General features: G+C 48.0%; 6 protein-coding genes and 1 pseudogene across 6 annotated transcripts in view; 6 read left to right on the top strand and 1 right to left on the bottom strand.

The window, feature by feature from the left end:
• Nucleotides 1–19,231, top strand: part of LOC142258146 (alpha-1-antitrypsin-like) — a 33,041-nt gene extending 13,810 nt beyond the window's left edge. Inside the window, exons 5-7 of the mRNA XM_075330624.1 lie at nucleotides 10,216–10,314; nucleotides 10,390–10,452; nucleotides 19,151–19,231. Coding sequence (XP_075186739.1) covers nucleotides 10,216–10,314; nucleotides 10,390–10,452; nucleotides 19,151–19,231 — 243 coding nt within the window. The remainder of the gene's footprint in view (nucleotides 1–10,215; nucleotides 10,315–10,389; nucleotides 10,453–19,150) is intronic.
• A 244-nt stretch (nucleotides 19,232–19,475) lies between these two features.
• On the top strand, nucleotides 19,476–25,919 carry LOC142257789 (alpha-1-antitrypsin-like protein GS55-MS). The gene is made up of 5 exons (XM_075329998.1): nucleotides 19,476–19,567; nucleotides 21,006–21,586; nucleotides 23,656–23,926; nucleotides 24,088–24,235; nucleotides 25,693–25,919. The coding sequence occupies exons 2-5, from the start codon at nucleotides 21,010–21,012 to the stop codon at nucleotides 25,879–25,881; spliced, it is 1,185 nt and encodes a 394-aa protein (XP_075186113.1). The 5' UTR covers nucleotides 19,476–19,567; nucleotides 21,006–21,009; the 3' UTR covers nucleotides 25,882–25,919.
• An 11,971-nt stretch (nucleotides 25,920–37,890) lies between these two features.
• Nucleotides 37,891–45,275, top strand: LOC142258145 (alpha-1-antitrypsin-like protein GS55-MS; annotated as a pseudogene).
• Nucleotides 45,276–56,852: 11,577 nt separating this feature from the next.
• Nucleotides 56,853–97,710, top strand: LOC142257854 (serpin A12-like). The gene is made up of 5 exons (XM_075330106.1): nucleotides 56,853–56,914; nucleotides 93,927–94,341; nucleotides 96,174–96,399; nucleotides 97,080–97,179; nucleotides 97,531–97,710. Exons 2-5 carry the CDS (start codon nucleotides 93,942–93,944, stop codon nucleotides 97,561–97,563), a joined length of 759 nt encoding a protein of 252 aa, XP_075186221.1. The 5' UTR covers nucleotides 56,853–56,914; nucleotides 93,927–93,941; the 3' UTR covers nucleotides 97,564–97,710.
• A 4,128-nt stretch (nucleotides 97,711–101,838) lies between these two features.
• Nucleotides 101,839–105,162, top strand: LOC142257983 (serpin A3-3-like). Its single transcript, XM_075330328.1, has 4 exons — nucleotides 101,839–102,484; nucleotides 103,848–104,118; nucleotides 104,200–104,347; nucleotides 104,959–105,162. Exons 1-4 carry the CDS (start codon nucleotides 101,839–101,841, stop codon nucleotides 105,160–105,162), a joined length of 1,269 nt encoding a protein of 422 aa, XP_075186443.1.
• A 6,627-nt stretch (nucleotides 105,163–111,789) lies between these two features.
• On the top strand, nucleotides 111,790–141,112 carry LOC142258144 (uncharacterized). The gene is made up of 8 exons (XM_075330623.1): nucleotides 111,790–112,372; nucleotides 124,842–125,112; nucleotides 125,206–125,353; nucleotides 128,111–128,298; nucleotides 137,658–139,042; nucleotides 139,563–139,836; nucleotides 140,236–140,383; nucleotides 140,839–141,112. Exons 1-8 carry the CDS (start codon nucleotides 111,790–111,792, stop codon nucleotides 141,028–141,030), a joined length of 3,189 nt encoding a protein of 1,062 aa, XP_075186738.1. The 3' UTR covers nucleotides 141,031–141,112.
• A 1,343-nt stretch (nucleotides 141,113–142,455) lies between these two features.
• PPP4R4 (protein phosphatase 4 regulatory subunit 4) overlaps nucleotides 142,456–144,179 on the bottom strand; it is a 63,682-nt gene continuing 61,958 nt past the window's right edge. The window contains exon 13 of the mRNA XM_075330622.1: nucleotides 142,456–143,221. Within this exon, the coding sequence (XP_075186737.1) occupies nucleotides 143,197–143,221 (25 nt within the window). The 3' untranslated portion in view covers nucleotides 142,456–143,196. The remainder of the gene's footprint in view (nucleotides 143,222–144,179) is intronic.

Raw genomic sequence — 144,179 nt, 5'->3', positions numbered from 1 at the left:
TACGTTTTTGGCATTTTTTACACGTACCGGAGACACGTGCTGATGTTGACACAGTATTTTTAATATAAAAAGCCTCACGTCAGTGTTTGCGCACGGAGCGTGTGTCCGTTCCGTGCGTACGTTTGAGCGTGCCGAAAAAGCGCTGACATGTCCGTTTTCCACCGGCATAACGTCCTCACGGATCCATTAAATCCTATGGGTCCGTGTTTACACGTACGTGATACGGATGGCCTCCGTATGCTATCCGTGTGGTCCGTGTCCGTGTTTTCATTAGAAAGGTTGTTACAATCTCAAATACTTTCAGGTGGCGTAGCTAACATATTTTTTTTGCACAAAACTAACTATGCATTTGCAGAAGGAGTGAGCAAGCAAGCAGTTGTAGTTCTGTGTATTGAAAGATATATTTTGAGCACAATTTCGGCTTCGAAATATAATAATGGCACCACGGGTGGACACGGAGAAACTGATAACAGCTGTCGAGACTCACCCACCATTATGGGATACACGTGTTGATGGTTACCATGACCGACTGACAGTTGACCGCCATTGGAATCAAGTAGCTGAGGAAGTGTACCCCAATAATGCATGGGCTAGATGTTCGCCTGCAAAGCGTGCTAAATATGGTAAGTTGTTGTATGTTTTTATATTTATTTATTTAATATATATATTAGGATTTTTCAAATAATTACAAACTGTGAATGTTTTGTTATAGTTATGTTGTCTTTTAGTTAAAAAATCTTTGTGAAGAATTGGTATATGTACTACTCTATATATTAAGTTCATGTTAAATTTTTAAAAAGTTAACCAAACATTTCATAACTAACAAAAATCAAAGTATACTTATTTTTGTAATCTGACTTTGAATTCTTCATGAAGTTAATTAATTAACTGATTAAACTGTCATGTGTTTTTAAATTCCCTGTTTTATTAGTCTAATTTCAGTATCACAATTTCAATTCATGTTTTTTTATTTTTAATATTTTTTTTTAATTTAGTTAAATAACATTTCAATATCATGACCTACATGAATAAAATAATATTTCTAATATTTTTTTGCCAAATGATATTGCTCTAAAAAAAAAAGGAAAATTTAAATATATATGACAATTACTTCAAAGATAATTTATCAGAAATATTATTTTGTTATGTGTGAATGTCTAAAAATGCTTTTGAATGAAGAATATATAAAAAAATGTTTTTTCCTCAAAAGTATTTGGCCAACATTATTTTGTTAAATTGTATATTACATTTAGCAAACATTATTTTAATTAATGTGTGCAGATTTATGGTGAATGTTGCAAGTGACATATTTATTTAAATTACACAGTTGACTTGGTCAAAAGGCGTTGGCGTTCAGCACGTGATCAGTACCGAAGGGAGTACAACCCTATACCATCCTCATCCAGCCAAGGCCGCAAACGCAGATATGTTTATTATCTATATATATAATTGCCTTATTCTGTCTGTCTGTCTGTCTGTCTATCTGTCTGTCTGTCTGTCATGCTCCAAAATTGTGTCCTTACGGTGACACAAAGCTGATTGGACGCTGGGCTCGCCATGGCCCCGCCCCCCGCACGGATTGGCCGCTCGCCTCGGCTCCTCCCCCGCACGGATTGGCCGCTCGCCTCGCCTCGGGTCCGCCCCCCCAGCACGGATTGGTTACCACTCACACTCAGACTCACATGCACACTCACACTCAGACTCACACTCAGACTCACATGCACACTCAGACTCAGACTCAGACTCACACGCACACTCACACGCACACTCACACGCACACTCACATGCACACTCACACTCAGACTCACACTCAGACTCACACTCAGACTCACACTCAGACTCACACTCAGACTCACACTCACACGCACACTCAGACTCACACGCACACTCAGACTCACACGCACACTCAGACTCACACTCAGACTCACACGCACACTCACACTCAGACTCACACTCAGACTCACACTCACACTCAGACTCAGACGCACACTCACACGCACACTCACACTCACACTCAGACTCACACTCACATGCACACTCAGACTCACACGCACACTCAGACTCACACGCACACTCAGACTCACACTCAGACTCACACGCACACTCACACTCAGACTCACACTCAGACTCACACTCACACTCAGACTCAGACTCAGACTCACACGCACAATCAGACTCACACTCACACTCACACGCAGACTCACACGCAGACTCACACGCACAATCAGACTCACACTCACACGCACACTCACATGCACACTCACATGCACACTCAGACTCACACGCACACTCAGACTCACACGCACACTCAGACTCACACTCACAATCAGACTCACACTCACACTCACAGTCAGACTCACACGCACACTCACACGCACTCGCACACTCACACTCACACGCACACGCACACTCAGACTCACACTCAGACTCACACTCAGACTCAGACTCACACGCACACTCACACGCACACTCAGACTCACACGCACACTCAGACTCACACGCACACTCACACGCACACTCAGACTCACACGCACACTCAGACTCACACTCAGACTCAGACTCACACTCACACTCACACACAGACTCACACACTCACACGCACACTCACACTCACACGCACACTCACATGCACACTCACACTCACACGCACACTCACACTCACACTCACACGCACTCACACTCACACTCACACTCACACTCAGACTCACACTCAGACTCACACGCACACTCACACGCACACGCACACTCAGACTCACACTCACACGCACACTCACACGCACACTCACACGCACACTCACACGCAGACTCACACGCACAATCAGACTCACACTCACACTCACACGCAGACTCACACGCAGACTCACACGCACAATCAGACTCACACTCACACGCACACTCACATGCACACTCACATGCACACTCAGACTCACACGCACACTCACATGCACACTCACATGCACACTCACATGCACACTCAGACTCACACGCACACTCAGACTCACACGCACACTCAGACTCACACTCACAATCAGACTCACACTCACACTCACAGTCAGACTCACACGCACACTCACACGCACTCGCACACTCACACTCACACTCACACGCACACGCACACTCAGACTCACACTCAGACTCACACTCAGACTCACACTCACACTCAGACTCACACGCACTCACACTCACACTCAGACTCACACTCAGACTCACACTCAGACTCACACTCAGACTCACACTCAGACGCACACTCAGACTCACACTCAGACTCACATGCACACTCACACTCACACGCACACGCACACTCAGACTCACACTCAGACTCACACTCACACTCACACTCACACTCACACTCACACTCACACGCACACTCACACTCACACGCACACTCACACGCACTCACACTCACACTCAGACTCACACTCAGACTCACACTCAGACGCACACTCAGACTCACACTCAGACGCACACTCAGACTCACACGCACACGCACACTCACACGCACACTCACACGCACACTCACACGCACTCACACTCAGACTCACACTCAGACTCACACTCACACGCACACTCAGACTCACACGCACACGCACACTCACACGCACACGCACACGCACACTCACACTCACACTCACACTCACACTCACACTCACACGCACACTCACACGCACACTCACACGCACACTCAGACTCACACTCAGACTCACACACACTCACACTCACACTCACACTCACACACACTCACACTCACACTCAGACTCACACGCACACTCACATGCACACTCACATGCACACTCACATGCACACTCAGACTCACACGCACACTCACACTCACACTCAGACGCACACTCACACTCAGACTCACACGCACACTCAGACTCACACGCACACTCAGACTCACACGCACACTCAGACTCACGCACACTCAGACTCACACTCAGACTCACACGCACACTCACACTCACACTCAGACTCACACTCACACGCACACTCACACTCACACTCACACTCACACGCACACTCACACACACACTCACACGCACACTCACATGCACACTCAGACTCACACGCACACTCACACGCACACTCAGACGCACACTCAGACTCAGACTCACACTCAGACTCACATGCACACTCACACTCAGACTCACACGCACACTCAGACTCACACTCAGACTCACACTCAGACTCACACGCACACTCACACTCAGACTCACACTCACTCACACTCAGACTCACACTCAGACTCACACTCAGACTCACACGCACACTCACACGCACACTCACACTCACACTCACACTCAGACTCACACGCACACTCAGACTCACACTCAGACTCACACGCACACTCACACTCACACTCACACTCACACTCAGACTCACACTCACACTCACACTCACACTCACACTCACACTCAGACTCAGACTCAGACTCACACTCAGACTCACACGCACACTCACACGCACACTCACACGCACACTCACACTCAGACTCACACTCAGACTCTTACTCACACTCACACGCACACTCACACTTTCACACTCACATCAGATCGCATCCACGTCCTGCAGCGGCGGAACACACACATCAGATCGCATCCACGTCCTGCAGCGGCGGAACACACACACCTCACACACACATAAGAACAGACACACACACACACACACACACACACACATCAGATCACACTCACTCTCACACACACCTCACACACACATCAGTTCGCATCCACATACTCACAACATCCCGTGATATCGCTTGCTTCTCGGCGGCGATACTGTGCTGTGAGCTTCCAGGACCTGCTGGAGGATCACATGGCCGGAAGCATGTGGTATCTCCAGATGTTGTGAGTGTGTCAGCGCGTATGTGCGATATCGTCAGTGTGCGTGTGTATGCGATCGGATGTGTGTGAGTGTGTGTGAGTGTATGCGATCGGATGTGTGTGAGTGTGTGTGTGTGTGTGTGAGTGTATGCGATCGGATCTGTGAGTGTCGGCAGAGGAGCACGGCGTGCAGCACAGCTGCTGGGACCGCCCACCGGTGGGCACAGGGAGAAGTGGGGTGTGTGTGTGAGTGTATGCGATCATATGTGTGCGTGTTTACTGTCTGATGTGTGACTGTGGAGCACGATGGGGGGTGCACAGCATGGGGGATGGAGCACGATGGGGGGTGCACAGCATGGGGGATGGAGCACGATGGGGAGTGCGCAGCATGGGGGATGGAGCACGATGGGGAGTGTGCAGCATGGGGGATGGAGCACGATGGGGGGTGCGCAGCATGGGGGATGGAGCACGATGGGGGGTGTGCAGCATGGGGGATGGAGCACGATGGGGAGTGCGCAGCATGGGGGATGGAGCACGATGGGGAGTGCGCAGCATGGGGGATGGAGCACGATGGGGAGTGCGCAGCATGGGGGATGGTGCACGATGGGGAGTGCGCAGCATGGGGGATGGAGCACGATGGGGTGTGCGCAGCATGGGGGATGGAGCACGATGGGGGGTGCGCAGCATGGGGGATGGAGCACGATGGGGAGTTTGCAGCATGGGGGATTGGAGCACGATGGGGAGTGCGCAGCATGGGGGATGGAGCACAATGGGGAGTGCGCAGCATGGGGGATGGAGCACGTTTGGGAGTGCGCAGCATGGGGGATGGAGCACGATGGGGAATGCGCAGCATGGGGGATGGAGCACGATGGGGAATGCGCAGCATGGGGGATGGAGCACGATGGGGAATGCGCAGCATGGAGGATGGAGCACAATGGGGAGTGGGGATGGAGCACGATGGGGGGGTGCGCAGCATGGGGGATGGAGCACGATGGGGGTGGACCACGATGGGGGGTGCACACCTCCCCCCAAAACACACACACACACTGCCACACACGCACTGCACAACACACCACACACACACTGGGAACCACAAACACCACCCTACACAGACACCCACACACACAGACAACGCCGCAGACACACAACACTCAACACACAAACACCGTGGCACACACAAATATACGCACATACCGCACAACACACACATTGCACAAAACATACCTCCCCCCCAAAAGACACACACACACACCCACACAAACCGCGCAACACACACACACAACGATACAGACACACAGCGCTCCACAAATAACGACACACAACGCAACACACAAACAACACCGCTCTCACCCCCCGCTACACCCAGACAACACCCAGAACATGTACAGCCCCTACACATACACTTGGTAACTACACACAACAACATCTATATATATAACAAAAATCATACATTAACTACACAATACGTAAATTCTAGAATACCCGATGCGTAGAATCCGGCCACCTTCTAGTGAACAAATAAGCTTCCTAGCACCCATCTTAGAAGTAACACAGTAAAAAAAAAAAAAAATGCAACATTCATTTACTTCATTAAGATAATTGTACAAATATAAATGTTAAGATTGTAATATGTTGTCTCATTTCTTATAGAACGGAGGATAATCTAGACGATTCAGATGATCAACCAACAGCAGGTCCCTCTGCTACAGCCACCTCAGCATCAGAACAAGAACCTGGCAGAGAAGACAGTGAAAATCCAGAGATTCAACAAGATGCAGCAGCAGCAACTGAATCACATGAGGGTGGGACAGAGAGGGCACAAACCAACACCCAAGGCTCATCCACACAACAAACAACCACACCAGCTACACAATCAACACAAACTAATGTACTTCCACGTTTTGCACCACAACCTCTACGTGCAAGAAGAATCCGCAGACCTGAGGAAATGAGATCCTTACCGGAAATAATTGACACACGCATTATTCACATAATGAACACTCTAATTCCAGAAACAGATGCCGAGCGCTTTTGTCGGTCTTTATCTTCTAGCTTAACCAAAATTCCATCCGATAGGCAGGAACGTGTACGTGCTGCTATGCTGACCCTACTGTCAGCTAGTCAGGCAGAACAGGAACCAGTGAGAGTATATGAGGCCATAGAAAATTGGCGTACCATTATGCAACAACATACAGTCCCAAACACAACAGACAATCAAAATACAATTTCAACACAAACAACAATGGCAACTGTAATAGTCAATAATCCAGTATTACAACAATCTGGTCAACCTTCAATTGCTTCAAGTACGTTATTCCCAACACCAATTAGACAAGGGTATGTTGCAACCAATACTGGTGCCTTAAGCACTGTACAAAGTGCTACCTCACAGCAACCCATGAACTATATGAATTTACAACCCACTCCAAGTACTAGTTACTTTACTCAACCCACAAATATTGGTGGTTTACCTAACTTGTTTCCTGGTTCAACATACCCACAATCATTCATGATGCCTCATTATCCAATCTCAACTATGTTACCTACACCACACTTACAAACATCAGTCAACTATCCTCAAGGTCAACAACATACACACACACAATACCCAATTACCCATGTAGATCCACAGGTGTACTCAACAACAGGCAATGTGTTGGGACAAACAAGCATGCAACAGACTGTTCCACACACTACTGTAGTTAGTAATAGGAATGTTGTTCAGCAATCAACTGCTTCCATTCCTGAAAATACCATTTCTGAGGCCACACAAAACAACATACTCAGCAACACTCAGGTTACTTCACTAGAAGATCTTGTTGACTTATGATACACATTTTTGGTAATCTTTACATTCAAACAACAAATATGATGAATGTGTCAAAATTTAAAAAAAGAGGGATTTCCAAAAATGTGTAAACTCTGAGTTTAAAAAAAAAACAAAACATGTGTGATTATATTTAGTGACGGATCACATATATGTTTGATGGCATGGTTTTTTTTTTTATTTTAGGAACACATTTGTACCCAACCAATTTGATGGTTAGATTACTTCTTATATTCTCAAAACACAGTTTACATTTATTATGTCTATGTCAATGTCCAACATGAGACCAACTTAATTGGTCGACAATTTTTCAACATTGTAAGCAATGCACACATTTTTGAAAATGTACTCTTGTAAGTAAAGTATAATTTTAATTTTAGAAAGAATACCATAAAAATTTACATTTTGAAAAATTTAACAGAAGATGAACAATATGTTCATTTTTTATTTTGATGTGAAAAAATAACAGCATTACTTTATGGATTAATATGCTTATTATTAATAAAAAAATATGTTTGTGAAAAAAACTATCATCTTTATTATTTAAATTTTTAAATAATATTGCATTTTTTCAATAGACGTTTAACATTATTAATGTTGTAAGTTTAAAATAACAAAAAAAACATGATATTAACACAGAAATTTACAAAAACATACATACAACATTCAGAAATCCATGTTGTTAACAGAAATGTCAGTTGATGATTAACGCATTTTCACTTTAATACAAGTAAGATTTAAGCTCTTAGATGTTCAGAAAAAATTATACATTTTCTTATAAGAAAAAATAATACATTTTTATCTAAATAAATCCATGACAATCTTAACAAACATCACTATTATTATTATCATCAAAAAAATTAAAGTAATCAGTAAATAAATTTCTAATTTGTAAACCAGATGTCACGGAATTATGAGACATAGGTTCACCTGTTGGATTAACAACATGGTTTATCTGAAATTCATCATCCACATAAGTTCCTCCTTCATGTATCCGACAGAAATTGTGAAGCACTATGGTAGCCTTGAGGACAGATGTGACAAAGTTTGGCTGCAACTGAATAGTTGTCTGATAAATGCGCCATTTGTTAGCTAAAATACCAAATGCACACTCCACATAACGTCTTGCTTTAGTTAGCCGATTATTAAAGTACTGTTTCCTGTCATCAATGGATCTCCTTGGATATGGTCGCATAACATGTTTGGATAATGCAAATCCTGCATCTGCTACCATCACATATGGTGCCAACGGTCCAGATGTACCAGGTAGGGCAACTGGTGGGGGGATCAATAATGCATTTTCTTGCAGGCGTTGGGCTAATCTTGATGAACGGAAAATACGGGCATCTGAGGCACTACCATAGGCCCCAATGTCTGCATAAATAAAACGGTATTCTGTGTCAACCAATGCCAAAATAACAACGGAAAAAAACTTATGAAAATTGAAATAACGTGACCCAGAGTTTGGTGGTTTTTTAACTCTGAAATGCTTGCCATCCAAAGCTCCTATGCAGTTAGGAAAGTCCACAGAGTCCTTGAAGCCCTTAGAGATTTTAAACCAATCTTCTCTGTTTGGCTGAGGCATCATTTGTTCTTTTAAATGTTGCCATATCATGTCGCATGTGTGACGTACTATAACGGCAATGGTTGATCGACCCAACAAAAAATCAAAATGTAAAGCACTAAAAGATTGACCAGTCGCCAAGAATCTATGAAAACAAGACAAACAATGATTTACAATTAACAATATGTTATTTTAAATTAAAGCAATCAAAATAAAAAACAAACATTGATTCAAAACAGATATTACATCAATAAAGATCAATTACACATTTCAATGTGAAATATAACACATTTACAAAAAATTATAAAAAAAAAAAAATACCTCAGAGTCACCATAAATCTCTCCTCTGGGGAAATGGAAAGCCGCATCCAAGTGTCCTGATGTTGCAAATGAGGTCGTAAAATATTTAGTAAGTAATCAAAACTCTCAACTGACAAACGGCAGTATGAAAAAAACTTATCTGGGAAATTCCGTAACTCAAAAAATAAAGTATGGAAATGACCATGCATAGGCCGCATCATCATTAGTGGATGCACCCACAATCTGGTTCTTCTTACATTATCATATTGCAACATGTGCCGTCTAACGCCAAAACGACGAGATATAATCCAACATAAAAACACTAAGGCCTCCGTGGATAATGGCATTGCGAAAATTTTGTCACAACACATAGGTGCTCCAAGGCAAAATACAAGCAGGAAACAGTTTATAGTTAACTTATATTTATGTCCTAATCACATACACCTATGTGTCATTTAATTCCAAGTAATCACCATTATCTCAATGTGTGAAACATGTTAAACACGCACAAAAAACGGACTGCACACGGAACACACACTGACGTATTTCACGCACAGGAAAACGCACACACGTACACACGTATGACACACGATATGCATACGGACACTACACGGAGGGGAAAAACGGACTGCAAATACGGAACACGGATACAAAAAACGGACTACAGCAAACGTACGTTTTTTACACGTGAGTGTGGCAGAGGCCTTAATGAGATATTGAGCAACTTGAACCTAGATGACATCTTCTCAGGCAGCGCTGATCCATCTGGTATCACTGAAGGAGCCAATACAAGGATTTCTAAGGTAAATTTTATCTTCTCACAATAAATCTTAAGTCTTTATATTATAATAAGATCATTTTTTTCTCAACCTCTGTAGGTTTTCCGCAGAGCTGTGCGCAGCGTTAATGAGGAGGGACCGGAGGCGGCCGGCGGCACAGAGGTGAAGGGCACTCACGCAATGCTTCCTGCTCAACTCAAAATCCACCGTCCCTTTATTTTGTTATTATATGATCCCAAAACCAAAAGTGTTCTCTTCCCTGTAAGAGTCTCTAACCCCATAAATTAATTCTCTGCAAAAATAAAAGTTTCCTTCAATAAAATGTTACATTCACTCAATGTTGTCACTTATTTTATATAATTGTTATATTTATCATCTGACCATCTCCTGCCGTCCACCCCTGGAGATCACCGGAGAGGCACACGGTGCACCAAGGAAGGGGACGGCCGTCCCTTAGAAGTCACTCTCTCGAGTCTCCTGACATCTCAGGCCCCCCTCACCTCTTGCACCCCCTTGACCCCTCGAGAACCCTAACCTTTCAGGCCCCCTGACTCTCATGTCCCCTGGCTCCTTGGGCCCCCAGACCTCTCGGGACCCCTGGCTTCTTGAGCACCCTAACCTCTCAGGCCCCCCTGACCTCTTGAGTCCTCTGACCTCTCGGGCTCTATTATCTCTTGGGACCCCTGACCTTTTCGAGCCCCTTGACCTCTCGGGCCCTTTGACCTCTTGGGCCCTTTGACCTCTTTGGACCAATGATCTCTCAGGCCCCCTAACTTCTCAAGTTCCCTGACCTCTCAGGCCCCCTGACTTCTCGAGGCCCCTGACCTCTTGGGCCCCCTGACCTCTCTGCCCCCTGACCTCTCTGCTCCCTGACCTCTCGAGCCCCCGGCCTCTCTAACCCCCTGACCTCTCGAGCAGCCTGATCTCTCGAACCACCTGACCTCTTGAGCCGCCTGACCTTTCGAGCCACCTGACCTCTCGAGCCGCCTGATGTCTCGAACCACCTGACCTCTCGAGCCCCCTGATGTCTCGAACCACCTGGCCTCTCGAGCCGCCTGACCTTTCAAGCCGCCTCTTGAGCACCCTGACCTCTCTGCCCCCTGACCTCTCGAGCCGCCTGACCTCTCTGCCCCCTGACCTCTCGAGCACCCTGACCTCTCTGCCCCCTGACCTCTCGAGCTGCCTGACCTCTCTGCCCCCGACCTCTCGAGCTGCCTGACCTCTCTGCACCCTGACCTCTCGAGCCACCTGACCTCTCGGCCCTTTTGTGACTGCACAGTTTGCACGAATGATATGTTCACTGCCGCTCGGCCCGGCTCCCTCTGATGATTTTTATCGTTTGCAGTTTTCCCGGGAGCAAACAAGGCCATCCCCCATGTAAATAGACTGTGGCTCATCTTTGAGGAATAATTGTATTTGCACAAAACACAATTTTGTTTCAATAAATTGTTAGATGAGGAGGTCACCATCGCTGCTTCTGCAGGGACAATAAATGTCCCTGAAGAGTGAACTTTATACGTTTTATATAGAAATAAATGTTATATAAATTATACATATACACAACTCACAAATTATTTGGGGTGACATGTCAGGATGATCCTACAATGCCCTCTGACCTTTTCCGGGGACCTTAATGTGACCTTCTCTAATCTTTTGGATGCTCACGTCCAACTGTTTAATGTTTCAAGACTTTTTGCACAATTTGCTGATCTCTAGGAGCTTAATGGCAAAATTTACAACAGGTGTTTGATCCAGGAATCGCCCAATACATTTCAGGCTTCAGTTCGAATTGGTTTTAAACCGTCCTCCTCATCACACTGGTTACATTTTACATCAGGACACCTAACAATTGATCAGTAGCACCGCGCCATTACGAGGCAGGATGTTCTCAGATGTAAGTGACCATTTAGCTTACAGTGTCACAGAGTGTCACCAGCAGGTTGTACAGAGATACACAGAGACTGGAAGAGACACAGAAAAGCAGAGCAGTAGACACCGAGCTCAGAGCATCACAGAGTGTCACCAGCAGGTTGTACAGAGATACACAGAGACTGGAAGAGACACAGAAAAGCAGAGCAGTAGACACCGAGCTCAGAGCGTCACAGAGTGTCACCAGCAGGTTGTACACAGATACACAGAGACTGGAAGAGTCACAGGAAAGCAGAGCAGAAGACACTGAGCTTAGAGCATCACAGAGTGTCACCAGCAGGTTGTACACAGATACACAGAGACTGGAAGAGGCACAGAAAAGCAGAGCAGAAGACACTGAGCTTATAGCATCACAGAGTGTCACCAGCAGGTTGTACAGAGACACAGAGAGACTGGAAGAGTCACAGGAAAGCAGAGCAGAAGACACTGAGCTTAGAGCATCACAGAGTGTCACCAGCAGGTTGTACACAGATACACAGAGACTGGAAGAGGCACAGAAAAGCAGAGCAGAAGACACTGAGCTTAGAGCATCACAGAGTGTCACCAGCAGGTTGTACACAGATACACAGAGACTGGAAGAGGCACAGAAAAGCAGAGCAGAAGACACTGAGCTTAGAGCATCACAGAGTGTCACCAGCAGGTTGTACAGACAGACTACAAGAGTCACAGACAGAGAAGTGGTCATGAGCTTAGAGTGTCACCAACAGGTTGTACAGAGATACACAGAGACTGGAAGAGGCACAGAAAGGCAGAAAAGTTGACGTCATCTTGCTATATCCCACATCCTATACCCAATCAGCCCTTCAGTATCAGTTTCATAAATCCTTTAGTCTTTGGTGATTGTGTGTCCATATTGACATAACTCGTAGATGAATACCTCCATAGTCTAGATTATATTAGAGTAACATTGGAAAGTTTGGGGTTTTTTGTTCACTTTAGATAAATGACATCCAAAGCTGCATTCACAATTCTGCCGATTCCTCCTGGAAATGGTGGCAGACGGATTTTGGTCCCCAAACTGCCACCAGGTACAAATGAGGAAATCAGTTTGAGCTATAATCTACAAAATAAAGTCTGATCCTCATGTATCTAATTTGTTTGTGATTTGTTTTACATGACCTCAGTAAAATCTTGGCTGACGGCCACCATTTGGTAAAATTTTGGAGTGAAAAAGGGGGGAAAAAAATACTGAACAGCCCCCTCCTCTTCTGCCAAAACATCCCTATTCCCTTCTCTTAGGGGAAAAAAATTCCAAGGGAAATGGTGATTAAAAAAAAACGCCATTCCGACTTTGTTTTTCGGGTTTTGTTTTTCTGGGATTCATTGTGCAATAAGAATGACCTGGTAATATAATTCTCCTGGTCAGTGTCACTATACCGATACCAAACTTGCATAGTTTGTAGTTTTTATCGCGCATATATATATATATATATATATATATATATATATATATATGCAGTACAGACCAAAGTTTGGACACACCTTCTAATTCAATGAGGTGTCTTTATTTTCATTTTTTTTCTCTGAAAATTGTAGATTCACATTGAAGGCATCAAAACTATGAATTAACACATGTGGAAAGAAATACTTAAAAAAGTGTGAAACAACTGAAAATCTGTCTTATATTCTAGGTTCTTCAGAGTAGCCACCTTTCGCTTTGATTCCTGCTTTGCACACTCTTGGCATTCTCTTGATGAGCTTCAAGAGGTAGTCACCGGAAATGGTCTTCCATCGCTCTTGAAGGAGTTCCCAGAGATGCTTAGCACTTGTTGGCCCTTTTGCCTTCACTCTGCGGTCCAGCTCACCCCAAACCATCTCCATTGGGTTCAGGTCTGGTGACTGTGGAGGCCAGGTCATCTGGCGTAGCACCCCATCACTCTCCTTCTTAGTCAAATAGCCCTTACACAGCCTGGAGGTGTGTTTGGGGTCATTGTCCTGTTGAAAAATAAATGATGGTCCAACTAAACGCAAACCGGATGGAATAGCACGCCGCTGCAAGATGCTGTGGTAGCCATGCTGGTTCAGTATGCCTTCAATTTTGAATAAATCCCCAACAGTGTCACCAGCAAAGCCCCCCCACACCATCACACCTCCTCCTCCATGCTTCACGGTGGAAACCAGGCATGTAGAGTCCATCCGTTCACCTTTTCTACAAAGACAAGGTGGTTGGATCCAAAGATCTCAAATTTGGACTCATCCGAACAAAGCACAGATTTCCACTGGTCTAATGTCCATTCCTTGTGTTCTCTTCTGCTTGTTGCCTGTCCTTAGCAGTGGTTTCCTAGCAGCTATTTTACCATGAAGGCTGCTGCACAAAGTCTCCTCTTAACAGTTGTTCTAGAGATGAGAAGGTGTGTCCAAACTTTTGGTTTGTACTGTGTATATAGCATCTTTAAATAGTATGTTTTCATTGCAAGTTTAGGGAGAAATTTTGAGTTGTTTTTCTCTATGATATTTACTTTATGGGTTATATAATTTTATATTATATTATTATAAGTCGGACTTTTGCGCATTTCTACCAAACATGTTTATGTTTTTATTTAATTTAATTTCTTAATTGTTTACTCCTTTTTATTGTTATATATTTTTTTAAAACATTATTTTTCTGCTTTACTTTTTTTGTTAAATCCGTCTAGTGAAGTTGAACCTGCAGTCTTTTGATCCTTTGTTCCATATCCTCCATTATTCACCATCTCCTCTAAAGCTCAGGATGAACAGGAGCACCAAGATGGCGGTGACCCCCCAGTGCAATAGAAACCCATCAGCCCCCCGTGAACATGTCGCAGGGGAAGATAAATGGGCTCCTGAGCAGACTCAATACTGCGATCGTGCCACTTAAACTTTGCTGTCATTAAGTGGTAAATCAGCAGCGACCGGAGCTCTGATCGCTGCTGCTAGAAAAGGACAGAAGACGTGTGTACTCTGCGCTGCCGCTGAAGGAAGATCCAGGACACCAGTGGAGATAAGAGGGTTTTTTTCAATGCATTTCACAGCCATTACAAGCTTCTTCTTCAGGAATATAGAGCCACATTGTTCCTTCTATAAGGCCTGTTTCAGATGTCAGTGATTCTGGTATGTATGTGGCAATTTTTTCACGTTCCAGACTCACGGACATACGCAGACCCATTATAATCAATGGGTCTGCGCACACCAGTGATTTTTCACTGACTGTCCCTTTTTTTCTGGCATCACTGATGTCCCACGGATCACACTATGGTGAAACACATACCAGAAAATGATGGACATTGAAAATAAAAAGCATTTTATACTCATCTTTTCCAGTGACGCTGTGTTCTGCCTCTGCTCTCTGCAGCTTCCTGGCCGGCTCATTACTGTCGTGCATATTCATGAAAGCAGCCAAAGCCGACCTGGATGTAGATGCAGCGGGGGTCAGCGCTGGCCGGATGCTGCACCGCGGGACTCTTCAGCACCACGGACAGCAGGAGCGGGGACAGGTGAGGTTATCGCCATGTGCAATAACAGATCACAGATCACGGAGCCCGGATTGCACATGGACAACAAACGTGCCGTGAATCACATCACACAGAGGGAAATGTGCGTTTTTAACACGCCAGTGAAAAACGACTGTGTTTTTTCACCGACGTGTGAAACAGGCCTTAGAGGCAGACACCGGCTGTGTATCACCCGCCTGTTCTGGAGCGCAGTGTGCACACCGGCACCGGATGTCTGATCCATGTGTAGGTCACACATTGTGTAGGGATTATATACAGCATCGTTCTGTACGTAATGAAGGTCACAGAAATTGGCAGGATGATAATGGAGCGCTTGTTTAGAGCTGATCTTATCAGTAGCACAAATGCCGGATTATATAATCTCAGGACATATCCTCCTATATATACTGTATATATGTAGAGGAGTCTTCACATCCGACACCCGGACTCTCAGAGCGGCTGCATGTGAGTGATACATTGTAATCTTTACTATGAAAAAGTGTTACATTTCTGTCTTTTAAGGCCTTGTGCGCACGCTGCGTTTTTTTCCGCGTTTTTGGGTACCGTTTTGGTCAAAAAACTGCATGAATTTCCTTCCCCAGCCAAGTCTATGAGATTTCATTTTTGCTGTGCGCACGCTGCGTTTTTTTCCGCGTTTTTGGGTGCCGTTTTGGTCAAAAAACTGCATGAATGTCCTTCCCCAGCCAAGTCTATGAGATTTCATTTTTGCTGTGCGCACGGTGCAGTTTTTTTTTTGGCTGCGTCTTTGTCATGTCAATTCTTTCTGCGTTTTTGAGCCCTTCCAGTCAATTGATTTGACTTAAAAAACGCACTGGGCAAAAACGCTGTAAAAAAAATGCAGTAAAATGCTGCAAAAAATGCCGCCAAGGGAGCGTTTTTTTAGGACTAAAAACGTACATCTTTGTGGTCACCAGAAAGACGCAGCATGCGCACATAGCCTTCCAATTATAGGGATTTTATTCTCTTTTTAGGCTGTGTGCACATGTTGAGTATTTGGTTGCAGAGGTTTCCGCACAATTTCTGCGTTTCTTGGCAGGAAAACTGCGGCGCGTTTTTGATACATTTTTCAAATTGAATTCAATGGGTGAAAAAAACACTGAAAGAACTGACATGCGGCAGATTATTTTCTGCACCAAATCTGCGAGGAAAAAATACTCAACGAGTGCAGGAGACTTCAGGACTCTCATTCACTTTGCTGCATCAGGCTTTGTTTGCAGGTTTGTGACAAAACTGCACTAAAAAACGGATAAAGAAGCCATAAAAACGCACGGTGTGCACACAGCTCTATGCTGAAATGTCAGAAAATAAAACCTGATCAGGGCGCGGCGCCTCCTGTAATTACAGTGGGATCAGTAACTAGGTGTAGAGATGACAGATGGGGTCCAACAATAATGTTATCTAGAGCCATAAGGGTCCAGGATCCTGGGAATTATCAGGGTCCATTTGGTAAAATGGGCAGTTAATAATTTTATCCTGCAAACCCTAAACCGGCCCATTACCCATTTCTGCCCCCAGTTCCCTTTGCTGGATGCATCCATAACATGCGGCTCGGATACAGCTCAGTTTGCCCTTTCTGCCTTAGGCTACTTTCACACATCAATTTTTTCCATCAGGCACAATCCGGAAAAAAACGGATAAAACTGATCCGGCACCTGATCCGTTTTATCCCCGTTGATTTGTATTAGTGCCGGATTGTGCTGGATGGCATTGTGTTGCATCCGGCTTTTGCCGGATCCGGCTTAATTGGCTAATGCGGCGACCGGATGGAACGTCTCTTGTAACGTTTTTTCTCTCTGGTAAAAAAAACCGCAATACAGCGTGATTTACAATGGAAGCCTATGGACGCCGGATCTGGCATAATGTGGCAAAAACCGGATGTGGCCGCCGGATCCGTTTGTTTAAACTGAGCATGCTCCAAATTATTGTAAAAAAAGGGATCTGGCAAAAAACGGACGAAACGGATGCAAAAACGGATGCGCCGAGTCCTTTTTTTGACAGATCCGGTATCCCGGATCCGTCAAAAAAAAGGATCAGGCACATCAGTTTTTGAATATTCTGCGCTGGATCCGTTGCTTCAGGCACACGCCGGATTGAAAACTGATGTGTGAACGTAGCCTTGCTGTGATATAATATGATCTGTGTGTAATAAACAGTCACAGTAACAAGATCCTGTTTATCATCATTTGTATCAAATGACAAAACAACTGCAACATTTCCATTCCCTGCACCATGAAAGCAAAGGGACCTGCAGAATGGGGAATTCTGAAGCCACATTAACCCCTTCCCACCACAGACCATTTTCATTTTTTGAGTTTACGTATGTATCTACGCTTTTTTCCAAGAACAATTTATTGATGTTTTTTTTAGCCACATTAGGCTTTGTTTTTAAAGGGATGAGTTTGGATTTTGAACGACTCCTTTTATTTTCTCATACAATGTGCCAAAAGACAAGAAAAAAAAAAATCAAAGTGCAATGGAATGGTGCAAAAAAAAAAAAATTAATTCCGCTAGTAATTTTTGGGTTTATTGTGCAGTAAAAATGACCTGGAAATAGGATTCTTTAGATCACTACATTTAGGTTGTAACTAAACAGTTTTTTTTTAATTATATTTTTTTATTAATTATTAATAAAAAATAAATGCAACTTTTTGTAATTTTGTATCAGCCCCACAACTTTACTGAAAGGAGCAGCAGCAAAGCGAATGTCACCGCTGACATCTCCACAACCAGGACATTTAATTTTGGGGCAAATTTAGGAAAAGGCTCACACAACCTCACGAGCGCACACCCTGCTCCTGCAAACTTTTAGTTTACCCCCTCTGCCCTTTAGGAACAGGTGGAGACTTAAGCTACTTTCACACATCCGGTTTGAGCAGTGCGGCTCAATCCGGCTGTGAAACCTATGCAACAGATGCGGCGAAAACACCGCATCCTTTGCATAAGTTTTTACATGTGGCCGGTCCGTTTTTTTCCGGTTGCGGCACGCTACTGAGCATGCACAGTGGAAGAAACCGCATGCGGCGGCCGGATGCGTTTTTTTCCGCATCGCGCCGCATCCGGCGTCCATAGGCATGCATTGAAAAATGCGCCGCAGCGGCCGGATGCGGCGTGATGCGTTTTTTTTTGCCGGAGCAAAAAACGTTGCAGGCAACGTTCTATCCGGCCGCGGCATCGGCTAAATCTGCCGCATGCGGCAAAAAACGGACCGAACGCAAGCCCATGCGGCACAATACGGCACTAATGTAAGTCTATGCAAAAAAAAAATGCAACCGGTGGCAAAAAAAACAGTTGCGGTTTTTCTGCAGAGCGCCGTATTGTGCCGCAGAGCAAAAACCGGATGTGTGAAAGTAGCCTAACCCAAACTGTGCAATATTTTCCTGCTTAATAAGTCTGCCCATTCCTCTTTTTCTACTTTTGAGCAATTTGTGCCTTTTTTGAAATTTGTGCCTTCTTTGCAGGTTTTGACTTTTGAGCAATTTGTGCCTTTTTTGCAGGTTTTCAGCAATTTGTGTCTTTTGCACACATGTAAAGACCAATAAACATGGAATATTTTGCTTTCCAATAAAGGTTTCCCTCCTACAATACTTTGTATTAAATTCTAATGTATTGATGTCCTCAAATCTGTCACAAGAGCAGAACATGCAACTAAAAAGGAGACAAGCTAACAAAGAATAGTCGGGAGCTGCGCCAAACCAGGATGTCCTGAACAGAAACAGAAACATCAGTAAACTGGCAGCGAGCATTATGTAAAAAAACAAATCCGTGGAGAGCGGCCATAACCACAGCCAGGGACAGACCGGTGGAGGCTTAACTAGGGAGGATCCGGCTCCAGCAGAGAACTAATTACATCCAACTAACGAGCTGCCAGAAAACAGGTGAAGGGGCACAAGTCCCAGCAGTTCCATTCTTTAACGCTTTTCCCGCTGCATCAAATTTTCATTTTTTTTCCCATTTTTTCCCTCCCCTTCTATCACTTTTTCCTTTTTCAGTCCCCATTGCCGGATCAGGGCTATTTTGTTTGTAGGATGTAGGATGTAACTTTATGTGGCACCATTTGTTTTACCGCACAGTGTCCTGGAAGAAGTTAAAAAAATTCCAAGGGCAAAACAACCTGCAATTCTGGCATAGTTTTTTTAAGAATCATTTTATGGTAACAATGACCAAGCGCTGTGATTCTCCTCATCACCACAATTACTGCAATATCAAACGTGTCCATTTTTTTGTTATTATTTAAGTGGTGAAAACAAATCACAAATTAAAAAAAAAAAAAATAAATTTGACTGTTCCGTTAGTTGAGACCCGTAACGCTGTAATTTTCCAGTTGATGGAGCCGTGTGGGGGCTTATTTATTGTGGGACAGAAGATGTGTTCATTAATATGATTTTGGGACAGATATGACATTTTTTTTGTTTCTGATATAATTTTTTTGTGCTGCTGCGGAACCCAAAAAACACAATTTTGTTGTAATTTTTTAAATATTTTGATAGATCGGACAGTTCTGGGGATGGCAATATGATGTTTATTTTATTATTATTATCATTTATAATAGTCGATTGGGGGTGATTCAAAATTTAAATTTTATTTATTTTTTCATACTTTTTAAAACTTTCTTTTTTACTTTTCACTGTATTTATCAGTCATCTGATCGCTCGTACTGTACACAGCTGAATATAGTAAGAATCACAGTCGCTTTTGAAGCCCAAACGCAGGCAGCTTCAATGGCGCTCCATCCATAGTGACAGCCAAATTTGCTGGTTGTAGCTGACGGGGTTCTGGAGGGTGAAGTCATAGCGCGGCCACCGAGACCCATCAAGGGGCAGAGAGATTCCCACTGGTGCAAAACCCATTATAGTGCACGGGCAGCGCCGGCTGGAGTGGAGTGAAACCTCCATCTTCACATGTCCAGAAATCATCCTTTAGATCAGATTCTGCAAAGATCCGATGGCACAAAAAGTTCTGCAGATACAACTTTTTTGTCCATTTTTTTAAATAGCTGATTTCCGCTGGATCCGGTTTTTTTTTTAACATGGGAGTCTATGGGAAATGGATCCGTTAATTCGTTATCCATTATCTTCCATTTGAAACATATCCAGCGAGCAAAAAAACAGATTCTTTTCAAATACAAGAAAAACAGACGGATAATTAATGGATCCATTTTCCTATGGCTTTAATGTTAAAAAACGGATTCAGTTTAAATCAAGTTTTACAAAAAAAAAATAAAAAAGTCATGTGTTATTAATTATTGATCCCTGACGGCCGTGATTCAGACACTCGTCTCCACCATGAATGTGTCTCTTTCCTCTTGTGTTTCAGAGCGATGACGTTCCTGCTCCTCGTGCTTTGGTTCCAGGCTCCGCTCGCTCTTTCAGCAGAAGATGGCGGCCCGGAGTCTTATCTACCGATCGTTCCTTCTCTTGATAAATTTGCAGGGAATCTCTTCGCACAGGTGGCGGCTGAAGACCCCAATAAAAACGTCTTCTTGTCTTCTATAAATATTGCTTCGGCGCTTGTGCTGCTCGCCCTCGGGGCCAAGGGTCCGACCCATCGGGAGATCTTCGAGGGTCTCAGTTTGGACTCCTCTGCAAGCCCTGACGCCATCTACAAGGGCTTCCAGCGCCTCCAGCAGGTGATGGACCAGGACCGGCCCAGCGTCGCCCTCAGCACCACCAACGCCTGCTTTGTGGACAAGACGCTGAACCTCCTTCAGGAATATCAAGAAAAACTTAAACTGTTCCGATCTGAAGCCATCGCCGTGGACTTTACAAAACCGGAAGAAGCAAAAGATCAAATCAACTGCTACGTGGAGGAGAAAACCCGCGGGATGATCAAAGATTTCGTGGACAGCGTGGATCCAGACACGGTGCTGACGATCATATCCATCATTCATTTTAAAGGTAAATTGTTACATTGTATGGAGCAATCGGTGATGGAGACGGAGGGCGCGACCTCCATATACCAACCCAACCGAGTCCAAATCCCGACCACAAGACGCTGGACGGCTGCTAATGTGCTCCCATTACTGATCACTTTAAGGGCTTGACCACCTTTTCAGGACTTTTTTATTTTACAATTTTTACAATTGGGTGTTAACAGTTTTGCACTGTTTGGCTTTTACAGGCTTTTTATCTCTCTGCACATTAAACTTTGATGTGGTCTGTGGTCATCAATCAGCTGAGAGGAGCTCGGAGAAAGACACATAAAAAAACCTACAAACTACCCATCAGATTATTACAGTAAGCTCACTGACGGATTATCAGTTAACTCATTCTGCAGCAATCAATATAAATAACATGGAAGCTATAGAAGACAAATGGTGCAAAAAAAATGTTATTGACACCTAACTGCAAAAGTTATTTTTAGCCCAAAGCACATAAGTAAAAAAAAAAAGTCCCAAAAATTGCCATTATGGGGGTGTCCTCCTCTGTAAGGTAAAGCAGTCAGATACACGATCATCCGCATGGATCAGATGATAATGACAGCTATTCTTGGGAGTGTGAGAAGACAGCTAACAAGTTCTCTGGAGAAGCTTCAGGAACTTAAAGGGTTAATAATAAATGATCTAATTAATCCTTATTTGAGATAACGTATGGTCACTGGGTCCCCCCCGACAATTGTAAAATATGGCGTTTGGACCGCTCTTCAGTGGAGCAGTTTTGCTCATTCTACTTCTCCTCCATTCATTGTCTATGGGACTGACGAGCATTGTACTCGACTCTGACCGGTAGCCCATTAAATAAAAGGGGAGTCCGAGCATGGGAACCTCTGCTCCATTCAGGATGTGGCTATAGAGACCTGTTCTAGAGGGTCCACAACCCTGATCTCAGGATCACTGGGGGTTTGAGGGGTTGGAAAACCTGAGATCAGCAATGTGTCCCCTATCCCATAAATAGGAGTGATTTTGATTTTTGGGGGGAATAATCCATTAATAGAAAACTTAAAGCAATCATATCTAGAATGTATTGACTTTCTAGGCAAAATTGACTTAATGAGGACATGCGACCCCCTAACCTAATCCTGGAGAGTAAAACCCCTTTAAGGCGTATTACATTCATACCTTGCTTGTAGAATTTTGTTAGTGAATTTTTTGAAAATTCCTTCTCCGGCCGCACGTTTCAGTCACCTGTCTCCCCTGTGCATGTGCTATCATGGCTCTGGTTCGTTGACCTGTGATCCATTGATCTTGGGCTCACTCCGCATGCGCTGTTATTGTTCGGGTTTGTTGACCTGTGATCCATTGATCTTGAAGCTCACTGCGCATGCACTGTCATTGCTCGGTTTTATTGACCTGTGATCCATTGATCTGCGCATGCACTGTCATTGCTCGGTTTTATTGACCTGTGATCCATTGATCTGCGCATGCACTGTCATTGCTCAGTTTTATTGACCTGTGATCCATTGATCTTGAAGCTCACTGCGCATGCACTGTCATTGCTTGGGTTCATTGACCTGTTCTCCATTGATCTTGAAGCTCACTCCACATGCGCTGTCATTGCTCGGTTTCGTTGACCTGTGATCCGTTGATCTTGAAGCTCAGTGCGCATGCGCTATCATGGCTCAGGTTCATTGACCTGTGATCCATTGATCTTGGAGCTCACTCCACATACGATATCATGGCTCGGGTTCATTGACCTGTGATCCATTGATCTTGAAGCTCACTGCGCATACGCTGGCCCTTCTCATAAAACAAACCCGAGCAATGACAGCGCATGCGCAGGGGAGAAGAGGCCCTAAGACATTCCCCAATGAAATGCTACAAGAAATGTATGAATAAGCATTAAAGGGGGTTTACACTCCTGCCATTATTTAGGGGTGAAATGTCCTCCTGACAGTCTCTCTACAAAAGCTCTTCAGAAACCTCGGCAGACAGGACAGATGAAGGTAGAGGAGCCATAGTGCACACACGAGGCTTCATTGGCAAAATTCACCTAAATGATGGCAACTTTTGTGATCGTTTTCATTTTAGGAACATGGGTGGATGTTTTCGATAAGAAACAAACTCGGTTCCAAGACTTCTATGTGGATGAGAGCACTGCGGTGAAGGTGCCGATGATGAGCAGAACCGGATCATATCCTGTGGCCTTCCTGAATAATGAGGGTTGTAAAGTGGTCGAGGTCCCGTACAAAGGAAACTTCTCTGCTGTCTTTATTATCCCAGATAAAGGAAAAATGCAAGATGTGGAGGAAGCGATTGGGCAAGGATCACTCACCACATGGATGAAGAAACTGCGACCCATGTAAGATCTTCTATAGAGCCCACCATAATTTACTCCTTGGGGGTAACAGTTGGATCCATCGTCTTCGATACTCGTTACCACAGACGTATAATATCCCGATAAGATGCCGTATGGTCTCCTGACACGACAGAAGGATAAGACTCTCATTCTTATTTTCTCAGGAGGATAAAGCTGGAGATTCCCAAATTTTCAGTGTCAACCCTGATAGACCTTAAAGAGGTGCTCGAGAAATTAGGCATCAAGACTGCGTTCACCAACAGCGCCGACCTTTCTGGGATTGCTGAAAGCGGTGAATTGAAGGTGTCAAAGGTGAGAAAGGTTTTTGTCATCATTGGGAAATTTCATGACTTGGAACGTTACCCCATAGAAGACAATGTGGTTGTCTGACATTGGAGGAACAGTGGTCCACAGGTAAAGTAGGGATGACCACAGGATATGGTATATAAATGCCAGTTAAATATCCTCCTTTTTATTTAATCAGCCAAAAGGAAGGTGCTGGTGTGCAGGGCTCACCGGTTGAGGGGGATTCTCTAAGCCATAAGTCTGGGTGAGCAGCACGGACTGAAGGTGATGGCACGGCAGACAGGACTTGTAGGATGTCACATTGATCAGTGAGGACCAGGAATGGAGGTTATGCTGGATGGCAGGCAGAGAAGCAGGGCCGGCTACAGGAGAAGACACAGAGCCAGAAGTAGAGACCAACACAGGAACTGTAGGCGTATAGTCAGTCCAGGACTTGCAGCAAACAAATGGTTGAAGGCAGAGTTGTATGCAATCAGCAGACAGATGGTCCTCAGCAGGGGCGAACAGGCAAACTGTAGACTTGTTTGTATAGAAGATATGCACTGTTGCAACAGAATTTGTAGTGTGAAGAGCACTAGAGAAGAGTCTGTTATGCTTACAGCAGATGAAGGGTTAATCAGCAGGTCTAAAGCAGGAAGTAAATGTAGAGAGTAGAGAAGCAAAGGGGAGTTCACTGGAAGGACGAGAGGAACTGTCCAGAGGAACTCCAGAACACAGCAGCTAAATGTGAAGCACATAGTTGTCTGAGTCACCCTTAAAAGACCTTGGATGGTGATGTCAATGGAGGCTGTCAGAGAAGAAGGGAGCTCTGCCCCGCACTAATGGCAGAACAGCGGGGTCACAGCCGGATACACGGCCTGCTGGGTCTGCTCGGGAGCTGAGCTCACTCCACACAAGGCAAGCGACAGCCGTGTTATACAGCCGGCATCTGCATCTGACAGCATAGATTGAACCTCGTGATATTTAAAGGGAATCTGTTAGCAGGTTTTTGCTATGTAATCTGCCAACATCATGAGGTACGTGCTGAGACACTGATTTCAGGGATGTCACTTATTCGGCTGTGTGTAGTTGTTTCTATACAATGAGTGATTTTTTTGGCAGGATGTTATCACTAGGTTTTGTGCACCACGTCCCCGGCAGTGATTAGCAGCTTAGTGTCACTATACAATGTACACAATAAGCTGCTAATCAGGGGTGTGGGCGGAGTCACCTGTGGTGTGGGCGGGGTTAGCTTTCTGAGCTCTGCTACATGCTAGTTCTAAGAACTCTGCTTGGTCACGACTGCTGCACCCAGTAAACTAAGTGACAAATCGCAGGAATCGGGGTCTCTATCCCTACATTACGCTGCTCTCAGATGAGGTAGGAAAGTCAGGTGCCTGCTGTAGTGATGTTACAATAGAGGAAACTGCACGCAGTGATTGGCCGCCGTGGTCATGTGACACTGTGTTATCTTTTCATTGCAGGTGGTGCACAAGGCCGAGATAACGGTGGACGAGGAGGGAACGGAGGCCGCCGCCGTCACCGGAATTCAGATTATGCCAACAATTCTGCCACCAGTTGTGAGGGTGGATGCGCCTTTCCTAATATTCATCATAGATACAAACACAAACGTCCAACTCTTCACTGGGAGAATCAGAAATCCACTAGAATAGACGTCTGTGAGTCCGACGTCCGCTGTGTGCACAATAAAGGGACGTGCTGGCACCATATCTCCTGTCTCTGTCCTCACTGGGGGGGTGTATCATAGGGGATCCAAAACATACCCTGATGGGTAACAAAGTAAGGGAATTCCTAAGAGAGGAAAAAGGAGAGAAGCATAGAGGAATGTGGAGGAGGGGACAGAGGAGTCTGGAGGAAGGGACAGAGGAGTCTGGAGGAAGGGACAGAGGAGTCTGGAGGAAGGGACAGAGGAATGTGGAGGAGGGGACAGAGGAGTCTGGAGGAAGGGACAGAGGAGTCTGGAGGAAGGGACAGAGGAGTCTGGAGGAAGGGACAGAGGAGTCTGGAGGAGGGGACAGAGGAGTCTGGAGGAGGAGACAGAGGAGTCTGGAGAAAGGGACAGAGGAGTCTGCAGGAAGGGAGATAGGAGTCTGCAGGAAGGGAGAGAGGAGTCTGGAGGAAGGGACAGAGGAGTCTGGAGAAAGGGAAAGAGGAGTCTGGAGAAAGGGAAAGAGGAGTCTGGAGAAAGGGACAGAGGAGTCTGGAGAAAGGGACAGAGGAGTCTGGAGAAAGGGAAAGAGGAGTCTGGAGAAAGGGAAAGAGGAGTCTGGAGAAAGGGACAGAGGAGTCTGGAGGAAGGGACAGAGGAGTCTGGAGAAAGGGACAGAGGAGTCTGGAGGAAGGGACAGAGGAGTCTGGAGGAAGGGACAGAGGAGTCTGGAGGAAAGGACAGAGGAGTCTGGAGGAACGGACAGAGGAGTCTGGAGGAGGGGACAGAGGAGTCTGGAGGAGGGGACAGAGGAGTCTGGAGGAAGGGACACAGGAGTCTGGAGGAAGGGACAGAATAATCTGGAAGGTGAAAGAGAAGTCTGGAGGAGGCAGATGTGTCTAGAGTGGACAGACAAGACTGGAAGGGGGACATAGGAGTCTGCAGGAGGGGACCGAGGAGTCTGGATTAGACAAAAGAGCCTGGAGGAAGGGACGGAGGAGTCTGGAGGAAGGGACAGAGGAGTCTGGAGGAATGGACGGAGGAGTCTGGAGGAACGGACGGAGGAGTCTGGAGTGAGGATGTTTAATTCAAGAATGTCCATGACACCATATTATTATGATACATTCTCCAGCTCTGTAGCCCTCATCCGGGATCCACTACGATTACAATACACATCGCCATCTTGTGGTTAATCCGGCACGCTGCAGCTTGTCAGATGCCACTGACTGTACTCATACAGATGCAGTGCTTTATACAGAGAATTTGTGCTCACTTTTGCCCTTATAGTTAATTAATTCTACAAATTCTCACAAATTAATGATTTCTTACATTTACAATTTCAATTTGTGTTTCTGTCTTGGTTCTTCCAAACTACAGCAGAATAAATGGGAGAGGACTTTAATGTGTGAAAATCCTCACAGTGAGACGTACATAGTATACTAAGTAGAAGACATTTTCTTTCATACTGTGCAGCAAAAATTAGTACCATCAATGCCCCTCATATGTTTCTTTCCCGACCCCTTGTGTCAGTTTTCCACTGTCCACTGACTGTAATTCTATTTATCGATCATGCCTGCAATGTGGAATACGGCCACTAGATGTCCCTGCAGAGCCAAAGATAAAAATAGGTGTGTGTGTGTGTGTGTGTGTGTGTGTGTGTGGTGTATATGTGTGTGTTTGTATATGTGTGTGTATGTGCCGCCCTGTGCTCGGCTGCAACCGAGCCGCTCGGGTCCGGACCTTCAGTGGGTGGCTCGAGGGTCTCCGGACCCGGGGGTCCTGCGGTCACTCCGATCAAAAAGGGGTTGGCGGTTTGGGGACATAGGTGTACGGCCGGAGCCGTGTTTTAAGTTCGTGACACCACCCACGGGATGTGGTGAAGGTGGACACCACCGCTACAGTTACGGGGCACCCGGGGGAGATGGTATGCAGCAAGTTGTTAACCCCTCCGTGGGCAGGGATGGTGGCCCTGGGATCCGTTGGGGGTGCTTTGGCGATGCAGGGAGATGGGCGGCCGGAGGGCACTGGTGTACTCACTATTAGAATGAAACACTCGAGTCTCTGGTAAACCAAGATGATGGTGGTCGGTGCCCGCAGCCAGCTGCAGTCGGGTTGCCCCACCCGGTTGGTGGTCTCTGTCTCTCTCCTGCACCTGTTTGAATGGTTGGGCTACCTGCGCTTGCAGCGTCAGGAGTCCGCTCCCCGGCTTGTAGGTGTCGGAAGAGCCCGTTTGCCCGCAGACGCTGGCCCGTGGGATCTCTGAGCTGTGGCGGTGACTGCTTATCCCCCTCGTTGGGCTGTTGTCTTCTATGAGGGACTTTGGGTGGGAAAGGACCTCAAGTCCAGACCGCAATCAGTTAATTAACTCAGTTCAGTAGTTTCTAGACCTCGTTTCAGGGTCTAAGTACCCCCCTCTTGTGCTCCGTTTTCCGAGTCGGTTTCCTGGGTCGGTACCGGCGGGCCACTACCCTGTCCTGGTCCACTACAGTTCCACCGAGCCGTCTTCCCGGCTCCTGCAGACAGAGGACTCCGTATGCCTCCTAGCCAAAGGTGCCCGGGCTCCAACCCCGGCACCTGTCAATCTGTCACAGGCCTGACCTCCTCCACTTCACTCTTCAACTGCACTCTTTGTGAACTCTTTTTGAACTGACCGTGTTTTTCCTGCCTCAGGCCCTCTGAACTCCTTGGTGGGCTTGTCCAACCACCTGGCTCCGCCCCTTGGTGTGTCCATTAAGCACTGAGTGAGGTAGCAAGGTGTTATGTGGTTGGCTGTTGTTACCTAGTGAGGGGACTGGTGTTGTGCGGGGCGCTATCTGTGACTACCTGGCTAGTCCAGGGCGTCACGTGTGTGTGTGTGTGTGTGTGTGTGTATATATGTATATGTGTGTGTGTGGCCTGAGCCACATGGAGAGTCGGGAAGATCTGTGAGCCTAGGGTGCAGGCTCCATACATATCAGCCAAACCAAGGTACAAGGAAAAGGTACAGTGTCCCCGCAGCACAGCAGAGGAGCCAGAGATTTAAAGGGGCACAAGGTGTACAAACCCTCTAAATGCAAGTGGAAGTAAAAAATACTGAATTTGCAAAGGCGTGCTGTGCATCAGTAATGAGCCTGATCAGAGAAGTAGAAGTTGCATTCCAGCCATCTTATAAGGGATCTTTACCATATAGAGACTATGGAAGTGGTTCCAGCATACCGTGTAGGACTGGCCCGCTGGAGGGCTGGAGGATTCCCTGGTGGGCCCCAGTGTTTGACAATTCTGTAGGTTTGGAGCAAAGATGTATCGGCTGGAGCCTGCAGCATCAATTAAGATAGTACTAACATCTACATTGCATTCTCTAATGCTACCTAAATAAAACTAAATGTGACACCTAATACCCTCCTCCTCCTCACACACACACACAGCTTGTGTCTTCCTAAAGCTGGTGGGAAAATGTCTGCAGGCTTCATCTACCTCTGATATACGGATTATATTTGTATTAGTGTGTATAGTTATTGTGTTTGTTAAAATGTGTGCATCAGTGTGTACCTGTGTGTGTGTGTACACGTGTGTGTGTGTGTAGGTGTGTGTGTGTGTGTGTATGTGTGTGTATACACGTGTGTGCGTCTGTATATATAATGCTTTCCAGACTGTTGTTTTAGAGATTGTCAACTGGTAAATGGCCCAAGGACCGGGCAAGATCGGGGCTTATCCTTATTCTGAAGAAGGGCGACGCTATGGACTGGAAACTATTTTCAGTTGTTTTTCTTTATGGCATTTACTTTATGGGATAAATAATTATATATACAGTATCTTGATCGGTCAGAATTTTGCACTTATATCAAATATGAGGGTATTTTTATTTCTTTAATTTCTTGTTTTAAAACTTTTTATTTTTCTAATTTGTTTTAAACTTATTTTTCCTACTTTACCCTTTATTTTTTTTTAGTTGCCCCTAGTGAAAGTAAACCTGCAATCGTTTGATCCTTTGTTCCATATCCTGCATTATTCACGGTCTACTCCAAAGCTCAAAACAAGAATGCCGCGGAGACACCATCACATGTCTCAACGCTGGCAGGAAACTAGCCAGGTCTTTCACCGGGAAGGAACAACCACGGGAAGGGCAGTCTCCAGTCAAGGAGACCACCTATGCCAAACATGGTATCCATCCACAGACGGCTGTTTCGGGGAATTTGCCCCTCATCAGTGTGGGGTAGGAAACTGGCTAGTGGGAGCAATGCCTAGTAGAAGACTACATAAGCAAGGATGGTTGACCTTAGGGAGATTAACATCCAACACCGCGGTCAACCTAAGGTCAATCATCCTTGCTTATGTAGTCTTCTACTAGGCATTGCTCCCACTAGCCAGTTTCCTACCCCACACTGATGAGGGGCAAATTCCCCGAAACAGCCGTCTGTGGATGGATACCATGTTTGGCATAGGTGGTCTCCTTGACTGGAGACTGCCCTTCCCGTGGTTGTTCCTTCCCGGTGAAAGACCTGGCTAGTTTCCTGCCAGCGTTGAGAAACATGTGATGGTGTCTCCGCAGGCTTTCTTGTTTTGAATATTTCCCAGGGGGCATTGCTCTAGAATCACTGCGTTGAGAAACACGTGATGGTGTCTCTGTGGTGTTGGATGTTGATCTCCCTAAGGTCAACCATCCTTGCTTATGTACTCCAAAGCTCAGGCTGAACACGAGGACCAAGATGGTGGGGATGGTGGTCTTCAGCAAGACCCCAAGTGCAATAGAAACCTATCAGCACCTCACAAATATATCACAGGGGATGATCAATTGGCTCCTGATCAGACTCAATACTGCCATAGTGCAACTTAAACTTCTCTGTCATTAAGTGGTAAATCTATATAAAGTGAGAGCTGCAACCAAATTCAGAGAAATATGGACAAGCAGAACTGCTTTATAATATATAAGGAATGAAAAATACAATTAGCCATATGAAAAATTGAAAATGGGACATTGCATGACTTCTGAGGATTATTGAAAAAAAAAAAGAGATATTTTGCAAATGTATTGATCAATTCATTACTGCCCGATAACCACGTCACGGTAATCTCTTATTCATCGGGTACCTAACCAAATGTTACCTCTATGTGCGGTTAAAACCTGCTGTGTATGGGAAGCCAGGGGCCTGGCTATATAGGAAAATGAATAAACATTTCTTCATGTATCATAGAGCAGTTATGCTTGTTCATATTTCTCTGAATTTGGTGTGCAGCTTTCACTTCATATAGATTGTGTGTTTTTTGGCTAGCACCCTGTTCACATTTGCAATGGTGTTTCAGCAGTCTTTTTGATTGTTAAGTGGTAAATCAGCAGCAACCGGAGCTCTGATCGCTGCTGTTAGAAGAGTACAGAAGACGTGTCCACTCCGCGCTGCTGCTGAAAACTTTCCAAAGGAAGATCCAGGAAACCAGTGGAGATAAGAAGTTATTATTCTACGCATTTCACAGCCATTTCAAGCTTCGTCTTCAGGGATAGTCACATTGTTCCTTCACTTACGCCACTGTTAACGGTAGACGCCGGCTGTGTATCACCCACCTGCTCCGGAGCGCAGTCTGTACACCGGTACCGGGTGTTTGATCCATGTGTACGTCGTAGGTCAGGAAGGGATTATATACAGCATCGTCCTGTATGTAATGAGGTGCACAGAATTTGGCAGGATGATAATGGAGCGCTTGTTGGTCTTATCAGTAGCACAAATGCCGGATTATATAATCTCAGGACATATCCTGTATATATAAATAGCGGAGTCTTCACGTCCGACACCCGGACTCTCAGAGCGGCTGCAGGTGAGTGATACATTGTAACCTTCACTCCTACAAAGTGTTACTTTTCTAGCTTCTATTTAATTGTCTTTTTATGATTCAATAATTTTTATTTGATTTTCAAATTTTGTAAATAAAACAGTTATAAAGTTATAACAACACAAAATAAAGCACATTGTATAGCAGAATGTTAACTTTTTATGCTGATATCTCATTTACGGGATTTATACGGGAAAAATAAATCTTGATCAGAGCCCGGAGCCGCCTGTAATTACTGATAAGTGATAATTCCTTAGTGGGGTCAGTAACCAGATGCTGAGATGACGGATGGGGTCCTATAATGATACGTAAGGGTCCAGGATCCTGGGAACGATCAGGGTCCATTTTTGTAAAATAGATGTTTAATAATTTTATCCTGCAAACCCTAAACTGGCCCATTTCTCCCGCAGTTCCCTATGCTGGATCCTTACTGTGTGGCTCGGACACTGATTTTGCAGTCTGGCCCTTTCCCGGCTGCTTCCTTTCTGCATCACTGTGATATAATAATATGATCTGTGTGTAATAAACAGTCACAGTAACAAGATCCTGTTTATCATCAATTGTATCAAATGACAAAACAACTGCAACATTTACATTCCCTGCACCATGAAAGGATAAAGATGTAGCTATATAACCTGCACCCCAGGTGGGAGAATGGCAAAATCAGATTAACCCCTTCCTAGCACATCTAATTTTTCTTTTAAGAGTTTGTTTATTTCCATTATTTTCTTCCAAGAGCCCCCATTATTTAATTTATTTTCCGGCCCCCATACCCGAACGATGATTTGTTTTTGGTTTTGTTTAGTTTTACTCCAATAATTATTATTTTCAAAGTAATATGTAAACATTAACAACAGCTAATTTTTATTTGTAGTTTTGAACGAACGGTTTGTTTCATTTTTACCCAAAATAATCAAAGTGCAATAAAAAGGTGAAAATGTAATTCCACCATTATTTTTGGGGTTTACAGTGCAGTAAAAATTATATGGAAATCTGAATCTCCAAATCATTGGAATTAGGTTTTTTGTTTTTTTTTAGTTGTAAAAAATAAAATGTTTTGACTTTTTTTTTTAAAAAAACACTTTATTAAAAGGAGGATGAACTGCAGCTCAGTGAACAGCATTTTCTGGGTTAATAAATTGGTTCATCCGCACTTTTTTTTTTTTTTTTTTTACGTTTGATGGTGAAAGTTTTGAGCAATTTGTTTCTTTTTTTTTACAAGTTATTTCGCAAATTTTCACTTTTTGGAAGCAGCAAAAACAGACACAAAAAGATTAATAGAGGTTACACAATATGGTACTGTTAAAAATGTGTCCAAATTTTTGATGAGACTTTTAAAGTTTTCTGGTTTCGCTCCTACTCTAAGGTATCCACATCTCAAAGATGTATCTGTCACACAGGTAAAACGTGGAGCTAAAAGGGGGACGAGCAAACAAAGAATAGTCAGTGAGCGCATCAAACCAGGATATCCTGAACGGAAGCAAAACTGCCAGAAAATTGTTTGCAAACAACAAGTGCAACCAGACAGGCATGCCGAGCCCAAAACCAGGGGAGCACGGATAGAACCGGTGCCAGGGACGGACGGCTGCAGGTATAAATAGGGAGGAACCGCCGGATCCAGCAGAGGACTAAATACATCTAAACTAATGAGCTGCCAGAAGAAACAAAAGGAAACAGGTGAAGGGGCACAAGGCCCAGATTTAAGGCTTTGTTCACACGTTGTGTTTTTTTTGCATGTTTTTTTCTTGACTTTTATGCAAATTAAAAAGCTGCAATTCTTTTTACAGAACGAGCAAAAGCTACAACATGAATTTTTTGTGTTAATTTTTTGGCTATGTACGTTTTTTTTTTTGCAGATTTTAATCAATTTGCAAGTGAAAACGCATCCCAGCAAAGTCTGAGAATCTTGAAGTGCTGCGCACACAATGCAGATTTTGGTGCAAAAAAAAAAAAAAACAACTACCCCAATTGACTTGTTGATTGTTTCTGCATTTTCCCCAGCAGTTTCCCTATCTCAATGCATATAAAATGCATGGAACAACGCAACAAAATATGTACGTTTTTTTGGCAGCGTTTTTTTCTGCGAAGAGCTGCAGTTTTAGGTGCAGAAAATCTGTTTTTCAGTGTTTTTGCAGTGTCTTCATCACTGAGGCTGAGACCGCACTTTGCGTTCATCTACTTGCAGTTCTAAACGCACGTTTTGGGCTTAATTGATTTGACCAAAGTTGCCTTTTTTAGAAATTTAGCGCTGAAAATGCATGCCTATTTACCGCGTTTTAGATGCGTTTTCAGCGCTTTTTACATGCTTTTTCACCTGCGTTTTGACAGATGCATTTTGAACATCAAGACACTGCTAAATAAAGTTTTAAAAGTCAAACAGAATGAAAAAAGAGAAAAAAAAGGATCAAATCTATATTATTGTGAAAAATAATGAAAATAGTTATATTTCATTAAATTATAGCGGTAATTACATTTTATCGCTAAAATAGCAATAAATGTATATTTTTCTTAAATTTAATTATCGGACTATGTGTGTGTGTAAAGGGACATATCAAATCATTAATTTGATGTACAAAAAGCATGTTTTCTGCACTAGAAAAGCAGGTAAAAACGCAGGAATTTGATGGAATCTTGGATTTTTCCATTTCTCATTGACTTCAATGTTAGCAAAGCGCACCCAAAATGGCAAAAACAACTAACATGCTGCTTCTTTAAACGCATGGTTTTTGCCACAAAATATGCAAATTAAACGCAGCGTTTAGAAACACAAAGTGCGGTCTAGAAATCCCCATTTTCCATTGACTTTGCTGTGAAATCAAAACGCATGCCTTTTGGCTTGAAAAAGGTGCTTCTCAAAACAAACCTAAAAAGCACCTAAAACGCAGGTGGAAACGCAAAGTGCGGTCGCAGCCTGAAAGTGCAAAAACACAACTGTGCTTTTTCTGCATTTTTGCTGCTTTTGTGGTGAATGAAACTAACTTTATTTCAACATGTACTGTAGACAAATGATGCAAAAAAAAAACAGCGAAAGCTCTTTTTTGGAAGTAGCTTTTTTAAGGCTAAGGCTAAAGCGGGCTTTACACGCTACGAGATTCCTACAGCGATCTCGTTGGGATCACGGACTTTGTGACGCACATCCGGCCGCTGTAGCGATCTCGTTGTGTGTGACTCCTAGGAGCGATTTTGCATCGTTGCAAAAACGTCCAAAATCGCTCCTCGTTGACATGGGGGTCAATTCTCAAATATCGCTGCTGTCACGTGGGCGAAGTTGATCCTCGTCCCTGCAGCAGCACACATCGCTGTGTGTGACTAGTAATGAGGAAGGAAGGAGGTGGGCGGGATGTTCATCCCGCTCATCCCCGCCCCTCCGCTTTGATTGGCCGGCTGCTTCGTGACGTCGCTGTGACGCCGAACGTCCCTCTCCCTTGAGGGAGGGATTGTTCGGCAGTCACAGCGACGACGACGACCAGGTAAGTGCATGTGACGCTGCCGTAGCGATAATGTTCGCTGCGGCAGCGATCACCAAATATCGAAATAACGATAGGAGCGGGTGCTATCACGCTCGCCATCGCTAGCATCGGCTAGCGATGTTGCAACGTGTAAAGCTCGCTTAAGACCACACTTTGCGTTTCAGATGCTTTTTAGGTACGTTTTGAACTGCACCTTTTTCTTGCCAAAAGGCATGTGTTTTGATTTTCCAGCAAAGTCAATGGAAAATGGTGATTTTCAGACCCCACTTTGCGTTTTAAAACGCTGCGTTTACTTTGCATATTTTGTGGCAAAAACCATGCGTTCAAAGAAGCAGCAGGTCAGTTGTTTTTGCCATTTTGGTTGCTTTTTGCTAACATTGAAGTCTATGAGAAATGGCAAAAACCAAGAAACTTCAAATTTCCAGCGTTTTACCTGCTTTTTAGGTGCTGAAAACATGTGTTTTTTACTTAAAAAACGCATGCTTTTCTGACATTAAAATAATGGTATCATATGTCCCTTTACACACACACATAGTTTGACAAGGAAATTAAATAAAATTTTGAATTTATTGCTATTTTAACATTAAATATTATAAAACCGCTATAATTTCATGAAATATAAATATTACCTTTATTAATTTCAAAATTCTATATGTGTTCCTTTTTTTCACTTTTTTCATGATGTTTGACTATTTAATCTTTATTTAGCAGCGTCTTGATGTTCAAAACGCATCTGTCAAAACGCAGGTGAAAAAGCGCTGAAAACGCATCTAAAACGCAGTAAATACGCATGCGTTTTCAGCACTAAATTTCTGAAAAAGGCAACTTTGGTCAAATCAATTAATTCCAAAACGTGCGTTTAGAACTGCAAGTAGGACGACGCAAAGTGCGGTCTTAGCCTAACTGCCAAGAGAGCAGGTTTTGCTGCAGCAAAAAAGCAACATGTGAACATGGCCTAAATCTCCAGCATGGTAATTCTTGCAGATTTTTCCTGCAGATTTCACCATTCAAACAAATGGGAAAAATCTTCACCAAATCACAGGGCAAAAATGCACCATAAGCGTGGCACAAAATCAGGTTTTTCCTGCCAAGAGAAGCAGAGATTTCTGCACCAAACCCTAAACGTGAGCACATAACCTTATGGGCAGGGACATGTTCAGACATGGATGTTACAATATCGAGAGGATTGATGAAATGAGTTTAAGGAACCCACCATGATATCATTATTGTACCACCATGTGCCACCTAGAGACCGCCTATAAAATGGAGATCTGAGCAAAAAATGCTGATTACACATTGAAATCCCTTACTCCTAATTATCTTCAGAGCAAAAGGGAAACCTCCACCTAAGCCTAAATGCAACACGGCAGAAAACCAGACCTGACATTTTAAAGGTGCGTATGTCTCTCCGTGTGCCGTGATTTTTTCACACGTGTGATCTCCGTGTTCAATCTGTGATAATACACGGAGACCAGGCAATTATACTCACCTGTCCCAGCTCCTGCTGTCTGTGGTGCTGAATCTCCGGCTCTCCTGAGTCCGGCCGCCGCTGTCTCCCTGCTGCAGATACTTCTGAGTCGGCTGTACAATGCATAAATGCATATGAATGAGAATAATTAGCCGATCTGGAAGCAGCAGAGAGCAGCAGCCAGAGACAGTGTCGCTGGAGAAGGTGAGTATAAAAATCATTTTATTTTCAATACATGTTTTTTCTGGTATGTGTTTCACGGATCACACCATAGTGTGGTCCGTGAGACATCAGTGATGCCAGAAAATAACGGACATGTCTCCGTGCGGAAATCATGGACACACATGTACGCCGCATGTAGACACGTCAGTGAGAAATCACTGTGTGCGCAGAATGGTCTGTGATTCTGGTACGTATAAAAAATGTCACACACGTACCAGAATCACTGACATGTGAAAGAGGCCTTAAAGGGGTTTTCCACCCACATTAGGATTATATCTGCCACCATTTGGGTGCCGTTCTGGTGTTTTGCAGAGTATTATACAAATGTCTCACTTGTAGCTGATGGAGATCAGGATCCTGTAATGTCATAGCGGCCACCATGACCCATCAAGAGGTAGAGAGATTCCCACCATTGCAAAACCCATTATAGTGCTCGGGCAGCGTCGGCTGGGATCCCATAGTGCAGGACAGGATGATGGTGGACGCTGCGGAGATCGTGTGCTCTCCCGGGGAGAGGAATGGAGAATGCTGGCTTCTGGAAGATGAAGAAGTGTGCCATGATAAGATCCATTGTAAAGTCTCACACGTGCGCTGATTTATGCAAAACCTTCCAGTTATCAATATCTCTATAGTTAGTGAGTGACGTCTTTAGGATCTTCAGGAGCCGCTAAAAAATATTCTGCACTAGTTTGATTTGTTCAGATTGTCATTGAAATGGAGAAATAGGAGGAATCGGCGGTGGCTGCATCGGTGACCTCCGCACACCAGGGATATTAGTTCCTGGTAAATGGGCAGGAGGGATCTAACAAGAGGATGTGGCGCCTCCATCATTAATAGGTACTGTGTAAATCGCCCCAAAAATGAGGCCACCTCTCATGAGACCGCGTGACAACCAGATTGTACTGGGTCCGGCTGTTGGGATCGGACACCAATAAGAAGACACTTGGCCAATTGTGATGTATTATTATTATTATTATTGCATTGGAGCAGGAAAAGTTGCAAAAGTTTACACGCCCTAAAATTGTGTGTTGGATTCCTGTGTTTCAGAGCGATGACGTTCCTGCTCCTCGTGCTTTGGTTCCAGGCTCCGCTCGCTCTTTCAGCAGAAGATGGCGGCCCGGAGTCTTATCTACCGATCGTTCCTTCTCTTGATAAATTTGCAGGGAATCTCTTCGCACAGGTGGCGGCTGAAGACCCCAATAAAAACGTCTTCTTGTCTTCTATAAATATCGCTTTGGCGCTTGTGCTGCTCGCCCTCGGGGCCAAGGGTCCGACCCATCGGGAGATCTTCGAGGGTCTCAGTCTGGACACCTCTGTGAGCCCTGACGAGATCTACAAGGGCTTCCAGCGCCTCCGGCAGGTGATGGACCAGGACCGGCCCAGCGTCGCTCTCAGCACCACCAATGCCTGCTTTGTGGACAAGACGCTGAACCTCCTCCAGGAATATCAAGAAAAACTCAAACTGTTCCAATCTGACGTCATCGCCGCGGATTTTACAAAACCGAAAAAAGCAAAAGATCAAATCAACCGCTACGTGGAGGAGAAAACCCGCGGGATGATCAAAGATTTCCTGGACAGCGTGGATCCGGACACGGTGCTGACGATCATATCCATCATTCATTTTAAAGGTAAATTGTTACATTGTGTGGAGGAATCATGGAGACGGAGGATGCGACCTCCATATACCAACCACCGAACAGCAAAAAAAAAGCACGGGTCCGAGGGGAATAAAGAGTGGGGGGAAGATTCAATCATGGTGACCCTATCTGACTGCGGAGGTTGGCACCCTAAATAAACCACGCAAGTGATGGCGCCCTGCTCAGCGTAGCCTGTTCCTGATTGTCCTACCATTCAATATTAAGGACATCGGTAATACAGGACCTTATAGATCCAATGATTGAATGCGACCAAATGGCCATCAACTCACCACAACCTCACAACTTCAACGATGTTGGTTCATCAAGAGGTGGTGACGGAGGAAAATGTCAAGTCAGTGACTGTAACGCACCAATTGAGTACATCATAATATTAATTCTATGAGGTGCAGTGTAAGTGGCCATCAAAAATGGCCACTTTTGCATGTGTTCAGACCACTCAATAATGGCCGCATGGTCATATTTGTGGTGATATTGAACACTATTGGTCGATATCGGCCATCTTGATGGCACTGGAGGCACCTAGAAAAGAAGAGACATAATCCCCACGTATTTATCCTTCCACTTTTTCCTCTACTGGACTCTCATGCCACCTATTCCACCAAGGAGGGTTTATTTCATAGAATCATAGAATGTTGGAGTTGTCTGCCCCCCCCTCCCCGGCTCAATGCAGGAGTCACTATATCCTCCCCCACAGACGTCTATCCGGCCTCTGTTTGGAGATTTCCATTGAAGGAGACCTCACCAACTCTCATGGCCGCCTGTTCCACTCATTGATCTCCTCACTGTCAGAAACTTTTTTTCTAATATCTAATCTGTTTCGTCTCCTCTTCAGTTTTATCCCATTGCTTCTCATGTTTCCATGTGAAAAGGAGAATAGCACTGATCCCGCTACAGTGTGACAGTCCTTCAGATATTTGTAGACCGCTATTAAGTCTCCTCTCAGTCTTCTTTTTCACAACATTCTCTATGTCTTCAACTCTATGTCTTCTTTTTCACAATATTCCCAGATCCTGAAACCGTTCCTCGTACGACATGGTTTGTAGACTGGTCACCATTCTGGCTGCTCTTCCCTGAACTTGCTCCAGTTTTTTTATGATTTTTTTTATAATGTGGTGCCCAGAACTGGACCGAGTATTACAGATGAGGTCTGACCAGAGAGGATTAGAGGGGGATAATGACTTCACATGATTCTGTGCTTTTGTTACATCCCAGAACTGTGTTTGCCTTTTTTGCTGCTGCATCACCCTGGTAACTCCTATGTGGTCTGTGATCTATTCGTATACCCAAGTCTTTTTCACACGTGCTGTTGCTTAGTTCTATTCCTCCCATTCTGTAGATGTTATTTTTCTTTTTCTTGCCCTGATGTAGAATTTTGCATTTTTCCCTGTTAAATACCATTCTATTAGTCGCTGCCCATTGTTCCATTTTATCTAGATCCCTCTGAATCCTTTCTCTGTCTTCTCTAGTGGTAGCTGTCCCTCCTACCTTTGCATCATCTGCAAATTTGATTAGTTTACTAGCAGTTCCCTTATCTAGATCATTTATCAAAACATTAAGCACCACTGTCTCAAAGACAGAGCCTTGTGCTCCCCACTTGAAACACTCTTCCAACTGGATGTGCAACTATTTATGACCACTCTTTGGGTCTGATCGCTGGGTCAATTATAAATCCACCTAACAGTTGCCGTGTCAGTCCCACACTTGGTCATTTTTTCAATAAGGTTAGTATGAGATACTTTATCAAATGTTTTGCTGAAGTTGAGATTTACTATATCTTCTGCATTTCCCTGATCCACCCAGTCAGTGATTCCATCATAGGAAAATTCAAGGAAATTAGATTAGTCTGGCATGACTTGTTTGCTACAAAACCATGCTGGCTCTGGTTAATCCATTTTGCTTAGGGAGATGCCGCCATCCATGCGTCCCACAGCATAAAGCTTATATTTAATATTTTCAGCACCTCCTGATGAACCAACACCATAACAGGGAAACGCGGTGAGGTCGTGAGGTTGTGGTGAGCTGATGGCCATTTGATGGCGGTCAATGAATGGATATACAAGGTCCTGTATTACCGAAGTCCTTCATATTGTATAAAATATGGGGTTTCTAAAATAAAAATGATACCCCATTTGTTTCTTTATGATTTCATCATCCAGTTTAAATTTGGGCATAAGCACAAACAGCACTTTATATATATAGAGGAATGTGACACGTTGTATATATGTTTGTGTGTTCTACTTGTGTCTCCGGTGGGCATGCTAACCAAGCCGCTGCCACCAGTCTGTCACTGAACAGCCCTCTGCTGCCCCTTTATCATCCAGACAATTGCACAATTGACTGATAATAAATAAATAAGGTTGTGGTTGTTTCTACTATTAGGCAGAATATTTGGGAGCTCACAGTGAGGGTAAGGTGTGTGTGTGTGTGTATAAATAAATATATATATAATATATATATATATATATATATATATAATTTCCAGAGCATGGAGTATATAAATACCTTGCTACCATCACTGTCAAGCTCCACAATAACGCAAAAAAGATATTAACTGTTACTACCAATCATTTTACAGGTCGATCAGACACGTGTTGGGTTGGTGATTTATAGAGCAAGTGTAACGAAGCAATTACATTTTATATGTTTAATCCAAAAGAGTAGGCAGTGTTTATAAAAATATACAAAAGTTTACAAAAGTGAACAATACAATACAGCATATACAATTACAAAAAATAAAAGGGGTAAAAAATGAAAAATTCTACACCAGGGTCACTGAAATGCCTAAAATATGCAGGGAAAACATGGAACAGTCCTACTTCACAATGTATTCTCCTGGCATTGAATAAATTATTATTAGCAACAGTTCCAAAAAAATTGTGAAATCCCAGCTTTCAGGATATCTCCGCTCCTGAAGGTCTCAGGTGGAAAATATTACCGACATCTTTCCTTTCATGATTTTACCTGTTCATGGATAGGAAACATAACATGGCTAGCATCATCTATCTGACCAATATCAATCTGGCTGGGTCCTGGCCATCGTCCATTGAAGCTCTAATGTAACAGCAAAAATTATTTTTAGCTTAAAAAAAATGGCCTGATTCTTTAAGGCGAAATTGACATTATGGTGGATTCCCCTTTAAGCTAAAGCAGTCAGATACATGGTCAACTGCATGGATCAGATCTTAATGATAATCTCTGTAAAGTGCTGCATAATAGCATTATATGACAGTGTTATATGAGCAATGCATATTAATTAATTAATGGCTATTTGCAGGGGGGGGGGAGTAGAAAATTCTCCAGAGAAGCCTCATAAATTTAAAAAATCTAATCGAGCCTTATTGGAGACAATTCTGAGTGCTGCGGATCAGATCACTGGAACCCCCAGCAATTCTAAAATAAGTGGTTTGGACCCCAAGAATGGGGTCTGCAGACCCTTCTTCAGTGATGCAGCGGTTCACATATCCAATGTACACTCATTCATTGTCTATGGGACTGACCTGTGTTGAGCTCAGCTTTCTCCGGCAGCCCATTGAATGGATAGGGAGTCGGGGGATGGGAATCTCTGCTCCATTTAGAACGAGCATGCAGAGGGCCATTTTTGTGTTTAACAGATCCTAGGATCACTGGTGGTCCTAGTGGTTGGATCCCAGTGATCAACAATTTATTCCCTATCCTAGGAAAAAGGGACTGCCTTGGTTTTTTGGGAATAGATCTGGAGGTATTGACTTCTTAAGCAAAACAAAAAGGCTTAATACGGTGGCTCGTTAGAGACCTCATCAAACGGGACGGAGGACGGGAGCGGAGCAATAGTCTCATCGGGAAAGTTCACTCATCTGTGGTCGTTTTTTATTTTAGGAACTTGGGAGGATGTTTTCAATAAGAAACAAACCCGGCTCCAAGACTTCTATGTGGATGAGCGCACTGCGGTGAAGGTGCCGATGATGAGCAGAACCGGACTGTATTCTGTGGCCTTAATGAAAAATGAGGGTTGTAGAGTGGTCGAGGTCCCATACAAAGGAAACTTCTCTGCCGTCTTTATTATCCCAGATGAAGGAAAAATGTGGAGGAAGCGATTGGGCAAGGTTCACTCACCACATGGATGAAGAAACTGCGACCCATGTAAGATCTTCTGTATGGCCCACCATAATTTACTCCTTGGGGGTAACAGTTGGATCCATCATCTTCCATACTCGTTACCACAGAGGTATAATATCCCGATAAGATGCCGTATGGTCTCCTGACACGACAGAAGGATAAGACTCTCATTCTTATTTTCTCAGGAGGATAAAGCTGGAGATTCCCAAATTTTCAGTTTCAACCAAGATAGACCTTCAAGAGGTGCTCTTGAAATTAGGCATCAAGACTGCGTTCACCAACAGCGCCGACCTTTCTGGGATTGCTGAAAGCGGTGGATTGAAGGTGTCAAAGGTAAGATTTGGGGGGGGGGGTGTCATCACTGAGAAATCTCCTGATTTAGCACACAATGGGGAAGACAATGGGGTTGTATGACAGATCTGAATTGTCTGACATGAGGTCCAGAGGTCAAGGAGGGACAACCACAGGATATGGTATACATGTCTGACAGGTATACTACCTCCTTTTTGTTACTCAGCCAAAAGGAAGGTGCTGGTGTTCAGAGCTCACCGGGTGAGGGGGATTCTCTAAGCCATAGTCTGGGAGAGCAGCACGGACTGGAGCCGATGGCATAGCGAACAGGAATTGTCCCATGGCATATGGATCAGTGAGGACCAGGACTGGAGGATATGCTGGATGGCAGGCAGAGAATCAGGGCCAGCAGGAGTAGAGACATAGACAGGAACTGTAGGTGAATAGTCAGTCCAGGACTTGCAGTAGACAAATGGTTGAGGACAGAGTTGTATGCTATCAGCAGACAGATGTTCCTCAGCAGGGGTGAACAGGCAAACTGTATACTTGATATGCACTGTTGAAGTAGCATTTGTAGTGTGAAGGCACCAGAGAAGAGTCTGTTATGCTTACAGCAGATGAAGCGTTAATCAGCAGGTGTAAAACGGGAAGTAAATGTAGGGAGTAAAGAAGCAAAGAGGAGTTCACTGGAAGGACGATTGTCCAGCAGAGAAGCATGGCCGTCTACACTAGAAGACACAGAGCCAGGAGTAGAGACATACATAGGAACTGTAGGGGTATAGTCAGTTCAGAACTTGCAGCAAACAAGTGGTAGAGGACAGAGTTGTATGCAATCAGTAGACAGATGGTCTTTGGCAAACAGGTAATTGGAATACTTGGTTGGATATATGGTATACATTGTTGCAGCAGCATTTGTAGTGTGAAGAGCACCAGAGAAGAGTCTGTTATGCTTACAGTAGATGAAGCGTTAATCTGCAGCTCTGCGCCTGGAAGTAAATGTAGAGTAGAGAAATTAATAAAAAAATTGTTAGCTGAAAGGAAATTGTCCAGCTGAGAGAAATGGATGGTGAGGTAGACTCCCGAACACGGTAGCTAAATGCAAAGCTGCAGAGAACTCAGACAGCACATGGTTGTCTCAGTCGGTCTTAAAAGGCCTTGAGTGATGATGTCACCGGAACTGAGAAACCCAGTGTGGCACACAGCAAAAGAGGGCTTTCATAAAAGGGAGCATGGCTCAGTACTGATGGGTAACAGCCGGATACACGGCCTGTTGGGTCTGCTGTGTACAGAGCGTTATAGTCTTCTAGGAGTCCGGTCCGGTGACAGATCCCTTCTAACACTGTCCTTCCCCAGGATGTAATAATACATCATAGGATGGGTGCGGGAGTATGAAGCTGGCCAAGGAGCTGAGCTCACTCCAAACAGTGCAGGTGCTGGCTGTGTTATACAGCCGGCATCTGCATCTAGCAGAAAAGATCGGACCTAGCGCCATTTAAGTGGTCCAATCCTGGTGGGGCAGCAGTTCTGCAGCTCTTCACTTTCCCCCATCACCGCCACATCATGAGCGAATGGCGTTGATGGGTTTCTCTGGCAGTCACCGGGGACCTGCTGAAGGCCGCTGTGACCGCCATCTTGGTACTCCTGTGAAGCCCAGCCACAGTCTACACTGAAGTAGGATATAGTACAAGCGATCAAATGATCACAAGCTCAAGTCCCCTTTGATGGACAAGAGTAAAGTGAAAAATGATACAAAAAAAGCAGAAAAAAACCCCACAACCTTGAAACTTTGATCCTGATCCCCGGACACGTCCCAAAATAAAGACAAAATGTAAAAATAAGTGTATTTAGTGTTAACCCGTGAGGGTAAGGTAAACGCCCTTTAGAAAAACAAAACAAAAAACAGAATTGTCATTTTTCTAGTCATCGGACTCCCCCCTCCCCCCTATTATATATTATATTGTAAAATAAATTCCAATCTATAACACATCCTACAAAACACAAGACGGAGATGATGCGGAAAATAACAAAGTGACGGCTCTTATAAGAAGGGAAGAAACAACGTAAGTGCAAAAACGAAAAATAGCTGAGTCCTAAAAAAGGCTGATGTCACCACTGCCTGCGATAGTGATGTCATAATAGAGGAAACTGCACGCAGTGATTGGCCGCCGTGGTCATGTGACACTGTGTTATCTTTTCATTGCAGGTGGTGCACAAGGCCGAGATAACGGTGGACGAGGAGGGAACGGAGGCCGCCGCCGTCACCGAAATCCAGGTTGTGCGAACAGGTTTTCCACCAGTTGTGAGGGTGGATGTGCCTTTCCTAATATTCATCATAGATACAAAGAGAAACGTCCAACTCTTCACCGGGAGAATCAGAAATCCACTAGAATAGACGTCTGTGAGTCCGACGTCCGCTGTGTGCACAATAAAGGGACGTGCTGGCACCATATCTCCTGTCTCTGTCCTCACTGGGGGGGTGTATCATAGGGAATCCAAAACATACCCTGATAGGTAACAAAGTAAGGAAATCCCTGAGAGAGGAAAAAGGAGAGACAAGACAGAGGAGTCTGGAGGAGGAGACAGAGGAGTCTGGAGGAAGGGACAGAGGAGTCTGGAGGAAGGGACAGAGGAGTCTGGAGGAGGAGACAGAGGAGTCTGGAGGAGGAGACAGAGGAGTCTGGAGGAAGGGACAGAGGAGTCTGGAGGAAAGGACAGAGGAGTCTGGAGAAAGGGAGAGAGAGGAGTCTGGAGGAGGAGACAGAGGAGTCTGGAGGAAGGGGACAGAGGAGTCTGGAGGAGGGGACAGAGGAGTCTGGAGGAGGGGACAGAGGAGTCTGGAGGAGGAGACAGAGGAGTCTGGAGGAAAGGACAGAGGAGTCTGGAGAAAGGGAGAGAGAGGAGTCTGGAGGAGGAGACAGAGGAGTCTGGAGGAAGGGGACAGAGGAGTCTGGAGGAGGGGACAGAGGAGTCTGGAGGAGGGGACAGAGGAGTCTGGAGGAGGAGACAGAGGAGTCTGGAGGAAAGGACAGAGGAGTCTGGAGAAAGGGAGAGAGAGGAGTCTGGAGGAGGAGACAGAGGAGTCTGGAGGAGGAGACAGAGGAGTCTGGAGGAGGAGACAGAGGAGTCTGGAGGAAGGGACAGAGGAGTCTGGAGGAGGGGACAGAGGAGTCTGGAGGAGGAGACAGAGGAGTCTGGAGGAAGGGACAGAGGAGTCTGGAGGAAGGGACAGAGGAGTCTGGAGGAAGGGACAGAGGAGCCTGGAGGAGGAGGACAGAGGAGTCTGGAGGAAGGGACAGAGGAGTCTGGAGGAAGGGACAGAGGAGTCTAGAGGAGGAGACAGAGGAGTCTGGAGGAAGGGACAGAGGAGTCTGGAGGAAGGAGACAGAGGAGTCTGGAGGAAGGGACAGAGGAGTCTGGAGGAAGAGACAGATGAGTTTGGTGGGGGAGACAGAGGAGTCTGGAGGAAGGGACAGAGGAGTCTGGAGGAAGGGACAGAGGAGTCTGGAGGAGGAGACAGAGGAGTCTGGAGGAGGAGACAGAGGAGTTTAGAGGAAGGGACAGAGGAGCCGGAGGAATGGACAGAGGAGTCTGGAGTAAGGAGACAGAGGAGTCTGGAGTAAAGAGACAGAGGAGTCTGGAGTAAGGGACAGAGCAGGCTGGAGGAGGGGGATAGAGGGGTCTGGAGGAACAGACACAGGAGTCTGGTGGAGGAGACAGAGGAGTCTGGAGTAAGGAGACAGAGGAGTCTGGAGGAAGGGACAGAGCATGCTGGAGGAAGGGGATAGAGGGGTCTGGAGGAGGAGACAGAGGGGATTGGATGAAGGGACAAAGGAGTCTAGAGAAAGGGGACAGATGGGTCTGGAGGAAGGGACAGAGCAGTATAGATGAAGGTGACATAGGGGACTGGAGGAAGGGACAGAGGTGTCTGGAAGAATGGGACAAAGTCTGGAGGAGGGGACAGGGTTATCTGGAGTAAGAGAGAGAGAGAAGTTTGGAAAGGACAAAGGAGATTTTATGATGATAGAGGGATCTGGAAGGGACAAAGAAGTCTTTTGGGGACAGAGGTGTCTGGGGGGAGTGAAATGTGTTTGGAGGGGAGGAGGTGTTCAAATAGAACAAATACATCTTGGAGAAACATAGAAGACTAGAAGGGATAAAGTAGTCTAGAGAAAGAGGACAGATGAGTCTTTGGGGGAGTCAAATGTGTTTTAAATCTTCATGAGGACAGAGGAGTCTGTATGAAGGGAAAGAGGAATCCGGAGGAAGCGACAGAGGAATCCGGAGGAAGGGACAGAGGGGTCTTTGGGGAGAGTCAAATGTGTTTGAAAAGACAAAGAGGTGTTTGGAGGTGGATAATTGAGTCTAGAGGGGATAGAGGAGACTTATGGGGGGAGTGAAGAGCTTGGAAGCGCAGAGGTGCTCAAATGGGACAAAGATATCTAGAAGAAACACAGGAGACTAGATGAGTCTGGAGGAGGGGGCAGAGGAGTCTGGAGGAGGGGGCAGAGGAGTCTGGAGGAGGGGGCAGAGGAGTCTGGAGGAGGGGGCAGAGGAGTCTGGAGGAGGGGCAGAGGAGTCTGGAGGAGGGGGTAGAGGAGTCTGGAGGAGGGGGCAGAGGAGTCTGGAGGACGGGGCAGAGGAGTCTGGAGGAGGAGGCAGAGGAGTCTGGAGGAGGGGGCAGAGGAGTCTGGAGGAGGGGGCAGAGGAGTCTGGAGGAGGGGGCAGAGGAGTCTGGAGGAGGGGGCAGAGGAGTCTGGAGGACGGGGCAGAGGAGTCTGGAGGAGGAGGCAGAGGAGTCTGGAGGAGGGGGCAGAGGAGTCTGGAGGAGGGGGCAGAGGAGTCTGGAGGAGGGGGCAGAGGAGTCTGGAGGAGGGGGCAGAGGAGTCTGGAGGAGGGGGCAGAGGAGTCTGGAGGACGGGGCAGAGGAGTCTGGAGGAGGGGGCAGAGGAGTCTGGAGGAGGGGGCAGAGGAGTCTGGAGGAGGATGTTTCATTCGCGTCCATGACATATTATTATGAAACTTTCTCCAGCTCTGTAGCCCTCATCCGGGATCCACTACGAGTACAACACACATCGCCATCTTGTGGTTAATCCGGCAAGCTGCAGCTCGGTAGAGGCCATTGAATATACCGACAGATGCAGCAGTTTATACCCCTTCTTGAGACATTAGTTCATGAATCCTACAAATTCTCACAAATTATTGATTTTCTCCATTTACAAAATCACAGCTATGATTTGTGTTTCTGTCTTGGTTTTTTCAAATTACAGGAAATGGGACAGAACTTTAATGTATAAAACCCCTCACAGTAAAGACGTACAAAGATACTAAGACATATTTTCTTTCATTCAATACAGCAAAATGTAATATTGTCAGTGCCCTTTATATGATTTTTTTCCCAGCCCTTTGTGGGAGTTTTCTATTGAATAACATGCCTGCAATATGGAGTACGGCCACTAGATGTCACTGCAGGCCAAAGATAGACACTGCTGCTGGCAGCTCCTCTTATGTGACCTGAGCCGCATGGAGATCTGTGAGTGCAGGGGTGCAGGCTGTAGATGCTAGATGCAGGGGTGCAGGCTGTAGATGCTAGATGCAGGGGTGCAGGCTGTAGATGCTAGATGCAGGGGTGCAGGCTGTAGATGCTAGATGCAGGGGTGCAGGCTGTAGATGCTAGATGCAGGGGTGCAGGCTGTAGATGCTAGATGCAGGGGTGCAGGCTGTAGATGCTAGATGCAGGGGTGCAGGCTGTAGATGCTAGATGCAGGGGTGCAGGCTGTAGATGCTAAATGCAGGGGTGCAGGCTGTAGATGCTAGGTGCATGGCTGCAGGCTGTAGATGCTAGGTGCATGGATGCAGGCTGTAGATGCTAGGTGCAGGGGTGCAGGCTGTAGATGCTAGGTGCAGGGGTGCAGGCTGTAGATGCTAGGTGCATGGGTGCAGGCTGTAGATGCTAGGTGCATGGGTGCAGGCTGTAGTTGCTAGGTGCATGGGTGCAGGCTGTAGATGCTAGGTGCATGGGTGCAGGCTGTAGTTGCTAGGTGCATGGATGCAGGCTGTAGATGCTAGGTGCAGGGGTGCAGGCTGTAGATGCTAGGTGCATGGGTGCAGGCTGTAGTTGCTAGGTGCATGGGTGCAGGCTGTAGATGCTAGGTGCATGGGTGCAGGCTGTAGTTGCTATGTGCATGGATGCAGGCTGTAGATGCTAGGTGCAGGCTGTAGATGCTAGGTGCAGGGGTGCAGGCTGTAGATGCTAAGTGCATGGATGCAGGCTGTAGATGCTAGGTGCAGGCTGTAGATGCTAGGTGCATGGATGCAGGCTGTAGATGCTAGGTGCAGGGGTGCAGGCTGTAGATGCTAGGTGCAGGGGTGCAGGCTGTAGATGCTAGGTGCATGGGTGCAGGCTGTAGATGCTAGGTGCATGGGTGCAGGCTGTAGTTGCTAGGTGCATGGATGCAGGCTGTAGATGCTAGGTGCAGGCTGTAGATGCTAGGTGCAGGGGTGCAGGCTGTAGATGCTAGATGCAGGGGTGCAGGCTGTAGATGCTAGATGCAGGGGTGCAGGCTGTAGATGCTAGATGCAGGGGTGCAGGCTGTAGATGCTAGATGCAGGGGTGCAGGCTGTAGATGCTAGATGCAGGGGTGCAGGCTGTAGATGCTAGGTGCATGGGTGCAGGCTGTAGATGCTAGGTGCATGGATGCAGGCTGTAGATGCTAGGTGCAGGGGTGCAGGCTGTAGATGCTAGGTGCAGGCTGTAGATGCTAGGTGCAGGGGTGCAGGCTGTAGATGCTAGGTGCATGGGTGCAGGCTGCAGATGCTAGGTGCATGGGTGCAGGCTGTAGTTGCTAGGTGCATGGGTGCAGGCTGTAGATGCTAGGTGCATGGGTGCAGGCTGTAGTTGCTAGGTGCATGGATGCAGGCTGTAGATGCTAGGTGCAGGCTGTAGATGCTAGGTGCAGAGGTGCAGGCTGTAGATGCTAGGTGCATGGGTGCAGGCTGTAGTTGCTAGGTGCATGGGTGCAGGCTGTAGATGCTAGGTGCATGGGTGCAGGCTGTAGTTGCTAGGTGCATGGATGCAGGCTGTAGATGCTAGGTGCAGGCTGTAGATGCTAGGTGCAGGGGTGCAGGCTGTAGATGCTAGGTGCATGGATGCAGGCTGTAGATGCTAGGTGCAGGCTGTAGATGCTAGGTGCATGGATGCAGGCTGTAGATGCTAGGTGCATGGGTGCAGGCTGTAGATGCTAGGTGCAGGGGTGCAGGCTGTAGATGCTAGGTGCATGGGTGCAGGCTGTAGATGCTAGGTGCATGGGTGCAGGCTGTAGTTGCTAGGTGCATGGATGCAGGCTGTAGATGCTAGGTGCAGGCTGTAGATGCTAGGTGCAGGGGTGCACGCTGTAGATGCTAGGTGCAGGGGTGCAGGCTGTAGATGCTAGGTGCATGGGTGCAGGCTGTAGATGCTAGGTGCATGGGTGCAGGCTGTAGTTACTAGGTGCATGGATGCAGGCTGTAGATGCTAGGTGCAGGCTGTAGATGCTAGGTGCATGGATGCAGGCTGTAGATGCTAGGTGCAGGGGTGCAGGCTGTAGATGCTAGGTGCAGGGGTGCAGGCTGTAGATGCTAGGTGCATGGGTGCAGGCTGTAGATGCTAGGTGCATGGGTGCAGGCTGTAGATGCTAGGTGCAGGGGTGCAGGCTGTAGATGCTAGGTGCATGGGTGCAGGCTGTAGATGCTAGGTGCATGGGTGCAGGCTGTAGATGCTAGGTGCATGGGTGCAGGCTGTAGATGCTAAGTGCAGGGGTGCAGGCTGTAGATGCTAGGTGCATGGGTGCAGGCTGTAGATGCTAGGTGCATGGGTGCAGGCTGTAGATTCTAGGTGCAGGGGTGCAGGCTGTAGATGCTAGGTGCATGGGTGCAGGCTGTAGATGCTAGGTGCATGGGTGCAGGCTGTAGATGCTAGGTGCATGGGTGCAGGCTGTAGTTGCTAGGTGCATGGATGCAGGCTGTAGATGCTAGGTGCAGGCTGTAGATGCTAGGTGCAGGGGTGCAGGCTGTAGATGCTAGGTGCAGGGGTGCAGGCTGTAGATGCTAGGTGCATGGATGCAGGCTGTAGATGCTAGGTGCAGGGGTGCAGGCTGTAGATGCTAGGTGCAGGGGTGCAGGCTGTAGATGCTAGGTGCAGGGGTGCAGGCTGTAGATGCTAGGTGCATGGGTGCAGGCTGTAGTTACTAGGTGCATGGATGCAGGCTTTAGATGCTAGGTGCAGGCTGTAGATGCTAGGTGCATGGATGCAGGCTGTAGATGCTAGGTGCAGGGGTGCAGGCTGTAGATGCTAGGTGCAGGGGTGCAGGCTGTAGATGCTAGGTGCATGGGTGCAGGCTGTAGATGCTAGGTGCATGGGTGCAGGCTGTAGATGCTAGGTGCAGGGGTGCAGGCTGTAGATGCTAGGTGCATGGGTGCAGGCTGTAGATGCTAGGTGCATGGGTGCAGGCTGTAGATGCTAGGTGCATGGGTGCAGGCTGTAGATGCTAAGTGCAGGGGTGCAGGCTGTAGATGCTAGGTGCATGGGTGCAGGCTGTAGATGCTAGGTGCATGGGTGCAGGCTGTAGATGCTAGGTGCAGGGGTGCAGGCTGTAGATGCTAGGTGCATGGGTGCAGGCTGTAGATGCTAGGTGCATGGGTGCAGGCTGTAGATGCTAGGTGCATGGGTGCAGGCTGTAGTTGCTAGGTGCATGGATGCAGGCTGTAGATGCTAGGTGCAGGCTGTAGATGCTAGGTGCAGGGGTGCAGGCTGTAGATGCTAGGTGCAGGGGTGCAGGCTGTAGATGCTAGGTGCATGGATGCAGGCTGTAGATGCTAGGTGCAGGGGTGCAGGCTGTAGATGCTAGGTGCAGGGGTGCAGGCTGTAGATGCTAGGTGCAGGGGTGCAGGCTGTAGGGGACCAGGTGCAAATAGAAAGTCATGGTGTCTCTGCAGCACAGCAGACCAGGAGAGCCTGACATTTAAAGGGGCAGCAACAATGACTTTTGGGGCAAATATCACAGATTATTAAATATGAATAAATTGATTTGCAAATCTTCTCTATTTTTGTATATATTGTATTAAATACGTATAGGAGGTAGATTATGGGGAACGCCGTGCTTAATGACCAACCCACCTTTCTGTCTGGGGTTCTGTTTTGAGGAGTAAGGTTCCCCTCCAGCGTTCTCCCTGCTGCCCGCTCCGCGCTCCAGTCCGGTAATGACCGTATAGCTAGTAAGAAGGAAGAGGACATCACTTTACTGAACAAATCAAAAATTGTGCATCAAATTCCCTAATTAAATAATTGCACTGTGTGTATAAGATATTTAAAACGAAATATAGAAATAAAAAAGACATAACATGAAATGAAAGAAAAAGTAAGCAAAAGGAAGGAAATTTAGAAAAAAGGGGGAAATTTTCTATTGTATCAAATACTTATTTCAAGTAATAAAATGCAAATTAATTACTTATAAATCATACAATGGGGTTTTCTGGAATTTTTGAGGGGATCCTGTTTGTCACAGTTGAAGTTACCGTACCTACAATAAAAATTACAAACCTCTAAATTCTTTGTAGGTGGGAAAACTTGAAAAATCAAAGGATCAAATACTTATTTTCCCCACTGTATGTACCAGGATAAGGACATATATATCAGAATGGGCTCAAGATGGGGATATATATACCAGATAGGGCTCAAGATGGGGAAATATATACCAGCATGGGCTCAGGATGGGGAGATATATACCAAGATTGGCTCAGGATGGTGAGATATATACCAGGATGGGCTCAGGGTGGAAAGATATATACCAGGATGGGCTCAGGGTGGAAAGATATATACCAGGATGGGCTCAGGATGGGGAGATATATACCAAGATAGGTTGAGGATAATGACATATATACCAGGATGGAGAAATATATACCAGGATGGGCTCAGTATGGGGAGATATATATCAGGATGGGCTCAGGATGGGGAGATATATATCAAGATGGGCTCAGGATGGGGAGATATATACCAAGATGGGTTGAGAATAAGGACATATATACCATGATGGGCTCAGGATGGAGAAATATATACCAGGATGGGCTCAGTATGGGGAGATATATATCAGGATGGGCATAGGATGGTGAGATATATACCAGAATGGCCTCAGGATAGGGAGGGGTATACCAGGATGGGCTCAGAATGAAAAGATATATATATCAGGATGGGCTTAAGATGGGAAAGATATGTACCAGGATGGGCTTAGGATGGGGAGATATATACCAGGATGGGCTCAAAATGGGGAGATATATACCAGGATGGACTCGGGATGAGGATTTATATACCATAATGGGCTCAGAACAAGGAGATATATACCAGGATGGGGACATTACTACATAATGAAGAGGTCAAGGGCGTATCTCTTTATAGGATTTAGAACACTACAAGGGTCCATACATTTATCCAACATATGGGGAGTGGGGGGGGGCAGGTTATAATTTTGCACATCAGACTCCAGTTACCCTGTGACTTTTGTAGTTAATCTGGCTGTTATCTATCTATGACACTTTGATGCGTCTGTTTGGCCCCCTGGATATATTTTTTTTACATTTATTTGCCATTAGCTGCTTTATTGCTCGGTGTGAACATTTACATGGGCCTGCAACATTCCTTGGTCAAGTCATAGCATTGGCCTCTATCACACATTGGCTCTCCTGAGTGTACTGACCCTTTTCTATACTTTTTTTTTTGTCTTTTTTGTACTTGAATGCAGATTTTTGATCTTTTTGGGCGTATTTCTCCTTTTTCTTCCGGTAGGTTTTTGTTATTATTGGAGTGCCTCTCCGGGCCTTATATCAGCAGCATTACATATAGTCTCTACAGATGGGCTGATACTACCACTCCCATCATGCACACCCCGGCTGTCGGCTGGATCGCTTCCCGTTCTTTGCGGAGCAGGTATCCGCTGACAGACAGGCGCACACGACATATGTTACCAGCAGACGACGCAAACAGAACACAATGAACATTTCATGAAAATTACTCATCCTCTGCCAAGAAAAAGGTCCATCGTCTGCTTCTTCCCATTAGTATTCACGCCCAAGAGATGCAGAGAAAGAAACTGTAGCGAGCACCGCAACACCCGATGTATCCACCAGGGGAGGATTCACCCGGCACCGCAACACCCGATGTATCCACCAGGGGAGGATTCACCCGGCACCGCAACACCCGATGTATCCACCAGGGGAGGCTTCACCCGGCACCGCAACACCCAATGTATCCACCAGGGGAGGCTTCACCCGGCACCGCAACACCCAATGTATCCACCAGGGGAGGCTTCACCCGGCACCGCAACACCCAATGTATCCACCAGGGGAGGCTTCACCCGGAGCTAACATCTAAAAACTATCGTGTAACATTTTTCGGCCATTTCTCTATTGTTCCTCCTGTAACTCTACAAATAATATAATAGGATCTTATATCTCTGTATAAAAGGAGCGACCCCTAGTGGTGGCTGTAGACAGGATCTTATCATGTATCTCTGTATACAGGGAGCTCCCCCTAGTGGTGACTGCAGACAGGATCTTATCATGTATCTCTGTATACAGGGAGCTCCCCCTAGTGGTGGCTGTAGACAGGATCTTATCATGTATCTCTGTATACAGGGAGATCCCCCTAGTGGTGGCTGCAGACAGGATCTTATCATATATCTCTGTATACAGGGAGATCCCCCTAGTGGTGGCTGCAGACAGGATCTTATCATGTATCTCTGTATACAGGGAGCTCCCCCTAGTGGTGGCTGCAGACAGGATCTTATCATGTATCTCTGTATACAGGGAGCTCCCCCTAGTGGTGGCTGCAGACAGGATCTTATCATGTATCTCTGTATACAGGGAGCTCCCCCTGTGGAGGCTGCAGACAGGATCTTATCATGTATCTCTGTATACAGGGAGCTCCCCCTAGTGGTGGCTGCAGACAGGATCTTATCATGTATCTCTGCATACAGGGAGCTCCCCCTAGTGGTGGCTGCAGACAGGATCTTATCATGTATCTCTGTATACAGGGAGCTCCCCCTAGTGGTGGCTGCAGACAGGATCTTATCATATATCTCTGTATACAGGGAGATCCCCCTAGTGGTGGCTGCAGACAGGATCTTATCATGTATCTCTGTATACAGGGAGCTCCCCCTAGTGGTGGCTGCAGACAGAATCTTATCATGTATCTCTGTATATAGGGAGCTCCCCCTTGTGGTGGCTGCAGACAGGATCTTATCATGTATCTCTGTATACAGGGAGCTCCCCCTAGTGGTGGCTGCAGACAGGATCTTACCATGTATCTCTGTATACAGGGAGCTCCCCCTAGTGGTGGCTGTAAGTCTTTGGTGCTCTGTATTTAGGAGACTGTGCTCCAACTGCTATAAAGATGCATTTAAAAAGCAATTGGTGCAGAGTTTAGGACTTAAAAAAGAGAATGGTAAAAAATAATTCATGAAATCCCATAGGGGGCATTGTTACTTTTGGGAGCATAATATTGTTATTAAAGGGGCAGATGGTGTGCAGTATTACTTTTCCTTGTGTTCTCAGCGGGACAGCACTTCCCCTTCTATAAGGCTCCCCATTACTGACCAACAGTGGACCCACTATGTTCTTGGCTTCCTTACCACACGTCTTTTCCATCTTACTGGCTAAGGGTTCCCTTTAACGGTTTCTAGCTGTTGCTGCACTATTTGCTTCACTCCATCTTCACTAGAACATCCCCTTCCTTCACCAGTACTCCCAGAACACTGTTCCCTGCGCAACATTAACCCCGTCATGCCACAGGATCCTGCAGCGCACAGGGAAATCTGAACATATCAACAGGGAGACAATGCCCTCTTGTGGCCAGTATTATTGCTGCGGCCCACATAACATTATCCATCTTATACACTATACATTGCACCTTTCACTACACTTTCTTATCCTCTAGCTACTACAGCTTATGTATTGAAAGCATTGATGTCTTTAGTGCGAAACATGGCCGCAGGTCCACCTCCTTACAATATTGGTCTTTGTGTAGAGGTTGTTCTTTAGAATAGCATGGTAATATTATTGAGAGGTTATGTAGCGTGCATGGTGTGGCGACACTATTTGTGACATAATATAGTACATTGTATAGGCTTTTTCTGTAGTGTGAGGGGTCAGTATTTGACCATATTTTGATTTTATGTCAATAATCGCCTCCCTGGATATTGAGGCAATTTTCCAGACTGAGGTGAGACCTGAGATGACGACCGATGACCTGATCATGTAAAACATCAGGCATGAATCCAAGTACCTGTTATGTCAGAGTCCTGCTATCTTGGCACCGGGCCTGCAGCCACCTAAACCTGCAAAGGATTAGCCTTAATTCTCCCTCCACCCATAGGTGTGCCCGGGAATCTGCAGAACAATGCTATACAATAGAAAACGACACCTACAAGCCCCATGGATTTGGGGCACCATGCCAAGTCAGTGCTTTCGGCAGAAAACTGGGGTGCACATTGCACAAAAATGCACCTCAATTTTGTAAGTGAATGTATGGGTCAAGACGTCGGCTCCAAAGTTCTGGTGATCCTGGTAGAGATACGGTGAGCTGGACTGTAAAGATGAAGGTTTTCCGCAGATTGAAGGCCACTGGCTCAGAGGTTGTCCACATCCACTTTGCTGCCCGCTCCACGTGTCCCGAGGTTTCTCTAATTCTGGGGAACTGCGCTTCTCATATTTGCTTTTCTCTTTATCCGTTTTCTTAGTAATCACCTTCTTCTTGTCCCCCCCTCCCCCTCCCCCCTCCCCCCCCCCCTCCACACCCTTCGCTTTCTCACGTCCTTCAATTTCTGTAGGTTCCTCATTGCAACGTCTTATTTTCATCTTTGTTTACTTTAAGGGAGGGAGACTCGAAAAATTGGACTTGGCAATAAAACATTGTTTGCCCAACAGTTTCCCATCATCAGTCAATAAATAGAGGGATTTATAGAGTGCGGCTATCAGAAGCGGACACTGCTGCTGTGAAGTGAACAGGTGAGCATTATCCGGCCCAGTGCCGAGTGACAGATGAGAATTACCCGGTGCCGAGTGACAGGTGAGAATTACCCAGCCCGCTGCTGAGCGACGGGTGAGCATTACCTGGTCCGGTGCCGAGTGACAGGTGAGAATTACCCGGTGCCGAGTATCGGGTGAACATTACCCGGCCCGGTGCCGAGTGACAGGTGAGAATTACCTGGCCAAATGCCGAGTGACAGGTGAGAATTACCCAGCCTGGTGCCGAGTGACAGGTTAGAATTACCCGGCCCAGTGCCGAGTGACAGGTGAGAATTACCCCGCCCGGTGCCGAGTGACAGGTTAGCATTACCCGGCCCAGTGCCGAGTGACAGGTGAGCATTACCCAGCCCAGTGCCGAGTGACAGGTGAGCATTATCCGGCCCGGTGCCCAGTGACAGGTGAGTATTACTCGGCCCGGTGCCGAGTGGCAGGTGAGTATTACCCGGCCCGGTGCCCAGTGACAGGTGAGTATTACCCGGCCCGGTGCCCAGTGACAGGTAAGTATTATCCGGCCCGGTGCCCAGTGACAGGTGAGTATTATCCGGCCCGGTGCCCAGTGACAGGTAAGTATTATCCGGCCCGGTGCCCAGTGACAGGTGAGTATTACCCGGCCCGGTGCCCAGTGTCAGGTAAGTATTACCCGTCCCGGTGCCCAGTGACAGGTGAGTATTATCCGGCCCGGTGCCCAGTGACAGGTAAGTATTACCCGGCCCGGTGCCCAGTGACAGGTGAGTATTACCCGGCCCGGTGCCCAGTGACAGGTAAGTATTACCCGGCCCGGTGCCCAGTGACAGGTAAGTATTATCCGGCCCGGTGCCCAGTGACAGGTAAGTATTATCCGGCCCGGTGCCCATACTCCATCCGTCTGCTGCTTCTATGAAACGTTAATATATTGATACTTTCGGAATCAGATACAAAATCTACTTTGTGGCACAGAATTATTTTGTATCCATTAAATTGTAACAAAAAGTTCAAACGTTTTGCAATCAAGGATTTACCATATTTTATGTAAATTCTTTAAGACATACATAGGTAATTAACAGTAAAACAAAATGCATCAAAATAATGATTTTTTTTTTAAAAACTATTTTATAGAACAAGTAATTTATTAATAGTTATGAAAAGGCAAAAAATCTTGTAAGTTCTCCCTGTGGTTATTATTGGATATAAAGCATCTTTGTAATATATTTAAGATAATATATATATATATATATATATATATATATCATCCTATTAGCTGTTCTTTGACTTATGTTTCTGTTTATTATTTGTGCAGTGGAAACCATCAGCATGCAGGTCAATTTTATATTTAGAATTAATAGTATGTGATTGCACGGCGCTATCTGGATGTGGCAACCCAATTAACGCCTGGACCAGCACATTAATGCTTCACTGCACATCGCAGATTAACTATCTAGGGTATCTACACATTTAATACATACATTTATATTAATGGAATTTTTTTATTAAATTGTCAAAAAATAATCCCAGCAAAACCCCATAATCAATGCATAAAGACTTATCTGCCAGCTTGCTGATGGTCGCCACAAAGATCAGGTCATTTCTCCTTCCAAACACACAGGTATTAGTTGGGATGGGTACATATATACCAGGAATGAGAACTTATATATATATACAAGGATGGGGACATATATACCAGGATGTGGATGTATATACCAGGATGAGGACATATATGCCAGGATGGGGACAAATATACTAATATAAGGAACATATATACCAGCATAGGGTCATATATACTAGGATGAGGACATATATACAAGGATGGGGGACAGATATCCCAGGAAGAGGGACATATATACCAGGATGGAAGACATAGATATCAGGATAAAGACATATATACCAAGATGGGGATATATACAGTGGAACTTTGTATTACGAGCATAATTGGTTCTGGGAGTTTGCTCTTAAACCAAGTTACTCTTATATCAAAGCAAATTTTCCCATAGGAAATAATTGAAACACAGACAATTTGTTCCACAACCCAAAAATATTTACTGTATTTATACAAACTTATTACAGTAATACAATATAATGTCCTGTATTCATATACAATTATTACAGTCACTAATACAGAATGCAGTGCAGTAAAAGCATATAAAATAAATTAAACTGCACTTTAGCTTACAATAGAATTGCTGGTGTGGGAGAGGTACAGTATAAGCAATGTGCTGCACTGGTTATCAGAAAGAAAGTACAATACTGTATCCACAAATGCAAATTGATAGATATGCTATATACTGCACTGTACAATGGTATACTGTATACAGTACATATGTGCAGAAAGTGACTTCAAGAGCGGGTCAGAACGCGGTGAAAGGACAGAACCAGACGTGTGCACGGTGAGGATTTGCTCTTATTGCAAAGCATTGCTCTTAAACCAAGTTACAAATTTGTAAAAATCTTTGCTTGTCTTGCAAAACGCTCTAAAACTAAGTTACTCTTAATCCAAGGCTCCACTGTATATCAGGATGGGGTCATGATGGGGACATATATACCAGAAAGGAATATATATATATATATATATATATATATATATCTCAGTAGGGGAGCATATATACCAGGATGGGTGACATATATACAAGGATGAAGGATGGGAAACATACATATCAGGATGAAGAAAATACATACCAGGATGGGGACATATATATCAGGATGGCCCAGGATGAGAACATATGTACCAGGGATGGGAGACATATACAGTATACCAAGATGGGAAACAAATAAACTAGGATGGGGACCTATTTATCAGGATGGGGAACATGTATAACAGGATGGGAGACATAAAAAAGGCCACCAAGGATATAGACATATATCAGGATGGGCCAAGGATAGGGGCATATATACCAGGATGGGTGACATATAAACCATGATGGGCCCAGTGTGAGGGACATATTCAGTATATCAGGATGAGGGACATATATACCAGGATATGTGATGTATATACAAGGATGTGTACATACATACCAGGATGAACACATATATAACAGGATGAGAGGACATATATACCAGGATGAGAACATATATACCAGGATGAGAACATATATACAAGTATGGGGACATATATACCAGGATGAGGAGATATATAACAGGATGGGGACATATTTACAAGAATGGTGCCCAGGTTGGGGGACATTACTACATAAAGAAGGGGAAGGGGGCATCACTTATGTGCTTATAGGATTTAGAATGCTACAGGGGCTCATACATCTATACAATGTGCGTGAAGGGGGGGGTGCCCTGGCCCCATTTGATTCTAGCTGCACCACTGCCATCACGCAGACCTATTGACGGGTCACGCTCAATATCAAAAACAGCCTATTACAAAGCTGCTCCCATAATATCTTGCACTGATCCTTTACGTGTGCAGATTCCAGGCGGGGATTGGGTTGTCCTCATCCTGTGTATATATTACCAGTGGGCAGTAAACATTACATGTGCCAGCGCCAGATTAACACACATCGTAATCCCGGCCTGAACACTTCCTTATGACAGATCCTGTTCAAGGACCAATGACATCGGCATCATATTAACCGATAAATCTCACCACAGCATTGATCAAATATCTCACACCCCAATGTGCAATCACCGGGCAACAAGCCAAAGCGCTCAGCACCTGGCGGGTCCCAGAAAATGGGGACTAAACACATCCAACATACGGTAGTTATATAGAGCATGCTGCTGTAACCCGGGCATCTCCTGTATATAATTATATATGTACAGCTGCTGTAACCCGGGCATCTCCTGTATATAATTATATATGTACAGCTGCTGTAACCCGGGCATCTCCTGTATATAATTATATATGTACAGCTGGTATAACCTGGGCATCTCCTGTATATAATTATATATGTACAGCCGGTATAACCCGGGCATCTCCTGTATATAATTATATATGTACAGCTGGTATAACCTGGGCATCTCCTGTATATAATTATATATGTACAGCCGGTATAACCCGGGCATCTCCTGTATATAATTATATATGTACAGCTGGTATAACCTGGGCATCTCCTGTATATAATTATATATGTACAGCCGGTATAACCCGGGCATCTCCTGTATATAATTATATATGTACAGCTGCTGTAACCCGGGCATCTCCTGTATATAATTATATATGTACAGCCGGTATAACCCGGGCATCTCCTGTATATAATTATATATGTACAGCTGGTATAACCTGGGCATCTCCTGTATATAATTATATATGTACAGCCGGTATAACCCGGGCATCTCCTGTATATAATTATATATGTACAGCTGGTATAACCTGGGCATCTCCTGTATATAATTATATATGTACAGCCGGTATAACCCGAGTATCTTGTGTATATAATTATATATGTACAGCCGGTATAACCCGGGCATCTCCTGTATATAATTATATATGTACAGCTGGTATAACCTGGGCATCTCCTGTATATAATTATATATGTACAGCTGGTATAACCTGGGCATCTCCTGTATATAATTATATATGTACAGCCGGTATAACCCGAGTATCTTGTGTATATAATTATATATGTACAGCCGGTATAACCCGGGCATCTCCTGTATATAATTATATATGTACAGCTGGTATAACCTGGGCATCTCCTGTATATAATTATATATGTACAGCCGGTATAACCTGGGCATCTCCTGTATATAATTATATATGTACAGCCGGTATAACCTGGGCATCTCCTGTATATAATTATATATGTACAGCCGGTATAACCTGGGCATCTCCTGTATATAATTATATATCTACAGCTGGTATAACCCGGGCATCTCCTGTATATAATTATATATGTACAGCCGGTATAACCTGGGCATCTCCTGTATATAATTATATATCTACAGCTGGTATAACCCGGGCATCTCCTGTATATAATTATATATGTACAGCCGGTATAACCTGGGCATCTCCTGTATATAATTATATATGTACAGCTGCTGTAACCCGGGCATCTCCTGTATATAATTATATATGTACAGCCGGTATAACCTGGGCATCTCCTGTATATAATTATATATGTACAGCCGGTATAACCTGGGCATCTCCTGTATATAATTATATATGCACAGCTGGTATAACCTGGGCATCTCCTGTATATAATTATATATGTACAGCCGGTATAACCTGGGCATCTCCTGTATATAATTATATATGTACAGCTGGTATAACCTGGGCATCTCCAGTATATAATTATATATGTACAGCCGGTATAACCCGGGCATCTCCTGTATATAATTATATATGTACAGCTGGTATAACCCGGGCATCTCCTGTATATAATTATATATGTACAGCCGGTATAACCCGGGCATCTCCTGTATATAATTATATATGTAAAGCTGCTATAACCCGGGCATCTCCTGTATATAATTATATATGTACAGCTGGTATAACCTGGGCATCTCCTGTATATAATTATATATGTACAGCTGGTATAACCTGGGCATCTCCTGTATATAATTATATATGTACAGCCGGTATAACCTGGGCATCTCCTGTATATAATTATATATGTACAGCCGGTATAACCTGGGCATCTCCTGTATATAATTATATATGTACATCTGGTATAACCTGGGCATCTCCTGTATATAATTATATATGTACAGCTGGTATAACCTGGGCATCTCTTGTATATAATTATATATGTACAGCCGGTATAACCTGGGCATGTCCTGTATATAATTATATATGTACAGCCGGTATAACCTGGGCATCTCCTGTATATAATTATATATGTACAGCTGCTATAACCCGGGCATCTCCTGTATATAATTATATATGTGCAGCTGGTATAACCCGGGCATCTCCTGTATATAATTATATATGTACAGCTGCTATAACCCGGGCATCTCCTGTATATAATTATATATGTACAGCCGGTATAACCCGGGCATCTCCTGTATATAATTATATATGTAAAGCTGCTATAACCCGGGCATCTCCTGTATATAATTATATATGTAAAGCTGCTATAACCCGGGCATCTCCTGTATATAATTATATATGTACAGCTGCTATAACCCGGGCATCTCCTGTATATAATTATATATGTACAGCCGGTATAACCCGGGCATCTCCTGTATATAATTATATATGTACAGCTGCTATAACCCGGGCATCTCCTGTATATAATTATACTAGAAGGTGGCCCGATTCTACGCATCGGGTATTCTAGAATTTACGTATTGTGTAGTTCATGTATGATTTTTGTTATATATATAGATGTTGTTGTGTGTAGTTACCAAGTGTTTGTGTAGGGCGCTGTACATGTTCTGAGTGTCGCGGGGGGTGAGAGCGGTGTTGTATGTGTGTTGCGTGTGTTGCGTTGTTTGTGGAGCGCTGTGTGTCTGTAGCGTTGTGTGTGTGTGTGTGTTGTGCGGTTTGTGTGGGTGTGGTGTGTTTTGGGGGGAGGTATGTTTTGAGCAATGTGTGTGTTGTGCAGTATGTGCGTATATTTGTGTGTGCAGCGTTGTCTGTGTGTGTGGGTGTCTGTGTAGGGCGTTGTTTGTGATTCCTAGTGTGTGTGTGTTGTGCAGTGCGCGTGTGTGTGTGTGTTGGGGGGAGGTGTGCACCTCCCATCGTGCTGCATCCCCCATGCTGCGCACTCCCAAACGTGCTCCACCCGCCATGCTGCGCACTCCCAAACGTGCTCCATCCGCCATGCTGCGCACTCCCAAACGTGCTCCATCCGCCATGCTGCGCACTCCCAAACGTGGTCCATCCGCCATGCTGCGCACTCCCAAACGTGCTCCATCCGCCATGCTGCGCACTCCCAAACGTGCTCCATCCGCCATACTGCGCACTCCCCATCGTGCACCATCCGGCATGCTGCGCACTCCCAAACATGCTCCATCCGCCATGCTGCGCACTCCCAAACGTGCTCCATCCGCCATGCTGCGCACTTCCAAACGTGCTCCATCCGCCATGCTGCGCACTCCCAAACGTGCTCCATCCGCCATGCTGCGCGCTCCCAAACGTGGTCCATCCGCCATGCTGCGCACTCCCAAACGTGCTCCATCCGCCATGCTGCGCACTCCGAAACGTGCTCCATCCGCCATACTGCGCACTCCCAAACGTGCTCCATCCGCCATACTGTGCACTCCCCATCGTGCTCTATCCGCCATGCTGCACACTCCCAAACGTGCTCCATCCGCCATGCTGCGCACTCCCAAACGTGCTCCATCCGCCATGCTGCGCACCCCCTATCATGCTCCATCCGCCATGCTGCGCACTCCCAAACGTGCTCCACCCGCCATGCTGCGCACTCCCAAACGTGCTCCATCCGCCATGCTGCGCACTCCCAAACGTGCTCCATCCGCCATGCTGCGCACTCCCAAACGTGGTCCATCCGCCATGCTGCGCACTCCCAAACGTGCTCCATCCGCCATGCTGCGCACTCCCAAACGTGCTCCATCCGCCATACTGCGCACTCCCCATCGTGCACCATCCGGCATGCTGCGCACTCCCAAACGTGCTCCATCCGCCATGCTGCGCACTCCCAAACGTGCTCCATCCGCCATGCTGCGCACTTCCAAACGTGCTCCATCCGCCATGCTGCGCACTCCCAAACGTGCTCCATCCGCCATGCTGCGCGCTCCCAAACGTGGTCCATCCGCCATGCTGCGCACTCCCAAACGTGCTCCATCCGCCATGCTGCGCACTCCGAAACGTGCTCCAACCGCCATACTGCGCACTCCCAAACGTGCTCCATCCGCCATACTGCGCACTCCCCATCGTGCACCATCCGGCATGCTGCGCACTCCCAAACATGCTCCATCCGTCATGCTGCGCACTGCCAAACGTGCTCCATCCGTCATGCTGCGCACTCCCAAACGTGCTCCATCCGCCATGCTGCGCACTCCCAAACGTGCTCCATCCGCCATGCTGCGCACCCCCCATCATGCTCCATCCGCTTAGGAGTGCGCAGCATGCCGGATGGTGCACGATGGGGAGTGCGCAGTATGGCGGATGGAGCACGTTTGGGAGTGCGCAGCATGGCGGATGGAGCACGTTTGGGAGTGCGCAGCATGGCGGATGGACCACGTTTGGGAGTGCGCAGCATGGAGGATGGACCACGTTTGGGAGTGCGCAGCATGGCGGATGGACCACGTTTGGGAGTGCGCAGCATGGGGGATGCAGCACGATGGGGAGTGCGCAGTATGGCGGATGGAGCACGTTTGCTCAGCCTCTCTCCTTCCAGCCTCCCTCAGCATCAGCCCCCCCCTCCCAGCCTTCCCCAAGATCAGCCTCTCTGCTCCCAGCCTCCTCCAGCACGCCGTGCTCCTCTGCCGACACTCACCCACACCCGATCGCATCCACTCACCCACACAACCGATCGCATCCACTCACACACACAACCGATCGCATCCACTCACACACACAACCGATCGCATCCACTCACACACACACCCGATCGCATCCACTCACACACACACCCGATCGCATACACTCACACACACACCCGATCGCATACACTCACACACACACCCGATCGCATCCACTCACACACACACCCGATCGCATACACTCACACACACACCCGATCGCATACACTCACACACACACCCGATCGCATACACTCACACACACACCCGATCGCATACACTCACACACACACCCGATCGCATACACTCACACACACCCGATCGCATACACTCACACACACACCCGATCGCATACACTCACACACACACCCGATCGCATACACTCACACACACCCGATCGCATCCACTCACACACACAACCGATCGCATCCACTCACACACACAACCGATCGCATCCACTCACACACACACCCGATCGCATACACTCACACACACACCCGATCGCATACACTCACACACACACCCGATCGCATCCACTCACACACACAACCGATCGCATCCACTCACACACACAACCGATCGCATACACTCACACACACACCCGATCGCATACACTCACACACACACCCGATCGCATACACTCACACACACACCCGATCGCATACACTCACACACACACCCGATCGCATCCACTCACACACACCCGATCGCATCCACTCACACACACACCCGATCGCATACACTCACACACACCCGATCGCATACACTCACACACACACCCGATCGCATCCACTCACACACACCCGATCGCATACACTCACACACACAGACACTGACGATATTGCACATACGCGCTGATACTCACAACATCCGGAGGTATCACATGCTTCTGGCCATGTGATCCTCCGTCAGGTCCTGGAAGCTCACAGCACAGTATCGCCGCCGAGAAGCAAGCGATATCCCAGGATGTTCTGAGTATTTGGATGCGATGTGATGTGTGTATGTGAGTGAGTGTGATCTGATTTGTGTGTGTGTGTGTGTGCTGTTATGTTATGTATGTTCTGCAGCTGCAGGACCTTGATGTGTGGATGCGATGTGATGTGTGTGTGAGTGTGAGCCGGTGTACACTGGTAACTATGATACACATCGGGTAACTAAGGGACCTTAGTTACCCGATGTGTATAATGGTTACCAGCTTTCACGGCCTCCGTTAAGATCCGAGCATCGCAAGGTTATGTCTGGCGCTGCCGGGATCCTGACGGAGCCGGTGTAGAAGCAAGAGATATCCCAGCATGTTGTGAGTGTGTGGATGTGATGTGTGAGAGTGAGTGTGATCTGATGTGTGTGTACTCACCTGGGAATCGGGGCCCCGTGTCAGTTGGGCCACAGCGAGCGTGCATTGCGTGAGGGGGCGGGGCCTGCAGAGAGCCGGGGCGAGAGGCCAATCCGTGTGGGGGGGCGGGGCCATGGCGAGCCCAGCGGCCAATCAGCTTTGTGTCACCGTAAGGACACAATTTCGGAGCATGACAGACAGACAGACAGATAGACAGACAGACAGACAGACAGACAGACAGACAGACAGAATAAGGCAATTATATATATAGATATGTACAGCCGCTATAACCTGGACATCTCCTGTATATAATTATATATGTACAGCCGGTATAACCTGGGCATCTCCTGTATATAATTATATATGTACAGCTGCTATAACCCGGGCATCTCCTGTATATAATTATATATGTGCAGCTGGTATAACCTGGGTATTATCTGTATATAATTATATATGTACAGCTGCTATAACCTGGGCATCTCCTGTATATAATTCTATATGTACAGCCGGTATAACCTGGGCATCTCCTGTATGTAATTATATATGTACAGCCGGTATAACCTGGGTATCTCCTGTATATAATTATATATGTACAGCTGGTATAACCTGGGTATCTCCTGTATATAATTATATATGTACAGCCGGTATAACCCGGACATCTCCTGTATATAATTATATATGTACAGCTGGTATAACCTGGGCATCTCCTGTATATAATTATATATGTACAGCTGGTATAACCTGGGCATCTCCCGTGTATAATTATATATGTACAGCCGGTATAACCTGGGCATTATCTGTATATAATTATATATGTACAGCCGGTATAACCTGGGCATTATCTGTATATAATTATATATGTACAGCCGGTATAACCTGGGCATCTCCTGTATATAATTATATATGTACAGCTGGTATAACCTGGGCATCTCCTGTATATAATTATATATGTACAGCCGATATAACCTGGGCATTATCTGTATATAATTATATATGTACAGCTGGTATAACCTGGGCATCTCCTGTATATAATTAAATATGTACAGCTGGTATAACCTGGGCATCTCCTGTATATAATTATATATGTACAGCCGGTATAACCTGGGCATCTCCTGTATATAATTATATATGTACAGCTGGTATAACCTGGGCATCTCCTGTATATAATTATATATGTACAGCCGGTATAACCTGGGCATCTCCTGTGTATAATTATATATGTGCAGCTGATATAACCTGGGCATCTCCTGTATATAATTATATATGTACAGCTGGTATAACCTGGGCATCTCCTGTATATAATTATATATGTACAGCCGGTATAACCTGGGCATCTCCTGTATATAATTATATATCTACAGCCGATATAACCTGGGCATCTCCTGTATATAATTATATATGTACAGCTGGTATAACCTGGGTATCTCCTGTATATAATTATATATGTACAGCTGCTGTAACCCGGGCATCTCCTGTATATAATTATATATGTACAGCTGCTGTAACCCGGGCATCTCCTGTATATAATTATATATGTACAGCCGGTATAACCTGGGCATCTCCTGTATATAATTATATATGTACAGCCGGTATAACCTGGGCATCTCCTGTATATAATTATATATGTACAGCCGGTATAACCTGGGCATCTCCTGTATATAATTATATATGTACAGCTGCTGTAACCCGGGCATCTCCTGTATATAATTATATATGTACAGCCGGTATAACCTGGGCATCTCCTGTATATAATTATATATGTACAGCTGGTATAACCTGGGCATCTCCTGTATATAATTATATATGTACAGCCGGTATAACCTGGGCATCTCCTGTATATAATTATATATGTACAGCCGGTATAGCCTGGGCATCTCCTGTATATAATTATATATGTACAGCCGGTATAGCCTGGGCATCTCCTGTATATAATTATATATGTACAGCTGGTATAACCTGGGCATCTCCTGTATACAATTATATATGTACAGCTGGTATAACCTGGGCCTCTCCTGTATATAATTATATATGTACAGCCGGTATAACCTGGGCATCTCCTGTATATAATTATATATGTACAGCTGGTATAACCTGGGCATCTCCTGTATATAATTATATATGTACAGCTGGTATAACCTGGGCCTCTCCTGTATATAATTATATATGTACAGCCGGTATAACCTGGGCATCTCCTGTATATAATTATATATGTACAGCTGGTATAACCCGGGCATCTCCTGTATATAATTATATATGTACAGCTGGTATAACCTGGGCATCTCCTGTATATAATTATATATGTACAGCTGGTATAACCTGGGCATCTCCTGTATATAATTATATATGTACAGCCGGTATAACCTGGGCATCTCCTGTATATAATTATATATGTACAGCTGGTATAACCTGGGCATCTCCTGTATATAATTATATATGTACAGCTGGTATAACCTGGGCATCTCCTGTATATAATTATATATGTACAGCCGGTATAGCCTGGGCATCTCCTGTATATAATTATATATGTACAGCTGGTATAACCTGGGCATCTCCTGTATATAATTATATATGTACAGCTGGTATAACCTGGGCCTCTCCTGTATATAATTATATATGTACAGCTGGTATAACCTGGGCATCTCCTGTATATAATTATATATGTACAGCTGGTATAACCTGGGCATCTCCTGTATATAATTATATATGTACAGCTGGTATAACCCGGGCATCTCCTGTATATAATTATATATGTACAGCTCAGCTGGTATAACCCGGGCATCTCCTGTATATAATTATATATGTACAGCCGGTATAACCTGGGCATCTCCTGTATATAATTATATATGTACAGCCGGTATGACCTGGGCATCTCCTGTATATAATTATATATGTACAGCCGGTATAACCTGGGCATCTCCTGTATATAATTATATATGTACAGCCGGTATAACCTGGGCATCTCCTGTATATAATTATATATGCACAGCTGGTATAACCTGGGCATCTCCTGTATATAATTATATATGTACAGCCGGTATAACCTGGGCATCTCCTGTATATAATTATATATGTACAGCTGGTATAACCTGGGCATCTCCAGTATATAATTATATATGTACAGCCGGTATAACCCGGGCATCTCCTGTATATAATTATATATGTACAGCTGGTATAACCCGGGCATCTCCTGTATATAATTATATATGTACAGCCGGTATAACCCGGGCATCTCCTGTATATAATTATATATGTAAAGCTGCTATAACCCGGGCATCTCCTGTATATAATTATATATGTACAGCTGGTATAACCTGGGCATCTCCTGTATATAATTATATATGTACAGCTGGTATAACCTGGGCATCTCCTGTATATAATTATATATGTACAGCCGGTATAACCTGGGCATGTCCTGTATATAATTATACATGTACAGCTGCTATAACCCGGGCATCTCCTGTATATAATTATATATGTACAGCCGCTATAACCTGGACATCTCCTGTATATAATTATATATGTACAGCCGGTATAACCTGGGCATCTCCTGTATATAATTATATATGTACAGCTGCTATAACCCGGGCATCTCCTGTATATAATTATATATGTGCAGCTGGTATAACCCGGGCATCTCCTGTATATAATTATATATGTACAGCTGCTATAACCCGGGCATCTCCTGTATATAATTATATATGTACAGCCGGTATAACCCGGGCATCTCCTGTATATAATTATATATGTACAGCTGCTATAACCCGGGCATCTCCTGTATATAATTATATATGTACAGCCGCTATAACCTGGACATCTCCTGTATATAATTATATATGTACAGCCGGTATAACCTGGGCATCTCCTGTATATAATTATATATGTACAGCTGCTATAACCCGGGCATCTCCTGTATATAATTATATATGTGCAGCTGGTATAACCTGGGTATTATCTGTATATAATTATATATGTACAGCTGCTATAACCTGGGCATCTCCTGTATATAATTATATATGTACAGCCGGTATAACCTGGGCATCTCCTGTATATAATTATATATGTACAGCCGGTATAACCCGGACATCTCCTGTATATAATTATATATGTACAGCTGGTATAACCTGGGCATCTCCTGTATATAATTATATATGTACAGCTGGTATAACCTGGGCATCTCCCGTGTATAATTATATATGTACAGCCGGTATAACCTGGGCATTATCTGTATATAATTATATATGTACAGCCGGTATAACCTGGGCATCTCCTGTATATAATTATATATGTACAGCTGGTATAACCTGGGCATCCCCTGTATATAATTATATATGTACAGCCGATATAACCTGGGCATTATCTGTATATAATTATATATGTACAGCTGGTATAACCTGGGCATCTCCTGTATATAATTATATATGTACAGCTGGTATAACCTGGGCATCTCCTGTATATAATTATATATGTACAGCCGGTATAACCTGGGCATCTCCTGTATATAATTATATATGTACAGCTGGTATAACCTGGGCATCTCCTGTATATAATTATATATGTACAGCCGGTATAACCTGGGCATCTCCTGTATATAATTATATATGTGCAGCTGATATAACCTGGGCATCTCCTGTATATAATTATATATGTACAGCCGATATAACCTGGGCATTATCTGTATATAATTATATATGTACAGCTGGTATAACCTGGGCATCTCCTGTATATAATTATATATGTACAGCTGGTATAACCTGGGCATCTCCTGTATATAATTATATATGTACAGCCGGTAAACCCTGGGCATCTCCTGTATATAATTATATATGTACAGCCGGTATAACCTGGGCATCTCCTGCATATAATTATATATGTACAGCCGGTATAACCTGGGCATCTCCTGTATATAATTATATATGTACAGCTGGTATAACCTGGGCATCTCCTGTAAATAATTATATATGTACAGCCGGTATAACCTGGGCATCTCCTGTATATAATTATATATGTGCAGCTGATATAACCTGGGCATCTCCTGTATATAATTATATATGTACATCCGGTATAACCTGGGCATCTCCTGTATATAATTATATATGTACAGCCGGTATAACCTGGGCATCTCCTGTATATAATTATATATGTGCAGCTGATATAACCTGGGCATCTCCTGTATATAATTATATATGTACAGCCGATATAACCTGGGCATTATCTGTATATAATTATATATGTACAGCTGGTATAACATGGGCATCTCCTGTATATAATTATATATGTACAGCTGGTATAACCTGGGCATCTCCTGTATATAATTATATATGTACAGCTGCTATAACCTGGGCATCTCCTGTATATAATTATATATGTACAGCCGGTATAATCTGGGCATCTCCTGTATATAATTATATATGTACAGCTGGTATAACCTGGGCATCGCCTGTATATAATTATATATGTACAGCCGGTATAACCTGGGCATCTCCCGTGTATAATTATATATGTACAGCCGGTATAACCTGGGCATTATCTGTATATAATTATATATGTATAGCCGGTATAACCTGGGCATTATCTGTATATAATTATATATGTACAGCCGGTATAATCTGGGCATCTCCTGTATATAATTATATATGTACAGCTGGTATAACCTGGGCATCTCCTGTATATAATTATATATGTACAGCCGATATAACCTGGGCATTATCTGTATATAATTATATATGTACAGCTGGTATAACCTGGGCATCTCCTGTATATAATTATATATGTACAGCTGCTGTAACCCGGGCATCTCCTGTATATAATTATATATGTACAGCCGGTATAACCTGGGCATCTCCTGTATATAATTATATATGTACAGCCGGTATAACCTGGGCATCTCCTGTATATAATTATATATGTACAGCCGGTATAACCTGGGCATCTCCTGTATATAATTATATATGTACAGCTGCTGTAACCCGGGCATCTCCTGTATATAATTATATATGTACAGCCGGTATAACCTGGGCATCTCCTGTATATAATTATATATGTACAGCTGGTATAACCTGGGCATCTCCTGTATATAATTATATATGTACAGCCGGTATAACCTGGGCATCTCCTGTATATAATTATATATGTACAGCCGGTATAGCCTGGGCATCTCCTGTATATAATTATATATGTACAGCTGGTATAACCTGGGCATCTCCTGTATACAATTATATATGTACAGCTGGTATAACCTGGGCCTCTCCTGTATATAATTATATATGTACAGCCGGTATAACCTGGGCATCTCCTGTATATAATTATATATGTACAGCTGGTATAACCTGGGCATCTCCTGTATATAATTATATATGTACAGCTGGTATAACCTGGGCCTCTCCTGTATATAATTATATATGTACAGCCGGTATAACCTGGGCATCTCCTGTATATAATTATATATGTACAGCTGGTATAACCCGGGCATCTCCTGTATATAATTATATATGTACAGCTGGTATAACCTGGGCATCTCCTGTATATAATTATATATGTACAGCTGGTATAACCTGGGCATCTCCTGTATATAATTATATATGTACAGCCGGTATAACCTGGGCATCTCCTGTATATAATTATATATGTACAGCTGGTATAACCTGGGCATCTCCTGTATATAATTATATATGTACAGCTGGTATAACCTGGGCATCTCCTGTATATAATTATATATGTACAGCCGGTATAGCCTGGGAATCTCCTGTATATAATTATATATGTACAGCTGGTATAACCTGGGCATCTCCTGTATATAATTATATATGTACAGCTGGTATAACCTGGGCCTCTCCTGTATATAATTATATATGTACAGCTGGTATAACCTGGGCATCTCCTGTATATAATTATATATGTACAGCTGGTATAACCTGGGCATCTCCTGTATATAATTATATATGTACAGCTGGTATAACCCGGGCATCTCCTGTATATAATTATATATGTACAGCTCAGCTGGTATAACCCGGGCATCTCCTGTATATAATTATATATGTACAGCCGGTATAACCTGGGCATCTCCTGTATATAATTATATATGTACAGCCGGTATGACCTGGGCATCTCCTGTATATAATTATATATGTACAGCCGGTATAACCTGGGCATCTCCTGTATATAATTATATATGTACAGCCGGTATAACCTGGGCATCTCCTGTATATAATTATATATGCACAGCTGGTATAACCTGGGCATCTCCTGTATATAATTATATATGTACAGCCGGTATAACCTGGGCATCTCCTGTATATAATTATATATGTACAGCTGGTATAACCTGGGCATCTCCAGTATATAATTATATATGTACAGCCGGTATAACCCGGGCATCTCCTGTATATAATTATATATGTACAGCTGGTATAACCCGGGCATCTCCTGTATATAATTATATATGTACAGCCGGTATAACCCGGGCATCTCCTGTATATAATTATATATGTAAAGCTGCTATAACCCGGGCATCTCCTGTATATAATTATATATGTACAGCTGGTATAACCTGGGCATCTCCTGTATATAATTATATATGTACAGCTGGTATAACCTGGGCATCTCCTGTATATAATTATATATGTACAGCCGGTATAACCTGGGCATCTCCTGTATATAATTATATATGTACAGCCGGTATAACCTGGGCATGTCCTGTATATAATTATACATGTACAGCTGCTATAACCCGGGCATCTCCTGTATATAATTATATATGTACAGCCGCTATAACCTGGACATCTCCTGTATATAATTATATATGTACAGCCGGTATAACCTGGGCATCTCCTGTATATAATTATATATGTACAGCTGCTATAACCCGGGCATCTCCTGTATATAATTATATATGTGCAGCTGGTATAACCCGGGCATCTCCTGTATATAATTATATATGTACAGCTGCTATAACCCGGGCATCTCCTGTATATAATTATATATGTACAGCCGGTATAACCCGGGCATCTCCTGTATATAATTATATATGTACAGCTGCTATAACCCGGGCATCTCCTGTATATAATTATATATGTACAGCCGCTATAACCTGGACATCTCCTGTATATAATTATATATGTACAGCCGGTATAACCTGGGCATCTCCTGTATATAATTATATATGTACAGCTGCTATAACCCGGGCATCTCCTGTATATAATTATATATGTGCAGCTGGTATAACCTGGGTATTATCTGTATATAATTATATATGTACAGCTGCTATAACCTGGGCATCTCCTGTATATAATTATATATGTACAGCCGGTATAACCTGGGCATCTCCTGTATATAATTATATATGTACAGCCGGTATAACCCGGACATCTCCTGTATATAATTATATATGTACAGCTGGTATAACCTGGGCATCTCCTGTATATAATTATATATGTACAGCTGGTATAACCTGGGCATCTCCCGTGTATAATTATATATGTACAGCCGGTATAACCTGGGCATCTCCCGTGTATAATTATATATGTACAGCCGGTATAACCTGGGCATTATCTGTATATAATTATATATGTACAGCCGGTATAACCTGGGCATTATCTGTATATAATTATATATGTACAGCCGGTATAACCTGGGCATCTCCTGTATATAATTATATATGTACAGCTGGTATAACCTGGGCATCCCCTGTATATAATTATATATGTACAGCCGATATATCCTGGGCATTATCTGTATATAATTATATATGTACAGCTGGTATAACCTGGGCATCTTCTGTATATAATTATATATGTACAGCTGGTATAACCTGGGCATCTCCTGTATATAATTATATATGTACAGCCGGTATAACCTGGGCATCTCCTGTATATAATTATATATGTGCAGCTGATATAACCTGGGCATCTCCTGTATATAATTATATATGTACAGCCGATATAACCTGGGCATTATCTGTATATAATTATATATGTACAGCTGGTATAACCTGGGCATCTCCTGTATATAATTATATATGTACAGCTGGTATAACCTGGGCATCTCCTGTATATAATTATATATGTACAGCCGGTATAACCTGGGCATCTCCTGTATATAATTATATATGTACAGCCGGTATAACCTGGGCATCTCCTGCATATAATTATATATGTACAGCCGGTATAACCTGGGCATCTCCTGTATATAATTATATATGTACAGCTGGTATAACCTGGGCATCTCCTGTATATAATTATATATGTACAGCCGGTATAACCTGGGCATCTCCTGTATATAATTATATATGTGCAGCTGATATAACCTGGGCATCTCCTGTATATAATTATATATGTACAGCCGGTATAACCTGGGCATCTCCTGTATATAATTATATATGTGTCAGGGCCGGGCGGTCGGGCAGACCCAGGAGGTGGATCCACTGGACCGAACTCTAAGATGGTGGTAGGGAGTCCGGTAGCTGAAGCACTGATGGGCAGCAGAACAGTCCGTGCAAGTGAAGGTAGCGAAGGAGTCCCTGGGACCACGGAGTCACAGATGGTAGTCCGGGTGACGTAGCTCAGGTTCGGAGGCCGAGATGATGTCAGGCGGGGTCCGGAACCTTGGGAGCGAGATGACAGGTCACCGCAGGGATCCGAGATGGTACGGACTGTCAGATGGCAGACGGACAGCGTGCGGGGCTCGGGATTCAGCAGGACTGGATGGCGAGGCGGGATCAGCTCTAGAAGAGAGATACGTAAGTATGGCAGGAAAACACAAGGAGACCTGACTCCTAGCTCAGAAAACACGAAGATCAGGCCCCGCCCCCTTGGACAAGAACCCCCTTTATACCCCGTACCTGTCTAACCTCATTTCCTGTTAATGGGCGCTGGCCCTTTAAGAAAGGGTCAGTGACCGCGCGCGCGCCCTAATGCGCGTGCGCGCGGCCCGGGTGCCAGAAGCCAGGGAAGGAGGCTGAGAGGAGGACGCAGGGGAGCCGAGCAGGGCCTGGGAGGCCGTCGGGCGCCGGGATCGGCGGCCAGGAAGCCCAGGAAGGACGGGCACAAGGGACTGGGACGCGGGGAGCGTGGCAGGTGAGCCGGGGAGCGGGGCAGGGGACCCGGGAAGGGGAGCCGAGGACCCGGGGAGCGTGACAGTACCCCCCCCCCCCCACGCCCCCCTCCCCGCAACCGAGACATGAAGGCACGGATCAGAGGAGTGCCCACATTCTCCCTGGGTTCCCAGGATCTATCCTCAGGACCATACCCCTCCCAGTCCACCAGGAAGAACTGCCGGCCACGAACAGTCTTCATGGCCACGATATCTCTTACCGCGTAGATGTCGTCCTCAGCAATAGGAGGAGGAGCCGGGCTGGCAGCAGCGGAGAAGGGACCAAGGAACACCGGCTTGAGGAGAGAGACGTGGAAGGAGTTGGGTATTCTCATCGTGGCCGGAAGCTTCAGTTTGTAGGAGACCTCATTGATCTTGCTGAGGACCTTAAACGGCCCGATGTAGCGAGGACCCAGCTTGTAGGAAGGAATCTTCAGTCGGATGTACTGGGAAGCAAGCCAGACCAGGTCACCAGGAGAGAAACACGGAGGGTCCAGGCGCCTCTTGTCGGCGTGTTTCTTCATCCGCTGGGAAGCGCGCCCAAGGGACGCCTTGACAGAGTCCCAAATGGTAGCGAAGTCACGGGCTACAGTATCAGCAGCAGGGACATCCGAAGACGGGGATATAGGCAACGGGACGGAGGGCTGAAGTCCGTAAACGACATGGAAGGGAGATTTGGAGGACGACTCACTGACGTGGTGGTTATGGGAGAACTCAGCCCAAGGCAGAAGCGTGGACCAGTCGTCGTGATGGGCGTTGACATAGTGACGTAAGAAGGATGTCAAGATTTGATTGACCCTCTCCACTTGGCCATTAGACTGAGGATGGTAAGCGGAAGAAAAGTCCAGAGTCACTCCCAGATGTTTGCAGAGAGCCCTCCAGAAGCGGGAGGTGAACTGAGTTCCTCTGTCGGACACGATGTGGGAAGGAAAGCCATGTAAGCGAAAGATGTGTTGTATATAGGCTTCCGCGAGTTCCTGAGCAGAGGGCAGTCCGGGCATAGGGACGAAGTGAGCCATTTTGGAGAACCGATCCACCACGACCCATATGACTGTGTGTCCGGAGGATACTGGCAAGTCCGTAATAAAGTCCATCGCTATGTGTTGCCATGGAACTGAGGGTATCGGCAGAGGCAGAAGACGGCCATAGGGCAGGTGTTTGGGCGTCTTGTTCCTGGCACAAGAGGGGCAGGCAGAGACAAAGGCGGCAACGTCCGTGCGAAGGGATGGCCACCAGTAATGGCGCACAATCGCACCCCATGTTCTCTTCTGGCCTGCATGGCCGGCTGTTTTCGAGGCATGACCCCAGTGTAACACTTTTTCCCTGTCGGTCTCAGAGACATAGGTCTTCCCGGGTGGTATCTGGGCCAGAGTGACAGGAGCCACCGGAACAATCTTGTTAGGAGAGATGATAGGTTGGATAGTCTCTTCCTCCTGCTCCAGGGGCATGAGAGACCTAGACAAGGCATCAGCGCGTATATTCTTGTCCGCGGGTCGGAAATGAAGCTGGAAGTCAAACCTGGCAAAGAATAAGGACCACCTGGCTTGCCGTGGGTTCAGTCGCTGAGCGGACCGCAGGTATTCCAGGTTCTTGTGGTCCGTGTAGATAATCACGGGGTACACTGCTCCTTCCAGGAGGTAGCGCCACTCCTCCAGAGCCAGTTTGACCGCTAATAGCTCTCGGTCACCGATGGTGTAATTACGTTCAGGTGCTGAGAAGCTTTTAGAGAAGAAACCGCAAGTCACCATCTTCCCGGAGGAGGATTTTTGCATGAGCACTGCTCCGGCTCCTGAGGAGGAAGCATCCACCTCTAAGGTGAACTGGCGGTTTAACTCTGGTCGGTGGAGTACAGGAGAGGAGGCGAATGCTCGCTTCAGGGAGCAAAATGCGGCGTCGGCCGCAGGTGACCAGTCCTTTGGATTAGCCTCCTTTTTGGTCAGAGCGGAGAGAGGAGCAGTCAGGGCGGAGAAGTGAGGAATAAACTGGCGGTAGTAGTTGGCAAATCCCAGGAACCGTTGGATTGCCTTCAGTCCAGAAGGGGGAGGCCAGTTGAGAATGGCGGAGACCTTCTTGGGATCCATCTGCAGCCCAGTCCCCGAGATGATGTATCCCAGGAAAGGAAGAGAAGACTGCTCAAAGACGCACTTTTCATATTTGGCGTAGAGACGATTCTCTCTCAGTCTTTGTAGAACCAGCTTTACGTTCTCTCTGTGGGTCTGGAGGTCCGGAGAGAAAACAAGAATGTCATCCAGATAAACTACTACACATACGTAGAGGAGGTCCCGGAAAATGTCGTTCACCAGTTCTTGGAATACGGCAGGAGCGTTACACAGACCGAAGGGCATCACACAGTATTCATAGTGCCCATCGCGAGTATTAAACGCGGTCTTCCATTCGTCCCCAGAGCGGATACGAACTAGGTTGTAGGCACCCCGAAGATCCAGTTTGGTGAACACACGGGCTCCTCTGAGCCGATCGAACAGTTCGGGGATGAGCGGTAGGGGGTACTTGTTTTTTATAGTAATCTGATTCAAGCCCCGGTAGTCAATGCATGGGCGAAGGTCACCCTCTTTCTTCTTAACGAAGAAGAAGCCTGCTCCCGCAGGAGAGGAGGATCTCCGGATGAATCCCTTTGCCAGGCTTTCCATGATGTAGGTGGACATGGCCCTGGTTTCGGCTGGAGACAGCGGATATATCCGTCCTCGAGGTGGTGTTGTTCCTGGGAGCAGGTCGATGGCGCAATCGTAGGGACGGTGTGGCGGAAGTACCTCAGACTCCTTCTTGTCAAAAACGTCCGTGAAGGACCAATAGGCCGGGGGCAGATCCGGTAGGTTCTCAGGAACCGGAGGTCGTCGGACTGGTTGTATAGACTTTAGACATCTCTCATGACAGGCAGAGCCCCAACGGGTGATTTCGCCAGTACCCCAGTTGACTGAGGGTTCGTGTGTTCGCAACCAAGGAAGTCCCAGCAGGACTTGGTGGGACATGTGTGGAAGGACGTAGAGAGCGATGTTCTCGGTGTGCAGAGCACCGATACGCAGTTCCACCGGCTTCGTGATCCAGGAGATGGTATCAGAGAGGGGTCTCCCATCCACCGAGGCAATCAGTAGGGGCTTCTCGAGTAGAGTAACAGGCAGCTGGTATTTGTCCACCGTGGCCTGCTGGATAAAATTGCCTGCTGCTCCGGAGTCGAGGTATGCCTCAGCCGTGAAGCGCGTCTCTCCTGTTGATACTTGTACCGTCCACATAACTGGGTCGGAGAGAGTCCCAGCACCTAGGGTGGCCTCTCCTACCAACCCTAGGCTTTGGAGTTTCCCGGCCTTTCCGGACAGGAGCGTAGGAGATGTGTGTCCCCTCCGCAGTAAAAGCAGAGGCCCTTGGCGAGCCGCTCTGCTCGACGTTGGTCAGACTGTCGTACTCGATCAACCTGCATGGGTTCGTGGACAGGAATCCCAGCTGTAGATGACTGTGGCACAGAGGACTTCTGTGGCGGAGAGGAGTGCCGTACCGCACGTCGCTCACGAACCAGCTCTTTGGAGCGCTCCTGAAAACGAATGTCCACTCGCGTGGCTAGGGCAATCAGGGCATCTAGGGTGGAGGGCATGTCACGACCCGCCAACTCATCTTTGATGCGACTTGACAGTCCTTCCCAGAAGGCGGCTGTCAGGGCCTCATTATTCCACCCGAGTTCAGAAGCCAAAGTGCGGAAACGGATGGCGTATTGGCCCACCGTCAGTGTTCCTTGACGTAGGCGGAGAAGTGATGAAGCAGACGCAGAGGCGCGTCCCGGCTCGTCAAAGGTACTGCGAAAGGCCTGCAGGAACTCTTGAAGATCCTTGGTCATGGGGTCCTCCTTCTCCCACAAGGGGTTCATCCACGCCAGTGCCTCGCCCTCCAGGTGAGACATTATAAAGGCGACCTTGGCTTGGTCGGAGGCGAACAGATGGGGCAGCTGCGTGAAGTGAAGGGAGCATTGGTTTATGAAGCCCCTGCAGGTCTTGGGATCTCCAGCATAACGAGGAGGTGACGCCAAACGGAGTCGGGAAGCATCCGACGCGGCTGCCACTGGTGCGGGAGCCGTGGATTGCCTAGTGGGAGACCTGGGTGCTGCAGGCGTCATTGATGCTTGTAATGTGTACAGGCGAGTGTCCACGGAGGTCATAAATTGCAGCATGCGGGTCTGGACTTCACGCTGGCGTTGGAGTTCCTCTTGCAGGGCCAATAGTGCTGCAGCGGGATCCATGGCCTGATCTTACTGTCAGGGCCGGGCGGTCGGGCAGACCCAGGAGGTGGATCCACTGGACCGAACTCTAAGATGGTGGTAGGGAGTCCGGTAGCTGAAGCACTGATGGGCAGCAGAACAGTCCGTGCAAGTGAAGGTAGCGAAGGAGTCCCTGGGACCACGGAGTCACAGATGGTAGTCCGGGTGACGTAGCTCAGGTTCGGAGGCCGAGATGATGTCAGGCGGGGTCCGGAACCTTGGGAGCGAGATGACAGGTCACCGCAGGGATCCGAGATGGTACGGACTGTCAGATGGCAGACGGACAGCGTGCGGGGCTCGGGATTCAGCAGGACTGGATGGCGAGGCGGGATCAGCTCTAGAAGAGAGATACGTAAGTATGGCAGGAAAACACAAGGAGACCTGACTCCTAGCTCAGAAAACACGAAGATCAGGCCCCGCCCCCTTGGACAAGAACCCCCTTTATACCCCGTACCTGTCTAACCTCATTTCCTGTTAATGGGCGCTGGCCCTTTAAGAAAGGGTCAGTGACCGCGCGCGCGCCCTAATGCGCGTGCGCACGGCCCGGGTGCCAGAAGCCAGGGAAGGAGGCTGAGAGGAGGACGCAGGGGAGCCGAGCAGGGCCTGGGAGGCCGTCGGGCGCCGGGATCGGCGGCCAGGAAGCCCAGGAAGGACGGGCACAAGGGACTGGGACGCGGGGAGCGTGGCAGGTGAGCCGGGGAGCGGGGCAGGGGACCCGGGAAGGGGAGCCGAGGACCCGGGGAGCGTGACAGCATCTCCTGTATATAATTATATATGTACAGCTGGTATAACCTGGGCATCTCCTGTATATAATTATATATGTACAGCCGGTATAACCTGGACATCCCCTGTATATAATTATATATGTGCAGCTGATATAACCTGGGCATCTCCTGTATATAATTATATATGTACAGCCGATATAACCTGGGCATTATCTGTATATAATTATATATGTACAGCTGGTATAACATGGGCATCTCCTGTATATAATTATATATGTACAGCTGGTATAACCTGGGCATCTCCTGTATATAATTATATATGTACAGCTGCTATAACCTGGGCATCTCCTGTATATAATTATATATGTACAGCCGGTATAATCTGGGCATCTCCTGTATATAATTATATATGTACAGCTGGTATAACCTGGGCATCGCCTGTATATAATTATATATGTACAGCCGGTATAACCTGGGCATCTCCCGTGTATAATTATATATGTACAGCCGGTATAACCTGGGCATTATCTGTATATAATTATATATGTACAGCCGGTATAACCTGGGCATTATCTGTATATAATTATATATGTACAGCCGGTATAATCTGGGCATCTCCTGTATATAATTATATATGTACAGCTGGTATAACCTGGGCATCTCCTGTATATAATTATATATGTACAGCCGATATAACCTGGGCATTATCTGTATATAATTATATATGTACAGCTGGTATAACCTGGGCATCTCCTGTATATAATTATATATGTACAGCTGGTATAACCTGGGCATCTCCTGTATATAATTATATATGTACAGCCGGTATAACCTGGGCATCTCCTGTATATAATTATATATGTACAGCTGGTATAACCTGGGCATCTCCTGTATATAATTATATATGTACAGCCGGTATAACCTGGGCATCTCCTGTATATAATTATATATGTGAAGGTGAAGCTGATATAACCTGGGCATCTCCTGTATATAATTATATATGTACAGCCGATATAACCTGGGCATTATCTGTATATAATTATATATGTACAGCTGGTATAACCTGGGCATCTCCTGCATATAATTATATATGTACAGCCGGTATAACCTGGGCATCTCCTGTATATAATTATATATGTACAGCTGGTATAACCTGGGCATCTCCTGTATATAATTATATATGTACAGCCGGTATAACCTGGGCATCTCCTGTATATAATTATATATGTGCAGCTGATATAACCTGGGCATCTCCTGTATATAATTATATATGTACAGCCGGTATAACCTGGGCATCTCCTGTATATAATTATATATGTACAGCCGGTATAACCTGGGCATCTCCTGTATATAATTATATATGTGCAGCTGATATAACCTGGGCATCTCCTGTATATAATTATATATGTACAGCCGATATAACCTGGGCATTATCTGTATATAATTATATATGTACAGCTGGTATAACATGGGCATCTCCTGTATATAATTATATATGTACAGCTGGTATAACCTGGGCATCTCCTGTATATAATTATATATGTACAGCTGCTATAACCTGGGCATCTCCTGTATATAATTATATATGTACAGCCGGTATAACCTGGGCATCTCCTGTATATAAATATACAGTTAGGTCCAGAAATATTTGGACAGTGACACAAGTTTTGTTATTTTAGCTGTTTACAAAAACATGTTCAGAAATACAATTCTATATATAATATGGGCTGAAAGTGCACACTCCCAGCTGCAATATGAGAGTTTTCACATCCAAATCGGAGAAAGGGTTTAGGAATCATAGCTCTGTAATGCATAGCCTCCTCTTTTTCAAGGGACCAAAAGTAATTGGACAAGGGACTCTAAGGGCTGCAATTAACTCTGAAGGCGTCTCCCTCGTTAACCTGTAATCAATGAAGTAGTTAAAAGGTCTGGGGTTGATTACAGGTGTGTGGTTTTGCATTTGGAAGCTGTTGCTGTGACCAGACAACATGCGGTCTAAGGAACTCTCAATTGAGGTGAAGCAGAACATCCTGAGGCTGAAAAAAAAGAAAAAATCCATCAGAGAGATAGCAGACATGCTTGAAGTAGCAAAATCAACAGTCGGGTACATTCTGAGAAAAAAGGAATTGACTGGTGAGCTTGGGAACTGAAAAAGGCCTGGGCGTCCACGGATGACAACAGTGGTGGATGATCGCCACATACTTTCTTTGGTGAAGAAGAACCCGTTCACAACATCAACTGAAGTCCAGAACACTCTCAGTGAAGTAGGTGTATCTGTCTCTAAGTCAACAGTAAAGAGAAGACTCCATGAAAGTAAATACAAAGGGTTCACATCTAGATGCAAACCATTCATCAATTCCAAAAATAGACAGGCCAGAGTTAAATTTGCTGAAAAACACCTCATGAAGCCAGCTCAGTTCTGGAAAAGTATTCTATGGACAGATGAGACCAAGATCAACCTGTACCAGAATGATGGGAAGAAAAAAGTTTGGAGAAGAAAGGGAACGGCGCATGATCCAAGGCACACCACATCCTCTGTAAAACATGGTGGAGGCAACGTGATGGCATGGGCATGCATGGCTTTCAATGGCACTGGGTCACTTGTGTTTATTGATGACATAACAGCAGACAAGAGTAGCCGGATGAATTCTGAAGTGTACCGGGATATACTTTCAGCCCAGATTCAGCCAAATGCCGCAAAGTTGATCGGACGGCGCTTCATAGTACAGATGGACAATGACCCCAAGCATACAGCCAAAGCTACCCAGGAGTTCATGAGTGCAAAAAAGTGGAACATTCTGCAATGGCCAAGTCAATCACCAGATCTTAACCCAATTGAGCATGCATTTCACTTGCTCAAATCCAGACTTAAGACGGAAAGACCCACAAACAAGCAAGACCTGAAGGCTGCGGCTGTAAAGGCCTGGCAAAGCATTAAGAAGGAGGAAACCCAGCGTTTGGTGATGTCCATGGGTTCCAGACTTAAGGCAGTGATTGCCTCCAAAGGATTCGCAACAAAATATTGAAAAACAAAAATTTTTTTTTGGGTTTGGTTTATTTGTCCAATTACTTTTGACCTCCTAAAATGTGGAGTGTTTGTAAAGAAATGTGACAATTCCTACAATTTCTATCAGATATTTTTGTTCAAACCTTCAAATTAAACGTTACAATCTGCACTTGAATTCTGTTGTAGAGGTTTCATTTCAAATCCAATGTGGAGGCATGCAGAGCCCAACTCGCCAAAATTGTGTCACTGTCCAAAGATTTCTGGACCTAACTGTATATATGTACAGCCGGTATAACCTAGACATCTCTTGTATATAATTATGTATGTACAGCCGCTATAACCTGGACATCTCCTGTATATAATTATATATGTACAGCCGCTATAACCTGGACATCTCCTGTATATAATTATATATGTACAGCCGGTATAACCTGGACATCTCCTGTATATAATTATATATGTACAGCCGGTATAACCTGGACATCTCCTGTATATAATTATATATGTACAGCTGGTATAACCTAGACATCTCCTGTATATAATTATGTATGTACAGCCGGTATAACCTGGGCATCTCCTGTATATAATTATATATGTACAGCCGGTATAACCTGGACATCTCCTGTATATAATTATATATGTACAGCGGTAACCTGGGCATCTCCTGTATATAATTATATATGTACAGCTGGTATAACCTGGGCATCTCCTGTATATAAGTATATATGTACAGCTGGTATAACCTGGGCATCTCCTGTATATAATTATATATGTACAGCCGGTATAACCCGGGCATCTCCTGTATATAATTATATATGTACAGCCGGTATAACCTGGGTATCTCCTGTATATAATTATATATGTACAGCCGGTATAACCTGGGCATCTCCTGTATATAATTATATATGTACAGCTGGTATAACCCGGGCATCTCCTGTATATGTCAGGGCCGGGCGGTCGGGCAGACCCAGGAGGTGGATCCACTGGGCCGAACTCTAAGATGGTGGTAGGGAGTCCGGTAGCTGAAGCACTGATGGGCAGCAGAACAGTCCGTGCAAGTGAAGGTAGCGAAGGAGTCCCTGGGACCACGGAGTCACAGATGGTAGTCCGGGTGACGTAGCTCAGGTTCGGAAGCCGAGATGATGTCAGGCGGGGTCCGGAACCTTTGGAGCGAGATGACGAGTCACCGCAGGGATCCGAGATGGTACGGACTGTCAGATGGCAGACGGACAGCGTGCGGGGCTCGGGATTCAGCAGGACTGGATGGCGAGGCGGGATCAGCTCTAGAAGAGAGATACGTAAGTATGGCAGGAAAACACAAGGAGACCTGACTCCTAGCTCAGAAAACACGAAGATCAGGCCCCGCCCCCTTGGACAAGAACCCCCTTTATACCCCGTACCTGTCTAACCTCATTTCCTGTTAATGGGCGCTGGCCCTTTAAGAAAGGGTCAGTGACCGCGCGCGCGCCCTAATGCGCGTGCGCGCGGCCCGGGTGCCAGAAGCCAGGGAAGGAGGCTGAGAGGAGGACGCAGGGGAGCCGAGCAGGGCCTGGGAGGCCGTCGGGCGCCGGGATCGGCGGCCAGGAAGCCCAGGAAGGACGGGCACAAGGGACTGGGACGCGGGGAGCGTGGCAGGTGAGCCGGGGAGCGGGGCAGGGGACCCGGGAAGGGGAGCCGAGGACCCGGGGAGCGTGACAGTACCCCCCCCCCCCCACGCCCCCCTCCCCGCAACCGAGACATGAAGGCACGGATCAGAGGAGTGCCCACATTCTCCCTGGGTTCCCAGGATCTATCCTCAGGACCATACCCCTCCCAGTCCACCAGGAAGAACTGCCGGCCACGAACAGTCTTCATGGCCACGATATCTCTTACCGCGTAGATGTCGTCCTCAGCAATAGGAGGAGGAGCCGGGCTGGCAGCAGCGGAGAAGGGACCAAGGAACACCGGCTTGAGGAGAGAGACGTGGAAGGAGTTGGGTATTCTCATCGTGGCCGGAAGCTTCAGTTTGTAGGAGACCTCATTGATCTTGCTGAGGACCTTAAACGGCCCGATGTAGCGAGGACCCAGCTTGTAGGAAGGAATCTTCAGTCGGATGTACTGGGAAGCAAGCCAGACCAGGTCACCAGGAGAGAAACACGGAGGGTCCAGGCGCCTCTTGTCGGCGTGTTTCTTCATCCGCTGGGAAGCGCGCCCAAGGGACGCCTTGACAGAGTCCCAAATGGTAGCGAAGTCACGGGCTACGGTATCAGCAGCAGGGACATCCGAAGAAGGGGATATAGGCAACGGGACGGAAGGCTGTAGTCCGTAAACGACATGGAAGGGAGATTTGGAGGACGACTCACTGACGTGGTGGTTATGGGAGAACTCAGCCCAAGGCAGAAGCGTGGACCAGTCGTCGTGATGGGCGTTGACATAGTGACGTAAGAAGGATGTCAAGATTTGATTGACCCTCTCCACTTGGCCATTAGACTGAGGATGGTAAGCGGAAGAAAAGTCCAGAGTCACTCCCAGATGTTTGCAGAGAGCCCTCCAGAAGCGGGAGGTGAACTGAGTTCCTCTGTCGGACACGATGTGGGAAGGAAAGCCATGTAAGCGAAAGATGTGTTGTATATAGGCTTCCGCGAGTTCCTGAGCAGAGGGCAGTCCGGGCATAGGGACGAAGTGAGCCATTTTGGAGAACCGATCCACCACGACCCATATGACTGTGTGTCCGGAGGATACTGGCAAGTCCGTAATAAAGTCCATCGCTATGTGTTGCCATGGAACTGAGGGTATCGGCAGAGGCAGAAGACGGCCATAGGGCAGGTGTTTGGGCGTCTTGTTCCTGGCACAAGAGGGGCAGGCAGAGACAAAGGCGGCAACGTCCGTGCGAAGGGATGGCCACCAGTAATGGCGCACAATCGCACCCCATGTTCTCTTCTGGCCTGCATGGCCGGCTGTTTTCGAGGCATGACCCCAGTGTAACACTTTTTCCCTGTCGGTCTCAGAGACATAGGTCTTCCCGGGTGGTATCTGGGCCAGAGTGACAGGAGCCACCGGAACAATCTTGTTAGGAGAGATGATAGGTTGGATAGTCTCTTCCTCCTGCTCCAGGGGCATGAGAGACCTAGACAAGGCATCAGCGCGTATATTCTTGTCCGCGGGTCGGAAATGAAGCTGGAAGTCAAACCTGGCAAAGAATAAGGACCACCTGGCTTGCCGTGGGTTCAGTCGCTGAGCGGACCGCAGGTATTCCAGGTTCTTGTGGTCCGTGTAGATAATCACGGGGTACACTGCTCCTTCCAGGAGGTAGCGCCACTCCTCCAGAGCCAGTTTGACCGCTAATAGCTCTCGGTCACCGATGGTGTAATTACGTTCAGGTGCTGAGAAGCTTTTAGAGAAGAAACCGCAAGTCACCATCTTCCCGGAGGAGGATTTTTGCATGAGCACTGCTCCGGCTCCTGAGGAGGAAGCATCCACCTCTAAGGTGAACTGGCGGTTTAACTCTGGTCGGTGGAGTACAGGAGAGGAGGCGAATGCTCGCTTCAGGGAGCAAAATGCGGCGTCGGCCGCAGGTGACCAGTCCTTTGGATTAGCCTCCTTTTTGGTCAGAGCGGAGAGAGGAGCAGTCAGGGCGGAGAAGTGAGGAATAAACTGGCGGTAGTAGTTGGCAAATCCCAGGAACCGTTGGATTGCCTTCAGTCCAGAAGGGGGAGGCCAGTTGAGAATGGCGGAGACCTTCTTGGGATCCATCTGCAGCCCAGTCCCCGAGATGATGTATCCCAGGAAAGGAAGAGAAGACTGCTCAAAGACGCACTTTTCATATTTGGCGTAGAGACGATTCTCTCTCAGTCTTTGTAGAACCAGCTTTACGTTCTCTCTGTGGGTCTGGAGGTCCGGAGAGAAAACAAGAATGTCATCCAGATAAACTACTACACATACGTAGAGGAGGTCCCGGAAAATGTCGTTCACCAGTTCTTGGAATACGGCAGGAGCGTTACACAGACCGAAGGGCATCACACAGTATTCATAGTGCCCATCGCGAGTATTAAACGCGGTCTTCCATTCGTCCCCAGAGCGGATACGAACTAGGTTGTAGGCACCCCGAAGATCCAGTTTGGTGAACACACGGGCTCCTCTGAGCCGATCGAACAGTTCGGGGATGAGCGGTAGGGGGTACTTGTTTTTTATAGTAATCTGATTCAAGCCCCGGTAGTCAATGCATGGGCGAAGGTCACCCTCTTTCTTCTTAACGAAGAAGAAGCCTGCTCCCGCAGGAGAGGAGGATCTCCGGATGAATCCCTTTGCCAGGCTTTCCATGATGTAGGTGGACATGGCCCTGGTTTCGGCTGGAGACAGCGGATATATCCGTCCTCGAGGTGGTGTTGTTCCTGGGAGCAGGTCGATGGCGCAATCGTAGGGACGGTGTGGCGGAAGTACCTCAGACTCCTTCTTGTCAAAAACGTCCGTGAAGGACCAATAGGCCGGGGGCAGACCCGGTAGGTTCTCAGGAACCGGAGGTCGTCGGACTGGTTGTATAGACTTTAGACATCTCTCATGACAGGCAGAGCCCCAACGGGTGATTTCGCCAGTACCCCAGTTGACTGAGGGTTCGTGTGTTCGCAACCAAGGAAGTCCCAGCAGGACTTGGTGGGACATGTGTGGAAGGACGTAGAGAGCGATGTTCTCGGTGTGCAGAGCACCGATACGCAGTTCCACCGGCTTCGTGATCCAGGAGATGGTATCAGAGAGGGGTCTCCCATCCACCGAGGCAATCAGTAGGGGCTTCTCGAGTAGAGTAACAGGCAGCTGGTATTTGTCCACCGTGGCCTGCTGGATAAAATTGCCTGCTGCTCCGGAGTCGAGGTATGCCTCAGCCGTGAAGCGCGTCTCTCCTGTTGATACTTGTACCGTCCACATAACTGGGTCGGAGAGAGTCCCAGCACCTAGGGTGGCCTCTCCTACCAACCCTAGGCTTTGGAGTTTCCCGGCCTTTCCGGACAGGAGCGTAGGAGATGTGTGTCCCCTCCGCAGTAAAAGCAGAGGCCCTTGGCGAGCCGCTCTGCTCGACGTTGGTCAGACTGTCGTACTCGATCAACCTGCATGGGTTCGTGGACAGGAATCCCAGCTGTAGATGACTGTGGCACAGAGGACTTCTGTGGCGGAGAGGAGTGCCGTACCGCACGTCGCTCACGAACCAGCTCTTTGGAGCGCTCCTGAAAACGAATGTCCACTCGCGTGGCTAGGGCAATCAGGGCATCTAGGGTGGAGGGCATGTCACGACCCGCCAACTCATCTTTGATGCGACTTGACAGTCCTTCCCAGAAGGCGGCTGTCAGGGCCTCATTATTCCACCCGAGTTCAGAAGCCAAAGTGCGGAAACGGATGGCGTATTGGCCCACCGTCAGTGTTCCTTGACGTAGGCGGAGAAGTGATGAAGCAGACGCAGAGGCGCGTCCCGGCTCGTCAAAGGTACTGCGAAAGGCCTGCAGGAACTCTTGAAGATCCTTGGTCATGGGATCCTCCTTCTCCCACAAGGGGTTCATCCACGCCAGTGCCTCGCCCTCCAGGTGAGACATTATAAAGGCGACCTTGGCTTGGTCGGAGGCGAACAGATGGGGCAGCTGCGTGAAGTGAAGGGAGCATTGGTTTATGAAGCCCCTGCAGGTCTTGGGATCTCCAGCATAACGAGGAGGTGACGCCAAACGGAGTCGGGAAGCATCCGACGCGGCTGCCACTCGTGCGGGAGCCGTGGATTGCCTAGTGGGAGACCTGGGTGCTGCAGGCATCATTGATGCTTGTAATGTGTACAGGCGAGTGTCCACGGAGGTCATAAATTGCAGCATGCGGGTCTGGACTTCACGCTGGCGTTGGAGTTCCTCTTGCAGGGCCAATAGTGCTGCAGCGGGATCCATGGCCTGATCTTACTGTCAGGGCCGGGCGGTCGGGCAGACCCAGGAGGTGGATCCACTGGACCGAACTCTAAGATGGTGGTAGGGAGTCCGGTAGCTGAAGCACTGATGGGCAGCAGAACAGTCCGTGCAAGTGAAGGTAGCGAAGGAGTCCCTGGGACCACGGAGTCACAGATGGTAGTCCGGGTGACGTAGCTCAGGTTCGGAAGCCGAGATGATGTCAGGCGGGGTCCGGAACCTTTGGAGCGAGATGACGAGTCACCGCAGGGATCCGAGATGGTACGGACTGTCAGATGGCAGACGGACAGCGTGCGGGGCTCGGGATTCAGCAGGACTGGATGGCGAGGCGGGATCAGCTCTAGAAGAGAGATACGTAAGTATGGCAGGAAAACACAAGGAGACCTGACTCCTAGCTCAGAAAACACGAAGATCAGGTCCCGCCCCCTTGGACAAGAACCCCCTTTATACCCCGTACCTGTCTAACCTCATTTCCTGTTAATGGGCGCTGGCCCTTTAAGAAAGGGTCAGTGACCGCGCGCGCGCCCTAATGCGCGTGCGCGCGGCCCGGGTGCCAGAAGCCAGGGAAGGAGGCTGAGAGGAGGACGCAGGGGAGCCGAGCAGGGCCTGGGAGGCCGTCGGGCGCCGGGATCGGCGGCCAGGAAGCCCAGGAAGGACGGGCACAAGGGACTGGGACGCGGGGAGCGTGGCAGGTGAGCCGGGGAGCGGGGCAGGGGACCCGGGAAGGGGAGCCGAGGACCCGGGGAGCGTGACAGTATATAATTATATATGTACAGCCGGTATAACCTGGGCATGTCCTGTATATAATTATATATGTACAGCCGGTATAACCTGGGTATCTCCTGTATATAATTATATATGTACAGCCGGTATAACCTGGGCATCTCCTGTATATAATTATATATGTACAGCCGGTATAACCTGGGCATCTCCTGTATATAATTATATATGTACAGCCGGTATAACCTGGGCATCTCCTGTATATAATTATATATGTACAGCTGCTATAACCTGGGCATCTCCTGTATATAATTATATATGTACAGCCGGTATAACCTGGACATCTCCTGTATATAATTATATATGTACAGCCGGTATAACCTGGACATCTCCTGTATATAATTATATATGTACAGCTGGTATAACCTGCGCATCTCCTGTATATAATTATATATGTACAGCCGGTATAACCTGGGCATGTCCTGTATATAATTATATATGTACAGCCGGTATAACCTGGGTATCTCCTGTATATAATTATATATGTACAGCCGGTATAACCTGGGCATCTCCTGTATATAATTATATATGTACAGCCGGTATAACCTGGGCATCTCCTGTATATAATTATATATGTACAGCCGGTATAACCTGGGCATCTCCTGTATATAATTATATATGTACAGCTGCTATAACCTGGGCATCTCCTGTATATAATTATATATGTACAGCCGGTATAACCTGGACATCTCCTGTATATAATTATATATGTACAGCCGGTATAACCTGGACATCTCCTGTATATAATTATATATGTACAGCTGGTATAACCTGCGCATCTCTTGTATATAATTATATACAGTGCCTACAAGTAGTATTCAACCCCCTGCAGATTTAGCAGGTTTGATAAGATGCAAATAAGTTAGAGCCTGCAAACTTCAAACAAGAGCAGGATTTATTAACCAATGCATAAATCTTACAAACCAACAAGTTATGTTGCTCAGTTAAATTTTAATAAATTCTCAACATAAAAGTGTGGGTCAATTATTATTCAACCCCTAGGTTTAATATTTTGTGGAATAACCCTTGTTTGCAATTACAGCTAATAATCGTCTTTTATAAGACCTGATCAGGCCGGCACAGGTCTCTGGAGTTATCTTGGCCCACTCCTCCATGCAGATCTTCTCCAAGTTATCTAGGTTCTTTGGGTGTCTCATGTGGACTTTAATCTTGAGCTCCTTCCACAAGTTTTCAATTGGGTTAAGGTCAGGAGACTGACTAGGCCACTGCAACACCTTGGTTTTGTCCCTCTTGAACCAGGCCTTGGTTTTCTTGGCTGTGTGCTTTGGGTCGTTGTCTTGTTGGAAGATGAAATGACGACCCATCTTAAGATCTTTGATGGAGGAGCGGAGGTTCTTGGCCAAAATCTCCAGGTAGGCCGTGCTATCCATCTTCCCAAGGATGCGGACCAGATGGCCAGGCCCCTTGGCTGAGAAACAGCCCCACAGCATGATGCTGCCACCACCATGCTTGACTGTAGGGATGGTATTCTTGGGGTCGTATGCAGTGCCATCCAGTCTCCAAACGTCACGTGTGTGGTTGGCACCAAAGATCTCGATCTTGGTCTCATCAGACCAGAGAACCTTGAACCAGTCTGTCTCAGAGTCCTCCAAGTGATCATGAGCAAACTGTAGACGAGCCTTGACATGACGCTTTGAAAGTAAAGGTACCTTACGGGCTCGTCTGGAACGGAGACCATTGCGGTGGAGTACGTTACTTATGGTATTGACTGAAACCAATGTCCCCACTGCCATGAGATCTTCCCGGAGCACCTTCCTTGTTGTCCTTGGGTTAGCCTTGACTCTTCGGACAAGCCTGGCCTCGGCACGGGTGGAAACTTTCAAAGGCTGTTCAGGCCGTGGAAGGATAACAGTAGTTCCATAAGTCTTCCACTTCCGGATGATGCTCCCAACAGTGGACACAGGTAGGCCCAACTCCTTGGAAAGGGTTTTGTACCCCTTGCCAGCCTTGTGACCCTCCACGATCTTGTTTCTGATGGCCTTGCAATGCTCCTTTGTCTTTCCCATGTTGACCATGTATGAGTGCTGTTCACAATTTGGGGAGGGTCTTAATTAGTCAGAAAAGGCTGGAAAAAGAGATAATTAATCCAAACATGTGAAGCTCATTGTTCTTTGTGCCTGAAATACTTCTTAATACTTTAGGGGAACCAAACAGAATTCTGGTGGTTTGAGGGGTTGAATAATAAATGACCCTCTGAATAAACTTTTCACAATTTAAAAAAAAAAATAAAAAAAAAAATAACATTCTTTTTTGCTGCATTTCACACTTTCAGGCTGATCTACAGTCCAAATGTCACAATGCCAAGTTACTTCCGAATGTGTAAACCTGCTAAATCTGCAGGGGGTTGAATACTACTTGTAGGCACTGTATGTACAGCTGGTATAACCTGGGTATCTCCTGTATATAATTATATATGTACAGCTGGTATAACCTGGGCATCTCCTGTATATAATTATATATGTACAGCCGGTATAACCTGGGCATCTCCTGTATATAATTATCTATGTACATTTTTTGTAGGAATATCAGTGATACATGATGAAGGCCCTTCTGTTTTTGTGTCTTGGAGCGTCTTTTGTGCATTTGGGAGTCCTGCAAAACTTATATCTGACGGTTAAAGCCCCCCGACATTTACCGCAGCAGAACCCCCTCGATTTCGTCTTCTTCAGCCTTGAATTTAACATTGCGTCCCTGAATGCCATCGCTGATGACGAGGATGGTCCCGGCAGCTCGTTCCAACCTACAGATGGAGTCGATGTATTCCTTAATAGCGCCACTAATGAAGAAGAGAATGTGGCGACTGTGGCGTTCAATAATCCCGCTGAGGCCAGAACCAAACTCAACAACTTTGTGACCGAGAAAACGAGCGGAAAAATCAACAATTTCTTCAGTGGCTTCAAAACCACCACAGACTCGGTTATCGTCAGCTATGTTGGTGAGTCCGGCCATGACCAGCACCGGCGGCATCCAGCGGTCAGGTACCGGGCGGGTAATGGTGGCTCCATACAGGTCACTGACGATTCATTAATGATGAGCGAATATACTCAGCACTACTCATTAATCGCACGAATAATAAGGTATTTCCCATATCTGTTACTCATTGACTTTTGCGCCTCGCGAGTTTTGAGTCCCCTCCCCACATGTTTGGCGCCTGATTTTCAGCCACTAAATATGCTGGGATTGCCTGCCAATCATAATAATCCCGTACTATCTTTGCAAAAAAAAAAAATGACATACGGTCATTAAAGCAGGATAATACCCTCTTTCTCCAATTTATTAACCCCCAAAACACCCCTGCAGGTCCAAGGTAATCTACAGATATAACGTCTCACAGCGATCCCGACTCTGCTACATCTGAGGTCGCTGTGCGCGGTCATATTACAAAACATGACCGATCACTGCAGATTCAGGGACACACTGACGGAGCCGCAGCTGTGAGAGCGGTGATGTCACTGAGTTCACCTGAGGTCACAGCTGCTGATTCTCACAGCTGTGACCTTAGGTGAACTGACCTAAGATGAACTCATTGAACACAGTGACTTCACCGCAGCTGAAGTAATTTAAGTCAATGCTGGATTACCGGATTGGGCAACGAAAATGCATCAAAATGCATGCGGTATTGGTGAATTTTTTTGGCCAGTAGATGCAGATTTGATGCAGAGATGTCTGCAAGCAAATACACACCTAATCCGGTATTAGACCATTGAGTTCAATGACTTCACCTAAGATCACAGGTGGGGTTTGCACGGTACCCCAGCTGTGACCTCAGGTGAACTGATATGAGTTGAACTCACTGAACTTAGTGACCTCCCTTAGGTGAAATAATTGAACGCAATACCAGATTACCAGATGAGGCGATGTGCACACATTAAGTATTTGGTTTCAGACATTTCTGCACCAAATCTGCATCTCCTGGCAATAAAACTACACCGACTTAGCAGCAAAACGCATGCAGCATCATTGCATTTTTTATGCGAGAAAATGCAGATTTTTGCAGAAATGTCAGCAACCAAATACCAAGAAAGCCAGCTCATCTCAAAATGGCATGTATTACAAAATGAGTACTGCACTAAAAATATGCACTACAAATACTCAATGTGTGCAATACACCTAATCTGGTAATCTGGCATTGATTTAATGACTTAACCTGAGGTCACAGTTCTTGTTCCTATAGTACTCCAGCTGTCACTTCAGGTGAACTGAACTGAGGTGAACTCATTGAACTCAATACACCAGATCCGCAGCTCCTGGCAAAAAAAACTGCACTGACATGGCATCACAACGCACGCGATATCAGTGCATTTTGTTTGCCAGGAGATGCAGATTTGGTGCAGAAATGTCTGCAGCCAAATACTGAACATGTACACATAACCTAATGGGTGGGAGAAGCAGTGTACATTCAAGAACTTTAATAATCGGACCCGGAAACACTGACAGCCGCGGGGAAACTCAGTAAGTATCACTATCCTGTTCTAATCCATGTAATACTCTGAACAAATTATTCCCAGAAACCAAATGTGAGTGAGAAACGCATCCAGGCGTCTTCCCCAGGCTGTTCCCATTCAGTTCCTGCACTTTTCCCTCCATTGCAGCATTTTTACAGCCTCCCAGACTTCCAAGCTCCTCCAGAAAATGATTTGAGCTTCCCATTGACTTACATTAGCTTTGGTATTTGGTACAAATACACGAATAATAGAAATTATTCAGAACAAAGAATCGAAACCCGAATATTTCACTATTTGTCTAATAATCAGCTCTTGTTTCTAGATGCATGGAAGCTCCCAGTAAGTGAAGGCAAAAAATACATCGTCCAGCTGAAAGGAACGTACAATGCCCTGATCAACACCGAGGTCGGATTCACCATGATCGAGATTCCAAAGAACCAATATGTAAACGCACTGATCATAATACCAGATAACGGCAAGGAGGAAAAAGTGGGAAAAGCCGTCACTGATGCCAACCTGGCCCAATGGAGAAAGTCACTGTCCAGACAGTAAGGAACCGTATACTACTAATGCAATCATGTACAAGAACACAAATATTACTGCCCCCTATGTACAAGAATACAAACACTATAATACCGCCCTTATATACAAGAATATAACTACTAAAATACCGCCCTTATATACAAGAATATAACTACTATAATACTGCCCCTATATACAGGAATATAACTACTATAATACTGCCCCCTATGTACAAGAATATAACTACTATAATACTGCCCCTATGTACAAGAATATAACTGCTATAATACTGCCCCCTATGTACAAGAATATAACTACTATAATACTGCCCCCTATATACAGGAATATAACTACTATAATACTGCCACCTATGTACAAGAATATAACTACTATAATACTGCCCCTATGTACAAGAATATAACTGCTATAATACTGCCCCCTATGTACAAGAATATAACTACTATAATACTGCCCCTATATACAGGAATATAACTACTATAATACTGCCACCTATGTACAAGAATATAACTACTATAATACTGCCCCTATGTACAAGAATATAACTACTATAATACTGCCCCCTATGTACAAGAATATAACTACTATAATACTGCCCCCTATGTACAAGAATATAACTACTATAATACTGCCCCTATTTACAAGAATATAACTACTATAATACTGCTCCTATGTGTGTGTTTTGCAGGATGGTTAATCTGGAGGTCCCCAGGGCCACGCTGTACGCTTGTGCTGCAGTTACCACTGAGTTATATTCCATTAATGGCTTTGATTACAATACTAACAAGGTGACGTTTCTTCATTGTTGTATGTTGTCCCTGGATGCTTATAATGGAGTAGTGCAATTGTCGATGTGAGAGAGAACACAGCTTTGTACAGCTGCACAGATCATGTTGGCGCTATATACTGTACACAATGCCATTATTAATAGTTGCGAGCTCTGCAGTAATAATGCGGCTGTGGATATTGCGATATGAGCAGTGTATGTTGTAAAGCCTCAGCAAACAGCTCCTCATACCTCAGCTTCCTGCATTACATACAGTCACACTATTGGTTTACAGAGGGGCTCGCTATAGGACCACGATATATGACCAAGTTTCCTGTGACACTAACTCCATTTTGTCCATTTTCGCCAACAGGTCGCAGCCAGAATATCAGCAACTTTCCCATAAATGAGTGTAATGAAGACAAAAGCTGATCTGCCCCCGTCAGTCATCCACGTCCAGCCAGCGGCGTATAAGCGTCTCCATAATTACAAAACGTCCCCTTTAAGACAAAATGTTCATCCCTATAGGATAATAAAGATGCAGATGAAAGCGCTGATGGGTCCTGTTTCCTTATTGCCTTGCTTCCACCCTTCTTATATTTCTTCCTGTTATACAGAGTGTCCACCCATATCCTATCCACCGCCATTAACTTGAGAACGGCGGAAGCTATAGGCATAGAAGTGGTGTCTAGGTATAGTAAAGTAGCCATTTCTGTACGCAAGGTGTCGATTCGTGTTGAATAGATGATGCCCTGCAACTTTGTTATTCACTTTTTTTCTCTATCTCGTTCCGGTTTCGAGATAAAAATGCTAACTCCATTGATTTCCACCAGGTGGCGCTATAGGTGGTTTCATTGCGTAGCTCATGGCTACTTTACTATACCTAGACACGACTTCTATGCCTATAGCTGCCGCTGTTCTCAAGTTAATGGTGGTGGAGAGGATATGGGTGGATACATCGTATAAATTGGTATATAAAGACAATCTCTTACCAACTGTACCTGCCCCAGCTGGTTCCTCTACAGACCAGTATCCATAGCTGCATAGTCCCTAGTGGCTCCTGGCCACAGTGCTAGGAAATCACAACTCGTACCTGGCTGCCTGAAAGGCCATTGAGTTGTTTCTCATACCTCCTAATGAACCAGAGGGAAGATAGTGATACACTATAACTCAGCATAAGGGAATCGTGCAGAGACAAGTAAGGACCTGAGGTGTGGAAACATTAACACGTGCAAAAGTGGAACAAGGTGATGTAGCAACTGCAAGTTAGGATAGCCTCCTACAACTGAACTATCAACAGGAGAAAGGAGTAAGAAAAAGAGACAACAAACAGATAACACACTGGTCTCTGGCAAAAATCCTTTTCAGTGGGGCTGGAACTTAGCAGGCTTCACATAGATATATATCTAGCAGAGAAGACCAGAGTAATGAGGGTATAAAAAGCCCCACCCGAAATGTAATCGGACAGAGTAAATGAGAAAATGAAAACACCTGTTGACCACAAACCAAAAAGAATAGGACTAAAGGTAAAAGACAATCAGCACATGGATAGATATTGACCATGCAGTGGCTCAGCTGGGAATTAACCCGACAATACAGCACAAGGCTGCCGAACTGAATCCCGAGGCATGATACTGCTTCTATTCCTTCATTACTTTCTACTCTCCCTTCTCTTCTTACATCCTTCCAGCCCTTCTCTTTCTTTAACAGTTGCAGGCTTATGTTGTGGAGGACTGTGTTCAGCAGATGGAGCGGCATTACTTGTGACTTTGTCAATGCTGTATGGTGTGACCTCTCTGGTTTCTTTGTGTCACTTCTCTACCTGTTAATTTTCCATATTGTGATGATTAAGAGAATGGGTTGCAGAATGTTCAAAGTTCATTCTCCCACAATGATTGAAAGGTCCAACTCTTTTTCCTTTCTTTTTTTCCCCTTTCTTTTTCTTCCCTTCCATTCCTTTCCTTTCCTTTCTTGCACCCCTCTGAACTGTCCTTCTTCTCTTGATCCCTCCAATCTTCTTACTTCCCATCTTCCTCCCAGATCACTTTCTTCCTCCCTCTCTCTGCAGAGACGCCCACTTACTCACCTCCCCGCACTCCCCCGGCCATCCACGTGTGCCGCTGCCTCCTTCTTCTCCCGAGCTCTGTATATGCCACACAGGGGGATCCGAAGAGTGCATGTAAGATGCACGCGCACACACTGGCCCTCCTCTTAAAGGGCTGGCATGCTATTTCCAGGAATTGCCCTCAGCCATAGGCAGTGTATTTAAGGCACCCACCTATTAGGGAAGGTGCCTGCGCAACACATTCAGTTAATCAGTATACCACTCTACTAGCTAGTTGCCAGATCCCGTTAACTCTGTGTCCGTCTCCTGTAACTGCCTTCCCATATCTGTGTACCCCTGTCGTGCCACCATTCCTGCGCATACCCACCTGTCCAGCCTGCCTCAGCCACCCCGCCTGTACCTGTCTAAATCTGAGTCCGTCACCTGTCCTGGGGGGTCAGCTGCCACAGTCCCGGTCAATGCCCTGGGAGTGGTACCTGGCGTCCGTCTTGCAGTGGACGCTTGGTTAAATCTCCCACTGCAGGGTAAGTCTGGGTCACTCCTGTGGTCCAGTAGGTCCACTAATCCCGCTCGCTGCCCCTATACCTCCTTTGCTTCCTTCTTTCCTCCCTCCATCTCTGCGCGGCTCACGTTCTCATTGTTTCCCTCATTATCTTCCATTGCTTTTTACTGAGGGTTATAAATCCGCCTCCCGCCGATACCCAATTCTCGCTCTCCTACTCCCACCTCTCACTCACTGCGCTGCCCCCCAAATCATAGCAATATTCCAAAACTGGGGAAGGAAAATCAATAGAGAAATATAGGGGGGGGGGGGTTAACCTTTGTTAAAAACATCAAAATGAAAAGCAGCCGACGGAGGAGAAACGTTCTACAATGTGTTTACTTTATCAGTTACAAAGTATCATTTACTGAGCAAATACACTCCCGCTTGTTCTTTTCCTGGGTATTAGGGCTCAATACTAGCGGTTACAATTTAGCAGGAACCATTCAGAGATTGCAGCGTAAGAAGGTCTTATTATACGGTTACATCGATGATTACCGGCTGACGCCTCGCAGATTCCAGGTACGTTGGGTGGAGGATGGGAGGGGTATTGTGTCGCACCGCAGGAGGTATGTACTGTCATAGTTACTTTATAGCCAAAGGTTCCACACCTTCATCTCCCCAAAAAATCAAGTTCTTTAGTTGTCGTTTTCGGTCAAGCTGAGTGGCAACCACTACGGCCAACTCTACTTATCCTATAGGGGTTGTCACCCAGAGAACACGGAGGGCTATGTAAATGTTGATTCTCCCTATGAAATGTCGTTCCATTCTGTCACAATGTTACATTGAACATTCCAAAAACAAATTCAACATTTTGCAAACTGTGGACAACAATGGATCTAATATAGATCAATCAGTATTACTGGCAAATTAAAAACGTCTGAGGCTTCCATCAAAATAATACATTAATGGGGTTGTCTCACCCTGTTAGGGCACATGGCCCTCATAGCCCTCTGCATGGCACCCTCCAGTCACACGGCGATGGGCTCAAAACTCGCTGAGTGTCATGGCGGTATCTGACGCTGTTCACACCGCAGACTTTGACACGCCACACTGTGGTTTCTATGGGGCTTCTGAGTAGCACAGACAGGCTCAGGTATCAACCAGCATGTGCTCATTAGTGATTGGGCTGGCAGGGGTTAATCTCTCCTCACCTACTGGTGACCTCTAGGATCACGTTATCAGAAACCTATCACAGCTTCTCCCCGCTTTTTTAAGATGGTAGAAACTTACTTTCTATGCTGACTATAGCTTGAAACTATACCGGACCATGTGCTGTTGTGATCCAATTGCTGGTGAAGTATTGAGTGCTGTTTGGAGTGTTGTGGGAATTCTCTTGTTGTATGTTTATTCCCTCCCTGCTCTTTATTTCCTCTTGATCACGTATTGTCTAATACCTCTGCTGTGAGTCGGAGTTTTGCTTTTACATTTGCCTATTTGTGTGGGTCTAACTACTCCTGTCCAAGTCCTCCCCTGGGATGAGGAAAGGGAGTATTAGAGCAGGGCTAGGTTGGCGGTTCAGACCTCTTCACCATTAGAGGTATCTCTGGGAGCAGGGCTAAGTTGGCAGTCAAGACCTCTTCACCATCAGAAGTATCTCTGGGAGCAGGGCTAGCCAGGATCAGGGCTAGGTTGGCGGTCCAGACCTCTTCACCATCAGAAGTACCTCTGGGAGCAGGGCTGGCCAGGAGTGGGCTAAGTTTGTGGTTCAGCCCTCTTCACCATCAGAAGTATATCTGGGATAAGGGACAGCTAGGGCCCCCTAGCCTGAGGGCCAGTCTAGGAGCTCCGGTTATCCCCTTGTACGTCATGACACCTCCCCTCGGAACCGTAGGGAGAGTTGCTCTCTCTGGTGGACCTGATCTACTATCTTCTATTCCATATAGTGATCACTTCATCCATGCACACCCAATGGAAACATCCCCCAAGAAAAAGGAGGTTGTCAGGAGTTGGACATGTGCTTGCTCATGTGCTCTTTAATTAAAGGGGTAGTGAGGAATGAGACAGTCCTTTGAAAAAATGTCAAGAATCTTATACAATTTGCATTTCACAGGTCAGCACTTAGCAGGTCAGCCATGAACGTCTTCCAATATCTCGTATGGTTCATCCCCATGGTTGTCGCTTTGGACCGGCGTTTTTGTAATTTTCCTCGTGAAGAGATTAAAAGGACGGTAGATGGTGAACAATTCAAGGAGGCCCAAAGTGCAATAATTACTGCAAATACAGAGTTTGCTCTGAAGCTTTTTAAGCACGTAGCCTCCAAATCATCAGAGGCGAAGGCATCTCCAACCCAAAATATTGTCTTCTCTCCATTGAGTATCTCCACGGCGTTGTCCACACTGGTGCTGGGAGCCGGATCCACAACTCACCAGGAGATCCTGGATGTCCTAAACCTGAACCACACGCAGGAGGCACAAGTGCATGGAGCGCTGGCCCATCTCCACCGGACTCTGAACCAACCCAAGGGCCAACTGCAGGTCAACATTGGAAACGCCATATTTGTGGACGAAAAGATGGAAATCCTTCAACGTTTCCATAATGATACAAAGCATTACCACCAGGCGAAGATCGCGAAGACTGACTTCAAAGATGGACCCCAGGAGGTCAAGAGGAAGATCAATGATCATGTGAAGAACAAAACTGAAGGAAAAATCCCAGAGTTTATCAAAGATTTGAAGCCAGACGCAGTAATGGTTCTCGTCAATTATGTCTTGTTTAAATGTAAAATATTAAATATTTATCCATATATATCACATCTATGTATCTAATATACAGTGTGTGCACCCATATCCTGTCCACCGCCATTAACTTGAGAACGGCGGCAGCTATAGGCATAGAAGCGGTGTCTAGGTATAGTAAAGTAGCCATGCGCTACGCAATGAAACCACCTATAGCGCCACCTGGTGGAAAACAACAGAGTTAGCATTTTTATCTCGAAAACAGAACAATATAGAGAAAAAAAGTAAATTACAAAGTTGTAGGGCATCATCAATTCAATACGAATCGACACCTTGTATACAAAAATGCTAGGATATGAAACCCATGACCCCCCCAAAACATTGAATGCTGGTCATGCATATGGCGCTCATTAGCGGCCCCCGTCAGCTGCAATGCACATCTGGCCTCTGCACAGCATACTGTATCTTGCTGCAATGCACATCTGGACTCTGCACAGCATACTGTATCTGGCTGCAATGCACATCTGGACTCTGCACAGCATACTGTATCTGGCTGCAATGCACATCTGGACTCTGCACAGCATACTGTATCTTGCTGCAATGCACATCTGGGCTCTGCACAGCATACTGTATCTGGCTGCAATGCACATCTGGGCTCTGCACAGCATACTGTATCTGGCTGCAATGCACATCTGGGCTCTGCACAGCATACTGTATCTTGCTGCAATGCACATCTGGGCTCTGCACAGCATACTGTATCTGGCTGCAATGCACATCTGGGCTCTGCACAGCATACTGTATCTGGCTGCAATGCACATCTGGGCTCTGCACAGCATACTGTATCTTGCTGCACGTTGTGCAATATGGTAGGTGACACGTTTGCACAAGGATCTGTGATACGTGGTCGTAGCTCCTGCAATGTTAGTGGAGGGGTCGCATACACCTGCTGCTTGATGTGACCTCACAGAAAGAAGTCCAATGGGATCAGGTCAGGTGAGCGGAGGCCACTCCACACAGCCACCATACCCAATGACTTATAGGAAGGTCTCCATGAGGTATCGCTTCACGTCCACAGCCTTGTGAGGTTTACACCTTCTAATCATAGCATTTCTGTATGCAAGGTGTGGACTCGTATTGAATTGATGATGCCCTACAACTTTGTAATTCAGTTTTTTTCTCTATCTCGTTCCGTTTTCAAGATAAAAATGCTAACTCCGTTGTTTTCCACCAGGTGGCGCTATAGGTGGTTTCATTGCATAGCGCATGGCTACTTTACTATACCTAGACACCACTTCTATGCCTATAGCTGCCGCCGTTCTCAAGTTAATGGCGGGGGACAGGATATGGGTGGACACACTGTATCTACGTATATCTGTGTAGTATCTATGTCGTATATTCATCAATAGGGGAATGGAAGCATCCGTTTGGCCCCCTGCTGACCGCACAGGACACCTTCTTTGTGGGTTCGGGCACGACAGTGAAGGTTCCTATGATGAGTAACCCCGGTGTATATAACCTTCACCAGGACAAGGAGCATTCGTGCACGGTGATCGAGCTCCCATACAAAAGCCAAGTGTCTATGCTCCTCATCGTCCCTGACCACGGAAAGATCCACGATGTAGAAGAAGCTTTGTCTATGGACGTGATCACTGGATGGAGGAAATCAATGGGAAAATGGTAAGAACGATGTAAAGGTTCTTGAAAGGTTACAATGTATCCGTCCACTTTGTTTCAATGTTGAACATTTTCTTCCCATAGTAAAATAAATCTTCACTTACCCAAGTTTTCCTTCACCTCCTCCCTGGACCTTAAGAAGGTTCTCGGTGATCTGGGTATGGCGATGGCTTTCAGTGACCGGGCGAACTTCTCCGGAATTTCTCAGAATAATAAACTGTGGGTGTCACAGGTAAGTGGCCATATTATCCTGAAATTTCCCATTGTGTCCCCACTTCAGTATATATAATGACACACGCTTCAAGTTTACTACACTGGTAAAGATAGAAAGTCATGTCGGCCTCTGTCTGGCACCAAGCTCTGGGGGCAAATACTCCAATCTACATCCTTGCCACCTTGGGGACCCAGAAGGCTTCCAAATCTCGAAGACCATGTTGGCTTGTTACCAGCTAGCTCTCTGTTAGTCCTCCAGTTGGAGAAAGAGGTCTATGACCTGCACCATTGGTGCCTTTAAAACATTTCTGGCTCCATCCCAAGATGATGATTCCCACCACTAAGGAAAATGGGGTGTCCCTGATGGCCACATTTGATTTAACCATGAAGAAGCGTCAATGATTGCTTATGGCTGTCTCCATTGAAGTAACCAGTTTGGGCCTCCCATAGACATCACTAGAGGCGGCCACTGCTCTTATATGTGTTCTGACAGGGGGTAGGATGGGTTCTCAGTCCAGGATTGCATGGAAAGGTCCCTACTCTAAGGCCTTGTCCCCGGGGTCATCTGTCCAGTGTGCCCCCTTCCTCACTGACCCAGTATTTGAGGATGTCTGATCTCTTTTGCTCCAGGCGGTCCACAAGGTCGTCTTCAATGTTGGTGAGAAAGGCACGGAGGAGACGCCCTCTACCGGCTTTGGCCTTACGCTCTTTTCTGTCAACCCAGACATAAAAGTGAACAGGTCGTTTCTTGTTCTCGTCATTGATGATGATACTGATACGATTCTGTTCATGGGAAGAATCACGAACCCAACGAAGAAAGACGTGGAGCTGTGACCGGTGTCTGCACGATTCTGCAATGGGAGAAGTAATAAAGATGCAGCAGAGAAGACTTTGTTGTCTATTTCTTGTGACAGATTTACTTGAATCCTGAATTCTTGGCCCAATCTCCATCCACAACAGGCACAAGTACCCTGTGCTGCCCAGGCTGCACCATCCAGAAGGTGGCGCTCTGCCAGGACTGTACGAGAAGGATAATAAGCTTCCAGTCCTGTAGAAACTGTACTATTAGGCCTTAGAAGCCTGTCACTGACTGTCTGTATGGGTGTTATTGACAGTCCGCCTGTCACTAACTGTCCGTATGGGTGCTATTGACTGTCCGCCTGTCACTAACTGTCCGTATGGGTGTTATTGACAGTCCGCCTGTCACTGGCTGTCTGTACGGGTGTTGGTGACTGTCTGCCTGGCACTGGCTACCTGTATAGGCGTAATTGACTGTTTGCCTGTCACTATGAGTGTTATTCTCTGTCCGCCTGTCACTGGCTGCCTGTACAGGTGTTATTGACTATCTGCTTGTCACTGGCTGCCTGTACGGGTGTTGGTGACTATCTGCCTGTCACTGGCTGCCTCTATAGGTGTTATTGACTATCTGCCTGTCACTGGCTGTCTGTATGGGTGTTGGTGACTGTCTGCCTGGCACTGGCTACCTGTATAGGTGTTATTGACTGTTTGCCTGTCACTGTGAGTGTTATTCTCTGTCCGCCTGTCACTGGCTGCCTGTACAGGTGTTACTGACTATCTGCCTGTCACTGGCTGCCTGTACGGGTGTTGGTGACTGTCCACCTGTCACTGGCTGTCTGTATGGGTGTTATTGACTGTCCGCCTGTCACTGCCTGCCTGTATGGGTGTTATTGACTGTCCGCCTGTCACTGCCTGCCTGTATGGGTGTTATTCTCTGTCCGCCTGTCACTGGCTGTCTGTATGAGTGTTAGTGACTGTAGGCCTGTCACTGGCTGTCTGTACGGGTGTTGGTGACTGTCTGCCTGGCACTGGCTACCTGTATAGGTGTTATTGACTGTTTGCCTGTCACTGTGAGTGTTATTCTCTGTCCGCCTGTCACTGGCTGCCTGAACAGGTGTTACTGACTATCTGCCTGTCACTGGCTGCCTGTACGGGTGTTGGTGACTGTCCGCCTGTCACTGGCTGTCTGTATGGGTATTATTGACTGTCTGCCTGTCACTGGCTGTCTGTATGGGTGTTGGTGACGGTCTGCCTGTCACTGGCTGTCTGTACGGGTGTTGGTGACTGTCTGCCTGTCACTGGCTATCTGTACGGGTGTTGGTGACTGTCTGCTTGTCACTGGCTGTCTGTATGGGTGTTGGTGACTGTCTGCCTGTCACTGGCTGTATGGGTGTTGGTGACTATACGCCTATCACTGTCTGCCTGTATGGGTGTTATTGACTGTACGCCTGTCACTTGTTGTCTGTATGGGTGTTATTGACTGTACGCCTGTCACTGGCTGTCTGTATGGGTGTTATTGACTGTACGCCTGTCACTGGCTGTCTGTATGGGTAATGGTGACTGTACGCCTGTCACTGGCTGTCTGTATGGGTGTTATTGACTGTACGCCTGTCACTGGCTGTCTGTATGGGTAATGGTGACTGTACGCCTGTCACTGGCTGTCTGTATGGGTAATGGTGACTGTCTGCCTGTCACTGGCTGCCTGTACGGGTGTTGGTGACTATCTACCTGTCACGGGCTGTCTGTATGGGTGTTATTGACTGTACGCCTGTCACTGGCTGTCTGTATGGGTAATGGTGACTGTACGCCTGTCACTGGCTGTCTGTATGGGTAATGGTGACTGTCTGCCTGTCACTGGCTGCCTGTACGGGTGTTGGTGACTATCTACCTGTCACTGGCTGTCTGTATGGGTGTTATTGACTGTACGCCTGTCACTGGTTGTCTGTATGGGTAATGGTGACTGTACGCCTGTCACTGGCTGTCTGTATGGGTAATGGTGACTGTCTGCCTGTCACTGGCTGCCTGTACAGGTGTTATTGACTATCTACCTGTCACTGGCTGCTTCTATAGGTGTTATTGACTATCTGCCTGTCACTGGCTGCCTATACGGGTGTTGGTGACTCTCCGCCTGTCACTGGCTGTCTGTATGGGTGTTGGTGACTGTACGCCTGTCACTGGCTGTCTGTATGGGTGTTATTGACTGTACGCCTGTCATTGGCTGTCTATATGGGTGTTGGTGACTGTCTGCCTGTCACTGGCTGTCTGTATGGGTGTTGGTGACTGTCTGCCTGTCACTGGCTGTCTGTACGGGTGTTGGTGACTCTCCGCCTGTCACTGGCTGTCTGTATGGTTGTTGGTGACACCGCTATAAGGGGACTCCTGGCGATTTCTGCAACACACATGATACACTGGGAACATGATACAATGCTGGGCCCTGGCACTAGAGAGGGGGGACGGGGTCACCTCCCAACACTGACCTGATGCTGATCCCTGAACTCCCTGACAGCCCTAGATGGGTTCTTCCCCCGTGCACCGACCTCTTGCCTAGGTCCTCAGTGGCTCTGAACTTCGCCCTGACTAGTGCAGGCCAGTGAGGCGCTAGTCTCACTACTGACATAAGACAATACAAGGTAGGAAAAACAAACAAGGTAGAAAGACACAACAAATAAAACTGTGGCAGGAACTTCTCAGCTGCAACTGAAGCGACACCTCAGCTTCCTCCAGAGACTGGTTCCTTCCAAGTGGACAGCATAGGTATGAGCATAGCCGGCATAGGGAGGAGTGAGGAGCGGATATTTACAGTATAGCAGAAGAGAGCGGCTGCAGCTGAGGTTATACCTACCTGTTAGAGTGCCGCAGGATAGAAATATGTATTAACCCCTTCAGTATTGGATGAAATTAACTATCCTCCAACTCAGGGTAAATGGTGAGCGAGCACAAAAGCAGATCTGCGATGCACACATATCTGTGACCTTCTTCTTCCCAGAGATCACATCAGGCCATGACACACTCGTCACACCATATCAGTGTTATTGACTCACTATCCTGCACAGGCAGCAGACAAGCTGTACCCCCTGCCACCCTGCTCTGGGCCCCTGCCTCCCGGCCCCGCTCTGGGCCCCTATCTCCCGGCCCCGCTCTGGGCCCCTATCTCCCGGCCCCGCTCTGGGCCCCTACCTCTCGACCCCGCTCTGGGCCCCTACCTCTCGACCCCGCTCTGGGCCCCTACCTCCTGACCCCGCTCTGGGCCCCTACCTCCTGACCCCGCTCTGGGCCCCTACCTCCTGACCCCGCTCTGGGCCCCTACCTCCTGACCCCGCTCTGGGCCCCTACCTCCTGACCCCGCTCTGGGCCCCTACCTCCTGACCCCGCTCTGGGCCCCTATCTCCTGACCCCGCTCTGGGCCCCTGTCTCCTGACCCCGCTCTGGGCCCCTATCTCCTGACCCCGCTCTGGGCCCCTATCTCCTGACCCTGCTCTGGGCCCCTACCTCCTGACCACGCTCTGGGCCCCTACCTCCTGACCCCGCTCTGGGCCCCTATCTCCTGACCCCGCTCTGGGCCCCTGTCTCCTGACCCCGCTCTGGGCCCCTATCTCCTGACCCCGCTCTGGGCCCCTATCTCCTGACCCCGCTCTGGGCCCCTATCTCCTGACCCCGCTCTGGGCCCCTACCTCCTGACCACGCTCTGGGCCCCTACCTCCTGACCCCGCTCTGGGCCCCTATGTCTTGGCCCCGCTCTGGGCCACTACCTCCTAGCCCCGCTCTGGGCCCCTACCTCCTGACCCTGCTCTGGGCCACTACCTCCTGACCCCGCTCTGGGCCCCTATCTCCTGGCCCCACTCTGGGCCCCTGCCTCCTGGCCCCGCTCTGGGCCCTTACCTCCTGGTCCCGCTCTGGGCCCCTGCCTCCTGGCCCCGCTCTGGGCCCCTGCCTCCCGGCCCCGCTCTGGGCCCCTACCTCCCGACCCCGCTCTGGGCCCCTACTTCCTGACCCCGCTCTGGGCCCCTATCTCCTGGCCCCGCTCTGGGCCACTACCTCCTAGCCCCGCTCTGGGCCCCTACCTCCTGACCCCACTCTGGGCCACTACCTCCTGACCCCGCTCTGGGCCCCTACCTCCTGACCCCACTCTGGGCCACTACCTCCTGGCCCCGCTCTGGGCCCCTGCCTCCTGACCCCGCTCTGGGCCCCTACCTCCTGACCCCACTCTGGGCCCCTACCTCCTGGTCCCGCTCTGGGCCCCTGCCTCCTGGTCCCGCTCTGGGCCCCTGCCTCCTGGCCCCGCTCTGGTCTCCTACCTCCTGGCCCCGCTCTGGGCCCCTGCCTCCTGGCTCTCGCTCTGGACCCCTGCCTCCCGGCCCCGCTCTGGGCCACTACCTCCTAGCCCCGCTCTGGGCCCCTACCTCCTGACCCCGCTCTGGGCCACTACCTCCTAACCCCGCTCTGGGCACCTATCTCCTGGCCCCACTCTGGGCCCCTGCCTCCTGGCCCCACTCTGGGCCCCTGCCTCTTGGCTCTCGCTCTGGATCCCTGCCTCCTGGCCCTGCTCTGGTCTCCTACCTCCTGGCCCCGCTCTGGACCCATGCCTCCCAGCCCCGCTCTGGGCCCCTACCTCCTGACCCTGCTCTGGGCCACTACCTCCTGACCCCGCTCTGGGCCCCTATCTCCTGGCCCCACTCTGGGTCCCTATCTCCTGACCCCGCTCTGGGCCCTTACCTCCTGGTCCCGCTCTGGGCCCCTGCCTCCTGGCCCCGCTCTGGGCCCCTGCCTCCCGGCCCCGCTCTGGGCCCCTATCTCCCGGCCCCGCTCTGGTCCCCTGCCTCCTGGCCCCGCTCTGGTCTCCTACCTCCTGGCCCCACTCTGGGCCCCTACCTCCCGGCCTCGCTCTGGGCCCCTGCCTCCCGACCCCGCTCTGGTCCCCTACCTCCTGGCCCCGCTTTGGGCCACTACCTCCTGGCTCTCGCTCTGGGCCCTTGCCTCCTGGCCCCGCTCTGGGCCCCTGCCTCCTGGCCCCGCTCTGGGCCCCTGCCTCCTGGCTCTCGCTCTGGGCCCCTGCCTCCCGGCCCCGCTCTGGGCCCCTGCCTCCCGGCCCCGCTCTGGGCCCCTGCCTCCTGGCTCTCGCTCTGGGCCCCTGCCTCCTGGCTCTCGCTCTGGGCCCCTGCCTCCCGGCCCCGCTCTGGGCCCCTGCCTCCTGGCCCCGCCCTGGGCCCCTGCCTCCTGGCTCTCGCTCTGGGCCCCTGCCTCCCGGCCCCGCTCTGGGCCCCTGCCTTCCGGCCCCGCTGTGGGCCCCTGCCTCCCGGCCCCGCTCTGGGCCCCTGCCTCCCGGCCCCGTTCTGGGCCCCTGCCTCCGGACCCCGCTTTGGGCCCCTGCCTCCTGGCTCTCGCTTTGGGCCCCTGCCTCCTGGCCCCGCTGTGGGCCCCTGCCTCCCGGCCCCGCTCTGGGCCCCTGCCTCCCGGCCCCGTTCTGGGCCCCTGCCTCCGGACCCCGTTTTGGGCCCCTGCCTCCCGGCTCCGCTCTGGGCCCCTGCCTCCTGGCCCCGCTCTGGGCCCCTGTCTCCGGACCCCGCTTTGGGCCCCTGCCTCCTGGCTCTCGCTCTGGGCCCCTGTCTCCGGACCCCGCTTTGGGCCCCTGCCTCCCGGCCCCGCTCTGGGCCCCTGCCTCCCGGCCCCGCTCTGGGCCCCTGCCTCCCGGCCCCGCTCTGGGCCCCTGCCTCCGGACCCCGCTCTGGGCCCCTGCCTCCGGACCCCGCTCTGGGCCCCTGCCTCCCGGCCCCGCTCTGGGCCCCTGCCTCCCGGCCCCGCTCTGGGCCCCTGCCTCCGGACCCCGCTTTGGGCCCCTGCCTCCTGGCTCTCGCTCTGGGCCCCTACCTCCAGGCTCCGCTTTGGGCCCCTACCTCTTGGACCCACTCTGGGTCTCGTTGTCCTGTAGTGCCGGAGGCTCTCGTTATGGACTGATTATTGTGAACAGGAGGGTTTGATCATCTTTGCTCTTATTAATTATAGAACATTGTACAGGTTCTGGAGCCTCCTGGAACATCCCTTTAATATATCGTTCCTCGGGGTGTTACTCATTAACCCCTCGCCTGTCCTAACTCTTTATTCGGAGGGTCAGGTCGTCATGACTTCTTCGTGGATCAGATAAGGTGGCAATGCGTCCGGGGATATAAGCCTCGGTCGCTGAGGTTCCCCGTATGACTGAGGCCGGCGGCGCGGACACAACGGTGAGATCTCCGGGGTTATGTTACTTTGTAAATATTTTGGACTAAATAATGATTAGTTTTATAAAATAAAAAATGTTGTTAAAGGGACTCAAATGTCTTCAGGGTCCTGGATGTGGCAAATGTCTTCAGGGTCCTGGATGTGGCAAATGTCTTCAGGGTCCTGGATGTGGCAAATGTCTTCAGGGTCCTGGATGTGGCAAATGTCTTCAGGGTCCTGGATGTGGCAAATGTCTTCAGGGTCCTGGATGTGGCAAATGTCTTCAGGGTCCTGGATGTGGCAAATGTCTTCAGGGTCCTGGATGTGGCAAATGTCTTCAGGGTCCTGGATATGTCCGGCCTCATCTGGGATGATGTCTCCTTGCTTTCTAGCATAGACCCATGACCCGAGACCACAATCCAAGCATCTAACCTTGCAGTCACCATTGTTGTGTATTTCAGACGCAAGATGCAGCTGCTTCTTCTCCTCTTGTTTTCCGTCTCCTTCACCATCACTTCCCAACATGGCAGACTGACGGAGGATGACAGCTTATCCAAGGCCAGCATGGAATTTGCCATTTCACTTTACAAAATTGTGTCTTCCAAGACGGCCAAAGCCCCCCCCAACACGGTCATCTCCCCCCTGAGCATCTACACCAGCCTGGCCATGTTGGCTCTTGGGGCAAGATCCTCCACTCGCCAGCAGATTCTGGAGGCCATGTTTCTCAATGCCACCCAAACCAAGAAGACCCTGAAGGACGACTTTAAGAACTTCCTCGCAAAAATGAGATCAGAAAAAGGAGACGCGCAGTTCAGACTTTCCAACTGGCTCTTCCTGGGGAAATCCAAAACCCCTCAAACCCAATACCAGCAGGAATTGGCCAACTATTACAACGCCACCGTCCAGAGCGTCGACTTCAAAGACCCCGAGACGGCAGCGGAAAGCATCAACGAGCAAGTCAGCTGCCGGACAGACGGCAAAATAGAAGATCTGGTGGAAGACCTGGACACACGGACAGTGATGGTTCTGCTGGACTATGCCAGCTTTGTGGGTGAGTCACAGAGGGGTTCCCGCCACCGATCATGTGCCATTCATAATACTGGGGTCTTCATATGTAGCACAGGGGCTCGTCACCCCCAGAAACCAGGGTATAACGGCTTACATCACTGGTGATGTCACCGCTGCGTCCCTCATGGATGCACACTGGTGACGTCACCGCTGTATCCCTCATGGATACACACAGGTGATGTCACCGCTGCGTCCCTCATGGATGCACACTGGTGATGTCACCGCTGTATCCCTCATGGATGCACACTGGTGATGTCACCGCTGTATCCCTCATGGATGCACACTGGTGACGTCACCGCTGCTTCCCTCATGGATGCACACTGGTGATGTCACCGCTGCTTCCCTCATGGATGCACACTGGTGATGTCACCGCTGCTTCCCTCATGGATGCACACTGGTGATGTCACCGCTGCTTCCCTCATGGAGGCACACTGGTGATGTCACCGCTGTATCCCTCATGGATACACACAGGTGATGTCACCGCTGCTTCCCTCATGGATGCACACTGGTGACGTCACCGCTGTATCCCTCATGGATGCACACTGGTGATGTCACCGCTGCTTCCCTCATGGATGCACACTGGTGATGTCACCGCTGCTTCCCTCATGGATGCACACAGGTGATGTCACCGCTGCGTCCCTCATGGAGGCACACTGGTGATGTCACGGCTGCTTCCCTCATGGATATACACTGGTGATGTCACCGCTGCTTCCCTCATGGATGCACACTGGTGATGTCACCGCTGCTTCCCTCATGGATGCACACTGGTGATGTCACGGCTGCTTCCCTCATGGATGCACACTGGTGATGTCACCGCTGCTTCCCTCATGGATGCACACTGGTGACGTCACCACTGCTTCCCTCATGGATGCACACTGGTGATGTCACCGCTGCTTCCCTCATGGATGCACACTGGTGATGTCACCGCTGCTTCCCTCATGGATATACACTGGTGATGTCACCGCTGCTTTCCTCATGGATATACACTGGTGAATTGATGTCACCGCTGCGTCCCTCATGGATATACACTGGTGATGTCACCGCTGCGTCCCTCATGGATGCACACTGGTGATGTCACCGCTGCTTCCCTCATGGATGCACACTGGTGATGTCACCGCTGCGTCCCTCATGGATGCACACTGGTGATGTCACCGCTGCTTCCCTCATGGAGGCACACTGGTGATGTCACCGCTGCGTCCCTCATGGATGCACACTGGTGATGTCACCGCTGCTTCCCTCATGGATGCACACTGGTGATGTCACCGCTGCTTCCCTCATGGATGCACACTGGTGATGTCACCGCTGCGTCCCTCATGGATGCACACTGGTGACGTCACCACTGCTTCCCTCATGGATGCACACTGGTGACGTCACCGCTGCTTCCCTCATGGATGTACACTGGTGATGTCACCGCTGCATCCCTCATGGAGGCACACTGGTGATGTCACCGCTGCTTCCCTCATGGATGCACACTGATGATGTCACCGCTGCTTCCCTCATGGAGGCACACTGGTGATGTCACCGCTGCTTCCCTCATGGATGCACACTGGTGACGTCACCGCTGCGTCCCTCATGGAGGCACACTGGTGATGTCACCGCTGCTTCCCTCATGGATATACACTGGTGATGTCACCGCTGCTTCCCTCATGGATGCACACTGGTGACGTCACCGCTGCTTCCCTCATGGATGCACACTGGTGATGTCACCGCTGCTTCCCTCATGGAGGCACACTGGTAATGTCACCGCTGCGTCCCTCATGGATGCACACTGGTGATGTCACCGCTGCTTCCCTCATGGATGCACACTGGTGATGTCACCGCTGCGTCCCTCATGGATGCACACTGGTGATGTCACCGCTGCGTCCCTCATGGATGCACACTGGTGATGTCACCGCTGCTTCCCTCATGGATGCACACAGGTGATGTCACCGCTGCTTCCCTCATGGATGCACACTGGTGATGTCACCGCTGCTTCCCTCATGGATGCACACTGGTGATGTCACCGCTGCTTCCCTCATGGATGCACACTGGTAATGTCACCGCTGCTTCCCTCATGGAGGCACACTGGTGATGTCACCGCTGCTTCCCTCATGGAGGCACACTGGTGATGTCACCGCTGCTTCCCTCATGGATGCACACTGGTGATGTCACCGCTGCTTCCCTCATGGATATACACTGGTGATGTCACCGCTGCTTCCCTCATGGATATACACTGGTGATGTCACGGCTGCTTCCCTCATGGATGCACACTGGTGATGTCACCGCTGCTTCCCTCATGGATATACACTGGTGATGTCACAGCTGCTTCCCTCATGGATATACACTGGTGATGTCACCGCTGCTTCCCTCATGGATGCACACTGATGATGTCACCGCTGCTTCCCTCATGGATGCACACAGGTGATGTCACCGCTGCTTCCCTCATGGATATACACTGGTGATGTCACCGCTGCTTCCCTCATGGATGCACACTGATGATGTCACCGCTGCTTCCCTCATGGATGCACACAGGTGATGTCACCGCTGCTTCCCTCATGGATATACACTGGTGACGTCACCGCTGCTTCCCTCATGGATATACACTGGTGATGTCACAGCTGCTTCCCTCATGGATGCACACTGATGATGTCACCGCTGCTTCCCTCATGGATGCACACAGGTGATGTCACCGCTGCTTCCCTCATGGATATACACTGGTGATGTCACCGCTGCTTCCCTCATGGATGCACACAGGTGATGTCACCGCTGCTTCCCTCATGGATGCACACAGGTGATGTCACCGCTGCTTCCCTCATGGATATACACTGGTGATGTCACCGCTGCTTCCCTCATGGATGCACACTGGTGATGTCACCGCTGCTTCCCTCATGGATGCACACTGATGATGTCACCGCTGCTTCCCTCATGGATGCACACAGGTGATGTCACCGCTGCTTCCCTCATGGATATACACTGGTGATGTCACCGCTGCTTCCCTCATGGATATACACTGGTGATGTCACAGCTGCTTCCCTCATGGATGCACACTGATGATGTCACCGCTGCTTCCCTCATGGATGCACACAGGTGATGTCACCGCTGCTTCCCTCATGGATATACACTGGTGATGTCACCGCTGCTTCCCTCATGGATGCACACTGGTGATGTCACCGCTGCTTCCCTCATGGAGGCACACTGGTAATGTCACCGCTGCGTCCCTCATGGATGCACACTGGTGATGTCACGGCTGCTTCCCTCATGGATGCACACTGATGATGTCACCGCTGCTTCCCTCATGGATATACACTGGTGATGTCACAGCTGCTTCCCTCATGGATATACACTGGTGATGTCACCGCTGCTTCCCTCATGGATGCACACTGATGATGTCACCGCTGCTTCCCTCATGGATGCACACAGGTGATGTCACCGCTGCTTCCCTCATGGATATACACTGGTGATGTCACCGCTGCTTCCCTCATGGATGCACACTGATGATGTCACCGCTGCTTCCCTCATGGATGCACACAGGTGATGTCACCGCTGCTTCCCTCATGGATATACACTGGTGACGTCACCGCTGCTTCCCTCATGGATATACACTGGTGATGTCACAGCTGCTTCCCTCATGGATGCACACTGATGATGTCACCGCTGCTTCCCTCATGGATGCACACAGGTGATGTCACCGCTGCTTCCCTCATGGATATACACTGGTGATGTCACCGCTGCTTCCCTCATGGATGCACACAGGTGATGTCACCGCTGCTTCCCTCATGGATGCACACAGGTGATGTCACCGCTGCTTCCCTCATGGATATACACTGGTGATGTCACCGCTGCTTCCCTCATGGATGCACACTGGTGATGTCACCGCTGCTTCCCTCATGGATGCACACTGGTGATGTCACCGCTGCTTCCCTCATGGATGCACACTGGTGATGTCACCGCTGCGTCCCTCATGGATGCACACTGGTGATGTCACCGCTGCGTCCCTCATGGATATACACTGGTGATGTCACCGCTGCTTCCCTCATGGATGCACACAGGTGATGTCACCGCTGCTTCCCTCATGGATGCACACTGGTGATGTCACCGCTGCTTCCCTCATGGATGCACACTGATGATGTCACCGCTGCTTCCCTCATGGATGCACACAGGTGATGTCACCGCTGCTTCCCTCATGGATATACACTGGTGATGTCACCGCTGCTTCCCTCATGGATATACACTGGTGATGTCACAGCTGCTTCCCTCATGGATGCACACTGATGATGTCACCGCTGCTTCCCTCATGGATGCACACAGGTGATGTCACCGCTGCTTCCCTCATGGATATACACTGGTGATGTCACCGCTGCTTCCCTCATGGATGCACACTGGTGATGTCACCGCTGCTTTCCTCATGGATATACACTGGTGATGTCACAGCTGCTTCCCTCATGGATGCACACTGATGATGTCACCGCTGCTTCCCTCATGGATGCACACTGGTGATGTCACCGCTGCTTCCCTCATGGATGCACACTGGTGATGTCACCGCTGCTTCCCTCATGGAGGCACACTGGTGATCTCACCGCTGCTTCCCTCATGGATGCACACTGGTGATGTCACCGCTGCTTCCCTCATGGATGCACACTGGTGACGTCACCGCTGCTTCCCTCATGGATATACACTGGTGATGTCACCGCTGCTTCCCTCATGGATATACACTGGTGATGTCACCGCTGCTTCCCTCATGGATGCACACTGATGATGTCACCGCTGCTTCCCTCATGGAGGCACACTGGTGATGTCACCGCTGCGTCCCTCATGGATATACACTGGTGATGTCACCGCTGAGTCCCTCATGGATATACACTGGTGATGTCACCGCTGCTTCCCTCATGGATGCACACTGGTGATGTCACCGCTGCTTCCCTCATGGATGCACACTGGTGATGTCACAGCTGCTTCCCTCATGGATGCACACTGGTGACGTCACCGCTGCTTCCTTCATGGATGCACACTGGTGATGTCACCGCTGCTTCCCTCATGGAGGCACACTGGTGATGTCACCGCTGCTTCCTTCATGGATGCACACTGGTGATGTCACCGCTGCGTCCCTCATGGATGCACACTGGTAATGTCACCACTGCTTCCCTCATGGAGGCACACTGGTGATGTCACCGCTGCGTCCCTCATGGATGCACACTGGTGATGTCATCGATGCTTCCCTCATGGAGGCACACTGGTGATGTCACCGCTGCTTCCCTCATGGAGGCACACTGGTGATGTCACCGCTGCTTCCCTCATGGATATACACTGGTGATGTCACCGCTGCTTCCCTCATGGATATACACTGGTGATGTCACAGCTGCTTCCCTCATGGATGCACACTGATGATGTCACCGCTGCTTCCCTCATGGATGCACACAGGTGATGTCACCGCTGCTTCCCTCATGGATATACACTGGTGATGTCACCGCTGCTTCCCTCATGGATGCACACTGGTGATGTCACCGCTGCTTTCCTCATGGATATACACTGGTGATGTCACAGCTGCTTCCCTCATGGATGCACACTGATGATGTCACCGCTGCTTCCCTCATGGATGCACACTGGTGATGTCACCGCTGCTTCCCTCATGGATGCACACTGGTGATGTCACCGCTGCTTCCCTCATGGAGGCACACTGGTGATCTCACCGCTGCTTCCCTCATGGATGCACACTGGTGATGTCACCGCTGCTTCCCTCATGGATGCACACTGGTGACGTCACCGCTGCTTCCCTCATGGATATACACTGGTGATGTCACCGCTGCTTCCCTCATGGATATACACTGGTGATGTCACCGCTGCTTCCCTCATGGATGCACACTGATGATGTCACCGCTGCTTCCCTCATGGAGGCACACTGGTGATGTCACCGCTGCGTCCCTCATGGATATACACTGGTGATGTCACCGCTGAGTCCCTCATGGATATACACTGGTGATGTCACCGCTGCTTCCCTCATGGATGCACACTGGTGATGTCACCGCTGCTTCCCTCATGGATGCACACTGGTGATGTCACAGCTGCTTCCCTCATGGATGCACACTGGTGACGTCACCGCTGCTTCCTTCATGGATGCACACTGGTGATGTCACCGCTGCTTCCCTCATGGAGGCACACTGGTGATGTCACCGCTGCTTCCTTCATGGATGCACACTGGTGATGTCACCGCTGCGTCCCTCATGGATGCACACTGGTAATGTCACCACTGCTTCCCTCATGGAGGCACACTGGTGATGTCACCGCTGCGTCCCTCATGGATGCACACTGGTGATGTCATCGATGCTTCCCTCATGGAGGCACACTGGTGATGTCACCGCTGCTTCCCTCATGGAGGCACACTGGTGATGTCACGGCTGCTTCCCTCATGGAGGCACACTGGTTATGTCACCGCTGCTTCCCTCATGGAGGCACACTGGTGATGTCACCGCTGCTTCCCTCATGGAGGCACACTGGTGATGTCACTGCTGCTTCCCTCATGGAGGCACACTGGTGATGTCACCGCTGCTTCCCTCATGGATGCACACTGGTGATGTCACCGCTGCTTCCCTCATGGATATACACTGGTGATGTCACCGCTGCTTCCCTCATGGATGCACACTGGTGATGTCACCGCTGCTTCCCTCATGGATGCACACTGGTGATGTCACCGCTGCTTCCCTCATGGAGGCACACTGGTGATGTCACCGCTGCTTCCCTCATGGAGGCACACTGGTGATGTCACCGCTGCTTCCCTCATGGAGGCACACTGGTGATGTCACCGCTGCTTCCCTCATGGAGGCACACTGGTGATGTCACCGCTGCTTCCCTCATGGAGGCACACTGGTGATGTCACCGCTGCTTCCCTCATGGAGGCACACAGGTGATGTCACCGCTGCTTCCCTCATGGATGCACACTGGTGATGTCACCGCTGCTTTCCTCATGGATGCACACTGGTGATGTCACTGCTGCTTCCCTCATGGATGCACACTGGTGACATCACCGCTGCTTCCCTCATGGATATACACTGGTGATGTCACCGCTGCTTCCCTCATGAATATACACTGATGATGTCACCGCTGCTTTCCTCATGGATATACACTGGTGATGTCACCGCTGCTTCCCTCATGAATATACACTGATGATGTCACCGCTGCTTTCCTCATGGATATACACTGGTGATGTCACCGCTGCTTCCCTCATGGATGCACACTGGTGACGTCACCGCTGCTTCCCTCATGGATATACACTGGTGACATCACCGCTGCTTTCCTCATGGATGCACACTGGTGATGTCACCGCTGCTTTCCTCATGGATGCACACTGGTGATGTCACCGCTGCTTCCCTCATGGATATACACTGGTGACATCACCGCTGCTTCCCTCATGGATGCACACTGGTGATGTCACCGCTGCTTTCCTCATGGATATACACTGGTGACATCACCGCTGCTTCCCTCATGGATATACACTGGTGATGTCACCGCTGCTTCCCTCATGAATATACACTGATGATGTCACCGCTGCTTTCCTCATGGATATACACTGGTGATGTCACCGCTGCTTCCCTCATGGATGCACACTGGTGACGTCACCGCTGCTTCCCTCATGAATATACACTGATGATGTCACCGCTGCTTTCCTCATGGATATACACTGGTGATGTCACCGCTGCTTCCCTCATGGATGCACACTGGTGACGTCACCGCTGCTTCCCTCATGGATATACACTGGTGACATCACCGCTGCTTTCCTCATGGATGCACACTGGTGATGTCACCGCTGCTTTCCTCATGGATGCACACTGGTGATGTCACCGCTGCTTCCCTCATGGATATACACTGGTGACATCACCGCTGCTTTCCTCATGGATACACACTGGTGATGTCACTGCTGCTTCCCTCATGGATATACACTGGTGACATCACCGCTGCTTTCCTCATGGATGCACACTGGTGACGTCACCGCTGCTTCCCTCATGGATATACACTGGTGACATCACCGCTGCTTTCCTCATGGATACACATTGGTGATGTCACTGCTGCTTCCCTCATGGATATACACTGGTGACGTCACCGCTGCTTCCCTCATGGATGCACACTGGTGATGTCACCGCTGCTTCCCTCATGGATACACACTGGTGATGTCACCGCTGCTTCCCTCATGGAGGCACACTGGTGATGTCACCGCTGCTTCCCTCATGGATATACACTGGTGACATCACCGCTGCTTTCCTCATGGATGCACACTGGTGATGTCACCGCTGCTTCCCTCATGGATGCACACTGGTGATGTCACCGCTGCTTCCCTCATGGATACACACTGGTGATGTCACCGCTGCTTCCCTCATGGATGCACACTGGTGATGTCACCGCTGCTTCCCTCATGGATATACACTGGTGACATCACCGCTGCTTTCCTCATGGATGCACACTGGTGATGTCACCGCTGCTTCCCTCATGGATGCACACTGGTGATGTCACCGCTGCTTCCCTCATGGATGCACACTGGTGATGTCACCGCTGCTTCCCTCATGGATACACACTGGTGATGTCACCGCTGCTTCCCTCATGGATGCACACTGGTGATGTCACCGCTGCTTCCCTCATGGATGCACACTGGTGACGTCACCGCTGCTTCCCTCATGGATGCACACTGGTAATGTCACCGCTGCGTCCCTCATGGATGCACACTGGTGATGTCACCGCTGCGTCCCCTCATGGATGCACACTGGTGATGTCACCGCTGCTTCCCTCATGGAGGCACACTGGTGATGTCACAGCTGCTTCCCTCATGGAGGCACACTGGTGAGGTCACCGCTGCTTCCCTCATGGATGCACACTGGTGATGTCACCGCTGCTTCCCTCATGGATGCACACTGGTGATGTCACCGCTGCTTCCCTCATGGATGCACACTGGTGACGTCACCGCTGCTTCCCTCATGGATATACACTGGTGATGTCACCGCTGCTTCCCTCATGGAGGCACACTGGTGATGTCACGGCTGCTTCCCTCATGGATATACACTGGTGATGTCACCGCTGCTTTCCTCATGGAGGCACACTGGTGATGTCACTGCTGCTTCCCTCATGGATATACACTGGTGATGTCACCGCTGCTTCCCTCATGGATATACACTGGTGATGTCACCGCTGCGTCCCTCATGGATATACACTGATGTCACAGCTGCGTCCCTCATGGATATACACTGGTGATGTCACCGCTGCTTCCCTCATGGATATACACTGGTGATGTCACCGCTGCGTCCCTCATGGATATACACTGGTGATGTCACCGCTGCTTCCCTCATGGATGCACACTGGTGATGTCACAGCTGCGTCCCCTCATGGATATACACTGATGTCACAGCTGCGTCCCTCATGGATGCACACTGGTGATGTCACCGCTGCTTCCCTCATGGATGCACACTGGTGATGTCACAGCTGCGTCCCTCATGGATATACACTGATGTCACAGCTGCGTCCCTCATGGAGGCACACTGGTGATGTCACCACTGCTTGCCCTATGGATATACACTGGTGATGTCACCGCTGCTTGCCCTATGGATATACACTGGTGATGTCACCGCTGCTTACCCTATGGATATACACTGGTGATGTCACCGCTGCTTACCCTATGGATATACACTGGTGATGTCACCGCTGCTTGCCCTATGGATATACACTGGTGATGTCACCGCTGCTTGCCCTATGGATATACACTGGTGATGTCACCGCTGCTTGCCCTATGGATATACACTGGTGATGTCACCGCTGCTTGCCCTATGGATATACACTGGTGATGTCACCGCTGCTTGCCCTATGGATATACACTGGTGATGTCACCGCTGCTTCCCTCATGGATGCACACTGGTGATGTCACCGCTGCTTGCCCTATGGATATAGACTGGTGATGTCACCGCTGCTTGCCCTATGGATATACACTGGTGATGTCACCGCTGCTTCCCTCATGGATGTACACTGGTGATGTCACCGCTGCTTGCCCTATGGATATACACTGGTGATGTCACGGCTGCTTCCCTCATGGATATACACTGGTGATGTCACCGCTGTGGCCCTCATGGATATACACTGATGATGTCACCGCTGCGTCCCTCATGGATATACACTGGTGATGTCACCGCTGCTTCCCTCATGGATATACACTGGTGACATCACCGCTGCTTTCCTCATGGATGCACACTGGTGATGTCACCGCTGCTTCCCTCATGGATGCACACTGGTGATGTCACCGCTGCTTCCCTCATGGATGCACACTGGTGATGTCACCGCTGCTTCCCTCATGGATGCACACTGGTGATGTCACCGCTGCTTCCCTCATGGATACACACTGGTGATGTCACCGCTGCTTCCCTCATGGATGCACACTGGTGATGTCACCGCTGCTTGCCCTATGGATATACACTGGTGATGTCACCGCTGTGGCCCTCATGGATATACACTGATGATGTCACCGCTGCGTCCCTCATGGATATACACTGGTGATGTCACCGCTGCTTCCCTCATGGATATACACTGGTGACATCACCGCTGCTTTCCTCATGGATGCACACTGGTGATGTCACCGCTGCTTCCCTCATGGATGCACACTGGTGATGTCACCGCTGCTTCCCTCATGGATGCACACTGGTGATGTCACCGCTGCTTCCCTCATGGATGCACACTGGTGATGTCACCGCTGCTTCCCTCATGGATACACACTGGTGATGTCACCGCTGCTTCCCTCATGGATGCACACTGGTGATGTCACCGCTGCTTCCCTCATGGATGCACACTGGTGACGTCACCGCTGCTTCCCTCATGGATGCACACTGGTAATGTCACCGCTGCGTCCCTCATGGATGCACACTGGTGATGTCACCGCTGCGTCCCTCATGGATGCACACTGGTGATGTCACCGCTGCTTCCCTCATGGAGGCACACTGGTGATGTCACAGCTGCTTCCCTCATGGAGGCACACTGGTGAGGTCACCGCTGCTTCCCTCATGGATGCACACTGGTGATGTCACCGCTGCTTCCCTCATGGATGCACACTGGTGATGTCACCGCTGCTTCCCTCATGGATGCACACTGGTGACGTCACCACTGCTTCCCTCATGGATATACACTGGTGATGTCACCGCTGCTTCCCTCATGGAGGCACACTGGTGATGTCACGGCTGCTTCCCTCATGGATATACACTGGTGATGTCACCGCTGCTTCCCTCATGGAGGCACACTGGTGATGTCACCGCTGCTTCCCTCATGGATATACACTGGTGATGTCACGGCTGCTTCCCTCATGGATATACACTGGTGATGTCACCGCTGCTTTCCTCATGGAGGCACACTGGTGATGTCACCGCTGCTTCCCTCATGGATATACACTGGTGATGTCACGGCTGCTTCCCTCATGGATATACACTGGTGATGTCACCGCTGCTTCCCTCATGGATATACACTGGTGATGTCACCGCTGCTTCCCTCATGGATATACACTGGTGATGTCACCGCTGCGTCCCTCATGGATATACACTGGTGATGTCACCGCTGCTTCCCTCATGGATGCACACTGGTGATGTCACAGCTGCGTCCCTCATGGATATACACTGATGATGTCACAGCTGCGTCCCTCATGGATGCACACTGGTGATGTCACCGCTGCTTCCCTCATGGATGCACACTGGTGATGTCACCACTGCTTGCCCTATGGATATACACTGGTGATGTCACCGCTGCTTGCCCTATGGATATACACTGGTGATGTCACCGCTGCTTACCCTATGGATATACACTGGTGATGTCACCGCTGCTTACCCTATGGATATACACTGGTGATGTCACCGCTGCTTACCCTATGGATATACACTGGTGATGTCACCGCTGCTTACCCTATGGATATACACTGGTGATGTCACCGCTGCTTGCCCTATGGATATACACTGGTGATGTCACCGCTGCTTGCCCTATGGATATACACTGGTGATGTCACCGCTGCTTGCCCTATGGATATACACTGGTGATGTCACCGCTGCTTGCCCTATGGATATACACTGGTGATGTCACCGCTGCTTGCCCTATGGATATACACTGGTGATGTCACCGCTGCTTCCCTCATGGATGCACACTGGTGATGTCACCGCTGCTTGCCCTATGGATATAGACTGGTGATGTCACCGCTGCTTGCCCTATGGATATACACTGGTGATGTCACCGCTGCTTCCCTCATGGATGCACACTGGTGATGTCACCGCTGCTTGCCCTATGGATATACACTGGTGATGTCACCGCTGCTTGCCCTATGGATATACACTGGTGATGTCACGGCTGCTTCCCTCATGGATATACACTGGTGATGTCACCGCTGTGGCCCTCATGGATATACACTGGTGATGTCACCGCTGTGGCCCTCATGGATATACACTGATGATGTCATGACTTCCTTTCTATTTCACCAGCAAAATGGGAAAATCCATTCTCCTTCCAAGGGAAGCAGCGAAAAAGTTTCCAGGTGAACCAAATAAAAACCCCTCAGGTTCCTATGATGCATCGAGTGGGTCAGTACAAGACTTTCAAGGACAAGGCGCTGGGCACCATAATGGTCGAGGTCCCCTACAACGAGCACCATGTTCTGCTTCTTATTATGCCGGAAAAAGGAAACTTTGATTTACTGCAAGTTAAGTTATCTGCAAAACTCATAGAGCACTATGTATCACAGGCGCGGACCAGGTAAGTGATGGCCCAACCAGGCACAAGCCGTGCCGCCATACTGACCACGGAGAAGACCGCTATAATACCTCTATGTTCTATGTTTATGCTCAGTCTAGTGGATCTCTACCTGCCGGAGATAATGATAGAACAGCAAATCAATGTGGAGTACGCGCTGCTGCACATGGGGGTAACACAAGCGTTCAGTGACACGGCCGAATTCTCCAGAATCTCCGAAAAACCAGGACTGAAAGTGTCCAGAGTAAGTTATATTCTTGTATATAAGGCAGTATTATAGTAGTTATATTCTTGTACATAGGGGGCAGTATTATAGTAGTTATATTCCTGTACATAGGGGGCAGTATTATAGTAGTTATATTCTTGTACATAGTGGCAGTATTATAGTAGTTATATTCTTGTATATAGGGGACAGTATTATAGTAGTTATATTCTTGTATATAGGGGACAGTATTATAATAGTTATATTCTTGTACATAGGGGGCAGTATTATAGTAGTTATATTCTTGTATATAGGGGGCAGTATTATAGTAGTTATATTCTTGTATATAGGGGACAGTATTATAATAGTTATATTCTTGTACATAGGGGGCAGTATTATAGTAGTTATATTCTTGTACATAGGGGGCAGTATTATAGTAGTTATATTCTTGTACATAGGAGCAGTATTATAGTAGTTATATTCTTGTACATAGGGGGCAGTATTATAGTAGTTATATTCTTATACATAGGGGGCAGTATTATAGTAGTTATATTCTTGTATATAGGGGACAGTATTATAATAGTTATATTCTTGTACATAGGGGGCAGTATTATAGTAGTTATATTCTTGTATATAGGGGGCAGTATTATAGTAGTTATATTCTTGTATATAGGGGGCAGTATTATAGTAGTTATATTCTTATACATAGGGGGCAGTATTATAGTAGTTATATTCTTGTATATAGGGGGCAGTATTATAGTAGTTATATTCTTGTACATAGGGGCAGTATTATAGTAGTTATATTCTTGTATATAGGGGGCAGTATTATAGTAGTTATATTCTTGTATATAGGGGGCAGTATTATAGTAGTTATATTCTTGTACATAGGGGCAGTATTATAGTAGGTATATTCTTGTATATAGGTGAAATATTATAGTTGTTATATTCTTGTATATAGGGGCAGTATTATAGTAGTTATATTCTTGTATATAGGTGAAATATTATAGTTGTTATATTCTTGTATATAGGGGCAGTATTATAGTAGTTATATTCTTTAGTATTATAGTAATTACATTGTTGTATATAGGGGCAGTATTATTACATTGTTGTGTATAGGGGCAGTATTATTACATTGTTTTATATCGGGGCAGTATTATTACAGTGCTGTATATAGGGGCAGTATTATTACATTGTTGTATATAGGGGCAGTATTATTACATTGTTGTATATAGGGGCAGTATTATTACATTGTGTATATAGGGGCAGCATTATTACATTGTTGTATATTGGGACAGTATTATTACATTGTGGTATATAGGGGCAGTATTATTACATTGCGTATATAGGGGCAGTATTATTACATTGTTGTGTATAGGGGTAGTATTATTACATTGTTGTGTATAGGGGCAGTATTATTCCATTGTGTATATAGGGGCAGTATTATTACATTGTTGTATATAGGGGCAGTATTATTACAGTGCTGTATATAGGGGCAGTATTATTACATTGTTGTATATAGGGGCAGTATTATTACATTGTTGTATATAGGGGCAGTATTATTACATTGTGTATATAGGGGCAGTATTATTACATTGTTGTATATAGGGACAGTATTATTACATTGTGGTATATAGGGGCAGTATTATTACATTGCGTATATAGGGGTAGTATTATTACATTGTTGTGTATAGGGGTAGTATTATTACATTGTTGTGTATAGGGGCAGTATTATTCCATTGTGTATATAGGGGCAGTATTATTACATTGTGGTATATAGGGGCAGTATTATTACATTGCGTATATAGGGGTAGTATTATTACATTGCGTATATAGGGGCAGTATTATTACATTGTTGTGTATAGGGGTAGTATTATTACATTGTTGTGTATAGGGGCAGTATTATTCCATTGTGCATATAGGGGCAGTATTATTACATTGTTGTATATAGGGGCAGTATTATTCCATTGTGTATATAGGGGCAGTATTATTCCATTGCTGTATACAGGGGCAGTATTATTGCATTGTTATATATAGGGGCAATATTATTACATTGTGTATATAGGGGCAGTATTATTAGATTGTGTATATAGGGGCAGTATTATTACATTGTGTATATAGGGGCAGTATTATTACATTGTGTATATAGGGGCAGTATTATTAGATTGTGTATATAGGGGCAGTATTATTAGATTGTGTATATAGGGGCAGTATTATTACATTGTGTATATAGGGGCAGTATTATTACATTGTGTATATAGGGGCAGTATTATTACATTGTGTATATAGGGGCAGTATTATTACATTGTTGTGTATAGGGGTAGTATTATTACATTGTTGTGTATAGGGGCAGTATTATTCCATTGTGTATATAGGGGCAGTATTATTCCATTGTGTATATAGGGGCAGTATTATTACATTGTTGTATACAGGGGCAGTATTATTGCATTGTTATATATAGGGGCAATATTATTACATTGTGTATATAGGGGCAGTATTATTAGATTGTGTATATAGGGGCAGTATTATTACATTGTGTATATAGGGGCAGTATTATTACATTGTGTATATAGGGGCAGTATTATTACATTGTGTATATAGGGGCAGTATTATTAGATTGTGTATATAGGGGCAGTATTATTACATTGTGTATATAGGGGCAGTATTATTACATTGTGTATATAGGGGCAGTATTATTACATTGTGTATATAGGGGCAGTATTATTACATTGTGTATATAGGGGCAGTATTATTACATTGTTGTATATCGGGTAATTTCTGATCTCTTGTTGTTTTCTTTAGATTTACCACAGAATTCTGGTTAAGATTGCTGAGAACGAGACCGAGTCCAGCGGGGCGGAGGTCACACATGGCGTTACTCTTTCCAAAGAATTTGAGTTGACATTTGATCGCCCATTTGTCACCCTGGTTTACTGTAAGCGGATGAAGACGGTGCTGTTATTGGGGCGGGTGATGGATCCTTCTCAGGGGTAACTTTTCTCCATTGAATCCTTCATACAGGAGAGGACCCGAGTTGTTTTTTGACAAAATAAAAAAAAACGTTTCCTCCTCCTTCGTGTTGTGCACTTTGTGACTTTATTTGCTAGAGATCAGTTTATACAGGTTTTATATGTGGTTTTGACCCATCATTGACACAATTCCGGGGGACCACAGCAGAGGGGAGCGTAGTAAAGGGGGGGCACAGGACAGTGACGGTTAGTGAAGTGGTGGGGGGCAGGAGCAGAGTTAGGGGGAGAATAGAAAGTCTGATTCTTATTATTGCTGTCCATTCTGGTTTGTGTCTGCTGCCCCCAGTCTTCATATTATCCCCGGCCTCTGAATTCACCCCCGGCTGAGACTCTCTGACCTCCTCCTGGTCACTCCGGGTCTATACCATGAGGGGATGATGATGGGTACATCTGGAGACGCAGGGCTGTGATGACCGAGGTGTAATGCACAGCACAAATGTCCAGAAGTGACCGGCCGGTGACAGCCGCCGCTGATTACAGCTGAACGCCCCTTTATAGTTCACCCCACTTCCTCTTCACTCACATTTGCCCTTTCTGTCTCATCCTCACCCTCCCGCACTGTCCCCAAACCCAGCTCCCTCCAAACAACTGCCACATTCAATATGCTTTATAGACAGAACCAAAATACAATTAGTGCTGCCAAATAACTGTCTCCCCTCCCTCTAACCCCGCCTGACCTCACCTGCTCCTAAACCTCCGAACGCCCCTACTGACACACAAAACAGGCCGGCCGCTCCCCTCCTCTCCTCTCCTCTCCCCTCCTCACACCTCCTCCCCTCTCTCACCTTTTCCCACCTCCTCCCCCTCTCTCACCTTCTCCCACCCTCCTCTCCTCTCTCCTTCTCCCACCTCCTCCCCTCTCTCCCCTCCTCTCCTCTCCCTCCCCTCCTCTCCTCTCCTCTCTCTCCCCTCCTCTCCCTCCCCTCCTCTCCCTCCCCTCCTCTCCTCTCCTCTCTCTCCCCTCCTCTCCTCTCTCTCCCCTCCTCTCCTCTCTCTCCCCTCCTCTCCTCTCTCTCCCCTCCCCTCCTCTCCTCTCTCTCCCCTCCTCTCCCCTCCCTCCTCTCCTCTCCCTCCCCTCTCCCTCCCCTCCTCTCTCCCTCCCCTCTCCCTCCCCTCCTCTCCCTCCCCCTCTCCCTCCCCTCCTCTCCCTCCCCTCTCCCTCCCCTCCTCCTCCCCTCCTCTCCTCTCCCTCCCCTCTCCCTCCAAACAACTGCCACATTCAAATTCAAATAGGCTTTATAGGAAGAACCAAAATACAATTAGTGCTGCCAAATAACTGTCTCCCCTCCCTCTAAACCCGCCTGACCTCACCTGCTCCTAAACCTCCGAACGCCCCTACTGACACACAAAACAGGCCGGCCGCTCACCTCCTCTCCTCTCCTCTCCTCTCCTCTCCCACCTCCTCCCCTCTCTCACCTTTTCCCACCTCCTCTCCTCTCTCCCCTCCTCCTCTCTCTCCCCTCCTCTCCTCCCTCTCCCCTCCTCTCCTCCTCTCCCCTCCTCTCCTCTCTCTCCCTCCTCTCCTCTCTCTCCCCTCCTCTCCTCCCTCCCCCCTCCCTCTCTCCTCTCTCCCCTCCTCTCTCCCCCTCTCCTCTCTCCTCTCCCTCCCCTCCTCTCCCTCCCCTCCTCTCCCTCCCCTCCTCCCACCTCCTCCTCTCCTCTCTCCCCTCCTCTCTCTCCCCTCCTCTCCTCTCCTCTCCCTCCCCTCCCCTCTCCTCTCTCTCCCCTCCTCTCCTCTCCTCTCTCCCCTCCTCTCTCCCCCTCTCCTCTCTCTCCCCTCCTCTCCCTCCCCTCTCCTCCTCACCTCTCACTCCCTCCACACCACCCTCCTCTCCTCTCCCTCCCCTCTCCTCCTCTCCCTCCCCTCCCCCTCCCCTCCTCTCCTCTCCCTCCTCTCCTTCCCCTCCTCTCCCCTCCCTCCCCACTCCCTCCCCTCCTCTCCTCTCCTCTCCTCTCCACTCCCACCTCCTCCCCTCTCTCACCTTTTCCCACCTCCTCCCCTCTCTCACCTTTTCCCACCTCCTCCCCTCTCTCACCTTTTCCCACCTCCTCCCCTCTCTCACCTCTCCCACCTCCTCCCCCTCTCCTCTCTCCTTCTCCCCACCTCCTCCCCTCTCTCCCCTCCTCTCCTCTCTCTCCCCTCCTCTCCTCCCTCTCCCCTCCTCTCCTCTCCTCTTCCCTCCTCACACCCCTCCCCTCTCTCACCTTCTCCCACCTCCTCCCCTCTCTCACCTCTCCCACCTCCTCTCCTCTCCTCCTCTCTTCTCCACCTCCTCCCCTCTCTCCCCTCCTCTCCCCTCTCTCCCCTCCTCTCCTCCCTCTCCCCTCCTCTCCTCCCTCTCCCCTCCTCCCTCTCCCCTCCTCTCCTCCCTCTCCCCTCCTCCCTCTCCCCTCCTCTCCTCCCTCTCCCCTCCTCTCCTCCCTCTCCCCTCCTCTCCTCCCTCTCCCCCTCCTCTCCCCCTCCCCTCTCCCTCCCTCCTCCTCCCCTCCTCTCCTCTCCCTCCCCTCTCCCTCCAAACAACTGCCACATTCAAATTCAAATAGGCTTTATAGGAAGAACCAAAATACAATTAGTGCTGCCAAATAACTGTCTCCCCTCCCTCTAAACCCGCCTGACCTCACCTGCTCCTAAACCTCCGAACGCCCCTACTGACACACAAAACAGGCCGGCCGCTCACACTCCTCTCCTCTCCTCTCCTCTCCCACCTCCTCCCCTCTCTCACCTTTCCCACCTCCTCTCCTCTCTCCCCTCCTCTCCTCTCTCTCCCCTCCTCTCCTCCCTCTCCCCTCCTCTCCTCCCTCTCCCCTCCTCTCCTCCCTCTCCCCTCCTCTCCTCTCTCTCCCCTCCTCTCCTCTCTCTCCCCTCCTCTCCTCCCTCTCCCCCTCCTCTCCTCTCCTCTCTCCCCTCCTCTCTCCCCCTCTCCTCTCTCTCCCCTCCCTCCCCTCCCCTCCTCTCCTCCCCTCCTCTCCCTCCCCTCCTCCACCCACCTCCTCCCTCCTCTCACCCCTCCTCTCTCCCCCTCCCTCTCCTCTCCTCTCCCCTCCCCTCCCCTCTCCTCTCTCTCCCCTCCTCTCCTCTCCTCTCTCCCCTCCTCTCTCCCCCTCTCCTCTCTCTCCCCTCCTCTCCCTCCCCTCTCCTCCTCTCCTCTCTCTCCCTCCTCTCCCTCCCTCCTCTCCTCTCCCTCCACCTCCTCCTCTCCCTCTCACCTCCCCTCCCCCCCTCCTCACCACACCCTCCTCTCCATCCCCTCCTCTCCCCTCCCTCCCCTCTCCCTCCCCTCCTCTCCTCTCCTCCCTCTCCTCTCCCACCTCCTCCCCTCACTCACCTTTCCCACCTCCTCCCCTCTCACACCTTCCCACCTCCTCCCCCACTCACCTTCCCACCTCCACCCCTCTCTCACCTTCTCCCACCTCCTCCCTCTCCTCTCTCCTTCTCCCACCTCCTCCCCTCTCTCCCTCCTCTCCTCTCTCTCCCACCTCACCCCCCTCCACCCCTCCTCTCCTCCCTCTCCCCACCTCTCCTCTCCTCTTCCCTCCTCACCACCACCACCCCCTCTCTCACCTCTCCACCTCCCCCCTCTCTCACCTCACCCCACCTCCACACCTCTCCTCTCTCCTTCTCCCACCACCTCCCCTCTCTCCCCTCCACTCCCCTCTCTCCCCTCCTCTCCTCCCTCTCCCCTCCCTCCTCCCTCACCCCACCACCCCTCCCCCTCCTCTCCTCACCTCTCCCCTCCTCCACTCCCCTCCTCTCCTCCCTCTCCCCTCCTCTCCTCCCTCTCCCCTCCTCTCCTCCCTCTCCCCTCCTCTCCTCCCTCTCCCCTCCTCTCCTCTCTCCCTCCCCTCACCTCTCTCCCCCCCCCCTCCACCCCACTCCCACCCCACCCCCTCTCCCTCCCCTCTCCCTCCCCTCCCCTCCTCCCACCTCCTCCTCCCTCCTCTCCTCTCTCCCCTCCTCTCTCCCCACCTCCTCTCCCCTCTCCCCTCCTCTCTCTCCCCTCCCCACCTCTCCCCCCCCCCCACCCTCCTCTCCCCTCCTCTCCCCCTCCTCTCCTCTCCCCTCCTCTCCTCTCCTCCACTCCTCTCCTCTCCCCTCCACTCCCCTCCCTCCCCCTCCTCTCCCCTCCCACCACACCCCTCCTCACCCCCCCCTCTCCACCACTCCTCACTCCCCTCCTCTCCCCCACTCCTCTCTCCCCACCTCTCACCCCCTCTCCCTCCCCTCCTCCCTCTCCCCTCCTCTCCTCTCCCCTCCTCCCTCTCCTCTCTCTCCCCTCCTCTCCTCTCCTCTCTCCCCTCCTCTCTCCCCTCTCTCCCCTCCTCTCCTCTCCCCTCCTCTCTCTCCCCTCCTCTCCTCTCTCTCCCCTCCTCTCCTCTCTCTCCCCTCCTCTCTCTCCCCTCTCCTCTCTCCCCTCCTCTCTCCCCCTCTCCTCTCTCTCCCCTCCTCTCCTCTCCCCTCCTCTCCTCTCCCCTCCTCTCCTCTCCCCTCCTCTCTCTCCCCTCCTCTCCTCTCCCCTCCTCTCCTCTCCCCTCCTCTCCTCTCCCCTCCTCTCCCCTCCTCTCCTCTCCCCTCCTCTCCTCTCCTCTCCCCTCCTCTCCCCTCCTCCCTCCCCTCTCCTCTCTCTCCCCTCCTCTCCTCTCTCCCCTCCTCTCTCCCCCTCTCCCTCTCTCCCCTCCTCTCCTCTCCCCTCCTCTCCCTCCTCTCCTCCCCTCCTCTCCTCTCACCCCCCCTCCTCCCCCTCCTCTCTCTCCCCTCCTCTCCTCTCCCCTCCTCTCCTCTCCCCCCCCTCCTCCTCTCTCCTCCCCTCTCCCTCTCTCTCTCTCTCTCTCCCCCTCCTCTCCTCTCCCCTCCTCTCCTCTCTCTCCCCTCCTCTCCTCTCCTCTCCTCTCACCCCCTCTCCTCTCTCCCCCCTCTCCTCTCTCTCCCCTCCTCTCCCTCCCCTCTTCCTCCTCTCCCCTCCTCTCCCCTCTCTCCCCTCCTCTCCTCTCCCCTCCTCTCCCCTCTCTCTCTCCCCTCCTCTCCTCTCCCCCCCCTCTCCCCTCCTCTCTCTCCCCTCCTCTCCTCTCCCCTCCTCTCCTCTCCCTCCTCTCTCCCCTCCTCTCTCTCCCCTCCTCTCCTCTCCCCTCCTCTCTCTCCCCCTCTCCTCTCTCTCCCCTCCTCTCCCTCCCCTCTCCTCTCCTCCTCTCCTCTCCTCCTCTCCTCTCCTCTCTCTCCCCTCCTCTCCTCTCCCCTCCTCCTCTCCTCTCTCCCCTCCTCTCTCTCCCCCTCTCCTCCCCTCTCCTCCTCTCCTCTCTCTCCCCCTCCTCTCCCTCTCCTCCTCTCCTCTCCCTCCCCTCCTCTCCTCTCCCTCCTCTCCTTCCCCTCCTCCTCTCCCTCCTCTCCTTCCCCTCCTCTCCCTCCCCTCCCTCCCCTCCTCTCCTCTCCTCCTCTCCCCCTCTCCTCTCTCTCCCCTCCTCTCCCCTCCCCTCTCCTCCTCTCCCCTCCTCTCCTCCCCTCCTCTCCCTCCCCTCCTCTCCCTCCCCTCCTCTCCTCTCCCTCCTCTCCTTCCCCTCCTCTCCCCTCCTCTCCCCTCCTCTCCCTCCTCTCCTTCCCCTCCTCTCCCTCCCCTCCTCTCCTCTCCCTCCCTCTCCTCCTCTCCCTCCCCTCCTCTCCTCTCCCTCCCCTCTCCTCCTCTCTCTCCCCTCCTCTCCTCTCTGTCCCCTCCTCTTCTCTCCCCTCCTCTCCTCTCTGTCCCCTCCTCTCCTCTCTGTCCTCTCCTCTCTGTCCCCTCCTCTCCTCTCTGTCCTCTCCTCTCTCCCCTCCTCTCCTCTCTCTCCCCTCCTCACACCTCTCTCCCCTCCTCACACCTCCTGTCCTCTCTCTCCCCTCTTCACACCTCCTCTCCTCTCTCTCCCCTCCTCCCTCTCCCCTCCTCACCTCTCTCTCCTCTCTGTCCCCTCCTCACACCTCCTCTCCTCTCTCCCCTCCTCTCCCCTCCTCACACCTCCTCTCCTCTCTCTCCCTTCCTCACACCTCCTCTCCTCTCTCTCCCCTCCTCACACCTCCTCTCCTCTCTCTCCCCTCCTCACACCTCCTCTCCTCTCTCTCCCTTCCTCACACCTCCTCTCCTCTCTCTCCCCTCCTCACCTCTCTCTCTCCCCTCCTCTTTCTCTCCTTTCCCTCTTTCCTTCTCCCACCTCCTCACCTCTCTCTCTCCGTCTCCCACCTTTTCTCTTCTCTCCTTCTCCATAGCTTACAACAATCACACTCTTCCCAATGAAACCCTCCATCGATGCGACCTCTACTACCAGCTATTACCCCATGTCGCTGCTCCCGTTCGCTTCCAAACTCCTCACACTATGTCCATGCTGAACTTTCCTCCCACCTCTCATGTAATTCACTGACAACAATCCGGCTTTCGTCTACACCACTCCACCGAAACTGCCCTGACCAAAATTACTAGTGACTTACTGCCAAAGCTAACAGTCACTTCTCTGCACTCCTCGTTCTAGACCTGTCCTCAGCCTTTGACACTGTCGACCTTGCCCTCTCCTAGATCTCATACATCTTTTAACGGCATTTTTAGAGTCTCCCGCTTCCATTCCACCTCCTCATCCTGTCCTCTGTGTCGGCGTCCCTCAAGGCTCTGTCCTGGGCTCCCTACTCATCTCCATCTATACCTTTGGCCTGGGACAACGCATAAAGTCCCATGGCTTCCAGTACCACCTATATCATCAGCAGATGACCCTCAGATCTACCTCTCTGGCCCAGACGTCACTTTTGTGCCGCTCACAATCCCAGAGTGTCTATTGGCCATAGCCTCATTCTTCTCTCGCTTCCGAAAGCTCAATGTGGAAAAAACAGGACTCATCCTCTTTCTCCCATGTCACTTATCTCCCCTACCTGATCTATCACAATAAATGACACTAGGCTCTCCCCAGTACCCGAAGTCCGCTGCCTCGGAGTAACCCTTGACTCTGCCATGTCCTTCAACCTGCAATCCAAGCTCTTACCCCCTTCTGCTGCCTCAAACTCAAAAATATTTCGAGAATCTGTACTTTTCTCACCTCCTAATCTACAAAAATGCGAGTGCATGCCCTTATCATCTCCCACCTCAACTACTGCAACAGCCTCCTCTGTGGCCTCTAACACTCTTGCTCCTCTCCAGTCCTTCCTTAAATCTACTGCTCAACTAGTCTACCTCTCTACTCCTCTGCTTCTCACCTCAACAGATCCCTTCATTGGCTCCAAAATCCCCAGCGTATACTCTTGAACCTATCACTGACCTACAAAGCCGTCCATAATCTGTCTCCTCCGTATATTTCTGAACTAATCTCCCGATATCTTCCAACACGTAAACTCTGGTCCTCCCAAGACCTCCTTCTCTGCTAAACTTATCCATTCCTCATCCAACAGCCTCCAAGACTTCTCCTGAGTATCCCCTATCCTTGAACTTAAAAACCCATTTCTTCAAGAAAGCTACAGCCTGCAATGACCTCAGTGTCGCCTCCCCACCACCGGAGCTGCCGCCTCCCCACCACCGGAGCTGTCGCCTCACCACCAGCGAAATTTCCGCCTCACCGCCACTGGAGCTGCCACCTCACCACCACCAGAGCTGCCGCCTCCCCACCAGCGGAGCTGCTACCTTATTACCATCAGAGTTGCCACCTCACCATCCCTCATCACCACAGGATCTGCCGCAAACACCCCCCCCCCACCAAACCTACTTTCTCCTCCCCATTATCCTGTATAATGTAAGCCCCCGAGGACAGGGTCCTCTCCCCTCTGTCTACTGTAATCTATATATGTATTTTGTATGTAACCCCTTCTCATGTACAGCACCATGGTGTCATGATGACTATGTCATAGCGGGGAACCGGGGCTCCTCAGCTGTCCCTCAAGCTAGGGAGCCAACAGGAGTGTGAAAAACATACAGAAAAGACAGACACGGGAAAAAAAAAAAACTCTGTCACACAGCACACACACAAAGGTAAAGACAATAAGAGGTTCAGGAGGAAAAAAAAAGAGGAGGAAGGAAGCTTTAGGAGTAATTCCACAACTGCACCAAGCAAAAAGCAGAACTTTCACCAGTAAGTCTGGGACACCAAAGCTCACAGACCAAAATAGAATAAACTATAGCTGGCATGCGTGGAAGGATTCAACCAGCATAAATAGGAGGGGAGCAGATGTGATAGGCCTCTCCACAACATGTGACCAAAGGAGCAAGCAGAGATTAACTCTTGCTAGCCTGCCTATGAGTCAGCACACAGCAGGTTGATGCCCAAGTCTGCCTATGCTGATCCCAGAAACCATTGGGTGGAGTGTCAGAATCTACAATCTGAACAGCGTCGAACGCCGCCATGACAGTCGGCAAAGATTATGCAAGACTCCTGGAATCAATGGTGCTCTATACAGAATAATAATATTGAATTGCCTGTAGACAGGCACAATGACTAATTTATATTGTTATTGGGAGGTGCAGAGGGGATATATATTAATATATATTGATGGATTATTGCATATTTATGGCCAGCGGTGCAGTAAAGGACATGTACGCAGGTATTTATGCAGATGGAGTCTGTCTGGGCTTCGTGTGAATAGGGGCTGTAGTAAGGGGTTTGTATAACTACAGGGGATAATGGGCGAGGGTCTGCATACATGGTGGTCCAGGTCTCCTCTGGGGTCTGCACTAATGGAGGAGGCTCTGGGGCGTCTGCTTCGCGGGTCTGGTCTGGATGAGTTTAGTGGGGTCCTCTGTATTATCAAAGTATTTGTGACCTAAATAAATGGTTTGGGCGTATTACAACAAACCACGTACTCCTTTGTTCGCCCCTTTTCAGAGTCTCCCCGTTGTCAGTAAGTTGTCAGCATCTTGGGACGTCCCTTCCGGGATGTGTCCACATTGTAGCGGTTCTATAACATGGGTGTGATGTTGTCCTCCCTCCACATCCGAGGGCCGGACCCTCGATTCCGGGAGGCCGCTGACATGGACGTGTGGGCATCGGTTAATCAGTACAGGAGTGGAGCCGGGATGGACTACACTTTGGATTGTCAAATATTGACCCGGACACGGGACGTTGGTCTTTAGTCTCAGATTCTGGGGATTTGGGATCCGGCGATTCAGACAATGGGTGAGTGTTACCTTTACACGGCAGTCATTTATTTTTATACTGAATGTGTAAAAAGATGATTGATGTTACTTTATCCACAACTTGTATCTGCTCCTTATAATGAGGTGAAGCCGGCTCCATAGATTGTATATAAACCACCATCTACAGTCAACACGAGCCGACCGCAGAGCATTACAACTCCTAACATGACCCAGACATATTACACGTAGAACACTAGAACTCCCAGCATGCCCGACCACGGGACACGATGACAATAAAGTGCAATTCTTGTATTTTGCTTTAGGAGGCTCCGCCATGAGACGGGCTCTGCTCTTCCTTCTTCTCGGGGTTTGTTTGGCTCATCGTGAGCACAAGTCACAGAACGACAAACGTGACGCTGATGGATCAATTCATCTTGTGGATCATCCCCTGGAACGATCTCCTCGGAGCTCGGATCAACTTGATGGATCTCCTCCACGCTCAGACCATCAAGATGGATCTCAGCACCGCTCGGATCATCATCTAGAGAGATTTCCTCCACGCTCAGGTCATCTAGGTTCATCTCAGCGCCGCATGGATCATCTTGATGGATTTCCACCACGCTCAGATCATCAAGATAATTTGGACAGATCTCCTCCACGCTCAGATCATCAAGATGGATCTCAGCGCCGCTCGGATCATCAAGATGGATCTCAGCGCCGCTCGGATCATCAAGATGGATCTCAGCGCCGCTCGGATCATCAAGATGGATCTCAGCGCCGCTCGGATCATCAAGATGGATCTCAGCGCCGCTCGGATCATCAAGATGGATCTCAGCGCCGCTCGGATCATCAAGGTGGATCTCAGCGCCGCAAGGATCATCAAGATGGATCTCAGCGCCGCAAGGATCATCAAGATGGATCTCAGCGCCGCAAGGATCATCAAGGTGGATCTCAGCGCCGCAAGGATCATCAAGATGGATCTCAGCGCCGCAAGGATCATCAAGATGGATCTCAGCGCCGCAAGGATCATCAAGATGGATCTCAGTGCCGCAAGGATCATGGTCTGGACAGATCTCCACCACCCTCGACTCATTTCCCGGACTCCTCCAATGACACCAGTGATTTTTCCGCGATCCAAATCTCACAAATGAACGGTAACTTTGGATTTAACCTCTACAGAAAAATTGCTAACAAGCACGACCACAACATCTTCATCTCTCCGCTCAGCGTCTCCTTCAATCTCGCGTCATTAATGGTTGGTAGCCGAGGAGAAAGCTACGACGAGCTCCTGACTGGTCTGAACTGGGAGGCCCTAAAGACCAGTAAACGCCCCGACCAGTTACCGAACCTGCTGAAGGAGCTCCGAGACGGAATCATGAGAAGTGATGGCTACGACCTGGAGCTGGGAAGTCTCTCCTTCGTCCACCATCTGTTCCCCCTCCACGACGCGTTCATCAATGACACCAAGGACTATTTCGACATGGACTTCCAAAGTGTTGACTTCGACAATCGAGAGGCTAAAAACATCATCGAAGACTTCATAATCAAAAAGTCAAAGGGGAAAGTGACCGAACTCCTGGACGAGATCGACCCCCAGACCAAGATGATACTTCTCGACTTCATCGCATTTAAAGGTATTGACCAATTATTTAACAATAAGATGTAATGTCCTACAGGTGCTCTGCCGGATCCCTATGAAGCTCACTCTCACTTTTCTGGTTCCTGTACCCAAGAATAATGGCATCTTTTGAGTAGAGCGTCTTCTCCATGTTCCTTGAGGACATTCATTCCAGCAAAGAAGAGATTTAATTCCAATGATAACAATAAGGTAGTGGACTTCCGTGTCAGGAAGTGTTGTCATAGGATCACAAGTAGAGAAGCTTATCTACCTGTCATTATATTAAAGTGAGGGGGATGGTCCATATTAAGGCCCCTTCAGTCTTAAGGATACCTTAAAAATAAGCAGATCATGGGTTTTCCCAATAGTTTGATAAGTGATCATGGGGGGGGGGGATGTTGGCTCTTGGTTTGAGGCTCCACTCTGCTCTCCCCCCACTATAGCTAAGGCAGCCATGTTTTTCCAAATCTGGACAACTCCTTTTGTAACATTTTTTGGATTCCTCCTCTTCACATCGGCTTTTCTTATTATTACAGGTAAATGGAAGGTTCCCTTTAATCCGGACTCGACAAAGTCTGATTCCTTCTTTGTGAACAAGTACAATTCGGTGAAAGTGCCGATGATGTACAAGACGGATGAAGTGGCCTCCATGACTGACAATTCACTGTCCTGCACGGTGCTGAACCTCCCGTACAGAGGGGGCGCTCACATGCTGGTCGTCATGCCGGTAAAGGGGGGAGACTTCGACGTATTAGAAGACAAATTATCCATGGAGCTTGTTACGACTTGGCTGGAGAAAATGGAGAGCAGGTAGGGAGCGCTCCCTCTGTGTCCTGGAAGCAGAGATCTAGGATGCTGTATGATTTAAGGGGGGTATTTTAAAGTCATCTGGTGCCACCACCATTACTGGAAAATGTGTCCCTATGCCACTGATGTGGATTATTGGTGGTCTCCAAACCCTGCACAATTTTATGGAGGCTGCCATTACTCCAGCTGGTATTGATAATTTGTGGTCCCTCCTTGGTTGTCTGTCTCCTATGACCCTGCTGACATTGGGGGTGCATTCTTGCTCTTCCGTGTGAAGGCTCTGCATAAAGCACCCTCGATCTCTGCCGCCTCCACCGTGACCACCGGTGATCTTCCACTGTTAGTGATGTGCCATCGTAGCCGATCAGCCAACAGATTATAATATTTCACATTCGCCGCCAGGGAAACCGATGTTTTCTTCCCCAAATTCCGACTGGACCAGAAGTACAAGCTGAAATCTTCCCTGGAGGAGATGGGCATTCGGGAAGTCTTTACTGGGAAGGCGAACTTCACCGGTATGACCGACGAGAGGAACCTGAAACTTTCCGAGGTACGTACCATACATCACCCAGATCTGATCTGTGCCCAAGAAGCCCTAGAACTGGGTACCCCTAACATGTCTGTAGGGATAGTATTGGACCCCACTACTCCTAATGTGATGCCCCTCATATTCCACAAGATCCACCCTCTTTGGTAGAATATTGCCGGACCTCCGATTTGTGACTCTACAATGGAGTTCTTTCTTTATAGCCCCTTTCACTGACCCATAAAGAAGGTGACATGTAGACCCCTATGGTGAGGTATCTGGTGGGGGGCTATATCCTGGCATGGTCCATGGTCTATAAAGGTCCCCTCAACGCTCCAGGGATGTCCCCACTGCTATCCGTAGACGTGGACAGGCTTCAGGCTGTGGAAACCGTTGGTGTTTTCCCCCAAAGTCATCAACCAGAAACGACAGATCATCCCTGAATCGCTCCGACTGATTCCCAATCTCGTGGTTTCCAGATTACGCAGCGAGCCGTGATGGACGTAGACGAGATCGGGACTGAAGCGTTAGCCGTCACCGAGACAAAGATGGTGGCCTACGTCTTTCCCTTCACGATCCGCGTCAACAATCCCTTCATGTTCATGATCTTCAATGAAAACTACAAATCCTTACTGTTCATCGGAAGAGTTAACAACCCCTCCGAATCCTAACACCACGTGGAGGGGCTCTGCCCACAGAGGCAGAAGACTTACCTGTTCTTGTTGTTTCTTCTTAAAGGGTATGAACACTTTTGCACCCAACTTTTATTATTATTATTATTATTATTATTATTGCTCCAAAGGATCTAAAATAAAGAAAGGAAACGTCATAGCAAATAAGATTGAATTAAAAATCTCCTGGCTGTTTTTTTTTTTGTCTACAGCTCCTATGTGAAACCTATGTGTCTCCATGGTAACAGACAACAAACAAGCCTTGTGTAGTCTGATCCTACCGTCAAGTAGTGGAGGCAGAAGGAGTCTGTGACCTACACAGTAAGGCCTCCTTCACACGTCCGGAAACAGAAACCACGTAGACCCATTAAATTCAATGGGTTTCGTCATATTGATCATATATCCGCATGTCCCACGCAGCGACATCAGTTTCTGGCAGACAGCACGGATGTCACACGGACCGCACACTGATGTGATTCATGTGACATCAGTGTGACACGTACCGGAGGATAACCAAGTCACTGAAAAAAAGAGGATTTTTATACTTGCCTGTCTCTGGCGCTGCTCTTGCTTCCGGGTCCGCTCATTAAGCCTCATGAATATTCACTGCACTGACTGCGGACCGGAAGCAACAGCAGCACCGGAGACAGGTAAGTATACAGTTCATGCTGTCTGTGTGCTATCTGGATGTCACACGGATGACACACACACACACACACACACACACACACACACACACACACACACACACACACACACACGGAACCCCACAACAGACTGTGCAAATCACGGACGTGTTAAGGGGGCCTAAAGAAGAGAGTAAAACAGCAAGACAAGACTACACAGGGACGCATAGGAGCTGTGGACCCCAAACGGTGGAAAGTTTGTAATTATAAACTTTTGCAAAGTTGTTTTGTATTTTTGGAACAGCAAAATTGCAAAAGTGCACACACCCTTTAACAGTAAACAATGAGCAAAAAACTTTTTCTTTATAGCTTGTTTTTTTTTTGTTTTGCAAAGTTGCTTCATTTTATACATGCTGAGCCCATCTTAAATAGTTGCAAAAGTTTTCATACCCTTTAAAAAGTACAGTTCTGTATAGAATGGGACAGATTATAGCCTTGACACTAGAGGACAATTGCCCAAAACAGCAACTTTTTAGTATATTTTTACCCTTTATCAATAATTCCTCAAAAAAATAAAAAAAAAAAATGAAATACAATATTTTTTTTCTCATTTATCGCCATTTTCTGCCAAATTTGTCCTTTATTGTACAGAATGAAGACCTTACGTGGAGGGGAATATATGAATCGCTTGTCACGTGGCCTGATACGTGGCCGCGATTAATGACTTCCTGTGATAAAAAAAAATTAAAAAAAACTTTTGAATTTTTTTGTTTTTATATAAATTATCCAAGACCTAAACGATTGTAGCAACATGTTTATTAGTAATCATGCACGAGCGGCGCCGTCTTAGGACTCACTAAAATCATGGACCTCGTAAAAAGCGCACACGTAAAAACATCCAGGGCCCCGGCGACTTTTGTTTGTTTTTTTTTTCGTTTTTTTTTTAGAATTTCGTACAATGAATGAATAAAAATACTTCTTTGATAATTTACATTTTTCTTCTCATTGCAAACGTAGAAGAAGCTGACAATAGCTCCGTACAGTCGCCGACATCTCCCGGGAGTGTGGGAGGGTGGGGATCAGTCACGGCCATAGAAGCAGAGGGGTTTGGCGCGAGGGGAGGAGCATAGAACAGTAGCGGTAGTAGCGCGGCGCAGAACTGGTGGTCACTGTGCAAAAAAAAAAAAAAACTATTAAAATACTCTAAAATATCAACTCAAGTATTTACACGACACGGCGCTGTAGAAAAAGTGGCGCCGGCGGTGGCGGTCCGGGATCTGCCTGCAGCGGATGGGAAGTCACTCCAATAAATAGCGCTTGGCTCCTTTAAGGTCATCAGTTAGCGGGAAGCTTAGAGGGAGATAAGCGGCGCCCGATGGCGGTCACCGTGCAGTAATAGTCTCGCGGAGCAGATTTCCTCTTCTGGATACGGATCGGCCGGAGTATAAATAGATATTGTAATGCAGCGCGGGGGTCCGGGGTGGGCCGCACCGCTTCTCTTCTTTTGACTCTTTGGTTTACTTCTTCCTGGACCCTGGAGCTAAGATTTGGATTTCTTGTTTTTCCTTTGTGAGAAAAAAATAAAAAAAGAAGAATTTGTAACAATTTCTATTTAAAAGGGGCAACACCTTGAAGGCTAATGGAGGTGTGGAGACCCCATTGTGTCTGGATTTCCAATCATCTACATATAAATGTAATAATACTCCAGAGCTGCATTCACAATTCTGCTGAAGTGTAATCCACTGATATCCAGCAGAGTAGTTGGATGGGATGCTGGGAGCTGTAGTTTTACAACAGCTGATGCTTGGGAGGGTCCTTGCTCTACATGTTGCATAGTGTACTTGGTGTAAGCACTACATCCCCCACAATGCAGCACAGCTATAAAGAACACAGCAGAACTATGAATGCAGCTCTGAAGCTGGGATCATGATTGGAGAGGGGGTTAATGGAGGTATGGAGACCCCATTGTGTCTGGATTTCTAATCATCTGCATATAATGTAATCATACTCCAGAGCTGCATTCACAATTCTGCTGAAGTGCAGTCCACTGATATCCAACCAGTAGTTGTATGGGATGCTGGGAGTTGTAGGTATACAACCTGATGCTGGAGGGGGGCGGTCCCTGCTGTACACATTGCATTGTGGGAGATTTTATATTCTAGTGTATTTGGCGTAAGCCCCACATCCCCCACAATGCAGAGCAGCCATAAAAAACCCAGCAGAACTATGAATTCAGCTCTGAAGCTGGGATCATCAATGGGGAGGTGGTGAATGGATGAATGTAGACTCCATTATGTCTGGATTTCCAATCATCTACATATAAATGTAATCATACTCCAGAGCTGCATTCACAATTCTGCTGAAGTGAAGTCCACTGATATCCAGCAGAGTAGTTGGATGGGATGCTGGGAGCTGTAGTTTTACAACCGCTGATGCTTGGGAGGGTCCCTGCTCTAGATGTTGCATAGTGTACTTTGTGTAAGCACTACATCCCCCACAATGCAGCACAGCTATAAAGAACAC

This window comes from Anomaloglossus baeobatrachus, chromosome 12 (genome assembly GCF_048569485.1).
Source record: "Anomaloglossus baeobatrachus isolate aAnoBae1 chromosome 12, aAnoBae1.hap1, whole genome shotgun sequence".
NCBI lineage: Eukaryota > Metazoa > Chordata > Amphibia > Anura > Aromobatidae > Anomaloglossus > Anomaloglossus baeobatrachus.
Note: the sequence above shows the minus strand (reverse complement) of the source record. Positions and strands in the feature narration are given on the sequence as shown.

Excerpts from the sequence above, each read along its gene's own strand:
- LOC142257983 (XM_075330328.1), top strand. The coding sequence starts at position 101,839 with ATGAACGTCTTCCAATATCTCGTATGGTTCATCCCCATGGTTGTCGCT. Across the intron at positions 102,485-103,847 it reads CAATTATGTCTTGTTTAAAT|GGGAATGGAAGCATCCGTTT; the intron begins GTAAAATATTAA and ends ATTCATCAATAG. Across the intron at positions 104,119-104,199 it reads AGGAAATCAATGGGAAAATG|TAAAATAAATCTTCACTTAC; the intron begins GTAAGAACGATG and ends TTCTTCCCATAG.
- LOC142257854 (XM_075330106.1), top strand. The coding sequence starts at position 93,942 with ATGATGAAGGCCCTTCTGTTTTTGTGTCTTGGAGCGTCTTTTGTGCAT. Across the intron at positions 94,342-96,173 it reads GGTTATCGTCAGCTATGTTG|ATGCATGGAAGCTCCCAGTA; the intron begins GTGAGTCCGGCC and ends TCTTGTTTCTAG. Across the intron at positions 97,180-97,530 it reads TTGATTACAATACTAACAAG|GTCGCAGCCAGAATATCAGC; the intron begins GTGACGTTTCTT and ends TTTCGCCAACAG.
- LOC142257789 (XM_075329998.1), top strand. The coding sequence starts at position 21,010 with ATGACGTTCCTGCTCCTCGTGCTTTGGTTCCAGGCTCCGCTCGCTCTT. Across the intron at positions 23,927-24,087 it reads ATGAAGAAACTGCGACCCAT|GAGGATAAAGCTGGAGATTC; the intron begins GTAAGATCTTCT and ends TTATTTTCTCAG. Across the intron at positions 24,236-25,692 it reads GTGAATTGAAGGTGTCAAAG|GTGGTGCACAAGGCCGAGAT; the intron begins GTGAGAAAGGTT and ends TTTTCATTGCAG.
- LOC142258144 (XM_075330623.1), top strand. The coding sequence starts at position 111,790 with ATGCAGCTGCTTCTTCTCCTCTTGTTTTCCGTCTCCTTCACCATCACT. Across the intron at positions 112,373-124,841 it reads GGACTATGCCAGCTTTGTGG|CAAAATGGGAAAATCCATTC; the intron begins GTGAGTCACAGA and ends CTATTTCACCAG. Across the intron at positions 125,354-128,110 it reads CAGGACTGAAAGTGTCCAGA|ATTTACCACAGAATTCTGGT; the intron begins GTAAGTTATATT and ends TGTTTTCTTTAG.